This window comes from Octopus sinensis, linkage group LG24, assembly GCF_006345805.1.
Source record: "Octopus sinensis linkage group LG24, ASM634580v1, whole genome shotgun sequence".
Lineage (NCBI taxonomy): Eukaryota > Metazoa > Mollusca > Cephalopoda > Octopoda > Octopodidae > Octopus > Octopus sinensis.
In genome coordinates, this window is record NC_043020.1 from 8,602,572 (window position 1) to 8,746,750 (window position 144,179).

At 39.5% G+C, this 144,179-nt stretch overlaps 2 protein-coding genes across 4 annotated transcripts; one reads left to right on the plus strand and one right to left on the minus strand.

Annotated features, from left to right (window-relative positions):
- The first annotated feature begins 4,954 nt into the window (after nucleotides 1-4,954).
- LOC115223845 lies at nucleotides 4,955-91,975 on the plus strand. 3 transcript variants are annotated; one of them, XM_036513001.1, is made up of 12 exons: nucleotides 4,955-5,806; nucleotides 55,058-55,222; nucleotides 74,720-74,850; nucleotides 76,348-76,473; nucleotides 78,810-78,995; nucleotides 80,936-81,104; nucleotides 82,063-82,104; nucleotides 83,203-83,374; nucleotides 84,702-84,807; nucleotides 86,631-86,865; nucleotides 88,095-88,316; nucleotides 90,291-91,975. In XM_036513001.1, exons 1-12 carry the CDS (start codon nucleotides 5,083-5,085, stop codon nucleotides 91,889-91,891), a joined length of 3,879 nt encoding a protein of 1,292 aa, XP_036368894.1. In that variant the 5' UTR covers nucleotides 4,955-5,082; the 3' UTR covers nucleotides 91,892-91,975. The 3 variants fall into 3 exon arrangements, with proteins under 3 accessions (XP_036368894.1, XP_029650389.1, XP_036368895.1); XM_029794529.2 differs by lacking the exon at nucleotides 82,063-82,104 and having other exon boundaries at nucleotides 4,956-5,806; XM_036513002.1 differs by lacking the exons at nucleotides 4,955-5,806; nucleotides 55,058-55,222 and adding an exon at nucleotides 66,697-67,074.
- Nucleotides 91,976-105,800: 13,825 nt separating this feature from the next.
- Nucleotides 105,801-134,696, minus strand: LOC115223838 (poly [ADP-ribose] polymerase 2). Its single transcript, XM_029794522.2, has 18 exons — nucleotides 134,487-134,696; nucleotides 133,078-133,204; nucleotides 130,831-131,037; nucleotides 128,423-128,653; nucleotides 126,666-126,778; nucleotides 125,004-125,176; nucleotides 122,197-122,293; nucleotides 119,768-119,851; nucleotides 119,185-119,269; nucleotides 117,426-117,564; nucleotides 116,559-116,622; nucleotides 114,947-115,078; nucleotides 113,328-113,452; nucleotides 110,407-110,506; nucleotides 108,695-108,793; nucleotides 107,922-108,046; nucleotides 106,998-107,187; nucleotides 105,801-106,137 (listed from the first exon to the last, which is right to left on the minus strand). The coding sequence occupies exons 1-17, from the start codon at nucleotides 134,607-134,609 to the stop codon at nucleotides 107,034-107,036; spliced, it is 2,178 nt and encodes a 725-aa protein (XP_029650382.1). The 5' UTR covers nucleotides 134,610-134,696; the 3' UTR covers nucleotides 105,801-106,137; nucleotides 106,998-107,033.
- Nucleotides 134,697-144,179: the final 9,483 nt, after the last annotated feature.

The window sequence follows — 144,179 nt, forward strand, 5'->3', positions numbered from 1 at the left end:
ATACTATTTATTTAAAGCAGCAGAAACTTCAACAAACCCTGTTACTCAGAGTTTCACGATCCCGTTCGTCGGACAGTTTTTGCAAGAAAAAATTTGCTATTCTAGCAAAAACTGTCCGACGAACGGGAACGTGAAACTCAGAGTAACAGGTTTTGTTGAATCTTCTGCTGCTTTAAATAAAGCATATTACTCTACCCCTGGTATTTGAGTATTCTTTTTTCCACCTTGTTTCACATTTATGTGTTTACTCTGGTATATATATATATATATATATATATATATATATGCATATATATATAAGAATATATATATATATATACAGGACGTCATAAAACATAAACAACATGAAATATGAAAATAAAGTTGGGTACGCAAAGAAGGAGAGAAACAAATGGAAAGCAAGACAAGTAACATAAAAAACGACCCTTCATCAGTTGTCGTCTGTCTTTCTACTCCTTATTTCGTGCAATGAACGATAAAATAAGACTTTGAAGGCAGTTGCTTCCGCGAACCGAAATAAAATTTGGGATTTGCAGAGCGTCAATGTTGGTAACAAAAACAGGACATACAACAAACCAAACAAAACAAAGACAAACAGGGAGGGCTGTTAGGCTCAGATGAGGTAGGGTAGCAAACGCTGGAAGAAGATCCTTTGATAAGAGAAAAGATAGGAGAGGAGACAGATAAGAATATGTCTGGTCTGTGTGACAGACTGAAGGAAAAGAAAGATAATCACGTGAGGAAAGGAAAGATGGACGAAGGTCATGTGTGAGCAACGAGAGAGAGTAAAGGTGGAAGAGAGGGAGAGAGTATATATATTATAATCTATCTCTCTTGCCGAACCGCTGTGTTACTGAGGATGTAAACAAACCAACACCGATGACAGAGTTGAGTGAAAACAGACACCAGCATTACTATCTATCTATCTATAGCCTGTCGTTGATGTTGGTTTATTTACGTCCCTAGTAACACAGCGGTTGAGCAGGAGAGACAAATAAGTACAAGGCTTAGAAAATAGAGGGCGATTTGTTGGACTAAAACTAGTTTTGGCGGTGCTCCTGCATGACCACAGTCTATCGACTGAAATAAGTAACAGAAGATCAAGTAGATGGCCACAGATGGAACATAGATCATTGGATCACAGGTGAAATGAATCTGAAGGAAAAGAGATGGTCACGATTGTATAACGAGATATCTGGCCAGGATTTGAAACCAAAACTCTTGGTTCACTCATCACTTTTTGATCATGACTCATAACTCTTGGCTCTCAATATATTTCTCCCACCGTCCTTTATTATTATTATTTATTTCTTATATTGTGGCAGACGAATCTCGTGAAATTTCTTCCAACCAGACGTTTGTTTCGTTGATATGGCATCGACCACAAACCTGTTTATTAAACTTTCTCCCATTAAATAAATCAATGATATCACTGTCACTCTGATAAGATATAAAGAACAGACAAATACAGTGGTCATTTAGTAGTTCTGATCCGATAACAGAAAATTCTTGGTTGTCCAGCTATGGCCAGTAGCAGTAGCAGTCACCATCGCCACCGATGTCACAAAACAGCATCAACATCGAAAACACCAAAGAGTTTATTGTATTTATCTCAGTTGCCATTTGGCAAGGATCACTACCAATACACTTGGTTTCTCGGTAATTCTCTCTCTCTCTCAGAGTGGTTGGCATTAGGAAGAGCATCCAGCTGTAGAAACTTTGCCAGATCAGATTGGAGCCTGGTGCAGCCTCTGGCTCAAAAGTTCTTAGTCAAACCGTCCAACCCATGCCACCATGGAAAGCGGACGTAAAACAATGATGATCATGATCATGATGTATATATATATATCATCATCATCATCGTTTAACGTCCGTTTTCCGCGCTAGCACGGGTTGGACGGTTTCGACCGGGGTCTGGGGAGCTAGGGACTGCCCCAGGCTCCAGTCTAGTCTGGCAGTGTTTCTACAGCTGGATGCCCTTCCTAACGCCAACCACTCCGCGAGTGTAGTGGGTGTTTTTTACGTGCCACCTGCACAGGTGCCAGAGGGGTCTGGCATATATATATATATATATATATATATATACTTCACTACCTCATATGTTCTTAAAATTTTAATCTACATCTTTGCCTCTATATCTACCTTCTCTATAATGTTGCTACTTGATTTGAAAGCTTTTGTATTTATGGAAAACCTATATAATTGGCTGATGAGCACTCAGCATCTTAAATCTGCTGTAATACTTACAACTTTTAATAAAATGATGTAGTGCGAAACAATTGTACCAAATTACCGGAGTCATTCTTGTTGCTTATTTTGATAATATATATATATATATGCATATTGAAAAAAGGAGGCAGTCAGAATTTTGAATAATTCTTTATTAGAGCTTTAGTTTATTTATTGAACTTGTCAAGATAAAATCAAAATGATTCATTTTGATTTTATCTTGACAAGTTCGATAAACAAACAAAAGCGCTAATAAAGAATTATTCAAAATTCTGACTGCCTCCTTTTTCTCAATGTACAATATCTATACACCACTTCAACTCTCTCTCTCTCTCTCTCTCTCTCTAAGCTAGTCATTTATATAAATATAGCATTAATTAACCATTAATTAACACAAATGTGCCACTGCTGACTTTGTTGCCTCATAAATTTCAGAAAAATGGATAATTTTTTTTTTTCATGAAATCTTCTAGAAATAACTTTCAGATGGTGTAGATTACATCAGAATTTAATATGAAAAATAAAAATGGTGGTAGCGTGCACACACATACTGATATAATTGTTTTCAAAATTTAATTTTTAAAAATTTTAGATAAATATGTGATTTGTTGATATACATCATGTGCACAGCCATCAATTTTCTTTCACAATAAATTTCAATAAAATCGTAGTCTACATCATCTGAAAGGCATTTGTAGAAAATTTTATTCAAAACAATATCCATTTTTCTGAAAGTTATGAGGAAACAAATTCAACTCGAGAGGGCAAGTCGATTACATCAACCTCAGCACTCAACTGGTACTTATTTTATTGATCTCAAAAAGATGAGAGGCAGAGTCAACCTTGGTGGAATTTGAGCTCAGAACGTAAAGACAGATGAAATGCCGCTAAGCATTTTATCTGGCGTGCTAACGATTCTTTCAACTCACTGCCTTGATATTTGTTCTATATTAATTACTAGCTGAATTACCTGACACTGCTCTGATTACTGCTGTAATTATTCAAATTAGTAAACAATAAATATGAAGATATATTTTTTTTTTCGTAATTATTTCAAAATATGTGTGGTAAGTAGCTTGATTACCAACCACATGGTTTTGGGTTCAGTCCCACTGCGTGGCACCTTGGGCAAGTGTCTTCTGCTATGGCCTGGGTCGACCAAAGCCTTGTGAGTGGATTTGGTAGATGGAAACTGAAAGAAGCCTGCCATATATATATATATATATATATATATATATATATATATATATTCGTATGTGTGTTGGTGTGAGTGTGTTTGTCCCCCTAGCATTGCTTGACAATCAATGCTGGTGGCTTATGTCCCCGTTACTCAGCGGTTCGGCAAAGAGACCGATAGAATGAGTACTAGGCTTACAAAGAGTAAGTTCTGGGGTCGATTTGTTCGACTTAAAGCGGTGCTCCAGCATGGCCACAGTCAATGACTGAAACAAGTAAAAGAATATTGCCCTCCCCCCCCCTAATTCTTTTTAATTTTAAGCACAGGGCCGGAAAGTTTAATGAGTCGAATGGGAGCTGGGGTTGTAGATTAAATCGACCCGGGACTTGACATTTTATCGACTCTGGTTGACATAATATATATATATATAATATATATATGTGTGAAATAGAAAGATGAATAATCTTGTAGTAGATTAATCAAAAGATTAACCGATACCTAGTAGCAATCTGCGTTCAGCTCCATTTCTTCAATTCACCAATAATGTTTTATATATATATATATATATATATATATAATATAGAGAGAGAGAGAGAGAGAGAGAGAGAGAGAGAGAGAGAGAGAGAAGGTGGGGGAAGCAAAATTATGATTTTAATTCAGAACGTAAAAAGAAATAGCTGCAGCCGTGAAGTATTTTAGTTTATAATGTTTATGATTGGCATGAGTCACAGATAGAGTCGAGCTGATCAACTCTAGTACTTCAATTCGGCGATCTTTCGTCTCTAGTAGACCTTTCCGTCGATTTCCGTAAAAATTTTTTTTTTTTTTACATATGGGCTTGCGGGAACTTTTGAAGTAATATACATACATATACACATACACCGAGTAAAAAATTTCAGTTATCTCTTTCTTTCACACATTACTCTGTCTCTTCACACACACTAACAGAAGCACTTCACTTACACAACATACTGTCTGTCTCCCACACCCCATCAAACACACGCACACACACATGTACATCAATGCTTCCCATGCACGGTAACTTCAAAAGAACTTCCCTCGTCATACAATCGCTTTCTCTTAGTCTCTTTCGCTCTCATTACTTCAAAAGTTCCCGCAAGCCCATATGTAAAAAAAAAAAAATAGAAGTTTTTACGGAAATCGACGGAAAGGTCTACTAGAGACGAAAGATTGCCTTCAATTTTATCGATCCCAGAACGATTTAAAAAAAAAAAAATGCTGACTTCGATGGGATTTGAACCCAGAACGTAAAGAGACGAAGCCTAAACATTGCTTGACATTTAATTGAGCAAACAGCGAATTGCACGGATAGTGGATTTTGCAAGGTTGAAAAATCGTCCCAGTTTCGACTCTGTGAGCCATAATAATAATAATGATAATGATAATTGTTATCAGGAGTAGCCGAGTCGAGCAGCTGGTGTGTACTTAGTAAAATAAAAACGACAAATATATATATATATATATACTAGTACACACACCTATAACTATTCCCTCTCTCTCTCTCTCTTTTTTCACATACATACACTGACATATACTACACTTTTATAATGCCTGCTACTGTCACGGCAGTCGCACGGCTGTGTGTTAAACTCTAGTGCACAGCTTGGGGTAAGTTCTGGTTTTTTCTTTTCTTCTCCAAGTGAGGCCAACATGGTATGATGATGGAAAAAGTGTTGGAGACTCAGTTGGATAACATACACGAAACAGTCACCAGCGAACAAAGATCAGGTCGGCAGGACAGGGTACACAGCTCCGACGACGATGTTTTCCTCACGGGTACCACTCCACCCACACGTCGGTCAAACGTCGCTACGTTTGGCAAAAGTCCACCACTCATGTCTTCTACGAGTCCCAGATTGGCGAAATCTTCCTCTCACTTCAGTGACAGCAACGGCAAAGTCCGTCCGCACAGAGGCAAGACTTCGTCCGTCGATGATCGTTTACAAGGGACCTTCATGCACCCAGCTGTATCTGCTTCTGCTTTAACTTCGGGGACAACTACAACATCAACTTCAACCGCGGTGCCTGTCTCAGAGGCAGACCCAGTCCACTGTTCTGCTATCAACTCTAACGAGAAACATGACAAGACGGGCGAGTCTAGTCCAACAAACACTGGATATTTACCGGATCATAGTTATGGAGGGGCCACATATTGCAGACAATCTCGACCCCGTGGTTCTATCTTTGATGATTTACTGTTTGAAATTTATGATCAGTGGTACGATAGCTACCGAGACAGCTTTGATAGCGACACATTTACGGAATATTCGAGTGCTGCGGAGATACCACATTATTACACAACGGCCAGGTGGGAATATAACTTGGAAAGCGAAGATAGGAGGATAAAAAAATTCAGCCGTGCTTATTTGGAAAACCAAGGTAAGGGTGTTCGTTGGTAAGGCTATCATAACTTATTTTAGTTTTATATTTTGTTCAACTCTCACTAAGCCATAATTAACGACGTTTTAAGTGTGACAACACCCAATATATGTGTGTGTGTGTGTATGTAGGTCCCGGGTTGAGTCGGGGTTAACCACAGTAAACAAGGTACTCAATACATAGCAGAGTAAAGTAATTTATTTTATAGAAGGAGCTTCTACAGGACTAGAACTGTTTCATTCAGATGAAATCTTCAGGAAGCTGAAGATTTCATCTGAATGAAACAGTTCTAGTCCTGTAGAAGCTCCTTCTATAAAATAAAATATGTGTGTGTATATATATATATATTTCCTTTCGGGGTAACAAGTTCAAAAGAAGCTACGTTCGACCACTTGAATAAGTACTCAAAGATAAGTCTGAGGGTGAATAAATTTTTTAATTCATAATCATTTTATCGGACTAGCGATTATAAATATATATATATATATATATATATATATATAGCTCTGTATATCTTTTAATTGCCTTAGCAAATATGCTATCCCCTATCAGTTATAGATTTGGCTGTTATTTCTAGCAGCATAGAGTCTTCTTCGCTGTCGGTTTCTTGTTTTATAAATAATTATATATAAAGATTTAACGACCAAATAGCAAAATCTTTATATATTGATACCTGTTGAAACGGGTCCCCATTCCTTCTTTAAAAGTCTAATCAGTTTGATATTCTGTCTATATTTCGCTTTTTATTTCTTTAAGTTAATTAGTTTGCATTTAAACTCAACAACTTTTGATAAAAACCGATTCATCTGTCCGACACCGACTTTTTTGTTGTGTATCTGTATTATTATTATTATTATCATTATTATTATTATTATTATTATCATTATTAATATTATTATTATTATCATTATTAATATTATTATTATCATTATTATTATCATTATTATTAATATTATTATTATCATTATTAATATTATTATTATCATTATTATTAATATTATTATTATCATTATTATTATTATTATTATTATCATTATTAATATTATATTATCATATTATTAATATTATTATTATCATTATTATTAATATTATTATTATCATTATTATTATTATCATTATCATTATTATTATCATTATTATTATTATCATCATTATCATTATCATTATTATCATTATTAATATTATTATTATTATTATTATTATTATCATTATCATTATCATTATTATTAATATTATTATTATCATTATTATTATTATTATTATCATTATTATTATTAATATTATTATTATTATTATTAATATTATTATTATCATTATTATTATCATTATCATTATTATCATATATTATTATTATTATTATCATTATTATTATCATTATCATTATTATTATTATTATTATTACTATTGCATCGCCAGTTAAATAATTTGTATTAATAACCTCCTGGTGACTCGCAGAATTCTCACAAATTGTGTTAGCATTTACTATAGTTGTTGCTTGTTTAGTCATATCATTATTTGACCCCACCCGCCTTCTTTTATCGGCGAAACATTGACAGTGAGTCAAACCTCTGAGCACATTAACTGTTCCTTTTGATATTGATTAGACACAAGGACACACATTTTACGTGTGACTGGGATTGTGGTTGCAACAAGAGAACACGGCACCACAGGGCAAAAAAGAGACTTTTAACGTCCCCACTTTATATGGTTATCCTCGCTTTTACAACCCTACGTTCAAATTAGTCTTTTTATTGCGTTTTTACGGTCCTAAATTAAAAATTGTTGGCAAACTTTCGTCTCTAGTAGACCTTTCCGTCGATTTCCGTAAAAATTTTTTTTTTTTTTTTACATATGGGCTTGCGGGAACTTTTGAAGTAATGAGAGCGAAAGAGACTAAGAGAAAGCGATTGTATGACGAGGGAAGTTCTTTTGAAGTTACCGTGCATGGGTAGCATTGATGTACATGTGTGTGTGTTTGATGGGGTGTGGGAGACAGACAGTATGTTGTGTAAGTGAAGTGCTTCTGTTAGTGTGTGTGAAGAGACAGAGTAATGTGTGAAAGAAAGAGATAACTGAAATTTTTTACTCGATGTATATGTATGTATATTATTTCAAAAGTTCCCGCAAGCCCATATGTAAAAAAAAAATTTTTTTACGGAAATCGACGGAAAGGTCTACTAGAGACGAAAGATCGCCCAAATTAGTGTTTTTATTGCGTTTTTACGGTCCTAAATTAAAGATTGTTTCATGGCCGGACGTCCCCACATGCCAAAATTACTAATAAGTTAGTGGACATTGTTGTTATACGCCGAGAAGTTTGTTTAGTTTTCGATTTAGTACTTGCTCTCCAATTGTATGTTAACTGTGAGAAATATTGCGCAAAACGTCTCTTAATTCACAAGAGTTGTGCCTATGAACAATTTGGAAAATCTGGCTGAGGTGACCGACCACTACTTTATGTTAATTAAAGTGTGAAGCGATAGGCCAGAGGAAATTTTGTACCCCTTTCGCACTTGAAACTGGCAGGGGTGACTGCGCCCTTCTCCCACACTTACTACGCCTCTGGGGGTAGAAAACGATCGTTTATATCGATCCTATTGTTTGACTGGTATTTATTTTATTGATCCTGGAAGGATGTAACGCAAATCGACTTCGGTAGAGTTTAAAATAGGAAATGTAAAGCCTATGTGATTGTAGAAGTAGTCCACTTCCGGAATCGATAATAAGTTCCAATCAAGTTTTGGTATCGGTTTAATCAATTATACATTCTCCAAAAAGAAAAATATCTGGTTTTGCGTTTATATTAAAAATTATTTTCTTTTGAACGGATCCGAATGTTAAAAATTCCTGCCTTCTTTACTAGTTTTCAAGCATTTTCTGTGATAAACTCCACCCATCTAACACCCGTGGACATATTTACAAAGTAAGAAAACAGCACAGCTCCCATGACTTCAGAAAACATTTTTTTCACGCTGAGAGTTGCTGAAGCATGGAACAAACTGCCGGCATCGGTTGTTAGTTGTCGGAGCACTGCATCCTTCAAAACTTCCATGCTTCCTGAGATTCGCCAACACTACACTTGATTTTCTCCCCTCCATACACACACAAGCATGTTCACTTTCCAGACATTTCTACATTACTGCATGTACTTTATATGCACTTTCTGACAAGTTGTGGTGCACCTGAGCATTGTATACAATAATTTCATTATTATTATTATTATATAAAAGAGTCGGAATGACATGGAAATTTCGTCATAGATTTTTTTTTCAGGACGTCAACTTTGACAAAATGACAATATGTTTAGGCATAGTTCTAGACTTCGTTGGCATTCGTTTTTCCTCAAGAAAAAGTTTCAAAAGAAATTCTAGCTGGTAGAATCGTTAGCGAGTCGAACAAAAATGCTTAGCGGCAATTCTTTCGGCTCTTTACGTTCTGAGTTCAAATCCGTCGAGGTCAAATTTGTCCTTTATTTTATCGACCCTTTTAGGGTCGATAAAATCAACTCCGAGTCAAGTACTGGGGTCAATGTACTCAATTGCCCCCCCTCAAAATTGCTGGCCTTGTGCCAAAATTGGAAACCACAACTATTAACGATAAACGAGTTAGCAGAGTCGTTAAAGCGTTGAGAGAAATATGCTTTGTTTTGGGTTCGAATTCTTCCCAAGTTAACTTTGCCTTCCATCCTTTAGGAGTCGATAAAATAAAGTACCCGTGAAGTGCTGGGCTTGATGTCATCGACCAAACTCTACCTCAAAACTTTCGGCCTTGGAGCGCGTCGGACAAAATACTCAATGGTATTTCTTCCGGCTTTACGTTTTGATTTTTAAATACCACTGAAGTCGACTTTGCCTTTCGGGGTCGATAAATTAAGTACCAGTTACGCACTGGGGTCGATGTAATCGACTTAATACCTATGTCTGTCCTTGTTTGTCCCCTCTGTGTTTAGCCCCTTGTGGGTAGTAAAGAAATAGGTATTTCTTCCGGCTTTACGTTTTGATTTTAAATACCACTGAAACCGACTTTGCCTTTCGGGGTCGATAAATTAAGTACCAGTCGAGCACTTGTAGCTGATGTGGTCGACTAGCACCCCCACTTAACACCCAGCTCTTGCGCCTATAGTACAAATATTATTACTATTAAAGTTTCTGGTGTATATAAATAAATGTTTGGATGGGTTTTAAGTTATCGGAAATTATATATTACATTCCCCAGTTTACAAATAAATCATTATCATTTTACATCAACGACCGCCCAAATTAATTAAACTGAGTTAATCACCGTTGTATAGTATATTTCATAGACATATAACAACACGCCTTAGAATTTTTGTAGATATCCAAGTGGGGGTTTCACACTTAATGTAAATAACACTTTATAAGACACAAGAGCCTGTAATTACTAAGATTAATTAAACCGACTTAATTAGTGTTTTATTGTACATTTTATAGATAATGAAACCCCATGGTTTAGAAGTTTTGGAAAAAGTCTCACAGATTATATAGCATGCTGTTTCTATTCGGGCCCCATTCCGTTTTGTAGCGAGAGGTCATTGTTTATGGTCGATAAGCACTATGGCATACCTACACAAGTTTGCCCCAACCGACTTTGCTTCCTTGCAACTTCCAGAAAAATGGACATTTTTTAATGAATTTTTCTACAAACAGACTTCGGATGGTGTAGATTCGGTTTATATGGGAATTTGTTGTGAAAAAAAAAAAAAGAAACTTCTGTGGGTTAGGAGAAGTTTCGGAAAATTCACTCGGTCATCTTTGTTTCCTTATAACTTTCAGAAAAATAGATATTTTTTGATGAAATTTTCTGGAAATAACCTTCAGAATTTTGTAGATTACGGTTGTATCGGAATTACATATAACTTTGATAAGTTTCGGCCAATATAGGCCCAGACTATGTCTAACTTAATAACACCACCTGATAAAAAAAATTTTTTTTAATGGTGGTTTCGCGCACACACATACACTGACACATCATATATACTCTTTTACTTGTTTCAGTCATTTTGACTGCGGCCATGCTGGAGCACCGCCTTTAGTCGAGCAACTCGACCCCGGGACTTATTCTTTGTAAGCCCAGTACTTATTCTAAGTGACGGGGACATAAACACACCAGCATCGGTTGTCAAGCAATGCTAGGGGGACAAACACACACACACATACATATATATATACATATATCCGACAGGCTTCTTTCAGTTTCCGTCTACCAAATACACTCATAAGGCTCTGGTCGGCCCGAGGCTATAGTAGAAGACACTTACCCAAGGTGCCACGCAGTGGGACTGAACCCGGAACCATGTGGTTTGTAGGCAAGCTACTTACCACACAGCCACTCCTGCGCAAAATGTGAAACTTGAAATTTCGAAAAAAAAAAATTGCGTTGTGTGTATGTATGTGTGCGTGCTTACCATTTTTCTTTTCACATCAAATTCCAGTACAATTGTTATTTACCTACTTAATGTTATGAGGAAACAACGCTAACTCGAATGAATTTTCAGAAACTCCTCTCCCCATACCCGGAAAGTTTTTTCCACAACGAATTCCGATACAATCAATCAAAATATGAAGGGTGTTTGTAAAAAAAGATCCATTAAAAATCTTTTTCTGGAAGTCATGAGGAAATAAAATCGGTGGGGTACTCTTGTGTAGGTATGCCATTTATGTTAGGAGTTCCTACGTACGTTTCACCATTTTTTTTTTTTTTTTTAATTTCGAGCTTTATTTTGTAGATATACTTATGTGTGTGCGCTTAACAATTCTTTTTCACATTTAAATTCCGACATAATCGTTATCTACATCAGCTGAATGGGATTTGTAGACATTTTCATTGAAAACTATCCATTTTTTTCCCTGAAAGTTATAAGGAAACAGTCAGGGGCGGGGAGCACACATGTGTATGTGTCTCTCTTTTACTTGTTTCAGTCATTTGACTGCGGCCATGCTGGAGCACCGTCTTTAGTCGAGCAAATCGACCCCAGAACTTATTCTTTGTAAGCCTAGTACTTATTGTATCGGTCTCTTTTGCCGAACGGCTAAGTTACGGTGACGTAAACACACCAACATCGGTTGTCAAGCAATGTCGGTGGGGGGGGGGACAAACACAGACACAAACATATGCATACACACATACACATTATAAATATATATATATATATATATATATTATATATATATACACACACATATATACGACGGGCTTCTTTCAGTTTCCGTCTACCAAATCCAGTCGCAAGGTTTTTCAGAAACTCCTCTCCCCTTTCATACCCGGAAAGTTTTCCTGGGGTCGATTTGTTCGACTAAAGGCGGTGCTCCAGCATGGCTGCAGTCAAATGACTGAAATAAGTAAAAAAATATATATATCCGTGTAATGAAAAGCAGAAGACAAAGAAAATTCTTTAACATATCCTTAATTATAAGTTACAAATGTTTCCAAACCATCTCCATTTGCAACGCGAAAATTCCAAATGAAAAATCAGGTAATATTTGCGGTTTTAAAGGCGGCGAGCTGGCAGAAACGTTAGCACACCGGGCGAAATGCTTAGCGGTATTTTGTCTGCTGTTTCGTTCTGAGTTCAAATTCTGCCGAGGTCGACTTTGCCTTTCATCCTTTCGGGGTCGATAAAGTACCAGTTACGCTCTGGGGTCGATGTAATCGACTTAATCCGTTTGTCTGTCCTTGTTTGTCCTCTCTGTGTATAGCCCCTTGTGGGTAGTAAAGAAATAGGTATTTCGCCTGTCTCTATGCTCTGAGTTCAAATTCTGGTACTTTCGGGGTCGAGAAATAAAGTACCAGTTACGCACTGGGGTCGATGTAATCGATTTAATCCGTTTGTCTCTGTGTTTAGCCCCTTGTGGGTAGTAAAGAAATAGGTATTTCGCCTGTCTTTACGCTCCGAGTTCAAATTCTGCTGAGGTCGACTTTGCCTTTCATCATTTCGGGGTCGATAAATTAAGTACCAGTTGCGTACTGGAGTCGATCTAGTCGACTGGCTCCCGCCCCAGAAATTTTGGGCCTTGTGCCTAAAGTAAAGACTATTTGCGGTTCTAGACATTGGAGAGGCACTTCATCAGACTTGCATCCAAAGGTGGGCTGTCATATTGTGCGTCCGTCTTTCAGACCTTGTTATTAAGAAAATATCGGGAGGAAAAAAAAATTGTGTGGATGCGGGATGAGTATGTGGGGTAGATATTATGTGGCGGGGGTCAAGAGGATGGATACGCATAATGATACGGGAATGGAAAACGATCAGAAGACGACGGAAGTGAAGTAGGAAAAGAATTGGGTGAAGAAAAGGAAGAGGGAAAAGTAGATACAGTGGGCAGGGCTGCTTATAGCAAAAAAGGTTTATATATCTACTAGCAGTATCGCCCGGCGTTGCTCGGGTTTGTAAGGGAAATAACTATATAATCATTTTTAGAGAGTTATAGCCAAAAAATAGCAAAAAAATGCATTAAAAACGGGAAAAAAAATGGTAAATTTTTTTTAAATCGTTGACTCATCGTAGACATTTTTAGAGAGTTACTTCCCTTATATAATAGCGAAAAAATGCATTAAAATGGAAAAAAATTATTGTAAATTTTTTTTTAAATCATAGACTCATCGTAGACGCGCGCTAATACCCAGAAGGGCTCGATATGAATCACGACTATAAGATACCCGGTTTTGGATAAACTGCACCGCAAAATGTGGGAGTAGTTAGGAATCTAAATCGTAGGAGACAGACACACAACTTCTCTTTTATATATAAAAAATATACACACACTTGAATCTGCAGATGTGCTTCGTGAGGACAAGCCCATTGTTACTTATACTGGCAGTGCTCCAACATGGCCACAACCTTTGCGCTGAAACGTGTAAAAGAACACACACATATATATATACAATGCTTTTTTTTTTCTTTTGCAAATGACATTTTAATCTTAATTAGTAATGTAATAGCTATACACACCGTGTATTTATTTGTCGTTTACACAGTGTCATATACATAAATTCGTATATACACCTGTTGCACCGCCGACTGCCGGTTATATTTTAGAAGTGACCGACATCCGACAACTTAATTAAAGGGCATAATGTAAATAAAACTATGTTGACGTCGTGTCTCTCTGACTTGGCCAACTGTTGTTCAATGATTCACAATATATCCACACACACACACACACATATTCATTTTGTTATTTTTTTACTCACGGCATTTGACTGCGGCCATGCTGGAGCACCGCCTTAAACGAGTGTAGTCGAGCAATCGACCCTGGTACTTTTTTAAGCATAGTACCTATTCTACTGGTTTCTTTTGTTGAACTGTAGTTATGGGGATATATATATATTATATATATATTATATATATATATAATATATATATATATATATATATATATATACCGCGTGTATACCGTTGGCGATTTTTTTCCTCTGTCTTCCCTTCTCTGGATCTTTCCTTCTCCTATGTTTCCGACGAAGAGCTCCGCTCGAAACGTTAAACCATCCTTCTTTCCTGAGCGTCCAATAATACAATAATACTATATTTGTTCCACATCCCCCCGTTGTTGTGTTTCTGTGCTTTCATGTTTGGATTAACTTTATATATATAAATTTATATATGAGGATAATATCGATATTTAAGTATCAATATTATCAAGTGGCCAGCATGGAAAAAATACCGTACAAAGCTAATAATTTTTAACATGGTGTCTCTCGGACACCCTCATTTTTAATTGTTATATATATATATATATATATATATATATATAATATATATATATATATATATAAAGTGTGTGTGTGTGTATATATATGTATATGAGAGGGGTAGTAAAGTAAATAGACAGGTTATGGATAAAGAAGTCGCATTTTAAGTTCACATTCATTTGAACCTACTCTATATTAACTCTCTATCTATCTATCAATCTATCTATATACATCTATATAAATATTTTTATTTCTTAGTTGAAAAAGGAGTTAAGAAACCATAAGAATCAAGTCACAGTTAAAAAATAAAGGTGGAAACGCACAAAAGTATGTTTAGAGATTGTTCGATATTTGTTGCATTGAGTGACTTTTTATAAAAAGTAAAGGATCTTTTCGGTTTGAACGGCAGTTTTTCTAGCGGTGTCATATGAAATTGTCACCCATAATTATGACCCTAGTATCGATCTATTGCATTTCAATCTGTTTTAGGGTTGGTTAGGGGTGGGAGGAAGGTATCTTTTTTTTTTTCTTCAGAAATGTAAATAAACCCAATCTGTTTCTTAAACGAGGGACATATTCATACAGCACAGAATGTTTTCACCTCAATAGACGTCATTGATTGGTTGAAATTGCAGAAATTGAAGAAGAAAAAACAACAAATATCTTACAAAGTATAGAATTTTCTCAATAAAGCCAAGAGAAAAAGATGTTTTATAAACACATTCTACCAGTATACGAAGTTTAAAAGTGTTTAGTTAGGTGGAAATTATTTGAAAAAACTGCCGTTCAAACCGAAAAGATCCGAAAGTGCAAGGAAGTCCATCATGCGCGCGCGTTTATCCCACCGCTTGACACCTGGAGTTCATTTGTTTACATCCCCGTGACTTAGCGATTCGGCAAAGCGGATTGATAGAATAAGTATCAGACTTCAAAAAATAAGTACTTGTGTCGATTTGTTAGACTAAAACCCTCAAGGCCTGGTTCCAGCAAGGCCGCAGTTCAATGACTGAATCAAGTTAAATATAAACTTTATTAATGGAGGGGGCGAGCAGATATTTTTGAAAATATTCTTTATTCCAATAACCATTTACCGTTCAAATGGGTCCTGATGCAGAGCAACGACCCTAAACATGCTACATTTCACTATGTATCAAGCATTTTCATTTGTGACTCAAAAAGAAAACGAACGTCTTGTCTGCCTAATTCCTCCATCTCCATTCTTCTCACGATAAAAAAATAATAATAATAATAATCGAACCTAGTCAATAATAACGGATAAAGTTTAGAAACCGTCGAGGCGATCTTTCGTCTCTAGTAGACCTTTCCGTCGATTTCCGTAAAAAAAATTTTTTTTTACATATGGGCTTGCGGGAACTTTTGAAGTAATTTACATACACATACACCGAGTAAAAAATTTCAGTTATCTCTTTCTTTCACACATTACTCTGTCTCTTCACACACACTAACAGAAGCACTTCACTTACACAACATACTGTCTGTCTCCCACACCCCATCAAACACACACACATGTACATCAATGCTACCCATGCACGGTAACTTCAAAAGAACTTCCCTCGTCATACAATCGCTTTCTCTTAGTCTCTTTCGCTCTCATTACTTCAAAAGTTCCCGCAAGCCCATATGTAAAAAAAAAAATTTTTTACGGAAATCGACGGAAAGGTCTACTAGAGACGAAAGATTGCCACTGTCGAATCCCAACAGTTTGTTCAATGTGATCACAGAATTCTGAGAGCAAATTCGCATTTCTCGTGTCGATATTAGATAGAATCCACGTCTTCAATAGATTGCCGTCATGTAATAAAAAAAAATCAAAAATGGTCGGACAACAGTAATTATTAATTTTAGTTTCTTGTTTCGTATGTTCTGAGTAAACATAAAGCTTAGTTTTCATGACTATCAAGTTACTCTGATGATTAAAAAAAATTGGAAATGCGTATCGTATGTATGGACATCAGGGAAATATGTCCTGTTTATCAGACGATTACACTGGACATGCAAAAAGTTAAGCAGTTCTGTTAGAGACAGTTTTAGTATGACTTTCGTGAATTATGTTACATGAAATGTGTCTTTATAATGAAGCAATTTGTGACATTAACCCTTCGCCTGTCCAAAGCGTTTTCATAAGTTTGTCCTGAATGTCCTATGCTTGTTTTCAGGTTTTTAGTTAACCCTGGTTTCGTACGTTCTGAGTAATACAAAGCTTTCCCTTTACAAGTCCCAAATTATTCGGGGGGGGGGTTGAAAGAAACTGGGAATCTGTATAATAATAAGATGTACGAACACCAGGGAAATATAGTTCTATATTTAAGAGATGAGGAATTATGTGCATTATTTACATTATTTACATTTGACGGATATATCAGCTGAAACGTTTTGTTAACAACAAACAAGATGAGGACAAATATTGGATCTTTTCGGTTTGAACGGCAGTTTTTTCAAATAATTTCCACGTAACTAAACACTTTTAAACTTCGTATACTGGTAGAATGTGTTTATAAAATATATTTTTCTCTTGGCTTTATTGAGAAAATTCTATAATTTGTAAGATATTTGTTGTTGTTTTTCTTCAATTTCTGCAATTTCAACCAATCAATGACGTCCATTTGGGGTGAAAACATTATGTGCCGTATGAATATGTCCCTCGTTTAAGAAACAGATTGGGTTTATTTACATTTCTGAAGAAAAAAGATACCCTTCCCCCCACCCCTAACCTAACCCTAAAACAGATTGAAATGCAATAGATCGATACTAGGGTCATAATTATGGGTGACAATTTCATATGACACCACTAGAAAAAACTGCCGTTCAAACCGAAAAGATCCCAAATATTCGTCAAATGTAAATAATGTACCAGGGAAATATGTTCTGTTTATCGCATGAGATTTATTGGAAAGGCAATTGTTTAAGACTAACTAGTCCTTTCGCTTTTTAAACCACGCGAATTTCAAACAACCATAGTTTTATATTTGTGGATACCACGGTATATACAATATATACAGCTTGTGCGTGTATATGAGTGGAGAGAGAGAGAGAAATATTACATATGTAATATCGTGTGGAAAACTTCGATCTACTGAAATCATCAAATTGAAGCAATTAGTAATAAAAAAGAAAAAGAAAAGAAAAACCTCCCTCTGGGGAAATAAGTCTAGTCAGAGAAGTTGATCAGACTTTTGGGAAAATACAGATCTGACAGTGCAGGCTGGAGTAAATCTGATTAAAGTGACGGTCATGTTTCAGCCTTATTAAACTTTCTCAGAGAAGCATATTCTACTCACTTGCCAAAACTGAAATATAACTTTTCTAGGTGGATCTCTCTTCAGCACCCAGCAAAATGGTAACAAAGGGTTCCTTTCTATCTGTATATATGGCTATGTAGTACGAAGCTTGCTTATCATCCACATGGTTCCGGGTTCAGTCCCATTGAGTGGCATCTTGGGCAAGTGTCTTCTACTATAGCCTCGGGCCGACTAAAGCCTTGTGTGTGGATTTGGTAGACGGAAACTGAAAGAAGCCCGTCAATATGTATGTATACTTGTGTATGTGCCTTTGTGACTGTGTTTGTCCCACCACCACCACCACCACCACCACTAACGCCTGACAGCCAGTGTTGGTGTGTCTGCGTCCCCATAACTTAGCGGTTCGGCAAAATAGAACTATACAAAAAGTACTAGATTTAAAAAATAACTACCGAGGTTGATTCATTGACTGAAAATTCAAGGTAGTGCCCCAGCATAATGACTGAAACAAGTAAAAGATATATATATATATATATATATATAATCTTGTAAGTATAATCAGCCGAAATTACGAAGATAATCTGGTACTTGACTGAGGAAAGAAAACTTCGAATGACCCGTCCTTGTTTTCTTTGTATCGTCTATCTGGATGTTTTGTTGTCCCATTTTATATATGTATATATATATAATGTGTATGTATATATATATATATATATATATATATATATATATATATATAGTGTGTATGTATGTAAATGGGAGTAAAGATACAGTTTAATCTGTAAAAGCTGTATATTTCTTATATACAGTGGTGTAACAAATTCAAAACAGAACCTTCCTCATCATATCCTCTTCGTAGACGTAGTTGTATTGTATCTGCGAATGGTGTCTTAAACATTTGGGAAATAGCAGTTAAAGTGTATCGTTCCACTGAACACCTCTGAAATGCAATTCTGTAGATTGCATCTCGATGCACGATAGCTAACATGACTCTATGTGACTGCTGCAATAATGCTGCACAACTAAAGACCTACGGACAAATGATTGATGCGATGTCATGGCGTTGTTAATGTAGAATCAGTTAAATTATACAAACATCTTCTGATTTTTGTTTGTTGGGTGGGGTCATTTAACACTACTTGCATTAATGCATATAGCATACATCGGTAAGATGTTATAGAAATATAACGAAACTAGCAGTATCGCCCGGCGTTGCTCGGGTTTGTAAGGGAAATTACTATATAAGCATTTTTAGAGAGTTATAGCCAAAAAATAGCAAAAAAAAATGCATTAATAATGGAAAAAAAATTATGGTAATTTTTTTTTTAAATCGTTGATTCATCGTAGACATTTTCTGTTTTGGTGTCTTCAAGCCATGAAGTCGTTGTTCTAAAAGAACGCTGGTCTCCTTGACAACGCTTTACGACGTTGATTTCCTTACACTCCCTTCCCCACAGCTTCACGAGGGAGGGAAGAAGGGGGAGAAGCAACACAGGTGCAGGCGTGAGCGTGGACGCCAACTCCGCCGCCATCAACACACGGAAAATTATGCATTAAAATGGAATAAAAAATGATGTTAAATTATTTTTAAAATCGTAGACGCGCTAATACCCAGACGGGCTCGATATGAATCACGACTATAAGATACCCGAATTTGGTTAAACTGCACCGCAAAATGTGGGAGTCGTTAGGAATCTAAATCGAAGGGGACAGACACTCACACAACTACAGTTTTATATATATAGATTATGGGGTTTCAATAATGTCACATCCGGAGTAATTTAGTTCCACTTTTTAAATTATCTAAAAATAAAAAAAAGCTAGAAAGAAATAAAGATGAAATAAAAGAACAGCTAAATATTTCTATTGTTAAATGTTTTGATAATTTCCAGGAATTAAATGGAAGATTATATTTATGGTTAGTGGACCCTTGAAAATAAATTGCTCCTCAATGTTTGGCGGCCTTATTAAATTAAAGACTATTTAATAATGTCATGTCTGTTTCTGCCTGTCTCTCTGCCTGGTAATTTTTGCATTGGAACAGATAATCCTTTCCACTGTAGGCCCAAAGACTGAAATTTTGAAGGGTGGGGTCCAGTCGATTGCGTTGAACCCAGTTCTTGACTGATACTCGATTTTATAGATTCCAAAAGTCGGTCTTGGTAGGATTTGATCTCTTAACGTAAAGAGCCCGGAGAAATGCTGGTGATCTTTCGTCTCTAGTAGACCTTTCCGTTGATTTCCGTAAAAAAAATTTTTTTTTTTTACATATGGGCTTGCGGGAACTTTTGAAGTAATATACATACATATACACATACACCGAGTAAAAAATTTCAGTTATCTCTTTCTTTCACACATTACTCTGTCTCTTCACACACACTAACAGAAGCACTTCACTTACACAACATACTGTCTGTCTCCCACACCCCATCAAACACACACACACACACATGTACATCAATGCTTCCCATGCACGGTAACTTCAAAAGAACTTCCCTCGTCATACAATCGCTTTCTCTTAGTCTCTTTCGCTCTCAATACTTCAAAAGTTCCCGCAAGCCCATATGTAAAAAAAAAAAAAAAATTTTACGGAAATCGACGGAAAGGTCTACTAGAGACGAAAGATTGCCAGAGCCCGAAGAAATGCTTATTATTTTGTCTGACTTATCGTCTGTTTATCACATAGCCACGGTTTTTTTATTTTTTTTCTAGTTTCTCAACCAACCATTCCTCTTTATGTGCGTGTAACATAGCCTACTTTTGAACCGAATTAATGCTGGTTACTCGTTGTGGTCTCCTTTTGAAAATGTCACTGCTATTTGATGTTACCAATGTGTGTGTTAATTGTGGTTGTGTCATGTTAGTTGGCGTGCGTTCGTGTATGTATACGTGTGTCTGTGTATAATACAATAATAGCTAATATTCCTAGCGTGTATGTGTGTCTATATGGCTTATGGCTCATATTTCTAGTAACTGTCGGCTTGTATTACAATAGCAATATTCACGATTCTCTCAAGGCCAAACCTAATCAAACAGACCTATGATTAAAGACGCTCCAGCTGTGACCATCAGGTTTTATTTTTTTAGGTTTCACCATGTATTTATTATACGGAACTATATTATCCAATTTGTCCTTTCTGCCTTTAAGACAATATGGCGTTATTTGAGGAACACTTAGTTGTTCTGTCTAGCAATTGTGGCGACTTCCTAAAGACTTATTCAAATTTCATCGATCTTTATTTTTAACTTGTTTCATTCATTAGACTGTGGTCATGCTGGAGCACAGACTTGAAGGGTTTACACAGACTGGCAACTGAAACTGGCTGTGGACAAGTGTACCACCATGCATTTTGGGAGAAAAAACCCTGCGTTCACATACTCCCTCCACAACACTGATATCAAGAAATCCTCTTGCGAGCGTGACCTAGGCATCACTGTCAGCAGTGATTTGCGTTGGTCAAAGCATATCTCTAAGATTGTCAGGAAGGTCGAGGGTGTCTTGGCATCACTCAGCAGGTCTTTTGTTAGCCGCTCTCCAGCCATCTATTTAAAACTGTATACAGCTATGGTACGACCACACTTGGAATTCGCATCATCAGTTTGGAACCCCTATCTTGCACAGAACATTGACCTCCTGGAATCTGTCCAGAGACGTGCAACCAAACGCATACCCTCCATCAGACACCTGCCATATTCTGAGCGCCTTGTTTCCCTGGGCATGGATTCACTGAAGCTCCGGTGTTTGGCGACGGACTTGGTAAACACCCACAAAGTTATCAACCACCTCACCAACAACAACACTGAACACCTTTTTGATTTCCATGTGTCTAACACACGTGGACATGCCTACAAAGTCAGAAAACAATACAGCTCCCATGACTTTCGGAAACATTTTTTCATGCTCAGAGTTGCTGAAGCATGGAATAAACTGCCTGCGTCAGTTGTTGACTGCCATGACACTGCATCTTTTAAGGCCCTCATGCTTTCCGAAATCCGCCGAAACTACACCTGATTATATATACACTTTAGATGAGTTGTAGTGCACCTGAGCACTGTACACAATTATTATTATTATTATTATTATTATTAAATTGACTCCAGTATTTTTCTAAATCTAGTGTTTATTTTTGTTGATCTTTTGCTGAAACCACGAAATGACTAGGATGTAAACAAAAGAACACCGGTTATCAAGCGGTTGTGGGGAATAGAATAAGCATTAATCCTTTAGCATTTAAAATGGTTGTATCTGGTCTATATTCTTTTACTCTTTCGCTTGTTCTAGTCATTTGACTGCGACCATGCTGGAGTGTCACCTTTCAGGGCTTTTAGTCTAACAAATTGACCCCAGGACTTTTTTTCCAAGCCTAATACTTATTCTGTTGGTCTCTTTTGCTGAACCACTAAGTTACAGGTATGTAAACACATCAACACTAGTTGTCAAACGATGATGGATACACACACACACACACACACGATGGGCTTCTTTCAGTTTCCATCTACCAAATCCATTCACGAGACTTTGGCTATAGAAGATACCTGCCAATCCAGAATCATGTTCTTTGGAAGCAAGCTTCTTACCAAAATAGCCATGTCTGCACTGTTTTATGTTCAAACTGACTAGATCTGGCCTTTCCCTCCTACCCAACAATGTCCTAAAAATATACAAGGATTATTATTGTTAAGGCAGCGAGCTGGCAGAATCATTAGCACGTTGGATGAAATTCTTAGCAGTATTTCACCCGTCGCTATGTTCTGAGTTCAAATTCTGCAGAGATCAACGTTGCCTTTCATCCTTTCAGGGTCGATAAATTAAGTACCAGTCAAGTGCTGGGGTTGATGAAATCGGCTTATCCCCTTCTCCAAAATTGCTGCCCTTGTGGCAAAATCTGAAACCATTATTATTGCTGTTGTTACTGAAGCACCATGCAGAGGGGTTGAACCCAGAATCATACGATTTCAATGTGAATATGTTAATCTCATGGCTACGTGTGTCTTTACACATGTATCACTACTACTACTACTACTACTACTACTACTACTACTACACCATCAAAATCTCAGAAGCTATGAGATAATGCATAATTAATTCCAAACAATGTGGATAAATAAGCATTATTTTTGTCAGTAATCTGAATGCTAAAGCGTTAAATTGGAATCCTGCCTTGGGTTGACCCAAAGTTTGTGTATAAAATTGGGCAAACAAAATCTGTGAGATAGCCAGAGGGACAATATTGGTAATTTCTAAAATTCCAGCCTTGTCACATTCTGTTTGTCTTGTTGATTCTGTTTGGTAATTGCATTGAGGCTATATATGTATCTGTGGTGAGCTGGCTGGGTCTGTAGAGCATCAGAGAGAAGACCATGTGGTGTCCTGTATCTTGTTTCAGTTTTTAGGCTGTGACCATGTTGGACAACCTCTTTGAGGAATTTTAGTCAAGTGAAGTGACCACAGAAGGGCAAAGGTTGATACAGCTTGGCACCAGTGACATCGCAACTCGTTTCTACAGCTGAGTGACCTGGAGCAATGTGAAATAAAGTGTCTTGCTCAAGAACACAACACACAGCCCAGTCTGGGAATCGAACTATCTGCCTCATGATTGTGAGCCTGACACTCTAACCACTGAGCCATGCGCCTTCACACACACATAAAACAGGATTCTTTCAGTTTCCATCTACCAAATCCGCACTCACAAAGTTTTGGTTGGCCCTAGGCTATAGTAGAAGACACTTGCTGAAAGAGTCACTCAGTAGCACTGAACCTGGAACCATGTGGTTGGGAAGCAAACTTCTTGCTACACCTGTGCCTCTGATTGGCTTTAAACAGGTAAAGCACCAACTTCCCAAACACTGATGGTCTGAAATCTTTTCTAATCCACAGTAATTTATGAGCAAAAATGCCAAGCTCCCATGTTTGCCAGACTGGTTTAAAAGGTGGTCTTGTTTGAGGTAACCTGCCCAGTAAAGCATTAATAAACATGTTTCATACCAACCTACAGGGACTTGTTTTTCATTTAATCATTCAGGTAGATTTTTGTTAAACTTAATGATGACCACCCTTGGTTCAGTAACCTGTGATCCAGAATGGTTTTGGAACTGAAAGTTCTGGAGGAGTGGCTGTGTGGTAAGTAGCTTGCTTACCAACCACATGGTTCCGGGTTCAATCCCACTGCGTGGCACCTTGGGCAAGTGTCTTCTACTATAGCCTCGGGCCGACCAAAGCCTTGTGAGTGGATTTGGTAGACGGAAACTGAAAGAAGCCCATCGTATATATGTATATATACATATGTGTGCGTGTATGTTTGTGTATCTGTGTTTGTCCCCCAAGCATTGCTTGACAACCGATGCTGGTTTGTTTATGTCCCCGTCACTTAGCGGCTCAGCAAAAGAGACCGATAGAATAAGTACTGGGCTTACAAAGAATAAGTCCTGGGGGTCGATTTGCTCGACTAAAGGCGGTGCTCCAGCATGGTTGCAGTCAACTGACTGAAACAAGTAAAAGAGTAAAATAGTTGCTGTAACTGTCTAAAACACAGGGCATTTTTTCTAAAAGAAAAAAATGAATTTTTTATTTTTATCAAACAGAGATATATTATGTTTTAATCTTATAATTCTGTTCACATCCAAAGATGCTTTTCATGAACATAACCTGCCCCCCCCCCCAGTACGACTGGTACTCTCTCAACCCTCTCCCTAGAACATAAGAGGTAGTTACTACACACCACAAGGCATTTTATTTGATACGCTAATGATTCTGAAAATGCTGTTTAACCCTTGGTAGCCTATGATCCTATACCTATTTCTTTATTACCCACAAGGGGCTAAACACAGAGGGGACAAACATGGACAGACATAGGTATTAAGTCGATTACATCGACCCCAGTGTGTAACTGGTACTTAATTTTTCGACCCCGAAAGGATGAAAGGCAAAGTCGACCTCAGCGTAACTGGTACTTAATTTATCGACCCCGAAAGGATGAAAGGCAAAGTCGACCTTGGCGGAATTTGAACTCACAACGTAACGGCAGACGAAATACCGCTTAGCATTTCGCCCGGTGCGCTAATGTTTCTGCGAGCTCGCCATGATCATTTTGCCTTGTTTTTAAAGATATGGTATTTTTTTAAAGATATTAGTGTCATTTGAGGCAGATTTAACTGTTATTTCTAGCAGGTCGAGTGGCCTTGTTTGTTCATGGATGTGATGTGTGATGTAACACTGTGTAGACATCACGCACACAAATACATGCACACACACACACACCACACACACACACACATGCTATTTTCCCATGACCTAGCTACAATAAATATTCAGCAATAAATAGCCTGGCAGCCTTGCTGAGTCCTGTAGTAGTAGTAGTAGTAGTAGTAGTAGTAGTAGTAGTAGTAGTAGTAGTAGTGATACATGTGTAAAGACACACGTAGCCATGAGATTAACATATTCACATTGAAATCGTATGATTCTGGGTTCAACCCCTCTGCATGGTGCTTCAGTAACAACAGCAATAATAATGGTTTCAGATTTTGCCACAAGGGCAGCAATTTTGGAGAAGGGGATAAGCCGATTTCATCAACCCCAGCACTTGACTGGTACTTAATTTATCAACCCTGAAAGGATGAAAGGCAACGTTGATCTCTGCAGAATTTGAACTCAGAACATAGCGACGGGTGAAATACTGCTAAGAATTTCATCCAACGTGCTAATGATTCTGCCAGCTCGCTGCCTTAACAATAATAATCCTTTCTACTGAAGGCACAAGCCCTTGAAATTTTGGGGGAGGGGACTAGTTGATTACATCGACCCCAGTGTTTCACTGGTACTTAATTTATTGACCCCCCAAAAGGATGAAAGGTAAAGATGACCTTGGCGGAATTTGAATTCAGAGCATAGCAGTGGGTGAAATACCGCTAAGCATTTCGTCCAGTGTGCTAACGAGTCTGCCAGCTTGCAGTCTTAACGATAATAATTACAATAATCGTATTTTACAGAAGGCTTGAAATTTTGACGGTAGGGGACTTGTCTATTATATTGACCACCGGCAATTGACTGGTACTTATCTTATTGACCTTGGAAAAATGAAAGACAAAGTCAGCCTTGGTGGAATTTGAACTTGGAACAAGGGGCCAGAAGGAATTTTGCTAATCATTTTGACCTTCATGGTATTGATTCTGTCATCTTGCCGTCTTACCAATAATAATAATAATAATAATCATAATTTCTACTATAGACACAAAGCCTGTGAGTTTTAGGGAATGGGGATAGGGGTGGGGGTTAGTTGATTTTATTGACCCCAGTACTTGACTGGCATTTATTTTAATGACCCGGAAAGAATGAAAAGCAAAGTGAACCGTGGTAGAGTTTGAACTTGGGAATGTAAAATTGGAAGAAATTCTATGAAGTAGTTTGTCTGACATGCTAATGGCCTTGTCAACTTAATAATAAGCCTTCCTACTTTCAGCACAAGTGCCTGAAATTCTGGAGGAAGAGACTAGTTAATTACATCAATCCCCAGTGCATAACTGGTACTTATTTCATCAATCCTGAAAGGATAAAAGGCAAAGTGGAATTTGGTGGAATTTGAACTTAGAATGTAAAAGATTGATGAAATATAGGGCGAAAGGGTAAAGACCTCCTTAGGTCATGAATGACCATGGGATTGCACCTAGAATTTTCCCCTCTGAGGCACAAGTCCAGGCAAGGTTGTTTATGAAAGACCAGCAGTCACCCATGCATACCAGCCTCTCCTCTCCATGCCACCAATGTTATCCAAGGGAAAGGCAAAGGGGCCGATACAGCTTGGTACCAATGATGTCACAACTCATTTCTACAGCTGAGTGAACTGGAGCAATGTGAAATAAAGTGACTTGCCTAAGAACACAACACACAGCCCAGTCCAGGAATTGAACTCACTATCTCATGATTGTGAGTCCGATGCGCTAACCACTGAACCATGCACCTTCACTCTGTCAAATATAATGTTTATTTGTTTACCTTGTTTTGAATTAATCCTGCATTATCTTGTAACTTTGAGATTTTAAAGAGAGAACTGTTAATTTTAGGATGATATTGTGGGGTTGGTGTGAGAGGCCAGATCAGGCCAGTTTGAGGCTATTTTGGCCAGATATGGCCAGTTTGAACACTAAAGAGTTATAGTGATCAAATATACTCATGCTGTATATTGACTCCCTCGCCCACCACCATCAAATCAGCATCACCTGTACAGGTATGCAATGTGCCGCACTTCAGATGACAAAGTGATCACAGAACCAAAGATCTAGCAATTATGAGTGCAACACCATGACCACAAGGCCATGGGCCCTCACCATATTACATTACAATAGTGGGGGCATAATGGCCCAGTGGTTAGGGCAGCGGACTCGCGGTCATAGGATCGCGGTTTCGATTCCCAGACCGGGCGTTGTGAGTGTTTATTGAGCGAAAACACCTAAAAGCTCCACGAGGCTCCGGCAGGGGATGGTGGTGAACCCTGCTGTACTCTTTCACCACAACTTTCTCTCACTCTTACTTCCTGTTTCTGTTGTACCTGTATTTCAAGGGCCGGCCTTGTCACTCTCTGTGTCACGCTGAATATCCCCAAGAACTACGTTAAGGGTGCACGTGTCTGTAGAATGCTCAGCCACTTACACGTTAATTTCACGAGCAGGCTGTTCCGTTGATTCGGATCAATCGGAACCCTCATCGTCGTAACCGACGGAGTGCTTCCATTCCATTCCACATTACAATATTGATATTAACATGGTTTGAACCCTGATACATAAAGTACATCGTTTTTTGATAGCATGTGTTATCTACAAGTTATCTGATATATGAAATATAATATTTGGTAGCACGTGTTGTCTCTACTTTCTTACTCCCCATTGTCTATTGATTTATATCAAATATTGTTTGTGTCAGCATGCGAAACTTAGTTTTGTTTTTAACCATCACAGCTAAAGGCCATGCTAGAGCACCACTTTGAAATAAAGCGAGTTAGAGCATTAGTAAGCCTCTCTCTATATCTCTCACACACACACACATCAGAATGAATATAAATAGTGAAATCTGAAAACAATTAATGGGAAAAGACAGTTAAATATAGTGCCTCTCACCAGCTATGGTGGCTAGAATCAATATAGTTTCTATGCATTTAAAGTCTGTTTCCCTTTCTTTCTGTTATTTTTTTTCTACCTTTCTTGGCATTCAGAAGGGCATTCAGCTGTAGAAACTATACCTAAGCTGACACGAATCACAATGCTGACCTGTGGCTCACTGAATCTTATCAAACCATCCAATCTATGCATGCCAGCTTGGAAAATAGATGTTAAATGATGATGATATTTTTTTTTTATTTATCTACTTTCAGCTCACTAGCTGTGGCCATGCTGGGGCACTGCCATTTATATATATATATATATATATATATATATATATATATATATATATAGTATTAGTCATTAGATTGTGGTCATGCTGGGGCACTGCCTTGAATTTTTTAGTTGAATTGACCCCCACTATTTTTTTTTTTAAGCCAGATACTTCTATTGGTCTCTTTTGCCAAACTGCTAAATCACAGAGACATAAACACACCAACATTGGTAGTCAAATGGTGGATACACACACACACACACACAACACACACACACACACACCTGATAGGTGTCTTTCAGTTTCTGTCTACCAAATCCACTCACAAGGCTTTGGTCAACCCCAAAGCTATAGTAGAAGACACTTGCCCAAGGTGCCATGCAATATCTATAAATATATGACTACCAGTGTAACAGCAGCAACATTAATTGCCAAGATGGTTAGATGACCTCACTTCAGATTAATTTCAGTGTGAAAAGTTTAAGAAAGATAAGTTTTCCTTCCAGAATATTCCGAACAGTTTTTTTAGAGATCCAACAGCTGGTTATCTGCAGAATGAGAGCAAATAATAATAAACCTTTCTCGTAACTTGACATCTTTTCTCAGATAACTTTGATAGCAGTTTACTTATTTAGCCAAGAAAAACTAATTTTATGTTAGGCAGGAGGGTGAGTCTGGTGAGAGACAGTGGGGCGGAGGTAGTTTCACCTTTGGTCAGTATCAAGTAATGGTAATAGAAATAATCTTTTCTACTATTGGTACAAGACCTGGAATTTGTGGGGAGGGGGATAGTCGATTACATCGACCCCCAGCACTTGACTGGTACTTAATTTATTGATCCTGAAAGGATGAAAGGTAAAGTCGACCTCAGTGGAATTTGAACTCAGAACATAAAGATGGACAAAATACTGCTAAGTATTTCACCTGGTGTGCTAACGATTGTGCCAGCTTGACACCTTAATGATAATAATAATAATTTCTATTCTAGGTACAAGGCCTTGAAAATTTTGCGGGGAAGGGGGCTAGTCAATTACATTGACCCCAGAGCATAACTTGTACTTATTTCATTGACCCCGAAAGGATGAAAGGCAAGGTTGACCTCGGCAGAATTTGAACTCAGAACATAGCAGCAGATGAAATACCACTAAGCATTTTGCCTGATGTGTTAATGATTCTGCCAGCTCACCATCTTAGTAATAATAATAATAATAATAATAATAATGATAATAAACAACAATAATTCTTGTGGCATTTGGTGCACTTTTGGTACAACACTCAAAATGCTACCGAAGAGATCAATGGATATTGGAATTGACCTGCAGAAAGTGCAATCCTTTATTCTGCTAGAATCCAAAAAAAGGCTCTCACGATTCGAGGACACGTGTTGGCACCAAACTTAAAGACAATATCTTTACTAATTCATAAAGCATGTAATAATAATGATAGACTGAAGGCGGCGGAGCTGGCAGAATTGTTTGATCGCTGGGCAAAATGCTTAGCAGTATTTTGTCTGCCGTTATGTTCTGAGTTCAAATTCCACCGAGGTCGACTTTGCCTTTCATCCTTTTGGGGTCGATAAATTAAGTACCAGTTACATACTGAGGTTGATCTAATCGACTATCCCCCCCTCCCCCAAAATTTCGGGCCTTTTGCCTAGAGTAGAAAAGAATAATAACGATGGACTCTCCCATCAAAGTCAATGTATGAGTGTTCAGCTTTTGTTGGACAACCTGCACAAATGATTTGTTTATAGTGACCAAATGTTCATGTCACACATTCGCTCACTCTTTCCATTAAATTGACGTTACCTGAACAGGTGCATAGTGTACCACGCATCAGGTGTCAACATGATCACAGAGCAATGCGAGATGAAGTGTTTTGCTCAAGAACACAATGCACCACTTGGTCTTGGAAGCCACGATCTTGTGATTGTGTGTGCCACTGGGCCATGCTCCCAAGTGGTTATCAAGTAATGTTAATAGTAATTGTTCCTACTGGAAGCACAAGGCCTTAAATTTGGAGGAAGGGATTAAGTCGATTTACATTGACCCCAGTGTGTAACTGGTACTTATTTAATCAATCCCGAAAGGATGAAAGGCAAAGTCGATCTTGGCAGAATTTGAACTCAGATTGTAGCAGCAGACAAAATACTGCTGAGCATTTTTCCTCGCATGCTAATGATTCTGCCAGCTCACTGCTTTAATACTAATTATAATCGTTTCTGCTTCAGGCACAAGGCCAAGAATTTTGGGGGAGGGGGCCAGTCGATTAGGTTGACCCCAGTATGCAACTGGTACTTAATTTATCAACCCCAAAAGGATGAAAGGCAAAGTTGACCTGGGTGGAATTTAAACTCAGAATGTAAAGACAGACAAAATACCACTAAGCATTTCACCTGGTGTGCTAACGATTCTGCCACTCACTGCCTTAATAATAATGATAATAATAATAATAAGTTTCAAATTTTGGTGCAAGGTGAGCAATTTTGAGGGAGAGGAAAGTAGATTATATTGAACTCAGTGTTCAACTGGTACTTACTTTAATGACCCTGAAATGATGGAAGGCAAAGTTGACATCAGTGGAATTTGAACTTGGAGCGTAAACACGGATGATGCTGCTAAACATTTTGCTCAGCATGCTAATGATTCTGTCAGTTCATCACCTTAATAATAATAATAATAATAATAATAATCCTTTCTACTATAGGCACAAGGCCTGAAATTTTGGGGAGGAGGGGACTAGTCAATTACATCAACCCCACTGTGCAACTGGTACTTTTTTTCATCAACCCGAAAGGGACGAAAGGCAAAGTCAACCTTGGAGGAATTTGAATTTCAATCATTAACATGGACAAAATGCTGCTAAACATTTTTCCTGGCATGCTAACAATTCTGCCAGCTCACCATGGCTGTGTGGTAAGTAGCTTGCTTACCATCCACATGGTTCCAGGTTCAGTCCCACTGCGTGGCACCTTGAGCAAGTGTCTTCTACTATAGCATCAGGCTGACCAAAGCCTTCTGAATGGATTTGGTAGACAGAAACTGAAATAAGCCCGTTGTATATATATTGTGTGTGTATATGTTTGTGTGTCTGTGTCTGTCCCCCCCAACATTGCTTGACAACCGATGCTGGTGTGCTTACGTCCCCGTAACTTAGCAGCTCGGCAAAAGAGACCGATAGAATAAGTACCACGCTTACAAAGAATAAGTCCTGGGATCGATTTGTTCGACTAAAGGCGGTGCTCCAGCATGGCCACAGTCAAATGACTGAAACAAGTAAAAGAGTATAATAATAATAATACCTGCTATACCTGGGGATGTAAGCATAAATGACAAAAAACAAAAGATCGGAAAGTACAGACTACTAAAAGATGGAATTGCAAGAATGTGGACTATGAGGGGAGTACTCTGTCATTCCAGTAGTTGTTGGGGTACTTGGAACACTAACAACCAAGTTCAAGAAATACATCAGAGAAATCGGAATTGACATGAGAGCAGAGCAAGCCCAAAACGCTGCTCTGCTGGGGACAGGTAGGGTTTTGAGATCGGTACTTGGATGTTGAATGTCTCCCATGATAACTAACAGTCAAGTGCTAAAGCTTATAATGAGGCCCTGTGAGATCTCTAACAGCAGGCTGCTGTGCACTCACAGAATCTCCCAGAGCAAACAAGATTGAGTACTCAGAAAAGTAAAACAATAATAATAATAATAATTAATTCCTTTTATTGGCCACAAGGGCTGACAAACATGATTGGAAAACATAAAGGGACAAAACAGGACGAAAGGTTACAAAAGGTTTTGTCCGATTTTCGAAGGAAAAAAGTCCGTGTAAACAAGCTTTATAACAACGAAAAAGTTCAACAATTTATAAAACTCCCAATAGAGGAGACGCTTCGACAAGTGGAATAATAATAATAATAATAATAATAATAATAATAATCAAGGACTGTTTGAGCAGGATGGGTTACTTGATCTGAAGAAAATTCTAACTGGGGCCCCACCGGCAAGCTCATGCACTGTTCATCTTGATATGAGATCACCGTGTTGTCCGTTTTTCGAAAGAAAAAAGTCCGTGTAATAATACAATGAAAAGAGCCTGATGTGATTTTAATAGATTGTTTATTTAATGGTTTGAATGATATTCCAACAGATCATCTGTCTGTCTTTGGGCTCATTTTACATTTTGAACCTGAAGAAGACAGATGAGCTGTTGAAATATTCTCTTTTACTTGTTTCAGTCATTTGACTGCAGCCATGCTGGAGCACCGCCTTTAGCCGAGCAACTTGACTGCGGGACTTATTCTTTTGTAAGCCCAGTACTTATTCTATCAGTCTCTTTTGCCGAAACGCTAAGTGACAGGGACGTAAACACACCAGCATTGGTTGTCAAGCAATGCTAAGGGGACAAACACAGACACACAAACATATACACACACACATACATATATATATATACATATATACGACAGGCTTCTTTCAGTTTCCGTCTACCAAATCCACTCACAAGGCATTGGTCGGCCCGGGGCTATAGCAGAAGACACTTGCCCCAGATGCCACGCAGTGGGATTGAACCCAGAACCATGTGGTTGGTAAACAAGCTACTTACCACACAGCCACTCCTGCACCTATCATTCAAACTGTTAAAAAAACAACCAATTACATATCACATCATACTCTTCTTGTTCAATAAGTTATTGTCTATTTACCTTTGTGAAGAATGACAGCAATCTTCATAAATTATTATTAATAATCCTTTCTACTATAGGCACAAGGTCTGAAATTGGCGGGAGGGGAATAGTCGATTACATCGACCCCAGTACTCGACTGGTACTTAATTTATTGATCCCGAAAGGATGAAAGGCAAAGTTGACCCTCAGCTGAACATGAACTCAGAACATAGCGGCAGACAAAATACCGCTAAGCATTTCACTCGGTGTGTTAATGATTCTGCCAGCTTGTTGCCTTCATGCCGGTGGCACGTAAAAAGCACCAACCATTTGTGGCCGTTTGCCAGACTCGTCTGGCACCACCATCCGTTCATGGCCGTTGCCAGCGCTGCCCCGACTGGCATCGTGCCGGTGGGACGTAAAAAGCACCATCCAATCGTGGCTGTTTGCCAGCCTCGTCTGGCACCTGTGCCGGTGGCACGTAAAAAGCACCCACTACACTCATGGAGTGGTTGGTGTTAGGAAGGGCATCCAGCCATAGAAACATTGCCAGATCAGACTGGGCCTGGTGCAGCCTTCTGGCTTCCCAGATCCCAGTTGAACCGTCCAACCCATGCTAGCATGGAAAGTGGACGCTAAACGATGATGATGATGATAATAATGATAATAATAATTATATTTTCTTTAATAACTGCAAGTTAACTCTTCAAGGCAAGGATCCTTTAAGTGGATTTTGCTGCCACAAATATAACAGCTGGGTCTTCTACTCTGCACCATCAGTCACACTGCTCATATTTCTATGCTAACAACTGGGTTTTGTGAGTCCATAAGGATCTGCAAATCCATGCTGACCTCTTCTAATTACATCTCATTCAGCTGCCCATCTCTCACCATCCACCCATACTGTACCACAAAGGCAGCAGTGAAGGGCCAACGTCAGTTGCCCCTTCACTGTTATCCTTCTGTTGTGGTAAGCCATGCTCTGTAGCACTGATGTATGGGAAGATATGGATCTTACTACTACAGCCTGTCTCTTGGCTTTGTTCTCAGTCTTGAAAAGCAGACAGAGGACATCGTAATGGTCAGCAGCAGTGGTGGTGGTGCTGCTGCCTCCTCCTCTGATGTAATTGAAGAACCGATACTAACCAGTTGTGATTCTCTGTCTGATCAACTTCCACACCTCTCCGTCATTCATCACGACTTCACTTTCATTGATGCTAATTCTTGAGTCACATGCAATGACATCTCAGAAAGTGAGTTTCCTCAAGAAGATCCCCCACAAGTGGAGGGATGAAATGACCTCTCTGTTTGCTTGGTAACAGTGACCAGCCAATTTTAGTCATCTCCGATGTAGATGCAAAGATATTGGCTTCTGCTTTCCAATATATTTGCTGTAGGGTGGATTGTTCTCTCCTGTGCTCTGTGAAGTAGGTTGGTGTGTGTATCGTCCAGTTGCTTTTGTAGGTCAGTTGATGTCCAAGTTTCAGTTCTATACATCTGAATTGGTTTCACTCCCCAATGTGTGATTGCTTATCTCCAGAAGCTGGAGGTCTTCAACCGCTTCTCTATTTGTCATCTTCTCAGCCTGCATTTTGAACCAACAACTTTACGCTTGCTGCAGTCTCTCACCTCTTGTGGAAACTCTTCTGATGAGGAGACTATGGTCGTTTGGTCATGTGTTGCAGCATCTCCATGAGGAACTCATCTGGAAGGCAATAACACCAGATCCCCACCCCCGCCCCCCGGGCTTGGTGTAAGTGGAGAGGTGGTCCGCTGGAGAAATGGTTCATGACAGCTAAAGCAAATATAGAGCTTGTTTCTGGCCCTTGAGTCTTTGGCATTCATTGCTGGAACCAGGAATGGCTTCAACACTCCCCAGAATCAGCCACTAACAGACGTGCATGGACCATTTCAACCTGTGGCGTGGTGAACTCAATAGGAGCCAGCTTAACCCTTCCTGGGTGAATACCGTTACAAGACGAGAAGAATTGGTTCAACTCCAGCTTCGAATGATACTCTTTTTACTCTTTTACTTGTTTCAGTCATTTGACTGCAGCCATGCTGGAGCACCGCCTTTAGTCGAGCAAATCGACCCCAGGACTTATTCTTTGTAAGCCCAGTACTTATTTTATCGGTCTCTTTTGCCGAACCACTAAGTGACGGGGACTTAAACACACCAGCATCGGTTGTCAAGCAATGCTAGGGGGACAAACACAGACACACAAACATATACACACACACTTATTTCTATATATATACGACAGGCTTCTTTCAGTTTCCATCTACCAAATCCACTCACAAGGCATTGGTCGGCCTGGGGCTATAGCAGAAGACTCTTGCCCCAGATGCCACGCAGTGGGACTGAACCCGGAACCATGTGGTTGGTTAGCAAGCTACTTACCACACAGCCACTCCATTTTGTTGTTGAAGTTGTTGTGCTGTATCTTGTCTAGTTTATTGCAAGCCTTCCATGATAGTGCTTGTTTTTTTTTATTCTAATACAAAATTCATTTTGTGAGTTCAAGATATTTAACTGTGTTCTTCGAGGTGTGTGCTTCAAGATATTAACCCTTTAGCATTTAAACCGGCCATATCCGGTCAAAAGTATTCTGCCTGTTTTATGTTCAAACTGGCCAGATCTGGTCTCTCACACCAACCCTACAATATCGTTTTAAAAATTAACAGCTACCTCATCAAAATCTCATAGCTACAAGATAATGCCTGATTAGTTCAAGGCAATGTGGATGAAAAAGGATTAATTTTGGCAGAATAATGCAAACACTAAAGGGTTAAGTCCTTCAGCCTTTTGCTGGTGTTGCTGGATAGGGACCTCATTTCAGAAGTATGAGGATTGGTGAGCACATGTAGCTTCTGTCCCCATGCATATCAATTAATGCGTACTTCAGTTCCTACTTAGAGGGTATACAAAAAGGTCCTTCCTGATGTGAGAGTAAGTCGACAGCTTTCTTTCTTGCTGTTGGGGGGAAAATTTTAGGGCATGGACTCTTTTTTGATAGTACAGTTCTGTTAAACTTGCATCCCTGATGTGGATCTGCTTAAGTCCATAATTTCTTTATTTGCTGTCATATTTTTGAATGTGTCTTCATGCGTGTTGCACTGCATAGCATTTTGGGCAAGTGTTTTCTACTATGGCTCTGAGCAGACCAAAACCTTGTGAGTGGATTTGGTAGATGGAAAGAGAAAGAAGCTCATCATGTGTGTGTGTGTGTGTGTGTGTGTGTACATACGTAAATATGAAACAATGAGGATGAGTGCTCAACACCATATTTATTGATAAAAACTCTTTATTTGTGTATTAAGGCTACCATTGGTTTCATCTTAAGAAATGTCTCAACAATTATTCAAGCCAATCAAATAGAAAAATTGATGTTCATTTCCATTTTGGACTAAAATGTGTGTGTATGTATGACTGTGTTTGGGTGTGTCCTTGTCCAGACATCCTGTGATGGTTGTAAATGAACATCACCCTTAATGTGAAGTTTTTTTCCAGTCTTCCATGAAAAGGAATGAAATACCACTAAGCATTTAGCCTGGTGTGCTAATGATTGTGCCAGCTCACTGCTTTATTATTATTAATAATAATAATGATAATAATAATCCTTTCTACTCTGGGCACAAGGCCTGCAATTTTGGATGAGGGGGCTAGTCGATTGCATTGACCCCAGGGTCTCACTGGTACTTAATTTATCAATCCTGAAAGGATGAAGAGCAAAGTCGACCTCGGTGGAATTTGAACTCAGAACGTGTAATAATGATAATAATAATAATCTTTACTATAGGTAAAATGGTCTGAAATTTTGTGGGAGTGGGGCTAGTTGCTTATATCAGCCCTAGTGTTCAACTGGTACTTTTTAATTGACCCCAAAAGGATAAATGGCAACATTGACCTTGGTGGAATTTGAACTCGAGGCATAAAGACTGATGAAATGCCACTAAGCATCTTGACCAAAAGGCAAATGATTCTGCCAGTCAACCACTTTTCTGAGTTTAAGGTATTAAAGTAAATATTTCTTTATTGCCCACAGGGGGCTAAACATAGAGAGACAAACAAGGGCAGACAAAGGGATTAAGTCGATAACATCGACCCCGGTGCGTAACTGGTACTTATTTAATCGATCCTGAAAATATGAAATCAATGTTGACCTCGGTGGAATTTGGACTCAGAACGTAGTGGCAGATGAAATACCTATTTCTTTATTACCCACAAGGGGATAAACACAGAGGGGACAAACAAGGACAGACATAGGTATTAAGTCGATTACATCGACCCCAGTGCGTAACTGGTACTTAATTTATCAACCCCGAAAGGATGAAAGGCAAAGTCGACCTCGGCGGAATTTGAACTCACAACGTAACGCAGACGAAATACGGCTACGCATTTCGCCCGGTGTCCTAATGTTTCTACCAGTTCGCCGCAGATGAAATACCGCTAAGCATTTTGCCTGGCATGCTAACGATTCTGCCGGCTTGCCACCATGATATTAAAATAAATATTGGTAAACTAGTGGGGGTCACTATATTGGTGCCTGTCTGCATCTGTGTGTGTATTTGTAAATGTGTGTATCTATATCTGTGTGTCTGTGAATATGTTTGTATTCATGTGTGTGTGTGTGTGTCTGAAGATGCAGGTCTGTGAATTTGTACTTGTGTTCATCTTTCCATGCATACGTTGTTGATCTTTCACTCACACTGTCTGTCTGTGTGTCTCTCTGCATCTCTCTCCATCTTTATCAATTTGTATCTCTTGCCTGTCTGCCTGGCTCTTCCTGCCTTTCTGAATGTCTGGATCCCTGTCTGTCAGGATTCCTGCCTATCTGGATCTCTCTCTCTCTCTCTCTCTCTCTCTCATATATATATATGTGTGTGTGTGTGTGTGTATATATGTGTGTGTGTGTGTGTGTATATATGTGTGTGTGTGTGTATATGGGTGTGTGTGTGTGTGTATATGGGTGTGTGTGTATATGGGTGTGTGTGTATATATATGTGTGTGTGTATATGTGTGTGTGTGTGTATATATGTGTGTGTGTGTGTATATGTGTGTGTGTGTGTATATATATGTGTGTGTGTGTGTGTGTATAAGCATGTCTGTTCAGAAATTTGGTTCTCAATCACACAATTCTGGATAAACTTCTCTAGACTTGGGTCAGCCAAAGCTTTTGTGAGTGTGTTTACTAGATGGAAACTGAAAGAAGCTCATCGTGTGTGTGTGTGTGTGTGTGTGTGTGTGTGTATATGTATGTATGTGTTAGTGTCTTCTTGCCTGGACATCACGAGATTGTTGTAAATGAGTGTTGTCATCATGGAAGCAGTGTCCTTCTTTTCCAGTCTTTTGTGAAAAACATGTCTGGCCATGGGGAAATATTACCTTGCTTGCAATCAAGGTGAGGGAGGGTTGGTGACAGGAAGAGCATCCAGCCATTTAAATCTGCCTCAACAACAAATTTGTCTGACCCATGTGAGTGTGGGAAAGAGGACATTAAAATGATTATATATATATATATATATATATATATATATATATATATATGTGTGTGTGTGTACACATATGCAGACATACACTCGCACACTTTCTTGCACATGTGTACACATGCACAGCTACACACTCACACATGCACACACAAGTGCACACAGCCACTTCTCTCGCTTCCACTCCATCTCTCAGCTGAGAGGTCTTTGTCTTGCAAGCTACTCAGCAACCCCACAGATGCTGGTGCCACGTGAAATGCACTTGTGCTGGGTGGTTGGTGTTAAAAAGGGGATCCAGCCATAGGGAAACCATGCCAAAACATAACAACTGGAGCCTGGTGCAGCCCTTGGCTTGCCAGCACCTATCAAACCATCCAACCCATACCAGTATGGAAAAATGATAATAATGATGACAACAGCACAATCCCATTTTGGATCCCCCTTTTGTTATCTACGTTCTACAGTAACATCTGTCAACTTTATAAACCATCATTACAATATTTAATATTCTCCATATTTTTAATGACCCGGTCAAAACTATTTCACTTCGTATAATTATATCTTGAACCATATTTCTCACAATATTTACAATTCCTCATAATATTTTCCATCATCTTTTTATTATTTTTTCTTCTTTTTGTCATTGTTGTTCTTTTTTATCTCATTGTTTCTTCTCCTCCTTCCTTAGTCTTTCCTTTCTTTCTTTTTTTTTTCTTCTTCCCTAACCTCCTTTCTTTTCTTCTTTCTTTCTTTCATTCTTTGTCTTTCTCTTCCTTTCTTACATTTCTCTTTCTTCTTCACCACCACCACCACACTCTGTGTAGGACTGTGTTACCCAATGTAGTAATGTATGTATGTGTGTGTGTGATTTGGTTATTATTTCCAGCATGTCAAGCAACATAATAGAGATTTCTTATAGTGTTTTTGCTCCTCAAATGGATCAGTCACTTGTTTACTTCGTGTCTGCTGGCAGGAAGTGACAAGGGAGTGTGTGCCCTCAGGTCAGAACAAATGTCACATTATTCATAGTGGTATCTTTTTGGTGATACACATCAATGAATGATACATACACAGAAACACATGCACACATACTCAGTCACACACACACACACACACACACACACACACACACACACACACACACACACACACACACACACACACACACACTCTTTCTCACACACTCACATGCATGCTCTCTCTCTCTCGCACGCAAGGTCTCTATTGCATGCATGCTCTCTCCTGCACACACGCATGCACACTTGCACGCACGGTCTCTCACATGCACACTCGCATTCATGCTCACTCGCATGCTCTCTCGCACACACGTATGCTCTCTTGCATGCACGTATGTTCTCGCACGCATCTACGCTCTCTTGCAAGCATGTACGCTCTCTCGCACACACGCATGCTTTCTTGCACACACGTATGCTCTCTTGCATGCATGTATGCTCTCTTGCATGCACTCACTCTCTCGCACACACGCTCTCTCGCACACACGTATGCTCTCTTGCATGCATGTATGCTCTCTTGCATGCACTCACTCTCTCGCACACACTCTCTCTCGCACGCACACACGTATGCACACACTCTCTCTCGCACGCACACACTCTCTCTCATGCTTGTACACTCTCACCCTCACACACGCGCACACACACACACACACACACACACACACGGCAATCTCTTGGGTTTGAGAAAGACAGTTCTGCAATTTCTTGCTGAAAGACTTGCTCAAGACGATCTGGTTACTGGGATCAAATACATGTGTTGCACATTAGTTTACTCACTTCATCGAATCAGCATTGGCTGAACAGGCGCACCTGAACAGGTGTTGAAGTGATCGCAGGACATGAGATGAATTGATTTGCTCAAGAACACAAAACACACACAAATCATGATCTTGTGACTGCGACTGCAACACTCTAACCGCTTCTCTATGCACCCTACACACAACACACACACACACATATATGATTGTAGTCGAGCTGGTAAAAGGCGGCGAGCTGGCAGAAACGTTAGCACGCCAGGTGAAATTCGTAGCCGTATTTCGTCTGCCGTTACGTTCTGAGTTCAAATTCCGCTGAGGTCAACTTTGCCTTTCATCCTTTCGGGGTCGATAACTTAAGTACCAGTTACGCACTGGGGTCGATGTAGTCGACTTAATCCCTTTGTCTGTCCTTGTTTGTCCTCTCTGTGTTTAGCCCCTTGTGGGTAGTAAAGAAATATATATGATTGTAGTCTCTTGTAGTCCTAGGAAAATGGTTCGGTAATTAATTTCTAGACGACCTGCACAAATGATTTGTTTTTAGTGATGATGGCATGTAAAGAGCACCTTTCAAGCATTGGGCCTCACGAGGGCAAAGGGGCCGAGTTCCTTTTGAGTGTTGGGCCTCACAGAAGCAATGACTGAGACCTTTGGCATTACGTCATGCTTGAGAAGAAGACCCATCAAGCTGAGTTGTGGCAGATACAGGTGTCACGCAAATTGGTACCCATTCCAGTGGCACGTAAAAGCACCTCAGTCTCATGCAAATGGCACCCATGCTGGTGGCACATAAAGGCCCCCATTACACTCTGAGTGGTTGGTGTTAGGAAGGGATTCCAGCCGTAGAAATCCATGCCAAATCTGACTGGAGTCTGGTGTAGACTTCCAGCTTACCAGCCCTGGTCAAACTGTCCAACCCATACCAGCATGGACAACGACCGTTAAATGATGATGATGATGATGATGATGATCGGTTGTTGAGCTGTGAATTAGCTCTCTCTGTCTCCATCAAATCATCTTTGCCTGAACAGGTGCAACACATGTGCTACGTGTCAGCTGTTGAAGTGATTTCAGGGCAACGTGTGATGAAGTGTTTTGCTCAAGAACACAATGCACCACGTGGTCTGGGAATCGAACCCACAATCTTGCAACAGTGAGTGCAACATTGTGACCACTAGGCCATGTGCCCTCACACACACACACACACATATATATACATATGTGTATATATTATATATATATTATATATATTATATTATAATATATATATATTACCATATTTATATATATATATGTATATATTCCCTTCTCTGGACTTTCCTTCTCCTATGTTCAAACAAGAGCTCCGCTCGAAACGTTAAACCCTCCTTCTTTCCTTCTTTCCAGAGCGTCCAATAATACTATATTTGTTCCACGTCCTCGCGTTGTGTTTTTTGTGCTTTCATGTTTGGATTACTTTATATATATATATGTTATATATATATATATATATATATATATATATATATATATATATATATAATATATATATATATATATGTATATATATGTATATATATATATATACTATATATATACCATGCGTACTTAATACATGGAACCATGTAATGGTAAGGCAAGCTACTTCCACAGAGCCACTCCTGCACCTGGCCACTCATTTTAGCAATGTTGCATGTGTACACTTCCAACATGTTTGTTGCAGTTTATTGTGCTTCTCATTGTTGTTTACGCATATCTATCTATCATATACTCTTTTACTCATTTTACTTGTTTCAGTCATTTGACTGCGGCCATGCTGGAGCACCGCCTTTAATCGAGCAACTCGACCCCGGGACTTATTCTTTTGTAAGCCCAGTACTTATTCTATCGGTCGCTTTTGCCGAACCGCTAAGTAACGGGGACATAAACAACACCAGCATCGGTTGTCAAGCAATGCTAGGGGGACAAACACAGACACACAAACATACATACAAATACATATTATATAATATATATATTATATGTGTATATACAACATATATACGACGGGCTTCTTCAGTTTCCGTCTACCAAATCCACTCACAAGGCTTTGGTCAGCCCGAAGGGTATCGTAGAAGACACTTGCCCAAGGTGCCACGCAGTGGGACTGAACCCGGAACCATGTGGTTGGTAAACAAAGCTACTTACCACATAGCCACACACACCACATATAATATATATATATATATATTATATAATATATATATATATGTGTGTGTGTGTATGTGTGTGTGTGTGTGTACTGTGTGTGTGTGTGTATTTCTATGAAGGCTTCACTGAATGCTCATTTCTTGTGACTGTGTGCACGTGTGTGTGAACTTGAAAATGAAATTATTGATTTCTTTGCATCAGAATATAAATAGAACATTAGTGTGGCTTGAATAATTGAAAAGTGGTGGTGGCAACAGTACTGTGGTGGTGGTGGTGGCAGTAGCACTACTACTACTACTACTACTACTACCACCATCATTACCACCACCACTGCTGTTGTTAATGGCCTTATTAATATTCAATCTGGGGAAAGAATGGTGACCTGGTAGAAACAGCAGGGAAAAAAGGCCGTTCACCTTGAAATGTTCACTCACATTTGTTTAATGGTATTTTGAGTTCAAATCTTAATCAGCTCAACTGTTGCTTTTCGATTATGTGAACATTGTTTGAAGGCATACAAACTGACACACACACGTGTGTGTGTGTGTGTATATATATATATTCAATGTAGAGGTAGGGGTCCACCAAGGTTCAGTCCTCAGCCCCCTCCTATTTACCATAGTCCTCCAGGCAATAATGGAGGAATTTAAGACAGGATGCCCCTGGGAGCTCGTCTATGCTGATGACCTTGCTCTAATTGCTGAGTCATTATCAGAACTGGAGGAGAAGTTTCAGGTGTGGAAGCAAGGATTAGAATTGAAGGGCCTTAGAGTCAACCTAGCTAAAACCAAAGTCCTAATAGGTAGGAAAGCAGGCAAACCACAAATCCCTTCAGGTAGATGGCCCTGCTTGATCTGTAAAAAAGGTGTAGGTAGAAACTCTATAAGTTGTACCCAGTGTAAGCTATGGACACATAAGAGGTGCAGCAATATCAAAGGAAGGTTAACTGGGAGGATAGTTTTTGTATGTGGCAGATGCTCGGGAGCAATAAACACTGAAAATGCGCAGAGACCAACTTCCGCCACATTCCAGGGAGAAAAACTAGAAGTAGTTGATAGCTTCCGTTACCTAGGTGACCAAGTCAGTAGCGGAGGAGGGTGCGCTGAAAGTGTAACTGCTAGAATAAGAATAGCCTGGGCTAAGTTCAGAGAGCTTTTACCTCTGCTGGTGACAAAGAGCCTCTCGCTCAGAGTAAAAGGTAGACTGTACGACGCATGTGTACGAACAACCATGCTACATGGCAGTGAAACATGGGCCGTGACTGCTGAGGACATGCATAAGCTCGTAAGGAATGAAGCCAGCATGCTCCGATGGATGTGTAATGTCAGTGTGCATACTCGACAGAGTGTTAGTGCCCTGAGAGAAAAGTTGGACCTAAGAAGCATCAGATGTGATGTGCAAGAGAGACAACTGTGCTGTTATGGTCATGTGGCAAGAATGGATGTGGATAGCTGTGTGAAAAAGTGCCACACTCTAGCAGTTGAGGGAACCTATGGAAGGGGTAAACCCAGGAAGACCTGGGATGAGGTGGTGAAGCATGACCTTCAAACACTGGGCCTCACCGAGACAATGACTAGTGACCGGGACCTCTGGAAATATGCTGTGCTTGAGAAGACTGCTTTTGTGTGTGTTGTGTGGTGTGTCACATGATGTGTCATGTGATCAACAAGCATCAATCTTGAGAAATTAGGATTCTCAAAACCAGCAAGGAGAAAACTAATTAGAAGATTATAAACACAACCCATCAATGGAACTGAAAAAATCTGTAAAACTTTACAAAAGTTTAGCATACAAGGACACATGCACATGTCCAGACATGCAACTACATATATAAAAGAGACAGCTCTGTACATGCATTTGTATTTCTAGGACTACATTATCCAATGTGCCCTGTTTCCACCAATGCCCTCCGTCCTTCATTGCTCTGTGAGGAGGGACCTCACTTGGTCTATTTATTACATAGTTTTCATGTTTTTGAATGGGTTCAAAAACTTTGTGTAAGTTATATGTAGGGCCCTCGACTTCAGTGTACCTTGTGATCACCTTGTCCACCTAGAGCATAGTGCCAGCCATGTTTACTGCTACTAATACTACTACTACTACTGCTGCTGGTGATGATGATTTTTTTTTTATCTTTTAATTTGTTTCAGTCATGGACTGTGGCCATGCTGTGGCACCACCTCAAAGGGTTTAGTTAAACAAAGTGACCTTACTTATTTAAATCTGGTGCTTTTTTCTGGGAGTCTCTTTTGCTAAACTGCTAAGTTATGGGGATGTAAACAAACCAATACTGATTGTCAAGTGATGGTTGGGGACAAACACCGACGCATTCACAAACCAACACACACATACACAAACGGATATGCAAATGGACACATGCGCACACAAACCACACACCCAATACACATGTACACACACACACACACACACCAATACTCATACACACCAATATACACACACACACACACATGATGGGCTTCCATAGTTTCTATCTACCAGATTCACTCGCAAAGCACCAGCCAACCCAGGGCTATAGTAGCAGATCCTTTTCTAAGGTGCCACACAGTGGGACTGAACTCAAGACCACACGGTTGCAAAGCAAGCTTCATAACCACCCAGCCATACCTACACTCATGATGATGACAACGATGATGATGGTGATGAATCGTGCATGATGATGGCGTGGCTAGAATGTGACCACAGAGATGCTCTTTCCCATGGAGTATTCACAAGTACCTTGCAGGGAGTATCTCTGTACTGCTTGTACTACCACCACACCACCACACTACTACTGCACATACTACTTGTTCGGTTTGTTAGAAATAAATGCCAAGTCTCCTCATGCCACCCCCACCACCACCACCACCATCTGCTTCTTTTTATGGAAGAAAATGTGAAAGACTTATAAGATGATGTAGTCCTAGATACACTGTGCCTGATTTTAAAAAAATGAAAAGGGGAAAAAGTGGGAGAGAAGCTTATTTTGATTACAGATCTGCTTGATCAAAGACGACCTGTGGTTAAGCAGCAAAAAATACCGATACTGCTACTACTACTACCACCACCATTTCCACTACTACTACTACTACTACTACTATCATTTCTACTATTAGTACTACCAACACCAATCATTACCCCACTACCACCACCACCACCACCACCACCAATACTACAACCACTACTACTACTACTACTACTACTACTATTACTACTACTACTACTACAACCACCACCACCACCACCACTACTACTACTACTACTACTACTACTATTACTACTACTACTGCTGTCACCCCAGTTTTTAACATCTGTGATTGGCTGTGAACTATTTGTATGTGTATAAATTGATCAGATCAATATCTGACAAAAAAAAACCTATTTCCCACTGAAGGTATTGGGGGCCTGAGTGGGGGTGGGGTGGGGTGGGGGAGTGGGGTGGTGATGGTGTGGTGGTGTCAGTTTGGGGGGTGGGGAGGAGGAGGAAGAGAAACCAACAAAAACTACCTGGTCTCCAGTAAGGTTGGCTTTGTTTTCTTTTTAAAGTTCACTTGCACATCCACACCCATACATACAAAACAAGCCAGTGCCCCTCTCCACACACACACACGTCACACACACACATACACACACGTGCACACACACACACACGTCACATGCACACATACACACACACACGTCACATGCACACACACACACATGCACACACACACATACACACACACACACACACATACACACACGTGCACCACACACACATGTCACATGCAAACACCCACACACATACACACACGTGCACATACACACACGTCACATGCACACACACACACACATACACACACACACACACACACACATACACACACGTGCACACACACACACGTCACATGCAAACACCCACACACATACACACACGTGCACACACACACACGTCACATGCACACACACACACACATACACACACGTGCACACACACACACATGTCACATGCACACACACACATACACACTCGTGCACACACACACACACACGTCACATGCAAACACCCACACACACACACACACACACCTTTACAACAAATACATACACAATATACATATGTGCACACTCAAAACACATACACATACATACTACATATACACACACACACGCTACATGCACACACTCACACACAACACCCACATACAACACATAAAACATACCACACACGCACACATACCACACACGCACACACACACATACTGCAAACACTTGCAATGCACACACACACCACATGTGCACACCCGCACACAACATCCATATGCAAAACATATGCATACATATAACATGCCACATCACATGCACACACACACACACACACACACTGCAAACACATATACAATGCACACACACACACACACACACCTTCAACACATATACAATGCACACACACACACACCTTCAACACAACACAACACCTGTTTTGTCAACTCCCAAATGTTCATAAGCATTTCTTTTTCACACACAAACCTATAGTCCTACATAGATACACATACTTGTCTATGCCTTATTGTTACACACACACACACACACTTTGTACACGTGCCTGTGGAGTGCTCAGCCACTTGCACATTAACTTCATGAAGCAGGCTGTTTTATTGACCAAATCAACTGGAACCACTCGTCACAACCGACAGAGTACCAGGCCTGTCTTTGTTTTGTGTGGCCCCTGTTTTTTTCTCTCTTGTCTTTCCTCAAAACCAACTCTATTGCTTTTCATATTATTGTAAACTTGATCAACATAGTTGCTGAGGGGTTTTCTCTACTGGACCTGTTAGTTCAGTATTAAAATCAGGGTCTATATCAGAGGTTCTCAGCTGGGGTTCATATCACACCCGAGGTTCCATTTAAGTGTTTTCGAGGTTCGTGCCAGCAAAATAGTAAGTTGTGTATCTGCAATATTATTTTAAGGGTTCAGAAAAAGAATTTTGCTTCAGGTATATTTATTGCAAGATATGAGGTACTATCAAAAGATTCCTGGTCGAGTTATGTTTAATAAAAAATAATTTATTTACCTAAGTTTTAACATCATCTTCTTTGAAATACCGTAAATCCTTGAGTATAATCTGCATTTTTTTCCCAAAATTTAAAGGTCAAAATCCCTAGTGCGTACGAGGTTAAAAATGAAAAATATTTTCTAAGCAATGTCTGAGTCTCTATTTGCTGTCCAGCAATATTTATTCAGATGCATTTTATGGTGTCGGGTGCGAAAATACCTCATTAATAACTGATGCTGGCAGTTTGTTCCATGCTTCAGCAACTCTCAGCGTGAAAAAATTTTTCTGAAAGTCATGGGAGCTGTGCTGTTTTCTGACTTTGTAAACATGTCCACGGGTATTAGACAGGTGGAGTTTGAAAAGGTGCTTAGAGTTATTGTTTGTATGATGGTTGATAATTTTATGGGTGTGCTTCCTCATAGAAAATGCGTGTTTTGGAAGATGGGGGCTTAGATGGGATGATGGAAACAGAAAGAGAGGCACAACTATACCTCAGTAAAGTGTGTGTGTGTGTGTGTGCAGGTAGCTAGTTCAATGGGGTAAGCTTATTGTGGTAGTGTGGAGGTGCAACGGCCCAGTGGTTAGGGCAACGAACTCGCAGTCGTGGGATCACAGTTCTGATTCCCAAACCGGGTGTTGTGAGTGTTTATTGAGCAAAAACACCTAAAGTTCCACAAGGCTCTGGCAGGGGTTGATGGTGAACCCTGTTGTACTCTTTCACCACAACTTTCTCTCACTCTTTCTCCCTGTTTCTGTTGTACCTGTATTTCAAAGGGCCAGCCTTGTCATACACTGTGTCGTGCTGAATCTTCCTGAGAACTACATTAAGGGTGCACGCGTCTGTGGAGTACTCAGCCACTCACACGTTAATTTCACGAGCAGGCTGTTCCATTGATCGGATCAACTGGAACCCTTGTTGTCGTACTCGATGGAGTGCCACGTTATTGTGGTAGTAGTAGTGGTAGTAGTAGTAGTAGTAGTACAAAACACAGCGAGATAAAACAACATAAGTCCTTGGTTGTAGCTTATTGTCAAACAAGGCAGCGAGCTGGCAGAATCATTAGCACACCGGGTGAAATGATTAGCGGTATTTTGTCTGCTGTTACATTCTGAGTTCAAATTCCGCTGAGGTCGACTTTGCCTTTCATCCTTTCAGGGTCGATTAAATAAGTACCTATTTCTTTATTACCCACAAAGGGGCTAAACACAGAGGGGACAAACAAGGACAGACATAGGTATTAAGTCGATTACATCGCCCCCAGTGCGTAACTGGTACTTAATTTATCGACCCCGAAAGGATGAAAGGTAAAGTCGACCTTGGCGGAATTTGAACTCACAACGTAACGGCAGACAAAATACCGCTAAGCATTTCGCCCGGCGTGCTAACGTTTCTGCCAGCTCGCCGATTAAATAAGTACCAGTTATGCACTGAGGTCGATGTAATCGACTTAATCCCTTTGTTTATCCCCTCTGTATTTAGCCCCCTATGGGCAGTAAAGAAATATATATTGTCAAACAGTTACTAAGCCTTGTTTTAAAGGTGGTCTTCGAGGCTCCAGTGGTTCTCAACCATTCTTTATTTAGGGACTCCTTTGAGTCAGCTGGGCCCTCATAGCCATTCAATGTTTTAAACAGTCCTATTATACTTTTATAATTAATTATTATTAGAAGGTGGCAAGCTGGCAGACTCATTAGCATGCTGGACGAAATGCTTCGGTATTTCACCCATCACAGTGTTCTGAGTTCAAATTCTGCCAAGGTTGACTTTGCCTTTCATCCTTTTGGGGTCAATAAATTAAGTACCAGTGAAACACTGGGGTCGATGTAATCGACTAGTCCTCTCCCCACTAAATTTCAGGATTATTGGGAATTGTATATAAAAAATAAAAAATGTTAAATTAGTTTGTGCTTTGTAGAAGTGTAAATAATTTCTAGGCGCAGGAGTGGCTGTGTGGTAAGTAGCTTGTCTACCAACCACATGGTTCCGGGTTCAGTCCCACTGCGTGGCATCTTGGGCAAGTGTCTTCTGCTATAGCCTCAGGTCGACCAATGCCTTGTGAGTGGATTTGGTAGACGGAAACTGAAAGAAGCCTGTCGTATATATGTATATATATATATGTATGTGTGTGTTTGTGTGTGTGTTTGTCCCCCTAGCATTGCTTGACAACCGATGCTGGTGTGTTTACTTCCCCATCACTTAGCGGTTCAGCAAAAGAGACCGATAGAATAAGTACTAGGCTTACAAAGAATAAGTCCTGGGGTCGATTTGCTCAACTAAAGGCGGTGCTCCAGCATGGCCTCAGTCAAATGACTGAAACAAGTAAAAGAGTAAAAGAGTACATAATTTTTAACCCCCAAATCTTAAATGGGTGGCCCTTGTGGACTTAGTGGAAGAATTGTTAACAGTATGCCAAAACAGACAGTGGGAGCTTGGTGCACCCCTTTGGTTTGCTAGCTGCTGTCAAACTGTCCAACTCATGCCAGCATGGAAAGCGGACATTAAATGGTGATGATGATGATGGCCTTCATTCAGCTGTGAAAATATTTGTTCCAACGAAACAAATCACCCAAAACTATGACTCTACCAGGTCCCTTCATATCATCATCATCGTTTAACGTCCGTTTTCCATGCTAGCATGGGTTGGACGGTTCGATCGGGGTCTCGGAAGCCAGGAGGCTGCACCAAGCTCCAGTCTGATCTGGCAGTATTTCTACAGCTGGATGCTCTTCCCAATGTCAACCACTCCATAACAGCTAAATCTCCCTCAAACCACACCCAAATGTTTTTGTTAAAATAGAGGGATAACATGGATAACAAGATCCCAAATGTACACTGCTTGAAACTTCAAAGAGAAAAAAAAAGAAAGGGACGGAATCTTTACTCTGTTACTTGTTTTACTCATTGGACCGTGGCCATGCTGGAACACCACTTTGAAGGGTTTAAGCTGAACAATGGATGGAAGCACTCCGTCAGTTACGACGACGAGGGTTCCGGTTGATCCGATCAACGGAACAGCCTGCTCGTGAAATTAACGTGTAAGTGGCTGAGCACTCCACAGACACGTGTACCCTTAACGTAGTTCTCGGGGATATTCAGCGTGACACAGAGAGAGACAAGGCCGGCCCTTTGAAATACAGGTACAACAGAAACAGGAAGTAAGAGTGAGAGAAAGTTGTGGTGAAAGAGTACAGCAGGGATCACCACCATCCCTGCCGGAGCCTCGTGGAGCTTTAGGTGTTTCCGCTCAATAAACACTCACAACGCCCGGTCTGGGAATCAAAACCGTGATCCTACGACTGCGAGTCCGCTGCCCTAACCACTGGGCCATTGCGCCCCCTTAAGCTGAACAAATCCACCTCATTACTTATTTTTTTTAAAGCCTGGTACTTGCTTTGTCATTGCTTTTGCTACTGAACAGGGATATAAACAAACCAACACTGGTTGTCCAGCAGTGTGTGGGTGTGCACCTGGGAAAATGTAAATACATTCACACACATAGCTATATGATGGGCTTCCACAGCTTCTATGTACCAAAATCATTCACAAGTCCTTAATTGGACCAGGGCTGTAGTAGAAAAACTTGCTCAAGGTGTTACACAGTGGGATTGAGCCCCAAACCTCATGGTTGCAAAGTCAGCTTCTTAACTATATATACAGCCATCCTTGCACCTTTGGTCACACCTTTTAAAAATCTCCAACCATAGGCTCCTTGAATGCTGGCCAAACTATCTAGGACCAAAGAACAACAATATAGAAAACTACCACCAGTGTGGTGTTTTGTTGCTCAGCCGATTACCCAGTGTGTTCACTAAATATGGCCAGTCGTATCTTCCCATCATATCCTAATGGAAATAGGTTTTTCTCGAGTAGTGACAAAAAACTTAAAAGCACCACATTTAAGTTTAATATAAATAAGTGACATCAGGTGATGTTTGGAACAGCTGCTTTCGTGAAGGTACCAGCTGCTCACCTGACATATTATTGGGCCTACAGTTTGTGTTTATCTCTCACTCTCTCTCTCTCTCTCTGAATATCCCCTCTCTTAACTAAATCTATATTTTTTCAATCAACTTATATGACTACAATGAAAAGAATACCTTCATATATATATATATACATGTGTGTGTAGTATGTATGACTTCATTTTATGTCCATTTTCCATGCTTCGGTGGCTCAGATAGGTCATTGTGGTCTTGCTCAGTTCATACTGTGAGTTACACTCTGTGTTGTGTGTGTGTAAGATTAGAGAAGATTGATAGTGTAATTCGAATTGTAGTATCTATGCCTTATAGCAACATGCACACTCACACGTAGGCACCTGTACATGCACACACACACACACACATTTATGTACATATGTATGTACTTGTATGTATATTGTGTGTGTATGTGTGTATATACATACACATACAAATATATGTGTGTGTACGTGTATATATATCATATATATATATAATATATATATATATATATATATAAATAGATGAGTGTATTTTTACCTTGTTAACAATTAACACGGAAAAAATAAATAAATAGTTACCAGGGCAGCAAAAATCTCACAAGTGGAATTTTCGAAACATGTGTCGGAAGTAAAAATATTTGATTTACACTGCGTTAAACTCCATTTATTTATTCATATATATATATAAAGAATATGAGGGGTTTAGTTCAGTGGTGATCTAAACGAATAGGTACACTGTATCAGGGCTATAATTGGTCATCCGTTAGGATCCAAGCTCACAGCTGAGGCTGGAGCTAGGGATCCGTAGTAGGCTTCCGGGTTAGCAGGTGTATATTAGAGGAAAAAGGTCAACAAAAGCCAAGGCAGGACAAGTATCTCAAGTCATTAAAAATGTTTAATTAGAGTAAGGTAAATTTGAAGTAATTAATTGGTTCATTAATTAATTATTGGATGTCTTACAGCTGTTTCTGGGATATCCCAAGTGATAGGTTAGCATCTCCATACACTGGGTATTCCTTCATCAGAGACAAGGTGAGTATGCATGAAAGTTCCAGACAAGGAATTCACCATTTATAAAGGAACTAGCAGTATCGCCCGGCGTTGCTCGGGTTTGTAAGGGAAATAACTATATAAGCATTTTTAGAGATGTAAAGTATAATAGCCATCTCAATATGGCTAACCACAAGGGGGGGGGGGTTACTGTAGCTTTTTACGTTCTGAGATTTAATAATAAATTTTTAGAGTTACTTCCCTTATATATGCCAAAAATGCATTTTAAATCGTAGACTCATCATAGACGTGTGCTAATACCCAGAAGGGCTCGATATGAATCACGACTATAAGATACCCGGTTTTGGTTAAACTGCACCGCAAAATGTGGGAGTAGTTAGGAATCTAAATCGTAGGAGACAGACACACAACTTCTCTTTTATATATAAAGATGAAATAGTAAATAGAAGAATACAGAGAGGAGAATAAGGTATGGGTCTGGAAGAAGATTCTCCTGTCTGTATTCTTCTATTTACTGTTTCATTCTCTATTCTATCTATCTGTCTGTCTGTCCATCTCTTTCTTTCTTTCTTTCCTGTAGATATGTGTTTGTAAGTATCGGGTTGGCCAAAAAGTCCGTTCAGTTTTTTTAAATGAAAATAAGACACAAGTTTTTAACACAGTGCAATTTATTCAATCAGTGATATAGTTACCGTCTTGTTCCAATATCTTCTGACATCTTGTGGACAGATCTATTATTCCCCACTCAAAGAATTTCTTGTCTTTCTTGGTAAAGGATTCTTCCAGGTGAATTTTTTTATATTCTCTTCAGAGATGAAGGTTTGTCCATACAATGAATTTTGAAGAGACCAAAACAGGTGGGAATCTGAAGGTGCAAAATTAGGTGAAAATGGTGGGTGTGGCAAAACCTTCCCCTCCAAACCCCAGAAACTTCAGCTGCATCTGCAAAGAAGTCTGCAGTCTGGCACTGTCGTGATGAAAGATGATGCCCTTACGATTAGCAAGTGATGGATGCTTCAGGTGGATTGCTGCATTTCATTTGTCCAGCTGGTCACAGTTACAGGTGTGAATTGATGGAAAGAAGCATTTAATTTGTCCAGCTGGTCACAGTTACAGGTGTGAATTGATGGCCCTGTTCATGGAAAGAAGCTCATAAATGACCGATCTCTTCCAATTACAACAAATTGAAAGCCTAACCTTCTTCAGGTGAAATTCTGCTTTGAAGGTTGTTTGCGATGGTTCACCTTGCTTCCTCCAGGATCTCTTGTGCTTCACATTGTTATAGACGATCCATTTTTCGTCCCCCTTTCACTATTCTCTTTAAAAAAAAAGTATCGTTTTCTTCCCATTTCTATAATGGAAATCAGGTTTGGCAAGTTTCTCCTCATTCAATTGATGTGGGACCCAGGCATCGAACTTGATGCAAATGGTTTTCAACACTCAATTTGGACATTTGGAGTCTATCTGGCAGCATTTAGCAGAGGTTGGTGTTGACCAATTCCTTCATTTTGTCACTGTTAATCTTGAAATCTTGAAAACCACTTTTGGCACACATGTTCCACAACAACATACTCTCTGTACATAGCAATATCTTCCTGCAGGAATCCACTGTTTTGTGACCTTTAAACCGGTCATATCCGATCAAAATGTTTTCCGTTTTGTATTCAAACTGGCCAGATCCAGCATCTTACTCCTACCCTACAATGTCATTCTAAAATTAGACAATCACACAGTTTAAATCTCAAAAGCTGTTAGATAATACGTATGGTAAGTAGCTTGCTAACCAACCACATGGTTTCGGGTTCAGTCCCACTGCGTGGCATCTTGGGCAAGTGTCTTCTGCTATAGCCCCGGGCCGACCAATGCCTTGTGAGTGGATTTGGTAGACAGAAACTGAAAGAAGCCTGTCGTATATATATATATATATATATATATATATATATATATATGTGTGTGTGTGTGTTTGTGTGTGTGTTTGTCCCCCTAGCATTGCTTGACAACCGATGCTGGTGTGTTTGTGTCCCCGTCACTTAGTGGTTCGGCAAAAGAGACTGATAGAATAAGTACTGGGCTTACAAAGAATAATTCCCAGGGTCGATTTGCTCGACTAAAGGCGGTGCTCCAGCATGGCCGCAGTCAAATGACTGAAACAAGTAAAAGAGTAATTAATTAAAAAAGAATTCGAATAAATAAGAATTTAATTTGAGCAAATAATCAGAATGTTAATTAGTTAAGATAAAAAATAGAAACATGATATTTTGATAATATTTGTTTTGACTCTCCATTTTCTGGGTCATCTCAAACACACAAACTATAACTGGTCTTGCTACAAGCTCATGTTGTTTGATAGACTGAGTGATAATTACCTTGCTTGAAAACAAATGAGTGTTGGTGACAGGAAAGGCATCTGGCTTTTAGAAAACTCTGTCAGCATATTTTTGTCTGACACAGGCAAACGAGGAAAAGTGGCCATTAAAATATTGATGATGATGGTGTATATTTGTGTGTGTGTGTGTAGTGTGTGTGTGCATCCTTGTTTGTTCCCACCACTGTTAGTTTGTTTGTGTCCCTCCTACTTACTGGTTCAGTAATAAGAGAAGGATAGAACAAATGTCACTTAAAATAAGTGATGGAGTGAAATTGCTCAACTCTTTTTTTAGGTATTGCTCCAGCATGGCCACAATTCAGAGATTGAAACATATAAAACTAAAAAAAAAAAAAATGAAGCAAAAAAAAATGAAAAAAATTGTGAGGGGGAACAATGTTTATTTGGTTCTCTCTCTCTCTCTCTCTCACGTTTTCTTTTCCCTTTTATTAACGAACAGGTGTCGAGAAACTCAAAGAAATTGAATCCGGTCTCCGTTATGACATCAATCAAATGTCGGCCAGATTGGTGCGGCAATTAAAGAGGAGGGACCATCGAATTGCCAAACTCAATTGCAATTTTGACCTTGTCACAGCCTTTTTGCAAGCATCTTCTCTGAAGCGCCGTAAGTTTACTATTATTATTATTATTATTATCATCATCATCATCATCATTATTATTATCATCATTATTATTATCATCATTATTATTATCATCATCATCATTATCGTCATCGTTGTCATCGCCATCATTATCACCAACGTCGTTGTTGTCATCATTGTCGTCATCATCATCGTTATTATCATCATTATTATCATTATCATTATTATCATCATTATTATTATCATTATCATCATCATCATCATTATTATTATCATCAGCAGCATTATTATTATCATCATTATTATTATCATCAGCAGCATTATTATTATCATCATCATTATTATCATCATCATCATTATTATCATCATCATCATTATTATTATTATTATTATTATCCTCATTATTATTATTATTATTATTATTATCCTCATTATTATTATTATTATTATTATTATCATCATCATCATTATTATCATCATCATCATTATCATCATCATCATCATTATTATCATTATTATTATTATCATCATCATCATTATTATCATCATCATTATTATCATCATCATCATTATCATCATCATCATCATTATCATTATCAACATTATTATCATCATCATTATTATTATTATTACAGTTTTTATTTCCTATGGTATTGATGATATTGGTTTGATAACGAATAACGAATCCAACTGAGTAACAACCATTCACCTGAGGCAGTCAGTTGTAGAAGAATATTTTTTGTTCAACGCAGCTTCCTGTCCTGATAGGTTTAAAAAAACAAATTAAAAAACAGCCCAAATGTTTTTTGAGAACATTATTATTTGACCTTTGATAATTTCAGGTAGATTTCTACTGCATCGTCTGCTACCCGTCTATGTTGCTGGGGTGTGTGCAGCATTGTATCTTTGTTTTTGGGTGGTGGTGTTGTTGTTGTTGGAGGAGTGCAAACTCTTCCTGGTGTTGTTGTATTGCATCAGTTTTTGTTTTTTTATGGGGTTTTGGTTGCAGCCTTTTGTTGTATTAGTGTTTGTATTGTGTTGTGTGTGTAATGTGATTGTTTTTTTTTTGTTGTTTTTTTATTATTATTATCATTATTCAGGTGGCAAGCTGACAGAACCATTAGCACGCCAGGTGAAATGCTTATCGTTATTTCGTCTGCCGCTATGTTCTGAGTTCAAATTCCGCCGAGGCCGACTTTGCCTTTCATCCTTTCGGGGTAGATAGAATAAGTACCAGTTACGCACTGGGGTCGATATAATCGACTTAATCCGTTTGTCTGTCCTTGTTTGTCCCCTCTGTGTTTAGCCCCTTGTGGGTAGTAAAGAAATAGGTATTTCGTCTGCCATTACATTCTGAGTTCAAATTCCGCCAAAGTCGACTTTGCCTTTCATCCTTTCAGAGTCAATTAAATAAGTACCAGTTATGCACTGGGGTCGATGTAATTGACTTAATCCTTTCCTCCAAATTTGAGCCCTTGTACTTCCAGTAGAAAGAATTATTATTTGGTGAGCTGGCAGAATCATTAGCATGCCGGAGAAAATTTTTAGTGGTATTTCAACTGCCACTACCTTATAAGTTCAAATTCCATGGAGGTCAACTTTGCCTTTCATCCTTTCGGGGTCGATAAATTAAGTACCAATTGAGTCCTGGGGTCGATGTAATCGACTATTCCCCTCCCCACAAATTCCAAGCCCCATGCCTTTAGTAGAAAGGATTATTATTATTATTATTAAGGTAGCGAACTAGCGGGATCGTTAGTACACTGGGCAAAATGCTTAGTGGCTTTCCATTCTACTCCACTTTCTAAGTTCAAACCCTGCCATGGTTGACTTCAACTTTCATCCTTTGGAAGTCAATAAAATAAAGTGCATGTCGGGTACTGAAATTGATGTGATTGCTTGTCTCCATCTTACTTAACCCTTTAGTGTTCGCATTATTCTGCCAAAATTAATCCTTTTTTATCCACATTGCTTTGAACTAATCATTCATTATCTTGTAGCTATGAGATTTTGATGAGGTAGCTGTTAATTTTTAAAACGGTATTGTAGGGTTAGTGTGAGAGACCAGATCTGGCCAGTTTGAACATAAAACAGGCAGAATACTTCTAGCCGGATATGGCCGGTTTAAATGCTAAAGGGTTAAATCTGTTTTCCTTGTACTAAAACTGGAAAGACTTATTCTTAAGGCGATGACCTGGTAGAATTGTTAGCATCTTGGATAAAATGCTTACTGGTATTTCATCCATCTTTGTCCTGTTTTCAAATTCCACCAAGATCTATATTGCTTTTCATTCTTTCAGGGTTGATGAAAGAAGTACCAGTTACACACTGGGGTCAATGTAATCAACCGGCCTACTCCCCAACAAAATTCCAGGCTTTTTGCCTATAGTAGAGAGAATTATTATTATCAAGGAGGCGAGCTGGTAGAATTGTTGTCAAATTCCATTGGGGGTCAATTTTGCTCTTCATCTCTCTGGGGTTAGTAAAGTATCAGTCAAGTACAGGGGTCAATGTAATTGATTGATCACCCTCATCCAACTAAAATTACTAGTTTGGAATTTGATTAATAATGGCTTCACATTTTGGCTCAAGGCCAGCAATTTCGAGGTAGGGCTCAAATCAATCGCATCGACTCCAGTATGCAACTGGTACTTATTTAATTGACCCTGAAAGATGAAAGGCAAAGTTGACCTTGGCGGAATTTGAACTCAGAACGTAAAGAGACAAAATACCGCTAAACATTTCACCTGACGTGGTAATGTTTCTGCAACTCGCTGCCTTTAGGGGTATCTTAGACCATAAATCTGCCAGATCAGAACCAAATCTTGGTTAACGACTTAGCTATTAATTTATATACTCACATTGTTTATTAAAAATTTCTCATGCCTCTCTACTGGCAGAAATAGCCTTCATTTCTCATGTAGACGTCACCATTAAGATGGGGAACATAGGACCATCTTTATACTGGCCCCCTCCTCCCCAAAAGTTTCGGGCTTTGTGCCTAGAGTAGAAAAGAAGATACCCCAGTTGTGACCATCCAACCTAAGTTGCTTCATATAATCTCCAGTTGAAAGAAGGAAACCCAGCATAAGTAATCTTTTATTCATTAATTCCTTTTTTATTTGTTTCAGTCATTGGACTGCAACTGTCTTAGGTCACTGTCTTAAAGGGCATTAATTGAATGAAACGATCCCAATATTCATTTAAGAACTGGGTCTTATTCTGCCGAACTGCTAAGTTAACCAATATCAATTGTCACGTAGTGGTCCCACGCAGATATATACGACGGGCTTCTGTCAGTTTCCGTCTACCAAATCTACTCAAGGTTTTAGTTGGCTTGGAGCGATAGTAGAAGAAACTTTCCCTAGGTATCCTGCTGTGGTACCGAACCTGGAACCATGTAGTTGAGGAGGAAGCTCCTTACCTCTCAGCTACGCCTGCACCTGATTATTTTATTTCATTTTTTTTACTTTCGTTGATAGCCGTTTTTTTATTTGTGGGGTTTGTCCAAAAACCAATTTTACCAACGAGGCGAGTGTCATTCTTTGAAATCAACCTAGAATAACACTGGTATAAAATGTGTTGACTACTTTAGGGGTCTGACAATAAAAATGTAACGTAAAACTCGAACTTTGGTAAGGGAAATAATTGGATTTCCTTGCTTTTCGCGAAGAGTGCTCTCCCTTTTTCTATTTATCCCTATAAAAAAAGTTAGCACTTTTGTATCAGAAATTTAATACTTTTTGTTATTATTATTTCTTTTGTGGTTTCATTCGAGTTTTTACTACACAACCTTGCCCTCATTTGTATTCCTGAAGTGTGTACAATATTATATGTTCTTGTTTTTGTGGGGATCGGAGGAGTATGGGTTCCTCTCTTATTGCTTGTTTTGCTATGTGGTTTAGCTTGTGGTTTCTAGTGTAATGTGGGTTGTGTTATTTTATAGCATGTGAAATTGTAGCCGTTGCCAGTGTCATGTGAATGGCACGTAAAAAGCACCCATTACATTCTTGGAGTGGTTGGTGTTAAGAAAGGCTTCCAGCCATAGAAACCAAGCCAAAATCAGACTGGAACTTGGTGCAGGTCTCTGGTTTACCAGTTCCAGTCAAACCGTCTAACCCATGCCAGTATGGAAAGCAGACGTTAAATGCTAACGATGATGATTAATTTTGTAGAACCTGTGATGTGAATTGGGTTGTTATGTATATCCAGTGCTGGATGAACCATTTAGCAGAATAAGCATGTGCTTGGGACATCAAGGAAGGTGGTGGGGTGGGAGGTGGGGCAGCAACATAGAAATGGTAAATGGTTTATGGCACAAAAGAAATCACTTTAAACTTGCTGAAATAATATTCAAAGTGGTTTATATAATCGGAAATATAATTTCAAAATCTTCATGGTGTCTTAGAGAGGATCTGATCGAAGACTTTACAATTTAAAAAAAAAAAAAAAGGAAAAGAAAACCTTTCGAAAAATAAAGTGGAAGTATACAAAAATAAGCATTATTTTCCATCTTATTGCTTTGTTTCTTTTGAATTACATATATATATATATAAATTAAAGCACCATCCGTTCGTGTCCGTTGCCAGCCTCGCCTGGCCCCCGTGCCAGTAGCACGTAAAAGCACCATCCGTATGTGGCCGTTTGCCAGCTCTGTCTGGCACCTGTGCAGGTGGCACGTAAAAAGCACCCACTACACTCATGGAGTGGTTGGCGTTAGGAAGGGCATCCAGCCGTAGAAACACTGCCAAATCTGACTGGGCCTGATGAAGCCTTCCGACTTCACAGACCCCAGTTAAACCGTCCAACCCATGCTAGCATGGAAAACAGACGCTAAATGATGATGATGATATATATATATATATATATGTTGGGGGTGGGGTGCACCAAAAGCTTTTTAAGTGCTTAGGGCCTTTATGGGGCTTAATCCAACCTGTGTATATTAGTGCTTATTCTATTGTGTTCGATGTCTATGTAATGGGAGTTGTGTTATTTTATTGTGTGAGTTGTATTTTGTTTACTTTATTCAGTGTTTATTGTATAAAGTCTTTTTTGCGTATGAAAATTGTTCTAGTTCAGCTGAGCTATTCAACTAATAATGTCTTGCACAAGGTGCAGGCTGTGCCTGGCAGAAGTATATTTTGGACAGTTTGTAGTAATGTCAGTTCCAGTATGACTTCTATATTTTTGTTTATATTTTGTTTTTATCAAACCTAATCTTCCAATTATTATTATTATTGCTACAGTTTTCACCTTTATGCCCCATATATTAAATATTTTGATTTCAAGACCCTTGAAAGGAAGGGAAATGTTTTTCAAGCACAAGCATAGCTGTGTGGTAAGAAGCTTGCTTTCCAACCACATTGTTTTTGGGTTCAGTCCCACTAGGAGGCACCCTATTATAGTTTAAACAAAGCTGGAGTGGTAGCATTCCATTGATCATACACAGACATGAAAGAAGTAAATAGACACCCTTATAATTATTAAAATCTATTTAAATCTGAAATTATACATTCAAATTATTTGTTGTTATAAAGTGAACATTTAATATTTAGTAGACATGCTCTTTGCATTTTTCAATGCAAAGGTCCAATAAGGCATGCTACCTATCAGATGACGAATATTTTCTTGCCAAATTTCTTGCTAAGTTTCATGCAATAATCTCAAAAGATCTGGCTTTGAAGATGCTTTCTTGTTCTGTTTACGAAATGTCCTGTCCATTATGCCCCAGAGGTGTTCTATAGGGTTCATATCTGGTGACTGGCTTGGCTATGGAAGCTCTCTAATGCCATTCTTTTCCAACAAATCTTAGGTCATTTTAACCGTGTGGCAAGGAATCCCATCTTCCATAAATAGAGTCTTCTTTAATCATTTCACCACTGGAGAAATTTGAAAGGAGTCCTTTCTGCAATATGGACACATATTTATTTGAGTTTATCTTTCCCTCACACTCCACCAGCTCTGATCAACCATTGCTCCAAATTGTTCTCCAGACCATCACAGAACAGCTGTTGTGTTTCATTGCTGGTTGCAATCTTTTCACATCAAATTCTTGATCACAGAATCTCCAGCCCCACACTCAAACACTGTTAGGAAATACAGCAAATCTGGACTCATCAGAGAATATGACAGTGTGCCAAAATGCTAATGGCCTCTCCACCATCTCACTGGCCCAATCTTTTCTCCACTTCATATTGGCTGGTCAAAGATGTGACTTCCTTCTTCCTGCTTTGCCATAGTAACCAAGTTTGTGGAGATAACTGACAGTTGTTCTGGGACTGAAATCCACTTGCTCTGCTATGTCAGAGGTCGTGCAACGAGGATTATCTTCCACACTTCTCTTAGCAAAGAGAAGGGTCCTGTAAGAGGGCCTTAGTTGATCTGGACAAGGTGATGTGGACTCCTTCTCCTCTCCGGTGAATTGCACAATCACTCTATTAACTGTACAAAGCTGGATCCAAGGTTTTCTGCAATTTTACACTGACTATATCCACCTTCAGAATGACCCACAATACGGACTCTTTGAAATTCAGACAGTTCCAAGGCTTCTTTTATACATGACATGATTAAACAGTCAAGAGACATAAAAGTGCCAATTAATAAGAAATATAAATCTTTACAAGTTAGAATAAACAGAAAATGATGTTTTATGGGGCGTCTATTTACTTCTAACGTGTGTGTATATTTATTTCTTTATTGGCAACAAGGAGCTAAACACAGAAGGGACAAACAAGGACAGACAAAGGGATCAAGTCAATTGTGTCAGCCCAAGTGTGTAACTGGTGCTTAATTAATTGACCCCGAAAGGATGAAAGGCAAAGTCGACCTCGGTGGAATTTGAACTCGGAATGAAATACTGGCAGACGAAATACCGCTAAGCATTTTGCCCGGCGTGCTAACGATTCTGCCAGCTTACTGCCCTCCATTGATCATCTATAAGCCAATAACAATATATGTATGTAGCAATGAACACAGAACCATGTGGTTGGGAAGCAATGCTCCATGAATACAATGTTTTGTTCTTTATTGTCAACCACCATGTATTAGCATCAAGGTCTTCCCCCACCATTTCCTCTTTAACCCAATTAAAGATGGCAGCACCGTAGCATGTCAATCTCACAGGCCAGCTGTTGCTGGCTGTGATTAATTTTCTGGAATGTAGTTTGCTTTTCAATAACATTTTCAACCTCATTAAATATGTCTTTGTAACATTTGTTTTCATGATATCTTCTAGATTTTTTAATCCTAATACACCCAAGTGTTTACAGCAGTTGTTTTTGGGATCACCAACATTGAATCTCTCTACATGTTACTTCTTAACCCCTTTCCATATTAACTCCTTCACACTTTGCGATGACAAAAACTCCACTCCAATATCCTAGCAACTATAATATGCCATTTTAACAAGTGTATCAGTTTCGTTTACTGACTTAGCAAACAGTTTTAAGTCATCGATAAACAAAAGATGGTTAATCGGAGGAGTTTCTTTCATAAATAATATAATGATATAATGAAATTATTGTATCCAGTGCTCAGGTGCACCACAACTTGTCAGAAAGTGCATATAAAGTACATGCAGTAATGTAGAAATGTCTGGAAAGTGAACAATGTATGAGTCAGATACATGCTTGTGTGTGTATGGAGGGGAGAAAATCAGGTGTAGTGTTGGCGAATCTCAGGAAGCATGGAAGTTTTGAAGGATGCAGTGCTCCGACAACTAACAACCGATGCCGGCAGTTTGTTCCATGCTTCAGCAACTCTTAGCGTGAAAAAATGTTTCCGAAAGTCATGCGTATAAAGCATATGCAGTAATGTAGAAATGTCTGGAAAGCGAACAGTGTATGAGTCAGATACATGCTTGTGTTTGTATGGAGGGGAGAAAATCAGGTGTAGTGTTGGCGAATCTCAGGAAGCATGGAAGTTTTGAAGGATGCAGTGCTCCGACAACTAACAACTGATGCCGGCAGTTTGTTCCATGATTCAGCAACTCTCAGCGTGTTGACAAAAAGGAAGAAATTAATCCTTTCAATTATAGGCACAAGGCCTGAAATTTTGGGGGAGGGGACTAGTTGATTACATTGACCCCAGTGTTTCACTGGTACTTAATCTATCAACCCTGAAAGGCAAAGTCGACCTCGGTGGAATTTGAACTCAGAACGTAAAGACAGGTGAAATGCCACTAAGCATTTTGCCCAGCATGCAAATGATTCTGCCACCTCTCCATCTTAGTAGTAGTAATAATAATCTTCTCTGTATCGTTCGAATTTTAGTACACGTACTGCTGAAGCAAGTACAATAATAATAATAATAATGGTTTCGATTTTTGCCACAAGGGCAGCCATTTTGGGTAAAGAGTATGTGTCGATTACATCAACCCCTGTACACAACTGGTACTTAATTTATTGAGCCCAAAAAGATAAAAAGCTATGGCGACCTCAGCAGAATTTGAACTCAGAACATAACGGCAGACAAAACACAGCTAAGCATTTCGTCCAGCATGCTAACGATTCTGCCAGCTCACTGCCTTAACAATAATAATAATAATAATAATAACACACACAGGGTCAATTCCACTTCTTTAGTGTTAGTCAATTGGTTAGATATCTAACCAACTGACCAATCGACCATTTGTTTGATGTGCTGGTTAAACAATCAATTGGTATATATATATATATATATATATATATACATATACACGACGGGCTTCTTTCAGTTTCTGTCTATCATATCCACTCACAAGGCTATGGTTGGCCTGAGGCTATAGTGGAAGACACTTTCCCAAAGTGCTGTGCAGTGGGACTGAACCCGAAACCATGTGGTTGGTAAGCAAGCTACTTACCACACAGCCATGAAAAAAGCCTATGATGGTACCCCACCCATGGTCATTGAAATTTTTATGTTCGCATAACTTAACAGTTTGCAAAAGGGACCAACACAATGAATACCAGCCTTTAAAAAAATTATTAAGTATCTGGGGTCAATATATTCGACGAAAATTTCAATTGGTTGTTAGTCGGCCAAAGTTTTTGCATCACCGTTCACAACCGACTCTCTTAAAATGCAACAAAATTAGTTTCAGCAAATGAATCCACATCAAAAATCTTGCTAACCAAAAAAAAAAAAAATATCCAAGCAAGGAAGAAAAATGCCCCGTTTAATCTTCCATCTTGTTTCAGTAAAATTGTGACCATGCTGGGGCACCACCTTGAAATTTTAGTCGAATATATTGACCCCAGTACTTAATTATTTTTTTAAAGGCTGGTATTTATTCTTTTGCCATGTAAAAAGCACCCAGTACAAAGTGGTTGGTGTTAGAAACGGCATCCAGCTGTCGAAACCAGGCCGAAACAGACTATGGCTCCTGGTGTGACTCCTGACATTGCCGGCTCCTGTTAAACTGACCAACCCCTGCCAGCATAGAAGATGGACATTAAATAAGGATGATGTTGATGATGATTTTCAATTTTTGATAGTTTAATAATTCAAAAAGGATCTTTTCCTTTTGAACGGCAGATGTCAATACAATTTCTAGTTAACAAAACACTTTTAAAATTCGTATACTGGTAGAATGTGTTTATAAAACATCATTTTTTTCTTGGCTTTATTGAGAAAATTCTATATGTTGTAACATATTTCAATCTATTTTAGGGTTAGGGGTGGTGGAAGGGTATCTCTTTTTTGTCGCAAATGTAAATAAACCCAATCTGTTTCTTAAACGAGGACATATTCATACAGCACGGTATGTTTTGACTCCAAATGGACGTATTTGATTGGTTAAAATTGCCGAAAAGCTCGATTTTAAAGTGGAAATATGTTACAACATATAGAATTTTCTCAATAAAGCCAAGAAAAAAATGATGTTTTATAAACACATTCTACCAGGATACGAAGTTTAAAAGTGTTTAGTTAACTAGAAATTGTGTTGACATCTGCCGTTCAAAAGGAAAAGATCCTTCAAAAATCCTAAGGCCGACAAGGTTTTTAGGATATGTCCGTAAACTTAACTCCATAGTTACCCCCGTGTCATCGTATCACGTGACTGGATTGTCTATAAAATCTCTCCTCTCGTCATATTCCTATCTTCCCCCCCCACACCTTCCATTCATTAATTCATTCATTCATTCATTCATCAATTATTTCTTTACTATAACGTCATTTCGTGTCCTCTCCAGAGTCGACGGTGTTTTTCGAAAAGTCGAACTCACGAAACGAAATAAATCCATGTTTTTGTTACTGAACATAAAAAGAAAATCTGTTTCCTTTAGTCACTATGTAGGTGTTATTATTGCAGTTGACCCATTTCCGTCTCGGAAATTATAACTCGTTTTCTCCTGAATACGCGACAGGTTCCTATTGGCAACTTATCTTTTTTTTTTCCCCTCTCTCTTTCTCTTTCTCATTATCTTATTCTAATCTCTAACCATCTGATGCTCCACTCACTTACTTCCCTCAAAGAAGACCCACTCCAGACGTTACCTCACTCACTCATTACTTTATTCAATGCTTCTCTCGCTCACTTACTCTCTCCATTTTCCTCCAGTCATCTTTTTTACACTTTCCCTGCACTCTCTCTCTCTCTCTCATTCAATGAGTCTCTCTCTCTTGCCCACTCATTCAATTCACTGCTTAAATCGCCCACACTCCGACACTGGCGTTCTCATTTAATCTCTTACTCTTTCTCTCTCATTACCTCATATACTTTTTCTCTCTCTCTCTCTCTCTTACTCACTCGCTCTCTCATACATTCCCACTCACACCATCCCCTCTCGCTCTTCCTCCTCCTCTCATTCAATTTCCAAATAACCTCGCTCACTTTATTATATTCGATAAATGATCGATGGTGCTTTATTTCTTCTTCCTTTTCCTCTCTCTCGACGGAAGTTAAGAAAGAGAAAACAACCAAATGAGCGAATAAGAAAGAAACCTGGCCATTCGTCTCGTTTATCTTCTTATTCTTCCTCTTTCTTTTGTCTATTTTCCCTTTCAAACCGACCAACCAGCCTAGCAATTACAACCTGATGGCTTCGATAGTATTTCGATGGGACTCTTAAGGAGTAGAAAGAGCGACACCACCATTAGCACCAGCATCGTTATTACCAAAACGGGACGACAACAACAACAACTACGATATTGCTATCACACTTCTCCTCCTGATGTAGTTCGAACTGCTGTGACTGCCCCTTTCCTAGTTGTTATGCGTTCGATACCAAACGGTGTGAGAGAGGTTTTGCCGAACGCCCCCGCCGCGCACTTGGCCTTCCCACTCTACAATTATTTCTGTTTTTCAAAGCAAAAAATGGTCGCGGGTCGTCGTTTTATCAAACCGTATGTCAAAACGGATGAGCACTTTGTTCAAATGGCCTTTCTTTGACATCGGTTGACATCGTTTATTTATTTATTACTTATTTATTCTCTGATCTCGATATCAACCCGAAATCTCTCTGACTAATACATACATACATACATATATATATATATATATATTATATATATATATATATATATATATATATATAATGTACTCATACACGCAAATGGAGACAGAGATGGAAAACCACTTATTAATACCTGGGATCATTTCATTTGGGAAATCGAAGAAATGTGTGCTTATCTCTTCCGTGGAACGAACCTAATTCTGTCCGAAACTACACCATATTCGATAACCGAATTTCCATATCGATTCCAGAACCATTCTGGACAATATCAGCTGAACAGCATTTCAGTTTCCACGGCCAAAATATGTTCGCCTTTATGAATAACTTAGAATCTCGGTTGTTCAAAAAGAACAAGAAACGGCAAGATGTTGTACCGAGGCGACGGTTGCAACAACCCCCTATTTCGTTTGGCAAGTCTGCTAGTTGCCCCTCGAGCTTTGGTGAGTTCTCGTTCCATTCATTCTTATTTGTGTTGTTGTTGTATTGTAAATTATATGATGTTCACTTTGTGGTGATATCATTTATTATTATTAATATGCCATCTGCTGCAAAGAAGAAAAGAATGAGGAACAACAGCGCATCATCGTCTTCCTTTGTCACGTTCTATCCAAACGTTGAGTCTTCGTGTTTATGTAATAATATTGGCAATTATTCATCTCTGACATCGACACAAGGCCTCACATTTGCGGAAAGAGTGAGCAGGCTCTGATCAAAGACATTACAAATATTACCATCCCGAGTATCTAACCCTTTTTTAAGGGTTCCTTATTAGGGCTGCAGTATCTAATGTTTCTGTTTCCTGTAACGGAGGTGTGAATTGAGAAAGGTTTGAATTTTCTCAGCGCATGAAAAATATTATAAACATCAAATTGTCAGGAATTCGTAAATATACAACATAAGTGACTGTCTTGTGTTTAGGTTTAAGGTACTTGTACCTAGGTTTAAACCGGTTTTTCGTCTTTTTTCTCTTTCTCACCTGGGGTGCTTCCTTTCAGGGACGTCAGGAGAGGCCCGTTTCAAAATTGAATATGAGTGAAGAGGGTTTCCCCTCGCCGCTAGTACAAAGGATTCCCTGTTGGTCAGTGCCTTCTTAAGGTATCGGCACTTTGGCAGTTGGTTGGGGGCTTCTCAGATCTAGATGACCAATTCTGACACTTGTATGTAGTGGTTAGCTGTTGGTTAACTACTGAACCAACCAACTAATCGATTGTTCAATTACTCGTTCGGTTCATCAATCAATTAGGTCGACCCTCCCGAGAAACAAAATATGTCTCAACACTAAAGTTCACATCAAGAATTTTGCAAAAAGAGAAATATACGTGTACGTTATGAATTTCTTTTGATCTGTCTGACCTTGTATGGGACGAGATGTAGGCGACTGAAACGACCCCAGAGTATTACTGATATTATTCTGTCGAAGTCACTCTTGGATGTTTTACAAAATAGGGCAGTGGTTTTCAACTGGGGTCCATAGAAGGTTTTGTTGTTAAAATTCATGTGCGATACGCTGCTTATACTTATACAATACACAACATATTTTAACAATTTTTGCATACAATTCCTTGTAATTATTTACATTTGACGGATATTTGTCCTTATCTTGTTTGTTGTTAGCACAACGTTTCGGCTGATACACCCTCCAGCTTTCATCAGGTGTCTTGGGGGGAAATTTCAAAACCTGGGTTCTCATTCCTAAGGTATTTTTCGATGTTGTTGTTGTTATTATTATTCAGGTCACTGCCTTAACCTCCTTCATTCAAGATTCCGAGTTCGAATTCAGGCAGTGACCTGAATAATAATAATAATAATAATAATAATAGTAATGACATCGAAAAATATCTTAGGAATGGGGACCCAGGTTTGAAACTTCCCCAAGACACCTAAAGAAGGCTGGAGGGGATATCAGCTGAAATGTTGTGATATCAACAAAGATGAGGACAAATATCCGTCAAATGTAAATAATGTACATAATTCCTCATCTTTTAAATATAGAACTGAATTCCTTGTAATATTTATGAAAATATAAGATTTTTTTAAACGTCAAATGGCTTTGAGGGTCCACTTGAGTAGAATAGGAATCAAAGGGGTTTATAGGTAAAGAATGGTTGAGAAACACTGAACTCGAGGAACGGGCGGTCTTCGATCTCTCGTTTTTACCAATTCATCGATAACAATAATATTAATGTTGTTACTGTTGTGCTTCGGTTCTGTCCTTACCGATCGGATCTAGGAACAATTATTTTTCGGTGTTGACCATCTTAGTCCTTTCTTCCACCCAACTCCACAAGTGACCATCCAGTCCTGTACAGCATTGCTCTGGGACTACAGTATGTGATCCATCCTTCCTTTTTCAAGACGGTACGGTGAGATGATTTGCGGGCAATTTGGTTGCTATTTCTGGCTTAGCGAGCAACTGTGCACGGAGCTCGTCTCGTCGGATCGTCGTTTGTTATAGTAAATTATTATTGTTACTTAGCATGTCGGACTAAATACTTAATGGCGTATCTTCCGGCTATTTACGTTCTGTGTCCAAATTCCTTTCGCCTTTTTATGGTCGATAAAATAAGTACCAGTCGAATACTGGAGGGTCGATGTAATCAACTTACAACCGAACCCAGAATTTTAGGCCTTGTGCCCAAAGTTGAAAGAATTATTATTATTATATTATTATTATTATTATTTATTATTTATTATTTATTATTATTTTATTATTATTTATTATTTATTATTTATTATTATTATTTATTATTTATTATTATTATTTATTATTTATTATTTATTATTTATTATTTATTATTATTAAAGACGGCGAGCTGGCAGAAACGTTAGCACGCCGGGCGACCTGCGTAGCCGTATTTCGGCTGCAGTTACGTTCTGAGTTCAAATTCCGCCGAGGTCGACTTTGCCTTTCATCCTTTCGGGGTCGATAAATTAAGTACCAGTTACGCACAGGGGTCGATGTAATCGACTTAATCCCTTTGTCTGTCCTTGTTTGTCCCCTCTATGTTTAGCCCCTTGTGGGCAATAAAGAAATAAGAAACGTTAGCACGCCGGGCGAAATGCGTAGCCGTATTTCGGCTGCCGTTACGTTCTGAGTTCAAATTCCGCCGAGGTCGACTTTCCCTTTCATCCTCTCGGGGTCGATAAATTAAGTACCAGTTACGCACTGGGGTCGATATAATCGACATAATCCATTTGTCTGTCCTTGTTTGTCCCCTCTGTGTTTAGCCCCTTGTGGGTAGTAAAGAAACAAATTATTATTATTATTATCGCATGTTATGACGGTGGAGTGGTTGTGAGTGTTTATTCTTCGGTTAGTTTTCATTGAGAAGGCTTCACTGTGATGGAAAGCGTTCCAACAATGACCCTGCTGTCTTTTTGAGCATCTAGAAAACTTCATTGTTGTTACTTTTTGGGTTTAATTTCAGGGACGGTTGACTGTTATTTCTAGCGGCTCCTCTGTCACACTGACCACTTTAGTATCTTCGGGTTTCACCACATAATATAGAGTGATATCGTTTATCTATGGAACCGTTCTCATCCTATTTATCTAACGGAACCTCTGACGCCATATGGTCGATCGATTTGCTAGAAACAGCTGCCAAATCTCAAATTATATGTGCCACCAGATTGGAATCAGATGGCCACGGTGCTTTGGATAAACATACTGGTTTGAATAAAATCCCCTTGATCATAGCCCTACACCAGTGTTCCTCAACCAGGGTCCATATAAGATTTCGTTGTCAAAATTTATCTGCAATAAATTGATAATGCTTTTACAATACACAAAATATTTAAACCATTTTTTTAATATAATTCTTAATATAATTGAGAATTCCATTCAGGTTTCAGAAACTAACATCAGTGTCAGTGCAGTGATGAGGTCTCGCTTCCTGGCTGTAAGGAAGCGAAACCCACTTTATGTGGGTGTCAGGTTTTGTGTTTTTGTTATGTTTAGTGATCGAGGGTTTCTGCTGGAGGGTCCACTTTCAGACTGTTTGTCTAATTGAATTAAATTCCACTCTCCTTTGTGTGTGTGTGTGTGTGTGTGTGTGTGTGTGTGTACATTAAGGCACTTGTCCCATTTGGAGATTGCTGAAATACGGGACGATAATCTTTTTTTTTTTCACTATTTTTTATATACATTCATATACAAACACACACACACATCTGTTCAACATTAATTAAAACAGAACTTGTATTTTGGGGGTTAAAACCATCCTGAGTTTTTTTTTTTTTTTGTGGCACATAAAAAGCACCATCTGTTTGTGGCCGTTGCCAGCCTCGCCTGGCCCCCGTGCCAGTGGCACGTAAAAAGCACCATCCGTACGTGGCCGTTTGCCAGCTCCATCTGGCACCTGTGCGGGTGGCACGTAAAAAGCACCCACTACACTCACGGAGTGGTTGGCATTAGGAAGGGCATCCAGCCGTAGAAACACTGCCAGATCAGACTGGGCCTGATGCAGCCTTCTGGCTGCCCGGACCCCAGTTGAACCGTCCAACCCATGCTAGCATGGAAAGCGGATGCTAAATGATGATGATGATGATGATTGATGATGGGTTGGGAATAAAGATCTTTACTTGACAACACATTGATGGACAGATTCCTCTCTCCAAGGATCTCAACTTTTGTTCGCACTCACACACACACACACACACACACACACATGCCTGTATATGTACAACATGTGTGGCTTCAGTAATATATATAATAAGTTTGAGTTGGCTCCACATTGAGATGCTCATAACATCTGATGAGATGAACATATCCTTCGCATCCAAGAAACTTCAAGTTATGCAGAGCAGAGTCAAACTGTTATTAACAATATACGTAACTCCTATCAAATGTATTGAGTGCTACATGCTTTGGTTTGCTGTTTGTTCACTCACTTGTGTGTGTGTGTGTGTATCTAAAACTCATGCCAACATGGAAAATGGACATTAACCCCTTACCCGGCAGAAACGAATATATGCGTTTTGACCGAAATCGTTTTTTTCCATCTCTGGCGAGTTAACTCGTCAAAAGATAGACTCGCCAAAATCGACAGCAAACGAGTTCCTTCGTCTAATAAAAGGGGTTAACTCGTTTCTGCCCAAAGCGGTAATTTAAAATCAATATTATTGAATTAAAATTCATAATAAATAAGGTTTGAAATATACCTCGAAATCACCATTCAAAACATAGTAAAATAAAACAATTAAAAAATATGTCTGAAAAAATACATTTATTTTCAAAAAAATTGTTGGGTAAGGGGTTAAATGATGATGATGTGTTTCTAAGTGAAAGAATTTAGTTTGTGTTTTGTGTATGTAGCTCACACAGAATGAGAAGTCAATCATCATTATCATCATCACCATCATCATTTAATGTCTGTTGTCCATGCTGGCATGGGTTGGATGATTTGACCAGGGCTGGTAAGCCGGAAGGCTACACCAGACTCCAGTCTAATTTGGGATGGTTTCTACAGCTGGATGCTCTTCCTAATGCCAACCACAACAAGAGTGCAATGGGTGCTTTTATGTGCCACCAGCACAGGTGCCATTTGTGTGACATCGGTATCTGCCACAACTGCAATTTTGCTCAGCTTGATGGGTCTTCTTCTCAAGCACAACATAATGCCAAAGGTCTTGGTCATTGCCCCTGTGAGGCACCAACATTCGAAAGGTACTTTTTACATGCCACTGGCACGGGTGCCCGTTATGTGACACCAGCATCGGCCATGACTGTGATTCCACTTGGCTTGGTGGGTCTTCTCAAACACAGCACATTGCCAAATGTCTCTCGGTCACCATTCATTGCCTCTCTGAGGCTCGAAGATCATGCTTCACCACTTCGTCCCATGTCTACCTCTACCACAGGTTCCCTTCACAGTTAGAGATCAGCTCTTCTTTACACAGCTGTTCTCATCCATACACATCACACAACCATATCAGTGCAATCTTTTCTCTTGCACACCACATCTGATGCCTCTTAAGCCCAACTTTTCTCCCAATATTGGATATAAAGTATAAAATGGTATGCTGGGGAAAATGTTTAGCGGTATGTTGTCCATCTTTACGTTCCCAGTCCAAATTCTGCATAGGTAGGCTTTGCCTTTCAAACTTTCAGGGTTGATAAAATAAGTACCTATTTCTTTATTACCCACAAGGGGCTAAACACAGAGGGGACAAACAAGGACAGACATAGGTATTAAGTCGATTACATCGACCCCAGTGCGTAACTGGTACTTAATTTATCGACCCCGAAAGGATGAAAGGCAAAGTCGACCTCAGCGGAATTTGAACTCACAACGTAACGCAGACGAAATACCGCTAAGCGTTTCGCCCGGCGTGCTAACGTTTCTGCCAGCTCGCCGCCTTATAAAATAAGTACCAGTACTGATAAAATAAGTACCAGTTAAGCGCTGGGGGTCAATGTAATCGACTTACCCTCTCCATAGAAACTACTGGCTTTGTAAGATTTAATTTTGATATTGGGAAGGTTAGCATATTCTACAGATTGCCAAGATCATTTCTTGAGTCTGAAGAACTGAGAAATGAGACTGACAATTGCTGAAATATATGGATCTTTCTAAAGAGCATTGAGCTGTAGAAACCATTCCAAAGTAGACAGGGAGCCCAGGCAGCTCTTCTGCTGGTCAGCTTCTATCAAACTGTCCAACCCATGCCAGCATGAGAAATGGATGTTAAATGATGACAAGGAGTATTGAATTATTTTTTACTCTGTATATGCATATACACAATACATAAACACATCATCTCGCACACACACACGTGTGTTAATTGTTTAGATATTTGACATCAATGTTGCACCTGTGTGGACTCTTGCTTAAGTACACCTGTCTGCATCTACTTCTCTGTTTGTGTGTGTATGTATTACATCCCATGTGTGTGTGTGTGTGTATACACTTGTAATACCTATTTCTTTACTACCCATAAGGGGCTAAACATAGAGGGGACAAACAAAGACAGACAAACGAATTAAGTCGATTACATCGACCCCAGTGCATAACTGGTACTAAATTTATCAACCCCGAAAAGATGAAAGGCAAAGTCAACCTCGGCGGAATTTGAACTCAGAACGTAACGGCAGACGAAATACCACTAAGCATTTCGCCTGGTGTGCTAACAGTTCTGCCAGCTCGCCACCTGTAATATGTCATCACGTTTCTGCTGCCAATTAGAGAGGCTGCAAGCACTAAACCACATGGCCACCTGCCTTTGTTTCTTTCTGGGGTGGAGTCAGATGGAATTCTGCCTGATAAGGCATATTTGTGGGTTCAGGCATTTAAAGGAGTATTATGTGTGTCTATATGTTTATGGTATAATTGTCTTGTATATTTTATGTATATGTATGTGTGTGTACATACGTTTCATAAATATGTGTGTCCATGTATATATAGGTATGTATTTATGTGTGGATATATATATATATGTGTGTGTGTGTGTGTGTGTGTGTGTATGTATTTGTGTGTATGTGTGTGTGTATGTATATATATATATCTATCATCATCGTTTAATGTCCACTTTCCATGCTAGCATGGGTTGGACAAATGACTGAGGGCTGTCGAACCAGATGGCTGCACCAGGCTTCAATCTTGATCTGGTAGATTTTCTACAGCTGGATGCCCTTCCTAACGCCAAATATAAGGTATAAGTTACAGGTGTTTAAATCCTCTAAGAGATAGATTTATACAAAGGCACTCCTGGTGTATTACCTCAGTATATATGGTCCTTGGTATAAGGTATACAGCAGCAGGTAATTAAAAAGGTAAACCATAGTTTAATGTATATATAATGTATATATAGAGTGGTTGTTTCTTATCGTCTATATATACATTAAACTACACACTTCTCATTGATGTTTTTCCTCCATTTTCTTATTGTATATATATATATATATATATATATATATGTGTGTGTATATATATATATATATATATAATATGGCTGGTTTAAATGCCAAAGAGTTGATCCCAGGCTCTGAATATTAAAACATCCCGTTTAAATGACATCCAAAATCTCTTTTATTGCAACATATCATCTTTTAATTGATCTTTTTTTTTTTCCCTTTCTCTTCTCCAGGAATTGACACCAGAATCAAGTTTAGCATTGAACCACCATTGGTTGGTGAGAACGCCTACGAACAATGGGTAGATGCTATGAAAGGGGTTGCACGACTCCCTCTCGGGATCCCTGAGGAATTCAGAAGAAAGGTAAGCTTTCTCTTTTTGAGAATTTCTTTGGATTGTTTCTCCATCGTGGTTCTGGCCAGCCTGGATCCTCTGCTGCAGTATCATTGATGTCATCATCCTTTAATACCATTCTCATCTTCATCCCTTTCCACACCGTTTTCAGCAATCCCTTCCATTCTGTACCCCCATTTATCTTTCCCCTCTTCTCTGGCATACTTCATCTTCAACCCTTCTCATATCTGTTATCATTCATAACACCTTCTCCTCTTCCCATCACACCCCATTCGCTATAGCCACCCTTATGTATACTCACATCTCCCTCCCCACTGCTCCTATACTTTGCACATCAACCCCCTACTCCCTGAGCCCCTTTTATCTCCTACTTTTCCCCCTGGTATTTCCCATCAACTTCAGCTTCACCTTTGTTCACCACTATGTTCACCTCCACCCCTATCACTAACCACCTGCCACTCTCTTCTCCCTCTTATGAAACTGCCCCTCTCCCCGTCCCATGATCTACTGCCTTTATTCTCTCTTATGCTCACCTCAGGCACCCTATTACTATCATCTTTAGCTTCTTCCCAGATACTCCTATCCACTTTTATAAAACATGAGGTAACCATGTATCTCCTCTATAGCAATGCACCTGTGCTTGTCCCTTTATCATACTTTGACCTCTCAACACCTGATATAAAACCCCTTCTCTCAAATACTTCCCCACACCTAGTCAAGGGCGATTTTTTGGCCTTTTTCCTACTCTTTCCCTGTCTTGCAAGTTACTTGATGACCTCACTAGTGTCATTGGCAGAAAAAAAAAAGGCACCTAGTATACACTGTAAAGTGGTTGGCATTAGGAAGGCCATCCACCCTTAAAAACAATGCCAAAGGTGACACTGGAGTCCCATGGTATGCCAGATCCTGTCAAACAGTCCAACTCATGCCTGCATGGAAAACAGAAATTAGATGATAATGATGGTTTTTCAAGCACTTTTATTTAGCGAAATGCATTCTCTCAACACAGACCACTCTCTGCTTCATTCAGTGGCATAGCTAATAGGGGAGCCAGAGGAGCAACTGCTCCCCCCCCCCCAGCATATTTTTCAAAATTGGCATCTTTTATAAAATGTATAATCAACAAGTTAAAAATTGTTTGGTATGTGTCATGGTGCCATTTTTTTTTTCTTATATGCTCACTCCGTCCCTAAATTTAGGACTTGGCTTCATCCATTATATACCTTCTCTCTCTTTCGGAGAGGCACTGAGCAGCTATACGCACACATACACACACACGGCAGTAACTTCCACCTACCGAATTCAATCACAAAGCTTCGGTCGACTCGGGGCTATAGAGGAAGACGCCTCCCCAAAGTGCCATGCAGTGGGACTGAACCCGAAACCATGTACATTCGAGATATTTTCTTTTCTATAAATCCCAATACATTTCTAACCTGATTTGTTTGTTGTTGTTTTTCTCCCCAATTTCCTATATTTTTTTTTTTTCCTCATTTATTTCTTCAGGTGTGGCTGAGTTTGGCTGACCATTATATCAAAGAGATCCATCTGGACTGGGAGAAAACCGTGCGATTTGCTTTTAATGATCGCTGCAATCCAGACGACAATAAACTTGGACTTCAAATTGTCAAGGTAATAAAAAGACATAATTCAATTATCTTAGAAATATCTCTTTCCTTCTGACCAGCTACGTCCATTTCCATGCCTTTATTTATGTTCTGTCTTAGCATTTTACATCCTCCACTCCACCCAGCTTTAGTGCAGGATTCACATGAGTTTGTGTTGTGTGACTGAGACGTTATTTAACCCTTTAGCATTTAAACCGGCCCTCATATCCGGCCAAAAGTATTCTGCCTGTTTTATGTTCAAACTGGCCAGATCTGGTCTCTCACACCAACCCTACAATATCGTTTTAAAAATTAACAGCTACCTCATCAAAATCTCATAGCTACAAGATAATGCATTTAAACTGGCCATATCCGGCCAAAAGTATTCTGCCTATTTTATGCTCAAACTGGTCAGATCTGGTCTCTCACACCAACCCTACAATATCGTTTTAAAAATTAACAGCTACCTCATCAAAATCTCATAGCTACAAGATAATGCCTGATTAGTTCAAGGCAGTGTGGATAAAAAAGGATTAATTTTGGCAGAATAATGTGAACACTAAAGGGTTAATTTAATGACCAGTGCCGCCTCGACTGGCTTCCGTGCCGGTGGCACGTAAAATGCACCAATCCAACCGTGGCCGTTGCCAGCCTCGCCTGGCACCTGTGCGGGTGGCACGTAAAAAGCATCCACTACACTCACGGAGTGGTTGGCGTTAGGAAGGGCATCCAGCTGTAGAAACGTTGCCAGATAAGACTGGAGCCTGGTGCAGTCTTCTGGCTTCCCAGATCCCCGGTCGAACCGTCCAACCCATGCCAGCATGGAAAGCAGACGTTAAACGATGATGATGATGACATTGCTCCATTGATGTTCACAAGGTTCCTGAAGGTTCCTTTTCCTGTCGTGATGGAGCTGGTGGTGGAAGGCACAGTTTCAACTCTGAATGCAAAGATGTAAAGCGAATATCACAAAGCTTTTTCTCTGATGCTTTAGCAGTATCACCACCCATCTACCACCCCTGGACTACTATTTTGTTGGCCCAAAAAGATGAGCAGCAAAATTGATCTCAGTCAGATTTGAACTCAGAGCTGAGACAAACTGCAAACCATTACTCTTTTACTCTTTTACTTGTTTCAGTCATTTGACTGCGGCCATGCTGGAGCACCGCCTTTAGTCGAGCAAATTGACCCCGGGACTTATTCTTTGTAAGCCCAGTACTTATTCTATCAGTCTCTTTTGCCGAACCGCTAAATGACAGGGACGTAAACACACCAGCATCGGTTGTCAAGCGATGCTAGGGGACAAACACAGACACACAAACACACACACATACATACATATATATACATATATACGACAGGCTTCTTTCAGTTTCCGTCTACCAAATCCACTCACAAGGCATTGGTCGGCCTGGGGCTATAGCAGAAGACACTTGCCCAAGGTGCCACGCAGTGAGACTGAACCCGGAACCATGTGGTTGTTTAGCAAGCTACTTACCACACAGCCATGACTGCCAGTTTGCTGCTCCCTTTTTCACATCTTTTTGTTAGGCCCCTTATGTTCTAAATTAAAATCCTACCTAAACTGATGTTTCTTTTCATTCCTCCATGATTGTTAAAATATATACATTATGTACATTATTTACATTTGACGGATATTTGTCCTCATCTTGTTTGTTGTTAACACAACGTTTCGGCTGATATACCCTCCAGCTTTCATCAGGTGTCTTGGGGAAATTTTGAACCTGGGTTCTCATTCTTAAGGTATTTTTCAATGTTCACTGCCTGGAATTGAACTCGGAATCTTGGGGTTAGTAGCCCGTGCACTTAACTACTACACCATATGCCCTGCCTGAATAATAACAACAATAATAATAACAATAATAATAATAATAATAACAATAATAATAATAATAACAATAATAATAATAATAACAATAATAATAATAATAATCACAATAATAATAATAATAACAATAATAATAATAATAACAATAATAATAATACAATAATAATAATAACAATAATAATAATAATAACAATAATAATAATAACAACAATAATAATAATCACAATAATAATAATAATAATAATAACAACAACAATAATAATAATAACAACAATAATAATAATACCAACAACAACACTCTTAACCTCCTTCACTAAAGATTCCGAGTTCGATTCCAGGCAGTGATCTGAATAATAATAACATCGAAAAAGTACCACAGGAACGAGAACCCAGGTTTGAAATTTCCCCAAGACACCTGATGAAGGCTGGAGGGAACACAAGAACTGTTTCTATCAAACAATCAACTCATTTTCCATTTCCTTATCTTTCTCTGCTAAAATTAATTTTTTCAGGATCTCCATCGGACTGGTTGTCGCAGCTTCAGTGGCCATGACAACGAGGAAGAACGTGCTGTTCTGAAGCGTGTCCTGTTGGCCTATGCTCGCTGGAATAAAAATGTTGGTTACTGCCAGGGTTTCAATGTGATAGCGGCATTATTGCTGGATGTCTTTGATAGGAGGGAAGATGAAGCATTGAAAGTAAGTACAGTTCTTGAACCTTCTTCGACTTGCTATTCCATATCTTGGTGGTGGTGGTGGTGGTCATGGCAGCAATGGTATGCTGAGGAGAGTGAGTTTTTAGATCCAGGGCTGTGGAATTGAGCTCACCATTTCTGTTTTTGAATCTCTTACATTGTATCTAGGACAACTTTGTCCATTTGTGACCATTCCATCTTTCATTCAAGCACAGTGTATCTAAGATTACGTTATCATATGTGGTGGTGGTCACTAGCTCCAGATATGTCTAATTCAACAGTGCACTCCTTTCCGATTGTGACCATCCTATCTTTCATTCAGGTATAGTGCATCTAGGATTACATTATCATATGTGGTGGTGGTCACTAGCTCCAGATATATCTACTCAAATAGCGCATGCCTTCCCTGTTGTGACCATCCTGTTTTTCATCCAGGCAAAGTGTACCTAGGACTACACAACAAAGGAAGATCCAGATAATCTGTATCTGTACCCAGAGCCCTCTTAGCAGTGTTATAGTCCCCTGGGAAAATCAGTGCATTGAGCCATTACTCTTTACTCTTTTACTTGTTTCAGTCATTTGACTGCGGCCATGCTGGAGCACCGCCTTTAGTCGAGCAACTCGACCCCGGGACTTATTCTTTGTAAGCCCAGTACTTACTCTATCGGTCTCTTTTGCCAAACCGCTAAGTGACGGGGACATAAACACACCAGCATCGGTTGTCAAGCAATGCTAGGGGGACAAACACACGCACACATAAATACATATATACGACAGGCTTCTTTCAGTTTCCTTCTACCAAATCCACTCACAAGGCTTTGGTTGGCCCGAGGCTATAGTAGAAGACACTTTCCCTAAGTGCCACGCAGTGGGACTGAACCCGGAACCATGTGGTTGGTAAGCAAGCTACTTACCACACAGCCACTCCTGCGCCTTTGGATATTTTTTACTGACAGTAACCACAGCATATATAGATCAGAATAGGGTCCCTATGTCTGAGGGGCCTCCAAGAAAATCAGTGCACTGAAGCACGTCATGCATGGATTAGAATTAAAACCCCTAAACCTATGGGTCTCCCTGGGCAAATGCTCAGTGTGGCCCTGCTCTAAAACAACCCTGTCTCTGTGCATCACAGTTCCTTATAAATTGCAGCATCTTTTAGAGGAACACCTTCAGGTGTTGTGGTGGCTCAGAATGCTTATAGACATAGATGCAGGTATAGTTGTGTGGTAAGTAGTTTCCTTATCCAACCACATGGTTCCAGGCTCAATCCCACTCTCTGTCACCTTCAGCAACTATTTTCTGCTATAGCCCCAGGTTACAGTAGTGGGCTCGGTGGACAGAAACTGAAAGAAGCTCATTGTATAAATGTGTGTATTTAGGGCGGCAAGCTGGCAGAATCCTTAACATGCCAGGCAAAATGCTTAGCGGTATTTCGTCTGCAGTTATGTTCTGAGTTCAAATTCTACCGAGGTCGACTTTGCCTTTCATCCTTTTGGGGTCGATTAAATAAGTACCAGTTACGCACTGGGGTCAATGTAATCGATTTAATCCCTTTGTCTGTCCTTGTTTGTCCCCTCTATGTTTATCCCCCTGTCGGCAAGGTCAAGGGACACATCGGGTTCCACAGTCTGTTTAGGCATGATTTCTACAGCTGGATGTTCTTCCTTTTGCCAGCCACTTTACACCGTGTGCTGGGTGCTCTTAACGTGGGCACCACCACCACCACCACCACCACCAACACCAGTGCTTTTTATCCCTACAAGTTGACTATATTGACTCCAACTTTATCAACCCTGAAAGAATGAAGGGCAAAGTTGACTTTGGCAGGATTTGAACTCAGAACTGAAAGAAATACTGCTAAGCGTTTTGTCCATGTTAATGATTCCATTAATTATATTAACTTCATTTAATTAACGATCGCTTTGGTTTCTTTTCTATCAGGTTATGGTTTACCTCATCGACCACGTGCTACCTGACAGTTATTTTGCCAACAATTTGCGTGCCTTATCTGTTGACATGGCTGTTTTTAGGGATCTGCTGCACTGGAAGTTCCCTTATCTCTCTCAGCACTTGGAAAATCTACAGAAAGCAGCTCAGGAAGAAGCATCAGGTAAGAGGGTTTCTGTTCTTTCATTTTTTTTAAAGATTATAATATATATTCAAGGGTACGAGTATGGTTGCGTAGTTAAGAAGCTTGTTTCCTAACCATGTGGCTTCAGGTTCAATCCCACCACATGGTACCTTGAGCAAGTGTCTTTTATTATAGCCCTGGGCTGACCAAAGCCTTAAGAGACTGAAAGAAGTCCCTTGAACATGTCATTCTTTGACATCTGTTTCCTATGCTGTCATGGGTTGGACAGTTTGAGAGCTGTACTGTGTTTAAGTCTGATTTGGCATGGTTTCTACAGCTGGGTGTCCTTTCTAAGGCCAACCACTTTAGAGTGTGCTGGGTGCTTTGTATGTGGGACTGGCCCAAGTGCTTTTTTTATGTGGAACCAGAACAAAACTCTTGCAGGCCAATCCTCACGTGTGTGTGTGTGCACCCCTTTATATTGCATCACACAAGCAGTGCCATTTATCTCCAGTCCTCCTTGAAAATATTTGGCCAAAGGAAAATATTACCATACTCAGAAACAGGTAAGGCTTTAAGTTAACTATAACACCTCCTAAAACTTAGTCAAGGGCGATTTTTTTTGGCCTTTTTCCAACTCTTTCCCTGTCTTGCAAGTTACTTGATGACCTCACTAGTGTCATTGGCACAAAAAAAGGCACCCAGTATACACTGTAAAGTGGTTGGCATTAGGAAGGCCATCCACCCACAGAAACAATGCCAAAGCTGACACTGGAGATCAGCCGAGTCCCATGGTTTGCCAGATCCTGTCAAACTGTCCAACCCATGCCAACATGGAAAACAGACGTTATAAATCATTATTGCTGTTCTTGTGAGTGAAAGTGGTGGTTGTGGTGGGGGACTAAGAAAAGTAGGCATGTATGGAACTAAATGCCTTTCATTCTAGCATCCTGAGTTCAAATAACATTAGGGCCTATCTTACTTTTCATTATTCCAGGGTTAATAAAGCCTATACCATTTATACAACAGTTTGAATCAGGTATACCCACACAAATTTTAAAATTTCATTTTTTTTTAACGCTTTGGAATAACAAATTAATATTTTTGCCTAACCCTTTTGTCACCATAATTCTGTTGAAATGCACTGCCTTTGGTTCAATTGATTTTCAAAATAATGAAGAATTTACTAAAATAACTTTGCCATTAATTGAACTGGTGTGTGGAACATAAATTAACATAAAATGTTGAAGGAAGCTTTTTATTTAGATCACTTTAACCCTTTTGTTACCATATTTCTGCTGAAATGCACGGACTTTAATAAAATAACTTTGTCATTATTAAGCTGATGTTTGGAACAATTTAACATGGAATTTTGATACAAGACTTTAATGTAAATCAATTTAAACCTTTTGCCTCAATAGTTTTTTGTTTCAATTAATTTTCAACATAATGCAACATGGTTAGCAACATGGTTATGTCATTAAGCTGGTGCCTGGAGTATAAATTTTGAAGGAAGATTTTAATTTAAATTAGTTTAAGCCTTTTGCCACCATAATTGTGTTGAAATTCTTTACCTTTACTTCAAATAATTTTGGAAATAACGATGAATTTACTAAAATGTAAAGCCAATATCACAAAGCTTCTTGTCTGGTGCTTTAGCAGTGTCACCACCCATCTACCACCCCTGGACTACTATTTTGTTGGCCCAAAAAGATGAGCAGCAAAATTGATCTCAGTCAGATTTGAACTCAGATCGCTCAGAGCTGAGACAAACTGCAAACCATTCTATACAATACTCTGATGACTGCCAGTTTGCTGCCCCCTTTTTCACATCTTTTTGTTAGGCCCCTTATGTTCTAAATTAAAATCCCACATAAACAGATGTTTCTTTCTAAATTAAAATCCCACATAAACAGATGTTTCTTTCTAAATTAAAATCCCACATAAACAGATGTTTCTTTTCATTCCTCCATTTTGTTGTTATTAAGCTGGTGTAAAGAGTATAAATTAAGATGAATTTTGATGAATTTTAATTTAGATCACTTCATGTCAAAGAATTTGTATCAAAGAACCAGATGTGGTATTGAAAATGTTAAATAAAACTGATTTTGAAACCATGTTTTTCTTGTCTTGCCAGGTGCCATCTATGAGCCTCCATTAACCAATGTCTTCACAATGCAATGGTTTCTGACTCTGTTTGCAACTTGTCTTCCAAAGAAAACTGTTCTCCGATTGTGGGATTCTATATTACTGGAAGGTTCTGAGATATTACTACGAGCAGCATTGGTAATCTGGAACAAACTGTCCAAGTAAGCATGCATGATTTCTATCTGATAATTCTCATTTCTCTGTCAGGTTATTGGGGATTTAGTAGCCACGGACTCTGGTTCAATCCTACGGTGCTGCATCATAACTGTCTTCTGCTGTAGCCTGGGCTGTGTGTTGGAAATGATAGCTTTGTATTGTCTGCAAGCCATACTTGGTAACCTCTGTTATGTGATTTAACTAGTGTTCGGGGAGGAAGGTCTATAAGTGGTCACTTGATCTGCTAGAAATAACATCCCTCAGATGGCACATTGCCAAAAAAATGGTTGAATACTAATTGGTTGATCCAGTAGGTGGAGCCACTGTACAGTAAAGCCATCAAGAGCAAGGCCCTGAAATGGTGTGCCCAGATTCTCTCCCGACGACTTCTAAAACCTGCTGCTTTCTGTTACATGGAGCTTTCAGTTGGCAGTACTTTCTCTGGCAAGCTACTTGCAAGTCTCTCTTGTAACTAGAAATAGTAGGCAAATCTCCTTCAAATCGCACTCTCTGCTACTTTAGACTAGAGAGGACCCATGGTGTCATGTACATTTTATTTGAAAACATAAAGGATGAGATGATCTCAGCTGGGACACCTTTTATTATGGATCACCTTGATCAGAGCTGAGCTGGATGCAAACAACAGCAACAACAATATTAGAAAAACAGTTTACAATGCATTGTCTTTTCTTTAGACATCTTGACGAAATCTTTAAAGAATGGAGTTGAAAAGATTTCTCCAAGAATTCATTCTGACTTGAAGAGATTCCAGATGTATTGAAAATCAATGGCCGTTCTTTAATTTGAAACTGTTTTTCAAGAAATTTTAAATCATGGAATCTTAATTTTGGTAATTTAAGGAGAATAATTCAAACCAGTCTGCATGGTTTTGAGTTCAGTGCCAGTGAGCAGTGCCATGGGCAAGTGTCTTCTACTATAGTTCCAGGCTAACCAAAGCCTTTTGAGAGCACACGATCTCAGATCAAATCACTTGCTATGCGAGTACATCTCCGTAAATATATATAATGAATATAATAAATGTTGACAATTTTTTCTATCTTATATTTTGTAAACAAATAATGCAATATTACATAAAGCATTTTATAAGGTTTCTTTCTTATCTGGAAACTCGCCACGTACCAGAAGCTGATGGATCATGGACCGGCACCGGTCCAAGGATCACCACTTTGAGTAGTACTGCTCTAAGCGATTTTAATAATTGTATGTGTGTGTGTGAGTTTCTCCTTATTGCTGTAGGATGTTCTTCTCATGTCCCAAGCTTTGTTGCTGTGTCTTGTGTATCCTGACATGTCTGTCTGTCTGTCACCACAGGAGAATATTAATGGTTGGCAGTGCTGATGAGTTCTATACTCTCATGGGTGAACTGACCCAAGAAATGGTCAGTGGGGACAAGTTCAGTCCGGAAAAGTTAATAAAGGTAAATGACATCAATTCCTTATTATTTTTATGCATATTTTAAGTCTGACGTGTGTGTGTTGTGTGTGTGTGTGTGTGGTGTGTGTGTGTGTGTGTGTTGTGTGTGTGTGTGTGTCATGTGCATGCATGTATGTCTATTGTGTGTGCATGCATATATGGCATACTTGCATACACACACACATGATTCAATAAAGGAGACTCTATTTGGTCACTCAATTTGCTAGAAATAGCAACCAAATCTCTCAGCTGTCTTCAAAAAACAGGATTGACATGTTGGATAATCAAGTCTTTGATTGTCTAGAACAAAACAAGGGGATGGTCACTTCTAGAATGCCTTTAATTTTTTGTCTGTTCTATTCAGCTTGCCTTGGTACTTGCTGGACTAATCAAAATCGCTGCCATCCTATAAATGCAGGCTTGTCCTTTACGGGTGCCAGTGCCATATAAAAAGCACTTGCGCCAGAGCTGCATGGGCACATCTGTGCCACTGGCATGTAAAAAAAAAAAGGTACTCAGTACACTCTGTAAAGTGGTTGGTGTTAGGAAGGGCATTGAGCCATAGAAACCATGCCAAAACAGTCAACTGGAGTCTGGACAGTGCCCTTGCTGGCCAGCTCCTGTCAAACCATCTAACGCATGCCAGCATGGAAAACGAACTTTAACCCTTTAGTGTTTAAACCGGCCGTATCTGGCCCAAATATTCTATATGTTTTATATTCAAACTGGTGATATCTGGCCTCTCACACCTAACCTACAATGACATTCAGAAAATAAACATTCACATCACTGAAACCTCAAAGCTATAAGATAATGCAGGATTAATTAAAAACAATTTGAGTGAAAAAGTATTATATTTAACAGAGTAATCTGAACACTAAAGGGTTAAACAATGATGATGAAAGTACATTGGCCTCAAAAGATCAAAAAGTGTCAGAAGAAATACCACAAAGCATTTTGTCTAATGCTGGAATATTCCTACTCAGCCTGCCGACAGTCCCATCTGCCGGTGCTGGTGTAAGTTCATCCGTCAATATTTTCTGTGCTATTCAGCTCTTTACAACTATGCAAGACAAGATGTTTTTTGCAGGACAAATGCTGTGGCTTATGGCATTTAAAATGACACATCCCAGTTAAGTTGGATGTGTAAATTAATCATTTAGCATTTAAACTGGCCAAATCATTCTACCTGCTTTACATTCAAACCAGCCAGATGTGACCTATCACACCTACCCTAGTGTTAATTTTAAAATTTTACAATCACAAAGCTGAGATAATGCTTGATTAGTTCAAAACTAGCAGTATTGCCTGGCGTTGCTCGGGTTTGTAAGGGAAATAACTATAAAGCATTTTTAGAGAGTTATAGCCAAAAAATAGCAAAAAAATGCATTAAAAATGGAAAAAAAATTATGGTAAATTTTTTTTTAAATCGTTGACTCATCGTAGACATTTTTAGAGTTACTTCCCTTATATAATAGCGAAAAAATGCATTAAAATGAGAAAAAATGATGGTAAACTTTTTTAAAATCGTAGACGCGCGCTAATACCCAGAAGGGCTCGATATGAATCACGACTATAAGATACCCGGTTTTGGTTAAACTGCACCGCAAAATGTGGGAGTAGTTAGGAATCTAAATCGTAGGAGACAGACACACAACCTCTCTTTTATATATAAAGATAAGTATTATATTTGACAGAATAATCTGTGTGCTTAAGGGGTTAATATTCATTACAAAAACTGCTTCTGTTGCTAATGGCTAAAAAATAATAATAATAACAATATCAAATGACAATTCAGTTCTAACTCCCCCCGCATCTCTGTTTCAGGCAATCTACTCAATATCACCGTTCCCATTTCCACAACTGAGTGAGTTACGGGAGAAATACACTTACAACATTCGCCCGTTTAGTGGCACTGCTAACAGTGGTAAGAAAGTGAACCAGTTTGATGGTGGCGTGTCTATCAGTGACGATGACCTCGACGAAGAAGACATGGAAGCCATCCGCTGTTTCACTGGACTCTTCAACCTCCAATCTCTGAACTCGGCAAACAAGGCAAAAGGTTTGTTTTCACTTCATTTTATTTGTTGAGAAGAAACTTGCTGTTGATGACAAAAGTTCTTTTGTGGGACTTAGAGGGGGAAGAGCAAACTTCAGACATCAGGATATCTTCTAGGGTCTCAGCCTCACCTTTCACAGAATCCCTCTTGTCACTATCATCCTTGCTTCTCACTCTGTAAAGAAAACAGTGAGCAAGCAGAGCCATGAGGTTGTGAAGTCCCTTTAGCCACGTTGAGAACATGATGACCTCTCTAGAAATGGGGCCATGGAAAGTGCACCCCAGTACATTCTATTAAGTGCGGTAAATCATGTTTTTGAAATGACTAAAGGGACCTCATTAGCCCCTTGTCTACTTGCTTGACAGCCTCTTTACAGAGTAAGAAGCATGAGTGATAGATGAATAACAAAAAGGGAGGATGGTCATGGCTGTACTGGGCAGCCCAAAGCCTTGCTGCACAACTGGTTAGAGCACCATTTATGTATTCAGAAATGTAGGAGCCCTGTGCAATCTCTTGACCTGCTAGAAGCAGAAGCCAAACTTCCCTCACATCATGCTCTGCTAGCTTAAAAAAAGATGGCTTTTTTAGAGAATCTACAGTATTTATTGCCTCTAAATAGATGACTTGTTCATGGTTGGAGTGTCGAGTTGATCTGGCTTCTACAACAAAAACGAGGTAATTTTGCACCTTTCTTACCTGGCTACCAAGAATTTGTAAAAGACTATTTTGACAAAGAATTTTGAAAATAATGAAGAATTTAGTGAAATATCTTTGTCGTTATCAAACTGCTTTTTTGGAACATAAATGAAATTTAGAAGGAAGCTTTTCATTTAGATCACTTTAACCCTTTTGTTACCATATTTCTGTTGAAATACATTAGTTTTGTTTCAATTAATTTTGGAAATTATGAAGAATTTTAAGCTGGTTTTTGGAAGATAAATCAACATAAAATTTTGATGGAAGGTTTTTTAGAATTTAGATCACTATAAAACAGGAAGCTTATATCATAGAACTTGGGTCAGTTTAGGTGGGTACCAGAAGAGTTAATAGTGTTGGGATATATTTCATACAATTTATGGTTTCTAAATGAAAACTGAATCCTTCAAAGAATCAGCAAAAAAGTGAGTGAGTGAGTGGTTGGTTGGTTTCTTTCCTTCTTTCTATTGTCAATTTGAAGAACTGAACTTTAACTCTGTCACTTGCAACTAATCTATTTTGGCAATTAAAACAGGTTTAGAAGGAGACGTAACCAGCACTGCAAACAGCAACTGCAATGATATCTCAATGGTAGGACCTGGTATCTACGGAATGCCTTCAGTTACCGATTCCAACAACCTGACAGTGAATCGATCTTCGGCCTACATGACAAGAATGACGACTGATTTAAGTGCCTTGAAGAAACAATACCAAAGGCTGCGCCAAAGACAAGCTCAAGCCCATATTATTTTGTCAGGTAAATGTCCGTCCGTCCGTCCGTCTGTCTATCAGTGTTTTTTTGTCCTCTTCCTCACTGTCTGTCTCTGCTTAACCCCTCTGTCCGGTTGGTGAGGCCACGTGGCCTCATGACTACGGTGTTGCACTTGTGATCATGAGATTGTAGGTTCAATCCCTGGATTGAGTTGTACATTGCATTCTTGAGCAAATCATGTCCTTTCACATGGCTCTGCAATCACTCTGACATCTGACACACCTTGCATCTGCACAGGTAATGTTGATTTGATCCACTGTAAACAAATCATCTTTGCAGATTGTTCAGCAAAAAATTGCAAAACCTGCAGCTGTTGTTCATGATAGGAGAGTCTACCTTATTCATACACACACATTATATATATATGTGTGTGTTTGTGTGTATGTTTTCTGTGCTGATTTGGTAAACGATGTAACAAACCGTTGCAGAAAATGAACATCTGTTTGTTTATAAAAACAACACAACAAAATTATAGTCCTTAAATCCGAAGTAGGTATGGTGGTATAATGGTAAGCATACTTGCTGTGAAAACATAGAGGTGTGGATTTGAGTCCCACCCATATGGAACACCCTACTTTTTTTTCTGTCAAGGGGTTTATATGCCCCAATATTAGACTATTTTCCTTAGTCAATATGCAGTGACCACTTATAAGCTTTAAACTTATAAATTATACATACATATATATATATATATATACACACACACACACACACACATACATTAATTAATCCCTCGCCATATTGTGGTTTATTATTTGAGCTTATGTCAATTCCCCCATGGTGTTCTTTTGCATTTATAATAAAATAAATATATACAAATTATAGAAATAATATACAGTACAATACTGTTTCTACTTCGCGCATTTTCAATTATTGCGGGGGTTTTGGAATGTAACATCTGTGATAGTCAAGGGATTAATGTATATATATATATATATATTTTTTTTTTTTACTTGTTTCAGTCATTTGACTGCGGCCATGCTGGAGCACCGCCTTTAGTCGAGCAAATCGACCCTGGGACTTATTCTTTGTAAGCCCAGTACTTATTCTATCGGTCTCTTTTGCCGAACCGCTAAGTGACGGGGACGTAAACACACCAGCATCGGTTGTCAAGCAATGCTAGAGGGGCAAACACACATGCACATACATATATATACATATATACGACAGGCTTCTTTCAGTTTCCATCTACCAAATCCACTCACAAGGCATTGGTCGGCCCGGGGCTATAGTAGAAGACACTTGCCCAAGATACCACGCAGTGGGACTGAACCCGGAACCATGTGGTTGGTTAGCAAGCTACTTACCACACAGCCACTCCTGCGCCTATATATACATATATAATCTACTATTCCACTAAAATAAGATCAACAAAAATAGCATTCTGTCCAGTGAGAGATAAGTATACATTAAATAATGGACATCATCATGACCTAATAATATCCAGCACAAACATTGGATGCTCAGGGAAATTGGAAGAAAACTTTTACATTTCGAGCGTTTGCTCTTCTGCGGACAGGCCGGACGAGGAGACACTCATGTGGTCACCTCAGTTTCATCCTGCCTGACTAAACTTCCTCCTCTCTCACACTCTTTCGTCTTCTGCCACTTTTCACAACCTTTCCTTTGAACTCCACTTACCACCTTCCTGCATCTTACTCTGTACAGATGGTAATGTTTTGTTGTGAATTTTCAAACGTACGAACCTGTATTTTAACTTCTTTTATTATTGTTACATGCACACACACAAACACACACAGCTCTGAAGAAGCTATAATTTGTTAATCAGGAACTCAACGATGAGTCCACTGTATCTCAGCAGAAACGGACATAAGCTAATGAAGGTTATAATTGTTTATTGCTTTGTCATCTCGTTTTCTTTATATATATGCGTATATATATATAATGCAGACAAACACACAGACACATACATCTCCTCCTTTTCTTCTTGTCTTCCAGCTGCCAATACTTACCAACAGAAGTCACACACAGATTTCATCACGCCCACAATTGAGTCGCCGAAAGCTATGAACCATTTATTTATTGGACGAAACGCTCTGAAAAAACACAAAAATAGATTCATAACTGCAGGGCCTCGTATTGCTTGTCAAGTTCCTTCAGGCAGTGTTCCAGGGAAAGCTGCCAGCCTTTCAGGTAAATTCCGTTCAAAGAGCTTCGATAGCCATTTTGATCCAAACCAAAGTTGCCAACCAACTGAAACTCAGAAAACAAATTGCTCAAGAAGATCGAACTCTGAAAACACCCGTCTCCCCGATGCACTGCAGCGATTGCAGTCTGCTGACAATCATAAACTTTCAAGTAGCTCCCAAGATAGTCTTCCCCAAGACGACACCAGTGGTGGTGGCACAAGTGCCAGTGTCGCCACAGCTGTTGTGGACTTGGCATCTGATACGACGTCCTCGAAGGACGACACAACTGCCGTTGAAGACACTGATGCTGGGGATAGCTCCCTTGCAGATTCTGTAACGGCTTCACAAGAGAATCCACAGGCTACCAGTGTTGAAAACCTTGCACACACGGCAGATATTTCCATAAAAGACAGTCAAGAGAACCTTAATCTCACAGACCCTCATTCTGTAAGTGAATTACTACATTCCATATCTGAGATCTCTGCAAATAATTCTGAAGATCCAGACCCCACTCAGAACATTACCAATTTAGAAACCCCAACAACTGATCCAGCATCTATTTCTAACGGTCCTCCTCAAACTGTGGATTCTGGGCCAACCATCACATCTGCCTCTTGTCACGTTGCTAATGGCAACGAAGACAATGATCACAATCAACATTCTTTAATTGCCTTTGACAATGTTCCTGAGCATCTTGAAGATGCTTCACTTGTGGTAACACCTGTTTCTCACCTGGAAGATTCTGACGCAAAAAACAGTCTAGAGGAACAGGTGAGCCAGTTACTTCGAAGCCCTTCACTCGATAGCTGTAACAATCTGGACTTTTCAGCGCTGTCCGAGGCCTCTGACGAGGTGAGCAGTTTGGCCAGCTTCTTTGAAACAAATAGTGAAAATTTCAAAGTGTCAGGTGACGACGAAAAGACACCTTTATCGTTGTCGCCATCAGAGTTATCTTGGGAAACTGTTCCGAATCCTCCCCCTTCCAAAGAACGCTTTCGTTCGCATTCGTGCTGTTCTCCTGACACGCTCTCACCGACTGAGAAAATTGGTATCAAGTTTGGTGTGGCTCGAATCAACGGAGACTCGTGGTGTCATCAGAACATGATGGAATATACCCGTAGCATGCGGCGACGGTCAACAAAGAGCGAATGCCAACTTCCAAGCAATAATTACTCAACTAATTCCAACTCGTTAGAATCCCTCAACAGCTTCACAACAGACAGCAAATTTTCTAGTCGTACTGTCAACCCCAAAACTCTAGCCCAGCAATCTGCTGCTGATCCTTCAGTTTATCTCAACCGGCACTGTGCTGTCAATGGTCTCAAATTAGGAATGTACAAACCTTCTATGTTAGTTCGTGTGAATAAAAAACAAAAGCCAAGTTTACAGCGCACCTTCAGTAAGAGCTGACTGCTACAGCACACAAGCTGATACCAAAGACTATTCGTAACTTTAAACTAAATTAAGACTCTTGCAGATCTTGTCACAGATATCTAATTATTATTATTATTATTATTATTGGTAGGCAGTGAGGTGGCAGAACCGTTAGCAGGCCAGGCAAAAATGTTTGCGGCATTTAGTCTGTTATTACGTTCTGAGTTCAGTTCAGCCGAGGTCGACTTTGCCTTTCATCCTTTCGGGGTTTGATAAAATAAGTACCGGTGAAACACTGGGGTCGATGTAATTGACTAGTCCCCTCCCGCCCCCACAAATTTCAGGCCATGTACCTTTAGTAGAAAAGATAATTATTATTGAGGCAGTGAGCTTGCAGAATTGTCAGCACACTGGGTAAAATGTTTAGCGGTATTTTGTCTGTCTTCATGATCTGAGTTCAAATTACACCGAGGTCAACTTTGCCTTTCATCCTTTTGGGGTTGATAAAATAAGTACCAGTCATATACTAAGGTGGGGGTCAATGTAACCGACTTAGCCTCTTCCTCAAAACTGCTGGCCTTGTGCCAAAATTTGAAATCATTATTATTATTGGTAGATTGGCAGAATGATCGGTGTGCATTCTGGGTTCAAATCTCACCAAAATCAACTTTACCTTTCATCCCTCTAGGGGTTGATAAACTAAAGTACCAGTGAAGAGGGGCGTCAAAGTAATTGACTAACCCCTCTCTCCCTGCAAATTCTTAGTCTTGTGCCTGTTATTCTTCTTTCCTTATCGTTACGGCGATGGAATGAGGACAACAGAGTTCGACAAAATACCTTGTGGTGTCTGTCTTCTTTCAAGTTGGATAAAAAGAAAAAATGTCCCTTTTAACTAATAAGGATTCAATCAGTTGACCATTTCTATCTTTCATAATATAAATTTGTGGCCTTGTGCTTATGGAAGAATTGTTTTTTTTATTAAGGCGTCCAGTTGGCAGAATCGTTAGCATGCCTGGCAAAACGTTTAAACGCATTTTGTCCATCTCCGTTTAGAGTTCAAATACTACCAAGGTCGACTTTGCCTTTCATCCTTTCGGGGTCGATAAAATAAGTACCAGTTGAGTACTGGGGGTCGATGTGATCGACTAAACCCCCCTCCCCTCAAAATTTCAGGCCTTGTGCCTTTAGTAGAAAGTTTATTATTATTATTATTATTAATTTGTAGAGTTGTAGCTGTTGAATTTTATATTTCGTAGAGATTTTGATTCTAGTCTGCAATCCAAGGGCAGATAATCAGTGTTGGCTAAAAATGAAATTGTCTGCTGAAATCAGTTTAATAGTTCAGTTTGTGATGATGATGATGATGATGATGATACAAGAGACAGGAAGTCAACCAGGCATATATAATTATACTTTAGTTCAGTGCCTCACACTTTTCAATCTCAAAATTTCACCCTGGGGCCTAGTTAACCGTTCTTTCTTTCTTTCTTTCCACCAAAACTGAGTATAGTTTGGAGTGGAGCAAGGTCTACGATAGGAATGGAATGGTGCCTTCATTCAGAAAGTGATTGATTGTAGGATGAAAGAAATCTTCGATGTTAGTATGATTGGAATATTCCGAGATCGTTTTGATCTCCAGTTGTTATCAGGTGCCATTCTCCGAGATACATTTACGCAGTAAAGAACTGGATAAGACGTTGGCTTCTATTATGTACATAGCCAAGACTAAAAACACCCGACAGCAACCAGGGATCAAACCATTTGAAATGTTATATAGATGTAAATATTGCAAAAAAAAAAAAAAAAAATTCTGATGGAGTTGTCTCAGAAAAAAAAAACTAATCATATTAACACTAATTCTTGTCTGAGAGCAGGTGTTTGTTTTTTCTCCGAAGAACTGTGGGAGAGACCCCCACCCACCCTTTTTTTTTTTTCTTTTTTTTTTTTTTAATTATTTTCTTCCAAATTCGTCCCAAATGATTGTTATTCCGTTTTGAAGAAGTTCTAAAAGTAGATTTTGTTTTTCCTACCACAGTCTTGGAGCCTCAATTACATATCTGAGGAAATGGGTTGATTGTTTTTGGAAGTACATAATAAATAAAACCAGGGCCCCCCTATTTATTATCTGCTGTACTTGAAGTGAGTATAACATAATATTGGCAGAGAGACTTGCTCAACCTTTCAAAACTATAAACAATTAACTATCATCCTCATTATTCTTCTTGTCTTTTTTTAAATTTTTATTATTTATTCATTTGCACATCTTCCAGGTGTTTATGATCCAAGTTCAAACTCTGCTGAGGGTCTGCCTTGCCTTTTATTCATTAGAGTCAATTGACACCTTGCCCCTCACCATTGCAGACTTTGTGCCAAAATTTGAAACCATTATTATTATTAAGCAGCAAGCTGGCAGAATCGTGAGCACATCAGGCAAAGTGCTTTGCGGTTAATGAAATAAAATACCAGTCATGTACGGGTGAGTCGCTGTAATCAACTTGCCCCTCCTCTCAAAATTGCTAACTTTGTGCCTTAATTAGAATTTTTAACCTAAGGCAGCAAGGTGCATCATAAAAATAACCTTAGCAGTGTTTGTCGCTGATCTTTACACTCTGGTTTCAAATCCCAGTAGGGGTAACTTTACTTTTCAGGGTTGAGAAAACTGACGCACAGGTGGTTATGGAATCAACTAATTCTACTAAACCCCACCCACCACTTTAAATTGCTGGCATTCAGTCAACCAAGCGAAATGCTTAGCGGCATTTCGTTCATCTCTACATTCTGAGTTCAGATGTTAGCAAGATCGGTTTTGCCTTTCATCCTTTCTGGGTTGATAAATTAAGTACCAGTGAAACACTGGGGGAGTCAATGTAAGTGATTAGTCCCCTCCCACCAAAAATTTCAGGTCTTGTGCTTTTTAGCAGAAGGATTAAGGCAGAAAGCTGGCAGAAATGTTAGTATGCAGGGCAAAATGTTTAGCAGTATTTCGTCTGCCGTTACGTTCTGAGTTCAAATTCTGCCAAGGTTGACTTTGCCTTTCATCCTTGCGGGGTCGATATAATTGACTTAATCCATTTGTCTGTCCCCTCTGTGTGTAGCCCCTCGTGGGCAGTAAAGAAATAAGAAAGGATTATTATTATTATTATTATTATGGAAGGTGGTCAGCTGGCAGAATCAGTAGCGGGCTGGGTGTATGCCGCCCATTGAGTTCAAATTCCACCGAGGTCAACCTTGCTGCTCATCCTTTTGGGGATTGATAAATTAAGTACCAGTTGCATACTAGCCAATCTAATCGACTGCCCCTCCCCCCTGCTCCCAAATTTCAGGCCTTGTGCCATTAGTAGAAAGGATTATTATTATTATTGAAGGCGGCCTGCTGGCAGAATTGTTAACACACCGGGTGAAATGTGTAACCGTTTTTCGTCTGCAGTTACATTCCGAATTCAAATTCCGCCGAGGTCGACTTTGCCTTTCATCCTTTCGGGGTCGATAAATTAAGTACCAGTTACGCACTGGGGTAGATATAATCGACTTAATCTGTTTGTCTGTCCCCTCTGTGTTTAGCCCCTTGTGGGTAGTAAAGAAATAGGTATTTCTGCCATCACTGTGTTCTGAATTCAAATTCCACTGAGGTGACCTTTTCCTTTCATCCTTTTGGTGTCAATAAATTAAGTCCCAACGAAATACATCAAGAGCCAGAAGGAAGGCCACTAAGTATTTTTGTTGGATGCTCCACTGATTCTGCCAGCTTTAACCCTTTAGCATTCAGATTACTCTCTTAAATCTTAATCCTTATTAATCCATGTCATTTCAAATTAATCCTGCATTATCTCGTAGCTTTGAGATTACAATGATGTGGACTGTTTATTTTTTAGAATGACATTGAAGGATAAGTGCAAAAGGCCAGATCTGGCCAGTTTGAACATGAAGCAAGCAGAATAAATGGGCCAGATGTGGCCACTTTAACCCTTTAGAATTTAAACTGGCCATATCCGGCCAAAATAGTTAATCTGTTTTATGTTCAAACTGACCAGATCCAGGCTCTCACACCTACCCTACAATGTTATTCTACATTAAGTAATTACACCATCAAGATCTTGAAGATATGAGATAATGCATGATTAATTCAAATCAATGGGAATCAATAGGCATTATGCTTGATTGAATAATCTGAACGCTAAAGGGTTAATAATAGGGTGATGGGTGGGCAGAATCACAAGTGATGGGACCTGTGCTTTTATTTTGGTATTTTTCTTCTTTCTTCTTGAGGAGGCATAATTATCAGAGCTTTGTGGTATTTCTTACAATCCTTCTGAGGTTAATTTCATCTTTTATCTTTCTACAGTTCATTAAAAAAAAAAAAAACCCCTAGGCGCAGGAGTGGCTGTGTGGTAAGTAGCTTGCCTACCAACCACATGGTTCTGGGTTCAGTCCCACTGCGTGGCATCTTGGGCAAGTGTCTTCTGCTATAGCCTCGGGCTGACCAAAGCCTTGTGAGTGGATTTGGTAGACGGAAACTGAAAGAAGCCTGTCGTATATATGTATGTATATATATATATATATATATATGTGTGTATATGTTTGTGTGTCTGTGTTTGTCCCTGTAGCATTGCTTGACAACCGATGCTGGTGTGTTTACGTCCCCGTCACTTAGCAGTTCGGCAAAAGAGACCGATAGAATAAGTACTGGGCTTACAAAGAATAAGTCCCGGGGTCGATTTGCTCGACTAAAGGCGGTGCTCCAGCATGGCCGCAGTCAAATGACTGAATCAACTAAAAGAGAGTAAAAGAGAGAGTCGTGTATTGGCATCACTGGAGTCAATTGACCCCTTGCCCCTCAACACCGCAGCCTTTGTGCCAAAATTTGAAACCATTTTTATTATTAAGCAGCAAGCTGGCAGAATCGTGAGCGCATCAGGCAAAGTGCTTAGCGGCATTTTGTCCATCCTTACATTCTCGGTTCAAATTCCACTGAGGCCAACTTTGCCTTTCGTCCTTTTCGGGGTCGATAAATTAAGTACCAGCTGAGCACTGGGGTCGATATAATCGACCGGCCCTAAAATTGCTGGCCTTGTGCCAAAATTTGAAACCATCATGAGACCAGTTTCATATCATTAAATAGGTATTTGGTAAGTACTATATTCATTGGTAATACATTGTTTAGTTCTGATTATCCCTTGGCCCCAGGGATAATCAAGAGGGGAAAAATCATTAGTGGATGATCACAGCTGAGAAAGGCACATTAGATCATGTAGCCCAAGGTATACTGTGCCTCAAGAGGGAAAAAACTTTAGTGGATAATCACAGCTGAGAAAGGCACATTAGTTTGCGTAGCCCTAGGTATATTGTGCCTCAGGAGGTAAAAAGCAGTGGATGATCATAGCTGAGAAAGGCACATTAGATCGTGTAGCCCAAGGTATACTGTGCCTCGAGGGAAAAAATATTAGTGGATAATCACAGCTGAGAAAGGCACATTAGATTGTGTAGCCCTAGGTATATTGTGCCTCGGGAGGTAAAAACCAGTGGATGATCATAGCTGAGAAAGGCACATTAGATCGTGTAGCCCTAGGTATATTGTGCCTCAGGAGGTAAAAAACTGGATGATCATAGCTGAGAAAGGCACATTAGATCGTGTAGCCCTAGGTATATTGTGCCTCGGGAGGTAAAAAACAGTAGATGATCACAGCTGAGAAAGGCACATTAGATCGTGTAGCCCTAGGTATATTGTGCCTCGGGAGGTAAAAAACAGTGGATGATCACAGCTGAGAAAGGCACATTAGATCGTGTAGCCCTAGGTATATTGTGCCTCAGGAGGTAAAAAACAGTGGATTATCATAGGCACGGGGGGGTCAATTTGTTTGCTTAATCCCTTCAATGCAGTGCCACAGAATGGTGAGGTTGGTAATCAATACATTATTTAGACACATCTGGATGCGTGTAGGTTCGTTTTTGATAATATGCTCACCTGTAGTTTATAAAAAAAAAAAAAAAAAGAAGGGGGGAAAAGGGAAGGTGCACGTTTAATGCGTAACTTAGAAGCAGCGCTACGGATGAACCAGCAAACACGAAATTGAGACATGGTCGACCTCAAACACTTCCCATGAGGAATTCCGGAAGGAGCATCGTGAGACCACTGCTGAGATGCTTCCACATAATAAAAAAGAAAAGCCGTTAGAAAACCGATTATAGCAGCGACTCCATCTAAGAATATCTGAAGAAGGAATATAATTCCGAAATATCATATCTGACTATGGATGCCTAAATTACAACAGGTATATAACCCATTGTCTGTATTATAGTGCATTGTTGTACCATTCAAAACTTTTTATTCTTTAAAAAAATATGTACACATACACATCATCATCATTGTCTAACGTCCGCTTTCCATGCTAGCATGGGTTGGACGGTTCAACTGGGGTCTGGGAAGCCCGAAGGCTGCACCAGGCCAGTCAGATCTGGCAGTGTTTCTACAGCTGGATGCCCATCCTGACGCCAACCACTCCGTGAGTGTAGTGGGTGCTTTTTATGTGCCACGGACACAGGTGCCAGATGAGGCTGGCGAACGGCCATGCTCGGATGATGTTTTTTTATGTGCCACCGACACAGGTGCCAGACAAGGCTGGCGAACGGCCACGCTCGGATGGTGTTTTTTTATGTGCCACGGACACAGGTGCCAGACGAGGTTGGCGAACGGCCACGCTCGGATGGTGTTTTTTATGTGCCACATGTACATAAATATAGGTGTGAGAATGTCTGCAGTCAATGCTGTGTTATGGCTATAAATGGTGACAATATTTTCTGTCAATAAATGGTCCGTTAGCTTTGCCATTGCAAATTCCTCTGGAATAAAAATTTTATGCAGCACAGAATTTTGTCAGTGAACAGGTCGCGGTCTCATAGTGACGAAAATATTTTGGCAAATTAAATTTAAATGAATCTAATGCGTTTTGTGTGTTTTTAAATGGCTTATAAACACCTTCCATGCTGCAATTGTAAAAATTTTTTAAAATTCCTTAATAAAAAGAAGGGTTAGTGACACAAAGAGTATCTGGCCATGAAAATCCTGCCTCACCTAAATCATGTAAGCATGGAAAAGCAGATTCTGACTGCATAAATGAATGAATGGTAAGAGATGGGGGTGGTTAAATAGTGAGAGACAATCTTTCATTCTTGAATAAAAATAAATATTTTTTTCCATAATTAAAAGTCTTTAATCTTTGACACGACATCGGATCAGTCACATTAATTCACTTCTCTTTCAATCATTAACCATCTTGTCTTTCCTATTGTTCTATCAGGTAACGAACATTGTAAATATCTTTCCATTTGTTAATTAATTCCTTTTGAAGCTCCATCTGGTGGTGGTTGTCACTGCTGTTTATTGTCAGATCAGCTGTGAGAGGAGAACCCTAAAATCTTAGTTGTTCCATATGTGACCATCCTGTCTTTTCATTATCCAGGCATAATGCATCTAGAACTACATTGTTCAACGTGGCTGTTTTTCTTTTTTTCCTTTCTTTTTCGAAGACTTTTTTGTGGATAGTACAGGCCTCATTCCCACCCCAGAGAGATGGAAAATTTTATGAGGACAAGAACGAGGGGGTGGAAGCAGTAGAGGGTGGGACAACAGCTGCATCTATAAAGGATCTTTAGTCTTTGTGACCCATTTAAATATTGTGATATTCTGAGATGTGTTACGGGTTTTATAAATAGGGATTTATCTCCCTTGCCGGACATTGTTAACAGTGAATACCAGGGACTGTGGTAAGATCTAAACAGTGCTCTCCTGGAATGCATGGGGAGGATTCTCTGATGTGAGGTTCCCCATGCTACAGCATTGTGGTATCCCTTCTGCAGACAATATTCTTTTCTACACTAGGCACAAGGCCCGAAATTTGAGCAGAGTGGAGTCGATTAGATCAACCCAGTATGCATCTGGTACTTAATTTATTGACCCTGAAAGGATGAAAGGCGAAGTCAACCTTGGCAGAATTTGAACTCAGAACGTAAAGACAGACAATATTAACTGGACAGTAGTCCAGTTGGTCATTACTCACTGATGTGAGTCTGCTCCTAACAGCTGAGAAGATGTTCCAAATATTTTTTAAAAACATGAAATATTTTCATAAATGACTTTTAACAGCAAGAATAACATTAATGATGATAACAATAAACAAAATCAAATACATACCCCGCTACTGTTGTAAATCTCTTTCTTCAAATGGGAAAGGGGTTTGTTGATTGCATTAAACCCCAGTACACAACTGGTACTTTGTCATCATTTTGGGTTGATAAAATAAGTCGACCTCATGGAATTTGAACTCAGAATGTAAAGCTGGAAGAAATGTCGCTATGCATTTTGTCCTGTTCAGGCCAACATATTATAAACAATATACAAAAGTATGATTTAAAAGACATTGTCAAAATTTGTGGGTCTTTCCAAACATATAATAAAAGCAATCACAGCAGAATTTGAACTTGGAACATAAAAATGGATGAAATGCTACTAAGCATTTTGCTTGGCATGTTAACGATTCTGTCATCCTCTCTCTGCCTTAATGATAGCAAATGTTTCTAATAGAGGCAGAAGACCTGCAATTTGGGGGAGGAAAGTTCAGTGATTCAACTTGAGGGAGGACCCTGTTTTATTGATTTTTGGTTGGAAGAAATACCACAAAACATTTCTCCATTACCATAAGAATTCTGCCAGACTGTCTCCTTATTAATAATAATCCTCTCTACTAAAGGTGCAATACCTAGATTTTGTGAGGAGGGGAACAACTGATCACATCAACCCCCTAGTATGCAGCTGATACTTTATTGACCCTGAAAGGATGAAGGACAAAGTCGACCATAGTGGGATTTGAACTCAACATAAAGACAGGTGAAATATTAAGCACTTTGTCCTGAGTGCTAAGGATTCTGCCAGTTTGCTGCCTTAATAATAATAATAATAATAATAATAATGGTTTCAAATTTTGCCACAAGGGCAGCAATGTTGAGGGAGAGGATAAGTCAATTACATCGATTTCAATATTTCACTGGTACTTAATTTATCAACCCTGAAAGGTTGGAAGGCAAAGTTGACCTCAGTGGAATTTGAACTCAGAATGTAAAGATGGATGGACTGCTGCTAAGCATTTTATCTGGCTTGCTAACGGTTCCGCCATATATATATTATGGTGATAATAAATGCCCTGTTGCAGTAACAAGCAGTAACTCTCATGGCTTCTGATCTTAACTGATTGGAAGTGTCATCATGTACATTGTTTTGTCTTGGTATAAAAGATGGGCTACAGCAAATATTCTGCTCAATACCACAGGTTTGCTTGTCAGTTGTTTGACCGTAACCATTGGAGCATGTCCCTCAGTGGCTGACGATGTGTGTATCTCTTAACGAGCAAGAGTAGAGGGAAAGCATCATAGCTGGTGGAGTCATTAGCATACCAGACAAAATGCTTAGCTGTATTATTTTCAGTCTTTAAGTTGTGAGTTCAAACGTCACCAAGGTCAAAAGCCTTTCAAATCTTCTCAGTCTCAATAAAATAAAAACTAAACAGAATAGGGTCAGTTTCACTCAGTGAACCCTTCTCTCTACATTATGTGGAACTGATCCTGTGTCAACATGATACAAGGTGTCCATAAATTATCTTTACAACTACCATAAGCATCGTCTAGATTGTGTTGTATACAACCCAGGGACCGCATACGGAAGTGTTCTGATGTTTCTAATAAAACTTCATGTGTTTGCCTGTGTTTTCCAATTAACTGTGTGCCAAGTTATCTTTTTTTTTCTTCTCCGTTTTTCAAATTGTAAAGCTAATTTACAGACACCCTGGCGTTAAATATACTATTGTGCTTTGCATATACAAAAAAGGAAAAAAAAAAGTGGAAAAAGATCAAGAGAAAAAAAAAAGAAACCCAGAAAGGACCAGGGTTGTGGTGGTTGTGAGTTTTCAATTTTCAAAAGTAATGTACTGGTAAAACTAGGGAGAAATGATTATGAACAACAAATAGCACCCACCACACACACACACACACTTTTGGAAAGATGGACTGATCCAGTTGGGATTATATATTAATGGGTTAAATTCTTCAGAAGGATTCCAGAAATCAGTTTCAGAAAGAAAAAACAAAACTACAAACTAAATACTTAGAAATGCAATATTAGAATTTTTGTAGAAACTAAAGAATTTCTTGTAATTAATTCTACAGAGAAATCATTCCATTCCATTCCAGCCAATTGTTTATCTTCCTGACAAACCATTAACATTATTATTAGTATTATTATTACTGTAATTTTTAAAAGCAAAAAAAAAACAAAAATAAATATATAAAAAAAGCAAATGGTGTTTTTAAAATTATTCAAAAGAAATACAACAAAATGAAAAATATGTATTGTGTAGGAAGGAAGCACTCCGTCGATTATGACGACGAGGGTTCCGGTTGATCCGAATCAACGGAACAGCCTGCTCGTGAAATTAACGTGTAAGTGGCTGAGCACTCCACAGACACGTGTACCATTAATGTAGTTCTCGGGGATATTCAGCGTGACACAGAGTGACAAGGCCAGCCCTTTGAAAAACAGGTACAACAGAAATAGGAAGTAAGAGTGAGAGAAAGTTGTGGTGAAAGAGAACAGCAGGGATCACCACCATCCCCTGCTGGAGCCTTGTGGAGCTTTTAGGTGTTTTCACTCAATAAACACTCACAACGCCCGGTCTGGGAATCGAAACCGCGATCCTACGACCGCGAGTCCGCTGCCCTAACCACTGGGCCATTGTGCTTCCACATGTATTGTGTATACGTGTGTTTGTATGGTGCTTCACAAGGGTCGGAAAGATCCTAGCGAGACTTATAGCAACATCTAAATAGGAGTGAAAGAGGATTAAAGCAGATTACTTCCTACATTCTGGTTCTTCTCAGGTTCAGTTTAAGTAAGGGATTCTCTAAATAAGTTTCTCTGAAGCCATGAGTTAAAACCTCAATATGGTACACAATTAGTGCACATTGAAACTTATCCTGTTGTAGGTGGAGTTGGATACTCCTGCTACTACATACTTAATTATAACTGGGGTGTTTAGAGTTCTTATATATATATATGTGAGTGTATATAAATTTAAAAAAAATTAGTGTACATTTAAACACAAAGATGCAAGCCTTTAACAGGTTGCCTAACATACTAGAAAGAACAGTCAAAGAGTCCAAACCACAGTTAAGAGCAATTTTGAAGGGAATGAAAAATAAAAAAACATTTACCATGCTTTACAGCCGGACCTTAGGTTCCGAACTTTAATTAACAAATAAAATAATTTGCAAGGCAAAGTTCTCATTAGCAGATACACCAAAACATTAACATATAAATTAGAGACCAAATAACACGTGTCCCATCCTTATATATAATAATTTTTCAAATCCACCGTGCAAGCGCAGTTTCAATCGGCAGCAAATAAAAATTCTGATTAAACTTCAGAAATTGCTAAAATCATTTCTTAAATTTATACATGTCTATTGACTTTGTATATATACTAGGCCACTGGTGTATAAATATATGTATATAGGAAGGTGCAGCAATATCAGAGGAAGGTTAACAGGGAAACCAGTTTTTGTGTGTGGCAGGTGCACAGGTATGATTAACACTAAAAATGTACATAGGTCTGCTTTGACTCCATCAAATCCAAGTGTAGTTGGTAGCGTCCAGTACCAAGGTGACCAAATCAGTAGCAGAGGTGGATGCTCCAAGAGCGTAGCTGCTAGAATAAGAATAGGTTGAGCAAAATTCAGTGAGCTCCTATTTCTGTTGGTAACAAAGGGCCTCTTCGCCAGAGCGAAAGGCAAATTGTATGATGCCTGTGTGTAAACAGCCATGCTACATGGCAGTGAAACATGGGCAGTGACTGCTGAGGATATGTGTAGGCTTGAAAGAAATGAAGCTAGTATGCGTTGCTGGATGTGCAATGTTAGTAAGCGTGTATGACAGTGTAAGTGCCTTGAGAGAAAAGTAGTGTGTAAGAGAGACGACTGCGTTATGGTCATGTGATGCTGTGGACAGCTGTGTAAAGAAGTGCAGATCTCTACCAGTGGAAGGAAACTGTGGAAGAGGGAGACATGGGATGAGGTGGTGAAATGCCAGGCTTGCGAAGATCCATCAAACCAAGTGAAATCATCAGCACGGACAACAGATGTTAAACAATGATGAGGATATATATATATATATATATATATATATATATATATACGCACCATCACATAAGGCTGTTACTTACCTGTCTTAAAGCGTCACCATTTCTCATGTCTTCAGGTTCCTTCCATTTGGATCACTTATCATTTTCCATAAGAAAAACACGGTGCAGCCTTTTCTCTTGCAAAGTTGAGCTGGTTTCTCTTAAGTCCAGTCTGTCTCTTGGTTTACCTGTAAAGACTCTAGCTCTTGCCTCCTGTACAGAACACCTCTGCAACTTCTCCAGACCTACCTTACACTATCAGAAACAGCAGACGGGATGATCCTGGCAGAAAACTTTCGATTATTGCTTTGCTGCATTGAGGCTGACCTAAATCTAAACTACAACACCTACAGCAACGATTTATTTTAATTTCTGGCACCAAAATCTGGAACGACAATTCCTAGTTCATGGTAATGGTGAAGATGATTTTTAACCATAGATCAGCCCTGACCAAGCAGACCTATGTGGACATTCCAGCAGTGACTGTCCTGTCTTTTTTTTCCAGAGACAATACCTATTTCTTTATTACCCACAAGGGGCTAAACACAGAGGGAACAAACAAGGACAGACATAGGTATTAAGTCGATTACATCGACCCCAGTGCGTAACTGGTACTTAATTTATCGACCCTGAAAGGATGAAAGGCAAAGTCGACCTCGGCGGAATTTGAACTCACAACGTAACGCAGACGAAATACCTATTTCTTTATTACCCACAAGGGGCTAAACACAGAAGGAACAAACAAGGACAGACATAGGTATTAAGTCGATTACATCGACCCCAGTTCGTAACTGGTACTTAATTTATCGACCCCGAAAGGATGAAAGGCAAAGTCGACCTCGGCGGAATTTGAACTCACAACATAACGCAGACGAAATACCGCTAAGCATTTCGCCCGGCGTGCTAACGTTTCTGTCAGCTCGCCTTCCAGAGACAATACCACTAGGACTATGTTCTCCAATGTGTCCTTTTCAGATCACTATGTTAAAAAAAAGGGAATATTTAGCTACCATTCTCAAAAAGACAACCATATATGGCATCCTTTCGTTGCCCCTTTCATGCTGAATACACTTGGCTCTTTTATCTTCTTTTACTTGAAAAATCCCAAAGTATTTAGTTTCTTGAAGGATGGAAAATAAAAATAGTGATAATCTTTATATATAAAAGTGAAGTTGTGTGCTGTCTGTCTCCTACGATTTAGATTCCTAACTACTCCCACATTTTGCGGTGCAGTTTAACCAAAACCGGGTATCTTATAGTCGTGATTCATATCGAGCCCTTCTGGGTATTAGCGCGCGTCTACGATGAGTCTACGATTTAAAAAAAAATTTACCATCATTTTTTTCGCTATTATATAAGGGAAGTAAGTCTCTAAAAATGTCTACAATGAGTCAACGATTTAAAAAAAAATTTACCATTATTTTTTTCGCTATTATATAAGGGAAGTAAGTCTCTAAAAATGTCTACGATGAGTCTACGATTTAAAAAAAAATTTACCATCATTTTTTTCGCTATTATATAAGGGAAGTAACTCTCTAAAAATGTCTACAATGAGTCAACGATTTAAAAAAAAATTTACCATAATTTTTTTTCCATTTTTAATGCATTTTTTTTGCTATTTTTTGGCTATAACTCTCTAAAAATGCTTATATAGTTATTTCCCTTACAAACCCAAGCAACGCCGGGCGATACTGATAATAAATAATAAAAAGAAAATAACAAAATTACATTGAGATTTTTGTCTTTAATTAAAGGCATGAGGAAGTGTGTGGCATGTTTGTGGTGAGTATGAGACCTACAACAAAAAAAATAACTATGTACGTATGTATGTATCTACATAGCATACACGTGGTTGCTTGATGCGCTAGAAATAGCAACCATACCTGATCCTCTTATGAACGTCAGTGGACATGTGTACCTTAGGATGATGAGGTATTGGATACATGATCAAAGTCCGAACATACTGCATCATAAGTCTATCTGCTCAAACAGGAGCTGTCCTGGTGTTATATGTCAACAACATATACGCATATATATATATATATATATATATATATATATATATATAGGAGACAGATATTGTCTGTTAGGAATACTGTGGAATTATTTGAAGTCGAACTGAATCTTGACGAGATATTTCATTTTCACTTGCCTCGTGTCGTAGACAACATATTCATTGTAATTTAAGGTGTAACCGGCCGGATTAACAACACCAGTGTCTGAACCAGCACCATTTGGTATGATCATACCATCTTTCCTGTAAAGAAACACAGAAGTATAAGGATAGAATGACAAACAGTGCATGTGCTAAATGTGTGTGTGTGTAGGATTATGGAATATGTATATGTCAGTGTTGGTACTGCATAACTGAAATATGTGTGTGTGTGTGTGTATATATAACCAAATCAAAATAGATGAACATCAATGGAATTTGTATCTTTGTGGTACCAGTGCCGGTGGCACATAAGAAAACCATCCGAACGTGGCCGTAGCCAGTACTGCATCGACTGGCCTCCATGCTGTGGGCACGTAACAAACACCATCCGATCGTGGCCGTTCGCCAGCCTCGTCTGGCACCTGTGTCGGTGGCACATAAAAAACACCATCCAAGCGTGGCCGTTCGCCAGCCTCGTCTGGCACCTGTGCGGGTGGCATGTAAAAAGCACCCACTACACTCACAGAGTGGTTGGCGTTAGGAAGGGCATCCAGCCGTAGAAACACTGCCAGATCTGATTGGGCCTGATGAAGCCTTCCAGCTTCACAGACCCCAGTTGAACCGTGCAACCCATGCTAGCATGGAAAACGGACGCTAAATGATGATGATGATATATATATATATATACGTGTGTGTATGCAGTAGTAAATGTGAAATGTGTGTGCCTATATATATATATATAATATATATATATATATATATATATAGGAGACAGATATTGTCTGTTAGGAATACTGTGGAATTATTTGAAGTCGAACTGAATCTTGACGAGATATTTCATTTTCACTTGCCTCGTGTCGTAGACAACATATTCATTGTAATTTAAGGTGTAACCGGCCGGATTAACAACACCAGTGTCTGAACCAGCACCATTTGGTATGATCATACCATCTTTCCTGTAAAGAAACACAGAAGTATAAGGATAGAATGACAAACAGTGCATGTGCTAAATGTGTGTGTGTGTAGGATTATGGAATATGTATATGTCAGTGTTGGTACTGCATAACTGAAATATGTGTGTGTGTGTGTGTGTGTGTATATAACCAAATCAAAATAGATGAACATCAATGGAATTTGTATCTTTGTGGTACCAGTGCCGGTGGCACATAAGAAAACCATCCGAACGTGGCCGTAGCCAGTACTGCATCGACTGGCCTCCATGCTGTGGGCACGTAACAAACACCATCCGATCGTGGCCGTTCGCCAGCCTTGTCTGGCACCTGTGTCGGTGGCACATAAAAAACACCATCCGAGTGTGGCCGTTCGCCAGCCTCGTCTGGCACCTGTGCGGGTGGCATGTAAAAAGCACCCACTACACTCACGGAGTGGTTGGCGTTAGGAAGGGCATCCAGCCGTAGAAACACTGCCAGATCTGATTGGGCCTGATGAAGCCTTCCAGCTTCACAGACCCCAGTTGAACCGTGCAACCCATGCTAGCATGGAAAACGGACGCTAAATGATGATGATGATATATGTATATATGTATAAATGATGATGATATATATATATATATACGTGTGTGTATGCAGTAGTAAATGTGAAATGTGTGTGCCTATATGTATATATATATATATATATATATAGGGTGGGATGAGTAATTAAAAAAAAAATAATATTTAGAAATACTTACTGTGTTTGGTAACTGCTGGGGTGAGGGGCCACACGACCAAGTCCCTTGACACTGTTTTTGCCTGGAGGTAGTCTGTCCGCATAATAGTTGGCTTCTAACAGCTCGTGAATTTCACCAAGTGACACCTGGTCAAAGGTTGATATTTTGTTAGAAAAAGAAAATATTATCAGATGACAATTTAAGCATCAGGAAACACAGAAATCAAACAAACCACCATTGTATATATCAAACATAATTATCAGACAACCATGAACCAATACAGAAACCATCAGACAATGAATAAACCATCAGACAACAGAAATCATCAAGCTACCATCATATAAATCATCAAACATAATTATCATACAACCATTAACCAATAAACTGTCAGACAACACAGAAATCATCAAACAAGCCACCACCATATATATCATCAAACACAACTATCAGACATTATCAGACTATCCAGCAGCCATTAGTCAAGCCATAAAAGAACCACCACATCATAAATCCTTAATCACATGGTGACAAAGAATCAAGCACACATAAATCAACAAACCATCACTCACCATCAAACAAACCATCAAACAAAGGGGAAGTAACTGCAACTATGCTTGATGGACAACTTGCTTTGCCATGCAAAAAATTCCAGAGTACAAAACAATTTACTTCTACATAAGGCTCACTGAAAACACTTTTAAGAGAAGGTTCTACCAACATGTCTAGTTGTTATAACCTCAAATACATACACATACATTCGAGTGAAGAACATTCAGTTAGCAGATAATTCTTACCTCACAAAGAAGTGCCAGACCAATATTTCTTTTCTTTGTTGCAAAACAATAATTGGCACTCTTACTGGACATATCAGCAAAATATATTCCTTTACCAAACTGTGGAAAGAATGCAGAGTCAGTTTTAGATTGGGAGTCTGATACAAAAGAGTAAGATGAGGTTGTATGACACAACAATGAAATGTGAGTGGATTTGGCAGATGGAAACTGAGAGAAGCCCATCATGTTTCTATGTGTATGTATCTGTATGAATGTGTGTTTCTTTGTTTTGTCATTGCATGATAGTTGTAAACGAGTGCCACTAATTATACAGGTAGTGTCAATTATTTCCTATATTCAGTCAAGACCGACAGACCAAGGGAAAATGCTTCCTTGTCACAGAAAATCTGCCTTAACCCTTTCGTATTCAAACTGGCCATATCCAGCCAGAATATCCCATTCATTTTATGTTCAAACTGACCAGATTGGGTCTCTCACACCTACTCTACAATGTCATTCTAAAAATAAACCATCACATCATTGAAATCCTAAAGCTACAAGATAATGCACAATTAATTCAAAACGATGTGAATAAATAAGCATTACATTTTATAATGTCTGGCACCTGTGCAGGTGGCACGTAAAAAGCACCCACTACACTCACGGAGTGGTTGGCGTTAGGAAGGGCATCCAGCTGTAGAAACACTGCCAGATCTGACTGGCCTGATGCAGCCTTCGGGTTTCCCAGACCCCAGTTGAACTGTCCAACCCATGCTAGCATGGAAAGCGGACGTTAAACGATGATGATGATGATGATGTTAAGGGCCAGATTTAAACTGGCCACATCTAGCTTCTCACACCTACCCTACAATGCGAGTCTAAAAATAAGCAATCACATCACTGAAATCTCAAAGCTATGAGATAATGTACAATTAATTCAAAACAATATGATGATGTTAATAAATAAGCAGAAGATTTAACAGAGGAATCCGAATGCTAAAAAGACTGAACCTGGAACCATGCGTTTACGAGGAAGTGAACATAACCACACTACCATCGCCACACCTGGCCCCAGGTTCTGTACTCTTGTGAGCTGCATGGCAACCTTAATAATGCTGGTGGTACAAAAAAATGCACCCAGTCCGTGCTGTTAGGGTATTAAGCTGAAGAAACTATGCTAAAGCAGACGGTGGTGTATGATGCAGTCCTTGGACTCCACTGGACTCTCTCAGACTCTCCCCTCCACACCAGCATGGAACTCTCTCTCTCTCTCTCTTTCGGAGAGGCACAAGCACCTACACGCACATATACACACACGGCAGTAACTTCCGCCTGCCGAATTCAATGACAAAGCTTCGGTCGGCTCGGGGCTATAGCGGAAGACACCTACGCAAAGTGCCACGCAGTGGGACCGAACCCGAAACCATGTAGCTAGGAAGCAAGCTCCCTAACCACATGAACATGGATGCTAAATGATAACAATGATGTATATGTGTATGTGGATATATATTTTTATAAATACAAGGTGTCCATAAATTATCTTTACAACTTCCACACTTCAAATTGTATAAAGGTAATTTATGGGCACCCTATTATGTGCATGTATGTATACATATCTATGTGTATGTGCATGCATGTGTGTGGTGTGTGTGTGTGTACGTGCAGGTGTTGCAAGTATGGATAAACGGATAAATAGTAATAAAGGTGGAATATAATCTAAGGTAAACTCTGACCATATCACCAGTGACAGGGGCTTCCGGTGGTGCTATACGTAGTCCACGACTGAGAATACCGACCCAGTTAGTAAGACGAGATCCATGCCATAACAACATTCTAGAAAATAAAGAACACAAAACACTTACAGAATGTAGAATGAACAACAACAACAACAACAATAAACAATTTGAAAAGAGATTTTAATCATTGAAATGTGGTTATGTTTTTTAGTTGAAATCCTGTCTAATTTGATAAAATAAGTCCCTGCTATTTACTGTGTCTGTAACTATATGTGAGGTTTGGATGATGTCGTAGGCCTGTAATACTCAGTGACAGGTGTCCATCATTGTCGTTGTTTACTGTCTGTTTTCCATGCTGGCATGGGTTGGACAGTTTGACAAGAACTGGGTCGCTGGGTAGTTGTCGAGTCTCCAAACTGCCTGTTGTCACATGGTTTCTATAACCGGATAGTGGAGGTGCAATGGCCCAGTGGTTAGGGCAGCGGACTCGTAGTCATAGGATCGCGGTTTCGATTCCCAGACTGGGCGTTGTGAGTGTTTATTGAGCGAAAACACCTAAAGCTCCACGAGCCTCCGGCAGGGGATGGTGGTGATCCCTGCTGTACTCTTTCACCACAACTTTCTCTCACTCTTACTTCCTGTTTCTGTTGTACCTGTATTTCAAAGGGCCGGCCTTGTCACTCTCTGTGTCACGCTGAATATCCCCGAGAACTACGTTAAGGGTGCACGTGTCTGTGGAGTGCTCAGCCACTTACACGTTAATTTCACGAGCAGGCTGTTCCGTTGATTTGGATCAACCGGAACCCTCGTCGTCGTAACCGACGGAGTGCTTCCATAACCGGATGCCCTGCCTAACACCAACCACTTTACAGAGTGTGCTGGGAGCTTTTAACCACTTAGTTGAAAACAGGTCTATACAGATAGTGACCTTCAACCCAGTATATTACTAAACACACACACGCATTATTTAACCACTGTTCAGCAACATTTTTTCGCTGTGAAATCACTTACAGCCTCATGAGATAATTCACCTGATTATGGACGTTTATAGGATGTTAAAATTGTTGTTGTTTACCCAAATTAAGGAAAACTGTGATGAAAGGTAATGCAACCATGAACATCCTGTCATTTCCTCAGACACAGCATCTAATGAGCTGTTATCATAAGGGAGGAGGTTAGAATTTGAGGAAGATTTCATTGCTATTTTTAGTGAGCAAGTCATACCCTAAAGTGAATGCAAAAATGGACAACTGCAAACAGCAACTAGAAATATGCAGTCAGTAAACTAAGGTCAAAAATGAGTGACAATAGCAATTCTTATTCAGGTCACTGCCTGGAATCGAACTTGGAATCTTGGGGTTAGTAGCCAGTGCTCTTAACCACTACGCCATATGCCCGTGGGAAATTATGGAGTGAATTTTAGGGCTTTTAAATCTAATATTTTCCTATCCTTCCTTAATATTGGTTCCCATATGCTATTTGTATCGGCATTCGGTCTGCGTAGGAGGTTGTTGTGTCCTAGCATATGTGCTGCTTCTTTTAGTTTTAGCAATTCTGTCTGGGTTATTGGGAATGGTGGGGGAAGGGTGGGATTCTGGCCTAAAACTTAGTCACTGGAGTGAGTTTATCAATATTAACTTTTTTCCCCACCACACATCCTCCTGTGACACACCCAGACATATATATTTGATAATATTTTATACACTTAACACTTATAAGCGAACACCATGTAATGACTAAAGAAAATAGTCTAATGTTTCCCTGGGCATGGATTCACTGAAGCTCCGGCGTCTGGCGACGGACTTGGTAAAAACACCCACAAAGTTATCAACCACCTCACCAACAACAACACTGAACACCTTTTAGATCTTCATGTATCTAACACCCGTGGACATGCCTACAAAGTCAGAAAACAACACAGTTCCCATGACTTTCGGAAACATTTTTTCACGTTCAGAGTTGCTGAAGCATGGAATAAACTGCCGGCATCAGTTGTTGATTGCCATGACACTGCATCCTTTAAGGCCCTCATGCTTTCTGAAATCTGCCGAAACTACACCTGATTATATATACACTTTAGATGAGTTGTAGTGCACCTGAGCACTGTACACAATTATTATTATTATTTATTATTTTATTATTGGGGCATATAAGTCCTTGACGGAAAAAAAGTAAGGTTTCCATTACAGAATTGTAAAAATCAACATTACTTACCAAAAACCATCATAGAAAACGCACACACACACATATATATAAAGAAAAACAGCACAAGTCAAAAGGATGTACACAGCAAATGTATGAGGTTGATTCTCAGTTTAAGATGGACAGAAGAGTGAGTGTGATCTTTTGAGTAAGACTCTTCTTTAGAAAGAGGAAAGGTCTGGAGAGAAGGAAGTGAATAGTCTGAGAAAAAGCATGGATGCTGTTACATGGTTTAATTATACAGTTGGGTCCACTGATGGCTGGTGATGGAGTTTTAACTCCTGGCCCTGCAGTTAACAATCCAGGACCTTAGCAACACGACCAGTTCGCTCTCTAAATACACATGCATATAATATACGCTGACGCGCATACAGTGTTGGTGACAATGTGGAGAAGAACTCAATACAGGTGTAAAGTATAGTAGCTTATTTAAGCTGGCCCAGTGGCACAGTCTGACTTGTCTAAAGAAGTGGCCACATGCTGTTGACACTCCAGAGTAACAGGCCACCAGTTTAAATAAACCACATGTGTGTGCGTGCATGCGCATAGCTGCACACACACACACACACACCACAGTATAAATATAATGGTGTCAGTGGTAGTAGTAATAGTGGTAGTGATAGTAATAGTAGTAGTAGTGGTGGTGGTAATAATAGTAGTAGTGGTGGTGGTGATAGTACTAGTGGTTGTGATGGTGATAGTAGTAGTAGTATTACCTGTTCCCATAATCAATGAACTTGCTGTGTTCAGCCATTTTCGTGCAGCCGTACACTTCGAGGAGCTGCATTCGATAACTGTTGTGGGTGACAGCATGAGTGTTTTGGAGGTAGTTGCTCACAAGCTGCAAAATACAGGCAACAAATCAGTTTAGGCCATTTACTTAGTTACCATGACAACATCTAGACACAGAGTATTTAAAAAAAAATTTTTACGCTGTGTGGTAAGTAGCTTGTTTACCAACAACGTGGTTCCAGGGTTCAGTCCCACTGCGTGGCACCTTGGGCAAGTATCTTCTACTATAGCCCCGGGCCGACCAAAGCCTTGTGAGTGGATTTGGTAGATGGAAACTGAAAGAAGCCCGTCGTATGTATGTATGTATATATATATATATATATATATATATATACACGTGTGTGTGTTTGTCCCCCTAGCATTGCTTGACAACCGATGCTGGTGTGTTTATGCCCCCGTTACTTAGCGGTTCGGCAAAAGAGACCGATAGAATAAGTACTGGGCTTACAGAAGAATAAGTCCCGGGGTCAAGTTGCTCGATTAAAGGCGGTGCTCCAGCATGGCCGCAGTCAAATGACTGAAACAAGTAAAAGAGTAAAGAGAGGCAGATGCGTCTTTGCCCACACACACCTCTCCCACCCACATCTTCACAGCCAAGGAAGGAAGGGTCCAGGGTCCAAATCTGACAGGACATAACCAGATGATCCTTTATTTTTGGCTTGTTTCAGTCATGATTGAGGCCATGCTGGGGCACCACCTTGAAGGGTTTAGTTGAACAAATCATTCCCAGTATTTATTTTTTAAAGTCTAGCACTTATCATTTTGGGCTATTTTGCCAAACTGCTAGTTATGAGGATATAAACAAACCATCACCAGTTGTCAAGCAGTGGTGGGGAACAAGTGCTCTCACACACAATGGATTTCTTTCAGTTTCTGTTGACCAAATCCATTTTCAAGGCTAGAGACCAGTGCTACTCAAAGTGGTGGTCCATGGACCTGTGCCGTTTAGCGAGCCATCAGCTGCCGGTACACAGTGAGTTTTCAGAACAGAAAGAAATATTATCAAATGCTTATGTAATATTGTACTATTTGTTTACAAAATAAATATAAGATAAAAAAAATTATGTAGAACATAAACAAAAAAGAAACTGAAACACATTTGGTGTCGACATTATCTTGGGTAGAAGAAAGCTACTCAGAATTACAAAATGATTGATAATCAAGTAATGTGTGCAGTTCCATACAAAAATTCTGTATAGAATATTAGCCAATAACTCATTTTCTATGGAAATGTTTGAGCAAATTTTAGATAATTTTATATTTTGTTGAATTTATCTGTAACTTGATTGACTCAAACAAAAGTCATGCAACAAATTTAGTTAAGGACCTTTTGTTAAATTCTGCTCCAAAAATCACATTAATATATTGATAAATAAAAAGTTGGGATTGTTTTATGAAACCAATCTAAATTCATAATTATTTTAGAATCTAATTGAAACACACAGAGGGTAAATTTTGGTTAGAAATATGATAACAGAAGGGTTAATGATTATGATTTTAAAAATCCTCCAATCATCTTAGGATGAGCTGTAAGATGCCTTACCTTGAAATCCGGATGATCTGAAGAGATGGGTAAGAGCTCGCATTCCAGAGATTTGTAAGTCTTGTCGATGGGGTTTTCTGACATGTCCCCTTGTTTCAGGATATTGATGGCAATCTCTATATCTCCTAAGGCCTGTGAAAATAAAAAAGTAAAAAGTTTAAGAGCATGCAAAGAAATAGTGTTGCTGATAATGATGTAGGTGGTGACTGTTATGATGTTGACATATGATGGCTGTATGGCAACAGGTTCAATCCTGCTGCTTGTATCTTGGACAAATAGATTCTACACTAGCATCAGGTTGATCAGTGCCTTGGGAATGAAGTTTGGTAAATGGAAACGATGGAAAAATTCATTATCTAATTCTTCATCATTATCATGGTTTTTCATGTCCACTCTTCCATACTTGCACGGGCCAAAGAGAGTCTAATGCAGCATATTTTCTATGGCTGGATGTCCAAACCGATGCCAACCCCTTTCTTGTTGTCAAGTAAATATTCCTCACCATGGCCAAATATGCTTTCCATAAACACAGTGGCACTTGTTGACACCCATCACACACTTTCAAGACAAGGGCACAGCAACAAACACAAACACATTCATGCGCACATACATACATCTATATCCATATGCAGGTGTGGCTGTGTGGTGAGAAGCTTAACTTCCCAACCACATGGTTCCAGGTTCAGTCCTACTGTATGGCACCTTAGGCAAGTGTCTTCTTTTGTAGCCTTAGGCCACCAAAACTTTGTGAAACTGAAAGCCTGTCATAAATATGTATGCATGTACATATGTGTGTGTGTGTGTGTGTGTGTGTGTCTTTGTGTTTGTCAACACTGCTTGACAACCGGTGATGGTGTGTTTACATCCCCATAACTTGGCAGTTTGTCAAAAGAGGCCGATTGAATAAGTACTAGGCTTCAAAAGTTAATAAGTCCTAGGGCGATTTGTTCAACTAAAACTGTTTAAGGTGGTGCCCCAGCATGGCTACAGTCAAATGACTAAAACAAGTAAAAAATAAAAGATATACGCACATACTCAAAACGGGCTTCTTACAGTTTTCATGTACCAGATCCACTCACAAAGCTTTGGTAAGCCCAGGCCTATAGCACAAGATCCTTGCCCAAGATTTCATGCCATGAAGCTGAACTTGTGTGTCAGAATCAGTTTTTCATTTTTCCTATTTATTCTTTTACTTGTTTCAGTCATTTGACAGCGACCAAGCTGGAGCACTGCCTTTAGTCAGGCAAATCAATCCCAGGACTTATTCTTTGTATGTAAGCCTAGTACTTATTGTATCGGTCTCTTTTGCTGAACTGCTAAGGCATGAGGACATAAACACACCAGCACTGGTTGTCAAGCGATGTTGGGGGGAAACACACATAAATATATATATGATGGGCTTCTTTCAGTTTCCGTCTACCAAATCCACTCACAAGGCTTTGGTCGGCCCGAGGCTATAGTAGAAGACACTTGCCCAAGGTGCCACGCAGTGGGACTGAATCCGGAATCATGTGGTTGGTAAGCAAGCTACTTACCACACAGCCACTCCTGCACCTATATTTAACATTTATTTAATATTTCAACAACAAAGGAATAAAAAAATGTTTCCTACCTCGAGTAACTGGATCTTTTCTTTCACTGTCTGCTCATCACGGATTACAGGGGGTTTTCTCATGCTGGACAGACATCAACACAACAGAATGAATGAGACAGATGGTTTCCATGGATAAATTCATTTACAACACATCAAATACAAAAGGAGAAAAACATAAATTCCATCTTCAAAGCAAGACAAGTGCAAGAGTGGAAATTTATTCAATTATATAGGCGCAGGAGTGGCTGTGTGGTAAGTAGCTTGCTAACCAACCACATGGTTCCGGGTTCAGTCCCACTGCGTGGCACCTTGGGCAAGTGTCTTCTGCTATAGCCCCGGGCCGACCAATGCCTTGTGAGTGGATTTGGTAGACGGAAACTGAAAGAAGCCTGTCATATATATGTATATATATGTGTATGTGTATGTGTTTGTCCCCCTAGCATTGCTTGAAAACCGATGCTGGTGTGTTTACGTCCCCGTCACTTAGCGGTTCGGCAAAAGAGACCGATTGAATAAGTACTGGGCTTACAAAGAATAAGTCCCGGGGTCGAGTTGCTCGATTAAAGGCGGTGCTCCAGCATGGCCGCAGTCAAATGACTGAAACAAGTAAAATTGTAAAGAGTAACTAAGTTGGGAAGAAGGAATGGTAGGTTCTCTGCAGGATAATTGAGAACACTGTCACCAGAGAAGTGAGAGACATGGTTGGAGACCCCAAGAGAAAAAGCGCTTCTGGGATACACTCAAAGCCTCACTGAAGAGCTTTGGGATCAACCACGATATCTGGGAAATGCAAGCACAAGACTGTCTACCCTGCCTGGGTAGTTTAACTGCTATTTCTAGAAGATTGAATAACCACATAAAAGCTTTGAAAAATTCTATACCTACCCAAAAGTGTGTGGAATTCTTGTGTAAAACTCATCGCACGCTGAAGACAAGCTAGCACCGAAGTTCTTCTTTTCTATACAGGCAGCAATTTTTTTCAAAGCTTGGTAACCAGCTTGGATCTGTTTCACCGTTAAACGACCTAGAAAAGTTTAATTAAACAGACTAATTGTAAAGCTTCACATTCAAAGCAGGGTTTTTATTTACTAATTATTCTTTCACAGACAGTTTTATCTTTTAGGTAAATGGTTCTCAACTGGGGTCAATATAAAATTTTAGGGGTTTCACACCAGCAAAATAGTAAATTGGGTAAACACAGAAGTATATTAAGGGTTCATGAAAATATTTTGTTTTAGATGTACGGGGGGGGGGGGGGGTTGAAAAGTTCCTGGCTTTAAGGATATTGCAAAAAGCATGGTTGGAGGCCCAACCTTCTGAGTTATTTTACAGGGCTTAAAAAAATTGAAGGACCACTGCAGTAAGCGTGTGAATCTGAGAGGGGAATATGTTGAATTGTGTGCAGACCATTCACCGATTGAACAATTGGCTGATTGGACAATAAGTCGACATGTGGAAGTATCGATAATAATAATAATAATAATAATAATAATAATTGTGTACAGTGCTCAGGTGCACTACAACTCATCTAAAGTGTATATATAATCAGGTGTAGTTTCGGCGGATTTCGGAAAGCATGAGGGCCTTAAAGGATGCAGTGTCATGGCAGTCAACAACTGACGCAGGCAGTTTGTTCCATGCTTCAGCAACTCTGAGCGTGAAAAAATGTTTCCGAAAGTCATGGGAGCTGTGTTGTTTTCTGACTTTGTAGGCATGTCCACGTGTGTTAGACACATGGAGATCAAAAAGGTGTTCAGTGTTGTTGTTGGTGAGGTGGTTGATAACTTTGTGGGCGTTTACCAAGTCCGTCGCCAGATGCCGGAGCTTCATGGAGTTCATCAAAACGGAACAAGGAGGAGGAAAGCTTCTACACAAAGGTACGCCTATATTATTGATAGAACCAGCAAATTGTCCACTCGGTCAATTGTCCTGTCTAAGTTGCCTGTCGACCAACTGTCTGTCTACCTTATTGAATAAAATCATAATTAATTGATTCTCCTGTATCTTCTTTTACCCAAAGCCAGGAACTTTTTAGTGGAAAGCACTCATGGCTAATAAGTGTACATGTTATGTGTGTAGTTTGGGTTCTAATGGGATGGACAACCAAATGAAAACCATTGTTATTGTTTACGTGTTTATTGCTTTACATGATACACGGACGACGACATTCAGCGTAGTAATACATTATATACTTTACACACAGTTGTACTGTTCACTAACAAAATAGTGCCAAGAGTGGGGATGTAGTTTGGCATACACAAACACATAGATATGAATGTGCAACATCTACTATTAGAAATTCTTCGAACAGAGAAATATTCAATTCTCTGTCTGAAGAATTTCTAATAGTAGATATCTTACTTGTTTTCTATTGCATGTACAATTTTGTGATTCCCATAAGCAAATGAAATATGTGTAATTGTGAATGATACCAAAACATTTTCCAATCTCCTGTTATGATATAATTACTCTGTAAGTAATTTTCAACTGTTATGTGTACCTCACATGAATAAGACATCTACATGTGGAATTGGAATAAGCTGATGTGCTTCAAGAGGACCTTAATTTTAACCCTACCTATGAATACACACACAGACACACACATTTACACAGCAACACAAATACATCAACAACCCTAACTTACCCAGTGGAGCTTTCTGTGCATCGTATTTCATTTCAATGACTGTTTCTTTCATCGAATCAATGTCAGATATTAACTTTATCAATTTCTGCAACAGAACATGGATAATGTAGCTTATAGCCAGAACATGGATAAAGTAGCTTATAGACAGAACATGGATGAAGTAGCTTATAGCCAGAACACGGATGAAGTAGCTTATAACCAGAACATGGATGAAGTAGCTTATAGCCAGAACATGGATGAAGTAGCTTATAGCCAGAATATGGATAAAGTAGCTTATAGCCAGAATATGGATAAAGTAGCTTATAGCCAGAACATGGATGAAGTAGCTTATAGCCAGAACATGTATAATGTTGCTTATAGACAGAACATGGATAAAGTCGCTTATAGCCAGAACATGGATGAAGTAGCTTATAGCCAGAACATGTATAAAGTAGCTAATAGACAGAACATGGATAAAGTAACATAACACAGTGACAGGACATAGTGTTGCTTATAGTATAAGAGTAGAGAGAACAACATTGTTTGTGGTGAGAGAGAGAGAGAGAAGGGGAGGGGGGACTTCCAGAAGCAAAGTGAAACTTACTTGCAGAGAGGGTTCAAGTTTGGAGTCAGGAATTTTGCTGACACTTTCTTTCTTCGTCTTATTCCCATCAACATCATCTTTTCCCTAACAAAAATAAAAAAAAACACATCATTTATCATGTCTGTCTACTTAATTGCTGCCACCACTACCATCATCATCGTTGTTGTCTGTCTATTTTCCATGCTAAGCTGGATTGGTCATCATGGACTGAATCAATTCTTCATGGAATCTGCATCTCCCAAAGCCTGGTGCTTAGACATGTCTAAACACCAGGCTTTGGGAGATGCAGCTTGTTTTATATACACATACATGGTTGAAGATGGAGAAATGGTGTTAAATCACTTGAAGCATTTGAACAGCATCAAAACACACATACACACACACACACACATATATATATATATATATATATATATATATATATATATATATACACACACGTGTTATGACATTGTTCATATATACATATATCTATTTCTTTACTACCCACATGCATGGCTCTATGTATGCAAGAATTTTTTATATATGTAAAAATTAGATACAAACGGGTGTGTATATACTGGAATGCATGTAACATACATGAGTTTTGTATGCGTGTGTATATGTTGATGTGTGTAAATGTCTATATACATGTTTAATAAATGTCTATATACTTGTTTAAGATAAGCACCCACTACACTCATCGAGTGGTTGGCGTTAGGAAGGGCATCCAGCCGTAGAAACACTGCCAGATCTGACTGGGCCTGATGAAGCCTTCTGGCTTCACAGACCCCAGTTGAACCGTCCAACCCATGCTAGCATGGAAAACGGACGCTAAACGATGATGATGATGATGTGTATATATCTTCACACATATCATATATATTCTTCTACTACTAAGCACTGACCTGTCCTCTAAGCAACCTAACCTATATTCCCAAATTCTTCATTCCACCTTTTTACTACCCCCCTCTCATGACCAACTCATGTCAGTATGACAGACAGACATTTGATAACGGTGATCATAATGAGCACCTGTGTGTGTGTGGGGGGGGGGGGAAGGCATGTGGCCAAGTGGTTAGAGTCTTGCATCCACAATTGCTGGGTCATGGGTTCAATTTCCAAACTGAGCAGCATGTTATGATTCTGAGCAAAGCAATTCATTTCATGTTCATCCAGTCTCCTCAGCTGTAAATAGGTCACCCTCGATGGACTGGCATCCCCTCCAGGGGGAATGGTGTTGGCCTGCTCACCTAGTCAGCAGACTGGCATCAGTTTGAAAGCTAAAGTGATGCAAAATGCATTGTGACCAGTAATGTTTAACATCTGACAGTCTGGTCAATACTGATATACATACATGTGTCTCCTTTTGCTCTGCTTATTCCATATTCCAATTCTGAAAGAAGTATCTTTGAAACTAGTTCTTTAATATCCAATGGCTATGAGGGGTCCACTAAAATAGAATAATAATCAAAGGAGTCCTGGCTTAGATGAATATCTTAACAATGCATTGTTTTACAGTTGGATGCCTTCCCTGTCAATAACCTTTACCTTTTTTCAAATTAGGGCTCTCTTATTTTGCCTTTCTTTAGCGGCACAAAGCCAGTGGGTGATTTGTTAACAGAAGACATAACAATATCACTGTTTGTGGCAAGCAGTTTTTGGAGAAGCACTAGTGTAAACCAACACATACACCCAGGTGTGTGTATATATATATATATATATATATATATATATATATATATATAAATGTAACCACATGTGACTTGTTGGCAATTTTTTTTTCCCCTCTGTCTTCCTTTTCTATTGGACTTCCCTCTGTTTCTGAAGAGCTTTGCTCGAAACATTAAACCACCTTTCTTTCCTTCCTTGAGCGTCTGCTAATACTTTGTGTACCATGTCCTCACATTGTATTTTTTTTTGGTTTGTTCTTCGTTTTTTATGATTTAAACATATATGTATGTATGTATATCAGGGCGTGTGATGAAAAAGCTTTGATAAAGAAACTAAAATAATAATAATAATGATAAAGCCGAAGACCAAATATATAGTGTGAATTTAATTGGCAAAATATGGCCATCACCAAATATAACAATGTCTTTCAAAATTCCTCTTTTGTTATTCACACATAAACTTGTGGAGGGTGAACTGTGTAAAACATTTAAGAAAGAAACTAACCTGTTTCTTGCAACAGACACATTTAAATCAAAACTTTAAAAGGGACATTTAAAATACTACTGCAGATCCCTTATTTACTATTTTGCTAGTGTGGACCCCCAGGGGTTATGTGGATCCCAGTTGTGAAAAGCACTAAGTGGGTGCCACAAATAAAGAATGGGAAAACGGATATAAGAACAAATAAGCAGAAACTTTATCTGAACACCTGTAATTAATGGCTCAGTGTGATGAGAGGAATCTGAGGCAATCATCAGTTGTTAATTAAAATATACCTGAGTGCTGTAATCCATCTGAATCAGATCATATTTTCCTGAGACTTTTTTAAATTTGTGTCGTTCACTCCAATCGTTTTTTGTCTTATCTTGAAATCTGGAAGGAAAGGAACCAAAATGAGATGCTCGACCGTGCAGGAACGAATGAAGCACAACAGAAGAAGTACTTAATATAAAATGTGTTATAAAACACGAAGAACAAAAAAAAAAAAAGGCAATGCGAGGACGTGGTGCACAAAGTATTAGCAGACACTCAAGGAAGGAAAGAAAGGTGGTTTAACATTTCGAGCCAAAGCTCTTCTTCAGAAACAGAGGGATGACCAATAGAAAAGGAAGACGGAGGGGAAAAAAAAAATTGCCAACAAGTCACAGTAGTTACATTTATTTTTTTATATATATATATATATATATATATATAGGTGCAGGAGTGGCTGTGTGGTAAGTATCTTGCTAACCAACCACATGGTTTCGGGTTCAGTCCCACTGAGTGGCATCTTGGGCAAGTGTCTTCTGCTATAGCCCCGGGCCGACAAATGCCTTGTGAGTGGATTTGGTAGACGGAAACTGAAAGAAGCCTGTCGTATATATGTATATACATATATATGTATGTGTGTGTGTGTTTGTGTGTTTGACCCCCTAGCATTGCTTGACAACCGATGCTGGTGTGTTTACGTCCCCGTCACTTAGCGGTTCGGCAAAAGAGAACGATAGAATAAGTACTGGGCTTACAAAGATTAAGTCCCAGGGTCGATTTGCTCGACTAAAGGCGGTGCTCCAGCATGGCCGCAGTCAAATGACTGAAACAAGTAAAAGAGTATGTATATATATATATATATATATATTACACAGGCATGGGTGTATGTGTTGGTTTACACAAGTGCTTCTCCAAAAACTGCTTGCCACAAACAGTGATATTGTCATGTCTTCTGTTAACAAATCATCCACTGAATGAACGAATGAAGCACAACAGAAGAAGTACTTAATATAGATGTGTTATAGACGAAAGAACAGCCATGTGGTAAGAAGTTTGTTTTGCAACCACATGGTTTCTGGTTCAGTCCCACTGTGTGGCACCTCAGGCAAGTGTCTGCTACTACAGACCCAGCATGACCAAGTCCTTGAGTGAATTTGGTAATGGAGACTAAAAGAAGCCTGTCGCACACAGTTACATGTTGCTGCCATGTATAAAGCACTCAGTACACTCGATAAAGTCGTTGGCATCAGAAAGGGTATCCAACCATAGAAAACATGTTAACCCTTTTGTTACTAACCCGGCTCTGGCTCTGAGTACGAATGTCTTGTTTTCATAAGTTTTGAATTAAAATCTTCCACCAAACCTTAGTCACAATTTATGTTCCTGACATTAGCTTAATGATAACTAAGTAATTTTACTAAATTCTTTGTTATAGTTAAAGTAATTGAAAGAAACACAGAGCATCTCAAAAATAAATACGCTAACGAAAGGGTTAAATCAGACAGAACTCATTAAATATTGAAACACCTTTGTGACTTTTGGCCCACCCTGCATAACCAATTTATTGATCATAAATTTTAACAACCCTAAAGGGTTAAAGGAAGTGACCCCAAAAGGGGCAATTATTACATAGTAGGAGTCTTCACGAACCTATATTATTGTTAGCAGGAGTATTGTTCCATTTGTAGGAATATTCAGAAAGGTGTCAAGAGCAAGTTATGTTAGGAACAGAGAATTCACAAAAGGTGTCGTGCGTTAACGATGACCTTGTCGTTAAAGTATTGTACTCAAGGCCACAAGATCATGGGTTCATTTCCCAGATCAGGCAGTCCATTGTGTTCTTAAGTAAATGCAAGGCATGAGTGTGGCCGAGCGGTTTGGGTATTTGGCCCACGATCTTAAAATCATTAGTTTGATTCCTGGCAGCACATTGGACCCTTGAGCAAGACACTTTATTTCACATTGCTCCATTCTACTCAGCTGGCAAAAATGAGTTGTACATGTATTTCAAAGGATCCAGCCTTGTCACATTTTGAGTCACACTGAATCTCTCTGAGAACTACGTTAAGGGATTGCGAGTCTATGGAGTGCTCAGCCATTTGAATGTTAATTTCATGAGCAAGGCTGTTCCGTTGATCAAATCAAATGGAACTCTTGCCATCTGTAATTGGCAGAGTGCCAGTTATTTCACATTGCTTCAGACCACTTGACTAGCGAAAATACGAGTTACGCACTGGGGTCGATATAATCGACTTAATACCTATGTCTGTCCTTGTTTGTCCCCTCTGTGTTTAGCCCCTTGTGGGTAATAAAGAAATAGGTGGTTTCGGTCTGCATACTTTCACTGTTACCATAGCAACAGATCCAATACTTTTTGATCAGACATCATATTCACAAAGGCGTGTCGTCATGTCAGCAAGATTATCCACAAAAAGAATGCTGTTATGCTACTTATTCAGAAAAGATATTTTCTTCAGAGAGGGGAGTATTCACAATGGTGTGTTGCTATTGTTATGTGTAGTTTGGGTTCTAATGGGATAGACAACCAAATGAAAGCCATTGTTATTGTTTACGTGTTTATTTACTATTCACGTTACACGGACTCGACATTCAGCGTAGTAATACATTATATACTTTACACACAGTTTGTACTATTCACTAACAAAATAGTGCCAAGAGTGGGGATGCACGTATACACATAGATATGAATGTGTAACAGCTATGTTACCAAATGTAATCCTGACGCTAAATGTTTTCTCCAAAGGCGGAGTATTCACAAAAGATGTGCGATTAACAGAAGAAGCTGATGTTTGAAGTGTGATGGGTTACTTACTTTTTGGTGAAGACATCGATGGCATAGTTTAAGTCTAAGGCACAGTCTATAAGATTGGTCTGGCCCTTGTATCCAACACGGCCCCATCGCAGCCACACGTAGTAGTGATGACTGTTGTCTTGTTGCAAAAGTTGAATCAAATAGAACTTGTTGTTGTTGTTGAGTGCATTGGTCTACAGAAAAAAGAGGGATGTATATTGAACTGCATGGATGTATAAGACATATACATACATACAAGAGGGAGTCAAAAAGTGATGCCATTTTGTTTAGGACAGGTATAATTACCAACACAGGAACATGTATCACACATCAAAATGAAGCTGGTCCTCTGTGGATCACATCCCTACTTCTCAACATAGTCACCGTTTCTCTCAAGAGCAATGTTCCAACTTCGAATGAGAGCAAGTATCCCTGCCCCGTAAAATTCTGTTGACTGTTCTTTGAGCCACTTCACTTCCTCGTCACTGGACTATCATCTCTTCGGCCCCATGAAAGAGGGTTTGAGAGGCAAACACTATTCCAGTGATGAGGAAGTGAAAACTGCAGTGAAGAAGTGGCTCAAAGAACAGTTAACAGAATTTTACGGGGCAGGGATACATGCTCTCATTTGAAAGTGGAACATTGCTATGGAGAGAAACGGTGACTATGTTGAGAGGTAGGGATGTGATCCACAGAGGACCAGCTTCATTTTGATGCATGATACATGTTCCTGTGTTGGTAATTATACCTGTCCTAAACAAAATGGCATTACTTTTTGACTCACCCTCGTATATTAAATATATATTATTATTATATACAATCACATATACCATACATACATATGCATCACCATTCAAATGCACGTAAAAGCACCATCCGTTCGTGTCCGTTGCCAGCCTCGCCTGGTCCCCGTGCCGGTGGCACGTAAAAGCACCATCCGTTTGTGACCGTTTGCCAGCTCCGTCTGGCACCTGTGCGGGTGGCACGTAAAGAGCACCCACTACACTCGCAGAGTGGTTGGCGTTAGGAAGGGCATCCAGCCGTAGAAACATTGCCAGAATAGACTGGGCCTGGTGCAGCCTTCTGGCTTCACAGACCCCAGTTGAACCGTCCAACCCATGCTAGCATGGAAAGCGGATGCTAAATGATGATGAAGTGTGGCTGATGCATGTACTGCCTGACTAGCACCCATGCCGGTGGCATGTAAAAAGCACCATTCGAGCATGGCCAATGCCAGTGCCATCTGACTGGCTCTCATGCTGGTGGCACATAAAAAGCATTATTCGAGCATGGCTGATGCCAGTGCCACCTGACTGGCTCCCGTGCCGGTGGCACATAAAAGGCATCCACTACACTCTCGGAGTGGTTTGTGCTAGGAAGGGCATCCAGCTGTAGAAACCTTACCAAATCAGACACTAGAAGCTGGTGCAGCTTCCCAGTTCTCACTCAAACTGTCCAATCCATGCCAGCATGGAAAGTGGACATTAAACAATAACGTTGATGATGATTAATGACACAAACACATACCATTACAGGCATACCTTGGCTTATATCAGTATTGACCCATGGTCTTGGGACACACATTCTTTGTGCACACACTCCCACCTTCCAGATCAAACTGCAGTCTTATTGGTGGTTGTTATTTCTAGCATAAAATACAAACAAGAGAACTTTGAACCCTACCTGGTTAAGCATGCAGTCCCAGACATCATTTCCTTGGGTATAAACATGGACACGACCCAATAAAGAACACTCATCGTCTACTGGCGCCATTCCTCTGACTACCACTGTCTTGACTGGAATATAAATTAACCATTTATTATGAGCCATCTCAAAAATCGTTTGAACTCAGAATGTAAAGATTGTGCAACATATCACATTTTTCCAATGCTTTAATGATTCTGTCAATCCACCACATGGTATCTAAACATTTTAATTTAAGCAAGAATCCTTTGAATGAGAATGGAGAAAAAAAAAAGTGTCTCAAAGAATGCATACAGTTCTTGAGAAGGCCAATGCTTGATATAAATCTTGCACTGTTTTGGTTGCAGAATCTTTCAATATCATTTTATATCACTAGAATCTATTTAGATGAACACATGGAAACTGGAAAAACAAAAACAAGAAAAGCCCCAAATCCTTCCATTTAACTTTGTGTATAGACAAAGTAAAGGGAAAATAGGTCACATCTTTTAATGTACAGATTGATAAGCTTCTTTTTCACTGGTTGAAGTAAAGGATTTCTCAAAGTGCACTGATTTGACCAGTGTTAACGACAACTCTGGTTTGGTTCCAGTTCAATAAGTGATATGTTACAGAATATTCTAAAGTGAAAAATATGTTTAAAAACTGGGTCAAGGTTGGGCAGTCCATGGGTCTTATATTTAACATCCCTGCTGTACATGGTAGTTCAACAGTCTAGAAATAGCAGCCACTTTTCCTTCAAATCAGGTCCTACAATTCAGTCTTCTAGATCCTTAAAAGGCAAGATGGTCATAGTTGGAATGTCTTCCATCATAGGTCTCAGAGTTCAGGTTTATGTAACAACACCAGACACACATCATGAAAAAGGGTTAGCTGGATCAGGGTTGGTCTGGACTACACACAATCCTTCCCACCCCTCAGGTTGTGTTAATGGAACAAGCCACAAGTACTTGGTATTTAGAAAGGATATGAAGTTGAGGGGAGAAGAGTTAACCCTCTCGCATTTCAAGCTGCCATATCCAGACACAATATTCTACCTGTTGTAAGTTCAAACTGGTCGGATCTGGACTTTCTCACCAACCCTACAATGCCATTCTGAAAATAACCAATCATAGCGTTTAACCCTTTTGTTACTGTATCTATTTTGAGATGCTCTGTGTTTCTTTCAATTACTTTAAATATGATAAAGAATTTAGTAAAATAACTTAGTTATCATTCAGCTAGAGTTAGGAACATAAATTGTGACTAAGGTTTGGTGGAAGATTTTTATTCAAAACTTATGAAAACAAGACATTTGTACTCAGAGCCAGTTTCAGCCGGGTTGGTAATGAAAGGGTTAAACTCTCAAAGCTACAAGATAATTCATGATTAATTCAAGACATGTAAATACAGAAATAACTGACTCTCCATTGGTTATGACGACGAGTGTCCCAGTTGATCCAATCAACGGAACAGCCTTCTTGTGAAATTAATGTAGTTCACAGGATGATTCAGAATATGAAATGGTTGGCCCCTTTGTAATTACAGGTACAACTCATTTTTCACAGCTGAGTGGACTGCAGCAACATGAAATAAAGTGTCTTGCTCAAGGACACAACACGCTGCCAGGAATTGAACTCACGATCTTATGCTCCTGAGCCGAATACCCTAACCACTAAGCCACGTGCTTCCACTTGAATAAAGAAGCAACGACAAAGGTAATCTGGAGCCAAAGAGTTTAAAGGGAGACTACTCACTTTTCTTCTTGTCTTCATTGCTGTGACCATTCTCTTCAGGACATTCCTTCTTCACTTTGTCAGCAGACTGAGCGCATGGCTTACCACTTTTCTTCCGATTCGTCGTCGTCGCCTGCGACTGTGTTGCATTCGTCTTACGACCATTCCGATTGCTGGTGGTGCTGCTACTACTAGTACTGCTATTACAAGAGGTGTCTACTGTGTCGTCTGAAGTTGACGATGAATCTCCACCTGTGGAATGAAAGAGACAAATGTTATTCTTTCACTGGTTTCAATTAGCAAGCTGGGACCATGCCAGGGACCTCCAGCATGTGTGTGTGATACAGAAAGAGTTATTAATAAGGGATTATCAATTTGGACAAAACACTTCTTAAGCTCCTAATACAAATACACTAGGCTAACAAAAAGGTTTCAAATTAGTATAGAACTCCAGATAATTCTAAGGCAAAATCCAATTTTGAAGTCCATCCTTAGTAAACTTGATAAATCCACTCCCCAGTTAATATGGTATATTTTCATAGAGTGGCACACAAGAAAATGCATAAATAAAAGGCTTTACATATTCATTTATTTGTGCATATACACATATATACACACACTATATTTGCTGGCATATAAGATGTACCACCTACTTTACAAGTATATTTTGTGGAGAAAAAATTTAATAAGTTTCATCATACACTTGGTATGGCATCAGGAATACAAGAATAAAAACTGCATTTTATACACTGGCATATATGGTATATGTATCAACTGACCAAGGTTGGTAAATAACAATTTTCTTCTGAAGAGCTGGTGTTCAACATGATTAAGCAATGTTTACATAATGACTGCTACACAACATAGTAACATTTGCAAGTGAAACACATGTAAAGATTATATAACTTATATAATAATAACAAAATGACAAAACTAAATTACCAGTTTTATTCTGCTGTCAGATATATATCTTTTATCTTTTTTCTAGGATACAGAAAGCATGGCAGACTATTTTCTCAGATGAACGATGCACACACACACGCACACAAAAACACATTCAGTTCTGACATATCACCTCCACGGATGTTCCCTGTTTCTATTACTAGCAACTCGTAGCAGTTGTCAACAATTACATGTAGTGAAGAATATTGTATACCAATGGCAAATGCAAGTATAGTATATAAATTATTTTAATTATGAATCGATGTCATTTATTTGTATACTCCAAAGGCATCCACAAGCCAGTCGCATTTGCTCACCTTAACACATACTGATACACACCTAACCCATTCCTTTACTACCCACAAGGGGCTAAACACAGAGAGGACAAACAAGGACAGACAAACGGATCAAGTCGATTATATCGACCCCAGTGCGTAACTGGTACTTATTTAATCGAGCTCGAAAGGATGAAAGGCAAAGTCGACCTCGGCGGAATTTGAACTCAGAACGTAAAGACGGACGAAATACTGTTACGCATTTCACCCGGTGTGCTAACGGTTCTGCGAGCTCGCCGCCTTATATCACACCTAACCACTACAGGTTCATTAGTCCTGGGTGAGGCCAGGTTAAAGGACACTTTGCAACTCAATGCTTTCTATACTCATTTGTTAAACACTTTACGGTGTATGCTGGGTGCACCCCACACTAGCGAGGTTGTCTTGCTCACCAGTCACTGGTGATTAATCATTTGAGGTGCTTGCTTAAGGACTTTTCAATCCTGTCATTGCTTTTTCCTGAGTCCTGGAAGATCTGAGTTTTATTTCATCTTTTATTTTCTTTGTTTTTGATTCATTTTCTAGTGAGGGGAGACGGGACTTGAACTCGGAGCATGCAAATCTGAAAGAGTCCATGGGGCATCTCAACTAATGCAAAACAGTGGTTGGCTTTAGGAAAAGTATCTAGCTATAGAGACCCTGTCAAAGCAGACACTGGAGTTCGATGAAATTTTTGGACCATCAGACCCTGTTAAATCTTGGAGTGTATTTACGGACCCCAGAAAAATAAAAGGATAAAGTCAACCATGGCTAGATTTGAACCAGGAATGCAAGAAACTGAAATAACCCAAGGCACTCTACCCAATGAAAAGAAAAAAAAAGGTGGGGTTAGTTACAGCTGGAATACCCTTGACCATAAGTCTGCTAGGTCAGGGTTAGGGTTATAAAAGTTTTTAATTATTTCCTTGTCCTGCGTATCACATCTGATGACCCACCAGACATATTTCCCTGGTATCCATGCATGATACATGATACACACCGCCAATTTCTTTCAACCCCCCCAGAATATTTTGGGACTTCTGAAAAGAAAGTTTTATAAAATGTTCAGAACATGAAACAAGGAATAACTAAAAGTCTGATGAAACAAACATGGATGTTTAGGACAAAATTTGTCAAAATACTTTGGGCAGGCAAATGGTTAAGTGGACATACTTTTAATTCTTTGCACTGACGAGATGACATTGTCCACTTCGTTTGACTGCTTCAGCGTCTGAAGGTCAATTAGGAATGATTGATTACTTGTTACAATGTCTACTGTTGGCACCGACTTCCTGAAAGCCTTCTCCAATGCCAGACTGGATGGTATACAGTACGTTTGCCATGTTCCATTTTTAGCCTGCCACTGCCACGAGTAGTATTCTTGAAAGTAAAGAAACAAAATATAAGAACATGTAAATAACAGAAATAAGAAAAAAATACAGGAGCCAAAATACCATTTAGTGCCATCTTGCTTGAGACTAACTTTGGTTTTATAATAAACTAGCAGTATCGCCTGGCGTTGCTCGGGTTTGTAAGGGAAATAACTATATAAGCATTTTTAGAGAGTTATAGCCAAAAAATAGCAAAATAAAATGCATTAAAAATGGAAAAAAAATGGTAAATTTTTTTTTAAATCGTTGACTCATCGTAGACATTTTTAGAGAGTTACTTCCCTTATATAATAGCGAAAAAATGCATTAAAATGGAAAAAAATGATGGTAAATTTTTTTTTAATCGTAGACTCATCGTAGACGTGCGCTAATGCCCAGGAGGGCTCGATATGAATCACGACTATAAGATACCCGCTTTTGGTTACACTGCACCGCAAAATGTGGGAGTAGTTAGGAATCTAAATCGTAGGAGACAGACACACAACTTCACTTTTATATATAAAGATTAAATCTTTCCACCAAAATATCATGTTAATTTTATGTTCTAAATTCCAGCTTAATAACGACAAAGTTATTTTACTAATTTCTTTATTATTTTCAAAATTAAGCAAAACAAAGAAATTTCAATAGAAATTTGGTAACAAAAAGAATTAAAGGGATCTAAATTAAACTTCCTTCAAGACTTCATGTTAATTTATGTTACAAGCACCAGCACTTCCTAAATTCTTCAAAATTACAACAGAGGCAATGTATTTCAACAGAAACATGTTAAAAAAAAAGAGTTAAATTGATGTAAATGAAAAGCTTCCATCAAAATTCCATGTTAATTTATATTCCAAACACCATCTTAATAATAACAAAGTTATTTTACTAAATTCTTCATTATTTTCAAAATTAATTTAAATGAAGGCGCGTAGCTGTTGCCAGCGCCGCCCCGACTGGCCTCCGTGCCAGTGGCACGTAAAAGCACCATCCGTTTGTGTCCGTTGCCAGCCTCGCCTGGCCCCGTGCCGGTAGCACGTAAAAAGCACCATCCGATCGTGGCCGTTTGCCAGCTCCATCTGGCACCTGTGCGGGTGTCACGTAAAAAGCACCCACTACACTCGCAGAGTGGTTGGCGTTAGGAAGGGCATCCAGCTGTAGAAACACTGCCAGATCAGACTGGAGCCTGGTGCAGCCCCTGGCTTCCCAGACCCTGGTCGAACCGTCTAACCCATGCTAGCGCGGAAAACGGACGTTAAACGATGATGATGATGAAGTCTGTATTTCAACAGAAATATGATGTCAAAAGGATTAAGATGTTTGTGTCTGTGTAACTACAACACGAGACCAGATACATGTGCAGTGCTGTAGATCAGTTTTGAAGAATATCAGCAACTAATCAGATCTTTGATTCTTCAAGAAAAAGTCTGGTTTTTGGAGAACAAGTTTGATAATGATATATATGCGTGAGGTTTATATCAATACAAAGTTGCTATGAAAGATTATCAGGGACATATCTGTAACCCCACCTGACACATAGGATGGTGCTTGATTAGTGTCTATATAAATGGAGTTTCCGTGTGTGAGTGAGGATAGGAGTAGAGTATACCTGTATGTTTAATGTACATGCGATGTGAGTGTATCTTTATTTTTTACTTGCTTCAGTCATCAGCCTGTAGCCATACTGGAGCATTGCCTTGACAGATTTAGGGAAACTAATTGACCCTGGTGCTTTTTCTATCAGTCTCTTTTGCTGAACTGCTAAGTTACAATGGTTGTCAAGCTATGGTGGTGAATAAACACAAACATAGAGAGATACAAGGGGCTTCTTTCAGTTTCTGCTTACTAAATCCACTCACAAGGCTTTGGTCAGCCTAAGGCTACAGTAAAAGACACTTGCCAACAGTGCCACACAGAGGGACTGAACCTGGAACCAAATGTTTTGCCAAATAGTCATGCTAAGAGGTACACACACACACACAAAATAGGATAAGAGAGTCAAGAATATACAAAACGTATTGGTTTGAGGTTAAGGTTATAAACTGACCTTTATTTTTGTCATCCTGGAAACAACAGCGAATCCGTCCCTCACGGACTGGTTTGTTTGCCGTCTTCTGAGTGAGGTGGTCTAACGATATCAGCAGCTTTCGTCCTGAGTTATCTGTGATTTCAACCTGTGGATGATTATAATGAAGACAGTAGTTCTACAGATATAAAAAGATAAGCACAGGTGTGGCTAAGAAGACTGGTTTCCAACCATATGGTTTCAGGTTCAGTCCCTCCGTGCAACACCTTAGACAATTTTTTTTTTACTACAACTCCCAGGCTGGATAAAGCCTTGTGAGTAGTTTGATAGGTAGAAATTAAAAGGAGTCAACCATGTGTTTGTGTGTGTGTCCGTCCGTCCGTCCGTCCTTGTCTTGACATTGTGTGATGCTTGTAAACATGTTTGGTCATGAGGAAATATTACTTTGCTTGGAAACAGGTGAGGATTGGTGACAAGAAGGGCATCAGGTTGGGGAGAACCTGCATCTGTGAATCCCATCCAACCCATGCAGGCATGGAAAAGTGGATGTTAAAATAATAACGACGATATATAATTAAATATTTAATGTATGCGTGTAAATAAGTTGTTTACTCTCTATCCAACTTCTGATAATGGTGTGCTTGTGTTTGTGTGTGTGTTAGTGTCTCTTTGTCTTGATATTTTGTGATAGTTGTAAATGAGTGTCACTGTCATACAAGCAGTGTCGTTCATTTCTAGTATTTTGTGGAAACATGTTTGGTCAAGAGGAAATATTACTTTGCTTAGAAACAGATAAGGGTTGGCAACGGGAAGGGCATCCAGCCGTAGAAAATCTATCTCAATAAACATCGTCTGACCCAAGCAAGCATGGAAAAATGGACATTAAAAGGATGAGATGGATGGATGGATGGAAGCACTCCGTCGGTTACGACGACGAGAGTTCCGGTTGATCCGATCAACAGAACAGCCTGCTCGTGAAATTAACGTGTAAGTGGCTGAGCACTCCACAGACACGTGTACCCTTAACGTAGTTCTCGGGGATATTCAGCGTGACACAGAGAGTGACAAGGCCGGCCCTTTGAAATACAGGTACAACAGAAACAGGAAGTAAGAGTGAGAGAAAGTTGTGGTGAAAGAGTACAGCAGGGATCACCACCATCCCCTGCCGGAGCCTCGTGGAACTTTTTAGGTGTTTTCGCTCAATAAACACTCACAACGCCCGGTCTGGGAATCGAAACGGCGATCCTACGACCGCGAGTCCGCTGCCCTAACCACTGGGCCATTGCGCCTCCACTGAAATGGATGGATAATTAGATAAATAGAGAGAAGTAGACAGACAGACAGACAGATAGATAGATAGAACACTTGATGAAAGACTTGCTGAGAGTCAACATGGAAGTACCAAAAACGTAAAAAGCAAACAAGCTTACTTCAGTGTCGCCACCATTGTAGCGGTCAGTCAACTGTTCAGAAATACTGTCGGAATGAGGCAACCATTTGCCAGAATCTTCATAATCCCACCTTACTATGAATCCATCAATCTCAGGTAACATATCCACAGGAATGAATGTTGTTTTGGCTCGTTTAATTGAAGTTCCATTGCTGTTACTGGAATTTGCTGGATAAAAGAAATGAAAAAAAGAAACAACATTTTTAATCAAAGACATTTTTTAAAAATAATGGATTCAAGTAGCTTGCTTACCAACCACATGGTTCCAGGTTCAGTCCCACTGCGTGGCACATTGGGCAAGTGTCTTCTGCTATAGCCCCGGGCCGACCAATGCCTTGTGAGTGGATTTGGTAGACGGAAACTGAAAGAAGCCTGTCGTATATATGTATATATATATATATATGTATGTGTATATGTTTGTGTGTCTGTCTTTGCCCCCCTAGCATTGCTTGACAACCGATGCTGGTGTGTTTACGTCCCCGTCACTTAGCGGTTCGGCAAAAGAGACCGATAGAATAAGTACTGGTCGATTTGCTCGACTAAAGGCGGTGTTTCAGCATGGCCGCAGTCAAATGACTGAAACAAGTAAAAGAGTAATAGTTTGTTGGGTTTTTTAAAAACCTTTTTCTATTGATTTCAGTCGTCCAACTGCAGCATAGTTTATGTTGTTATACCAAATATTACATTAATTAGTCCTGTGTTCATATTTAACCCTTTAGCATTTAAACCGGCCATATCCGGCCAAAAGTATTCTGCCTGTTTTATGTTCAAACTGGCCAGATCTGGTCTCTCACACCAACCCTACAATATCATTTTAAAAATTAACAGCTACCTCATCAAAATCTCATAGCTACAAGATAATCATGATTAGTTCAAAACAATGTGGATAAAGAAGGATTAATTTTGGCAGAATAATGCGAACACTAAAGGGTTAAGTTAAGTTAATTTTTTGGCTCAAAAAGCAAAAAGCAAGGCCATGTAGGGGGACATGGAGTTTATGAACAGGGAGGGTGTTCATGCAAAGAGTTCAGGCCATTTCTGGTCAAGAGAGACTTTGAACCGAGCGGTTGTCGGCATCTTGGTTCAGTTCTTATATTGAGTTATGTCCCTTTAATGACACAAACATTGATTTTTCTGAGTAGTGTGATACTCAAATCTCAAGACAAATTGAGTTAATACAAGACAGGAATGATCAAAAGCGTTCCAAATGTGACCATCTAGTATTTTTTTAAGAAACCAGAACTGTTTTTCTTTTTCAAATAAGTATAAACAAAAGCATTCCAACGTTGACCACCTCTATTGAGAAGACATGATCACCAGTAATATACTCTTTACTCTTTTACTTGTTTCAGTCATTTGACTGCGGCCATGCTGGAGCACCGCCTTTAGTCGAGCAACTCGACCCCGGGACTTATTCTTTGTAAGCCCAGTACTTATTCTATCGGTCTCTTTTGCCGAACCGCTAAGTGACGGGGACGTACACACACACCAGCATCGGTTGTCAAGCAATGCTAGGGGGACAAATATAGACACACAAACATATACACACACACACTTATATATATATACATATATACGACAGGCTACTTTCAGTTTCCGTCTACCAAATCCACTCACAAGGCATCGGTCGGCCCGGGGCTATAACAGAAGACACTTGCCCAAGATGCCACGCAGTGGGACTGAACCCGGAACCATGTGGTTGGTTAGCAAGCTACTTACCACACAGCCACTCCTGCGCCTATGTTCAGTCTCAGATCAGTCTTGAAGAAGAAAAGGTAGAGTTGGTAGTGGGGTTACAAAGAACATTTCTTTGTTCTGTGTTCAATTCCATTAAATATCCAAAGAATGGATTTTTGGTGGAGTGGAACCAAATACAAAGAAATCATTCCTCATACCTATTCTTGACCAAAATCACCGACAGAGAACATTATGGCAGGTACTTCATTCCAAGAATGTCAGAGGGATGGACAACAGTCTGCCCCGGGCGAAATGCGTAGTCGTATTTCGCCTGCCGTTACGTTCTGAGTTCAAATTCCGCCGAGGTCGACTTTGCCTTTCATCCTTTCGGGGTCGATAAATTAAGTACCAGTTACGCACTGGGGTCGATGGAATCAACTTAATCTGTTTGTCATTGTTTGTCCCCTCTGTGTTTAGCCCCTTGTGGGTAGTAAAGAAATACATATAAACTAGCTTGGAGGTGATGGTAAATATATTGATGGCATTGAGATATCACCCTCATCATTTAACATCAATTTTCCATGCAGGTATGGGTTGGACGGTTTAACAAGGTCCAATGAGCCACAGAGGTGCATCAGGCTCTGATGTCCGCCTTGGCATGATTTCTACACTTGGATGCACTTCCTAATGCTGACCACTCTACAGAATGTACTGGGTACTTTTTTTTTCTTTTTGTGATACCGGAACCAGTGTGGTCACCAAAGAATTTGTGGGGCAAAATAAAGAAAAGGAAAAGTTCGCTTTGATTGAGTGGAAAGTGTATTTGAAGGAAGGTGGGAGTGGGGGGGGGAGGTATGTAAAAGACATTTTAGAGAACCTGATGATGAAAGTATTTATATCCAATCTACAGAATCTCTCAGAAACAGAGCTAAAAAGATTCCTCAGAATCCAAGTGAGAATCAACCAACTACTTCAACTCTGGAAACATTTACACGAAAATAGAATGAAGTAGCAAGAATTTCCAAGTGTTCTTAAGCAGGGTAACAGAATTGTGTATTGGGATTCTTCATCATCAGGTACCAACTATTCTTGGCATTTTGAATATTGTGGATCACCACATATAAGAAGCATTGGTGCTGGTACCACATAAAAAAGGACCGGTGCTGGTACAACATAAAAAAGGAACAGTGCTGGTGCCACATTAAAAGGACCGGTGCTGTGCCATGTAAAAATTGTTGGTACAGGTGTCATGTAAAGCATGCTGGTGCCACATAAAAGCACTGGTGCCATGTACAAAGCACTAGTACCACATAAAAAGTGCTGGTGCTATAAAAAAAAACACCCAGTACACTGTTTAAAGTGGGTGGTGTTAGGAAGGGCATCCAGCCATAGAAACCATGCCAAATCAGAAAACTGATGTGGCCCCTGGCCATGCCGGCTCCTGTCAAGCCGTCCAACCCATGCCAGCATGGAAAATGGATATTAAATGATGATTACGATGACTCTTGGTCTTACTCAGGCTGTCCTTATCCACTCACCCTCATCATACTTTTGACTTCTACTTTTCTATGTTTGCATGGCTCAGACGAGAGTTTTTCTAGGGCCAGATAACCCTTTCGATCTTCAATCTCCAATTGTTTCCAAGCAAGTTAATCCTCTCTCAATTTATTGAACAACAAACAGCTCAGATAAGTTTACACAGAGAACAGGAAGCAAACAACACGAGACGAACAGGTTTTTTTTGTTTACAGAAGTTGCACAACATGTCAAGACATGTCAAATACGCTTGCACAGTCGAGAGACTAACAAAGCCATTGTTTCCATCCATGACACAATGAAATACAAGCTCTCACTCACGATCTTTCATTCTTTTGCCTGTTTCAGTCATTTGACTATGGCCATGCTGGAGCATTGCCATTGAAGGGTTTTAGCCAAACTTTTTAAAAACCTGGTACTTTGCCTGGACTACTAAGTTACGGGTACGAAAACAAACCAACACTGGTTGTCAGGTGATGGTGGAGGGCTAACACAAAGACCCTTATCTCTCTCCCTCTATTATTCTTTTAGCTTCTCATCAACTGGCTCAAAGCCCCCTCCCTCAATACTACCCCCCACTCCACCTCCGCTCAAGGGGAATTTCTTTTTCTTATCTTACAAATTACTTGGTGACTCCTACTGGTGTTGGTACCACAAGAAAAGCACCCAACACAGTAAAGTAGTTGGTGTTAGAAAGGGGTTTCTAACCATAGAAATCATGACAAAACAGACAATAGGGCTTGACACAGCCCTCTGGCTTGCCAGCTTTTGTGAAACTCATCCAACCCATGCCAGCATAGAATATGGACATTAAATAATTATGGTGATGACTGTGGTAAGAAGCTTGCTTTCCAACCACATGGTTCCAGGTTCACTTCTGCTGGGTGGCACCTCAGGCAAGTGTCTTCTGCTATAGCCTCAGGCTGACCAAAGCCTTATGTATGGATTTGGTAGGCGGAAACTGAAAGAAGCCCATTATGTGTGTGTGTACCTACATATTATATATATATATAATATATATATATATAATGTATTTATGTGTGTGTGTTTGTGTAGCCCCGCCCGCCATCACTTGATAACCGATGCTGGTGTGGTTATGTCACCATAACTTAGTAGTTCAGCAGAAAAGACCAATAGAATAAGCACCAGGATTACAAAGAATAAGTCTAAGAGTCAACAACTTCAACTAAAAGGAGGTGCTCCAGTATGACCACAGTCAAATGACTGAAACAAGTAAAAGCCTATCATATATATATATATATATATATATATATCTGCATGTGTGTGTGTGTGCGTTTGTCCACCACTGCTTGACAACCGGTGTTGGTGTGTTTACGTCCCTGTAACTTAGTGGTTCCACAAGAGAGACTGATAGAATGACAGGCTTAAAAAAATAAGTAGTGGAATTGATTCATTCGATTAAAAATTCTTCAGGGGCAGTGTTCCAGCATGGCCACAGTCAAATGACTGAAACAAGACACACACACACACATTATAGGGGCTGAAGAGGCTACGGAAATAGCTGAAACTGAACCTTAAGTCTAAGGAATTCCCGAGTCGGTGTTTTTGGGTGAATGCAGTCCCTATGAGCACATGTGTATACATTTATGTGCTTTTCCTACAGCATTAGAACATTTTAGCTCTTATTTCTAGCAATGTGGGTGATTTGATGCTTTTAGTGGCAGTTATAGTTTCCCTTTACGATAACACATTGAGCGTGGCTGTTTATATTAATTTATATATATATATATATATATATATAGGCGCAGGAGTGGCTGTGTGGTAAGTAGCTTGCTAACCAACCACATGGTTCCGGGTTCAGTCCCACTGCGTTGCATCTTGGACAAGTGTCTTCTGCTATAGCCCCGGGCCGACCAATGCCTTGTGAGTGGATTTGGTAGACGGAAACTGAAAGCCTGTCGTATATATGTATATATATATATGTATGTGTGTGTTTGTGTGTCTGTGTTTGTGCCCCCAACATCGCTTGACAACTGATGCTGGTGTGTTTAAGTCCCCGTCACTTAGCGGTTCGGCAAAAGAGACCGATAGAATAAGTACTGGGCTTACAAAAAGAATAAGTCCCGGGGTCGATTTGCTCAACCAAAGGCGGTGCTCCAGCATGGCCGCAGTCAAATGACTGAAACAAGTAAAAGAGTATATATATATTATATATATATATATATATACACAACAGGCTCCTCTCAGTTTCCATCTATAAAATCCATTCACATGGCTTTGGTTTCTCAGGTGTTATAGTAGAAGACACTTGCCAAAGATGCCATACGGTGGGATTGAATCCATGTGGTTAGGAGCAGAAATTCTTGACCACCCATCCATACCTAAGCCTATAACTGCATTTAAAAATCGAATTCTTTGCCCTGAGGTATCAACCACTCTTGGCCATTGCAAGCCCACAGATCACCATCTCAAGCTTTTCTGGTGCCAACCTTTAGATATACACAATCTTCAAAATTCTTTCAATTCTCTGTGTGGTAAGTAGCTTGCTTACTAACCACATGGTTCCAGGTTCAGTCCCACTGCGTGGCACCTTGGGCAAGTGTCTTCTACTATAGCCTCGGGCCAACCAAAGCCTTGTGAGTGGATTTGGTAGACGGAAACTGAAAGAAGCCCGTCATATATATATATGCATGTGTGTGTTTGTGTGTCTGTGTTTGTCCCCCTAGCATTGCTTGACAACCGATGCTGGTGTGTTTATGTCCCCGTTACTTAATGGTTCGGCAAAAGAGAATAAGTGCAGGGCTTACAAAAGAATAAGTCCCGGGGTCGAGTTGCTCGATTAAAGGCGGTGCTCCAGCATGGCCGCAGTCAAATGACTGAAACAAGTAAAAGAGAAAAGAGAAAGAGAGAGTTCTTAATATTCTCATAGACTCATGCTCACCATATTATCTTGAGAGATTGTTCTGGTACCCCATCGTGATCATCTTTGTCTTCTTCCTACTTGTTCCCACCCAGTTACATTATGTGGGGGTGGCCATGTATCTCCTCTTATAGTAAGACATCTGTGCCTGTCCCTCTATCACACTTTAGCCTCTCAACACCCAGCACAAAGCCACTGCCCTCTCTACTACACCACCCCATCAACTGACGGTCTTTCTTTGTCTTTCTAGCTACTCCCATCCAACACATGTAACACAGGGTGGCCATGTAACTCCTCTTATAGTAAGACACCTCTGCCTAAACCCCCAATCATACTTTAGCCTCTACACCTAGCATAAACCTACTTCCTCCTCCCTCCACACACAGTTGTGAGGGCATTTTCCTGTCCTTTTTCTGTCTTACAAGTTACTTGGTGACTTCACTGGTGCTGGTGGCTAAAAAAAAAATGCATTCACCACACACTGAAGGGGTCGGCATTAGGAAGGACATCCAGGCAGAGAAACCATCCAAAGCTGATCTTGGGGGGGCTCAGCACAGCAAAGACCTACCGGATCTTCACAAACCTATTTCTTTATTACCCACAAGGGGCTAAACACAGAGCGGACAAACAAGGACAGACATAGGTATTAAGTCGATTCCATCGACCTCAGTGCGTAACTGGTACTTAATTTATCGACCCCGAAAGGATGAAAGGCAAAGTCGACCTCGGAGGAATTTGAACTCACAACGTAACGGCAGACAAAATACCGCTAAGCATTTCGCCCGGCGTGCTAACGTTTCTGCCAGCTCGCCGCCTTCTTGCATCTTCACAAACCGTCCAACCCATACAAGTAGGAGAGCTGCATAAAAAAGTACTGAGCTCTAATTGTGGAAGGAACCTGTGGAAGGGGTAGACCCAGGAAGACATGGGTTGAAGTGGTGAGAAAGCAGCTTTGGATGCTGAACCTCACTGAGGAAATGACAAGGGACCAGGAGTTGCAGCGATCTGCTGTACTTGAGAAAAAACACACCAAGCCAAGTAGACACACTGCCTTCATATAAATACAGGCTTGTCCTTTACAGGTGCCGGTGCCACTTAAAAATGTACTCATACTGGCATTGCATAAACGCACCCGTACCAGTGGCACATAAAAGGTACCCAGCACACTCAGTAAATTGATTGGCGTTAAAAAGGGTATCCAAACATAGAAACCATGGCACAACAGACAACTGGTGTCTGGTCAGCTCCTGTCATCAAACTGCCCAATGCTTGCCAGCATGGAAAAAGGATGTTAAATGACGATGATAAACTATATTCACTTTGAATTATGTTGCGATAATATGTATGAAATTGTCTCAGGTTTGGTTTGTAATTCATCTGCAATAAATTTAAATTTGAAACCATTAAATAAAATAAAAATCCAAGGTATGGTTGTGTGGTAAGAAGCTTGCTTACCTATTTCTTTACTACTCACAAGGGGCTAAACATAGAGGGGACAAACAAGGACAGACATAGGTATTAAGTCGATTACATCGACCCCAGTGCGTAACTGGTACTTAATTTATCGACCCCGAAAGGATGAAAGGCAAAGTCGATCTCAGCGGAATTTGAACTCAGAACGTAGCGCCAGACGAAATACCTATTTCTTTACTACCCACAAGGGGCTAAACATAGAGGGGACAAACAAGGACAGACATAGGTATTAAGTCGATTACATCGACCCCAGTGCGTAACTGGTACTTAATTTATCGACCCCGAAAGGATGAAAGGCAAAGTCGACCTCGGCGGAATTTGAACTCACAACGTAGCGCCAGACGAAATACCGCTAAGCATTTCGCCCGGCGTGCTAACGTTTCTGCCAGCTCACCGCCTTAAGAAGCTTGCTTACCAACCACATGATCCCACGTTCAGTCCCACTGCGTGGCACCTTGGGCATGTGTCTTCTATAGCCTTGGGCCGACCAAAGCCCTGTGAGTGAATTTGGTACACGGAAAGTGAAAGTAGCCTGGACACTACTAATGTACAGAGGTCACGATATGAAGGGGAGGGTTGGTTTTAGGGTGGGTCAGGGTGTCATTACATGTCCACATAGCGTACAGTTAAAATGCTTTGTACGTAACCCCTGTATTTAAGTAGTACCGAAGCCTGTCTATATACATATATGTGTGAGGTGTTTCCAACTCACCACCACCACTTGACAACCGGTATTGTGTTTTTGTTCACCGTAACTTAGCGTTTCGGCAAAAGAGACCAATAGAATAAGAACTAAGCTTAAGAAACAAGCCCTGGGATCGATTTATTATACTAAAAACCCTTTAAGGCGGTACTCCAGCATGGCCACAGTCAAAACGACTGAAACAAGTAAAAGAATTAAATAGAAACGGCCAGTGATCTTAACGTTGTCCTCGATCAGAACTGATTTGTGGCTAAATTCTTGGTTAATTCTTTCAGACGGGTGGTCAGGGTTGGAACGCTTCAAATCATAACTTTATCTCGATCTGACATGACCTGGGACTAAACGTAAGAGCCGTAGTTTGTTTCGAAACAATGAATACAACATATCTAATTAACGAAAAAGCAAACACCAAAATGAATTGGACTACGAAAATATTTATTTTTATAATTCTGATCAAAACCGTCCCGAAAGATTACCGCATATATTTTATATACAGCAACGAATTTGGTACACGAAATTCATTTTAATAAAAGTCATCAACCACTTTGGTCGTTTAATTGCTTCTAGTCTAACAAATAAGCCGCCAGACATTATACATACATACATGCATACCACATATATATATATAATAATAAATCTCAACTAATTACTAACGCCGAAAGTGCCCAGACTGAATGATTATATATGCACGTATCACAACACTCCACGCTGTTTTCGCGCCGGTATATATATATATACACGAAAAGGGTGACGAAGAACAAAACCTGTGTGTGTGTGTGTACACATACATACACACATATATATACACACACACACACACACACATATATATACATACAGACATATATACACACACACACACATATATACATACAGACATATATATATACACACACACATATATACATACAGACATATATATACACACACCACACACATATATATATATACACTCACACACACAGATATATATATATATATATATACACACACACACAGATATATATATATATAATATATATATATATATATATACACACACACACTCATATATATATATACACACACACACATATATATATATATATATACACACACACACACTCATATATATACACACACACACACACACATATATACACACACACATATATATACACACACACATATATATACACACACACACACACACACACACACATATATATATATAGATAGATACACCTCACACACAAAGAGTGTGTATATAAACCTATAAGTTTTTGTGTGTGTGAACTTTATATTAATAGATGTGTGTGTTAATGTTTGTTTTTATGTTCAGTTGTAACAATTAATTTTACATTAATAAAATGCGTTACTCTACACTTTTGTAGAGCAAAAATTTATTATTCTTCAACAACATT

What these genes read in the sequence shown, in the direction of transcription:
- LOC115223845 (XM_036513001.1), top strand. Translation starts at nt 5,083, where the DNA reads ATGATGATGGAAAAAGTGTTGGAGACTCAGTTGGATAACATACACGAA. An exon ending in CTGAGGAATTCAGAAGAAAG is followed by an intron (nt 74,851 to 76,347) that starts GTAAGCTTTCTC and finishes TTATTTCTTCAG; the next exon opens with GTGTGGCTGAGTTTGGCTGA. An exon ending in GTCCGGAAAAGTTAATAAAG is followed by an intron (nt 84,808 to 86,630) that starts GTAAATGACATC and finishes TCTCTGTTTCAG; the next exon opens with GCAATCTACTCAATATCACC.
- LOC115223838 (XM_029794522.2), bottom strand. Translation starts at nt 134,609, where the DNA reads ATGTTACCTGAGATTGATGGATTCATAGTAAGGTGGGATTATGAAGAT. An exon ending in TGCACAGAAAGCTCCACTGG is followed by an intron (nt 117,565 to 119,184) that starts GTAAGTTAGGGT and finishes AAACTTTTCTAG; the next exon opens with GTCGTTTAACGGTGAAACAG. An exon ending in TTCATTGATTATGGGAACAG is followed by an intron (nt 110,507 to 113,327) that starts GTAATACTACTA and finishes TTTATTTTCTAG; the next exon opens with AATGTTGTTATGGCATGGAT.